The sequence below is a fragment of the Amblyomma mixtum genome, chromosome 5 (assembly GCF_055824585.1).
Source record: "Amblyomma mixtum isolate Tamu chromosome 5, ASM5582458v1, whole genome shotgun sequence".
NCBI classification, from domain to species: domain Eukaryota; kingdom Metazoa; phylum Arthropoda; class Arachnida; order Ixodida; family Ixodidae; genus Amblyomma; species Amblyomma mixtum.
The window spans coordinates 61,523,499-61,660,535 of NC_143016.1; the positions used below are offsets into that span (position 1 = coordinate 61,523,499).

Sequence of the window (137,037 nt, forward strand, 5' to 3'; positions counted from 1 at the left end):
CGCGCTCAATATGAGTTGCAACGCGCGGTCATCGACCGGGGCTCGTTCCATGGTGTGCCTCCTCCAAACAGTCGCTCGGAATTCTGGGAGAAACTGCTGTTCCAGGAAACAACAGCACCCCCGCTCAGGAAAAAGTTTCTCCCAGAATTCCGAACGACTGTTTGTAGGAGGCACACCATGGAACGAGCCCCGGTCGATGACCGCGCGTTGCAACTCATATTGAGCGCGATAGTACGTGTCTGTGACATTGGGGCATACTAATGGTACGTAGTATATTCACTTATGCTTCTACAAAAAAAAAAAGACTACCACCTGGAGCAACAACGTTTGGGGTCGCCACCATGCATTTTTACGCGACTTTTAACGCCGAAATAAAATATAAATTCCTGCCTAAAACGGGATCTGTTCCCTCGTTATTGATGTTATAGGGTACCAACTACCAGAATATGCAATTATTTATACACTCATCTCGGTGAGTAGACTGACCTTTTAAGAAAGATCACGTCAAAGGCTACGCGGTGCTGTTTGGGGCGACTATATATATCGAGTATGTAGGTGCCCATGCTGTTTCTGTGCAATGGTAGTAGCTTTATGAAGGTATATTCAATGTCGGTGTCTAGATCTACAGTGGTTGCCGTGCATGATTTATGGACCAAGATGCATGTCGAGGGATTTGTTTGGCGTGCCCAGATCCACACTTTTCCACTACCTTTGGGAATGTCCTTCCCCAAAGGCAGTACCCCCCATCCCCAATCCTACTCATTCTTCCTGGGAGGCTGCTTTACGGACCGTTCAGCCCAACGGCCAGAAATAGCTGGTGGATCTGGCTTTACGTGAAGCTCAAGCCCGTGGACTCCTGGACGAGTAGGGGACCACACTGGAAATTTTTTTTGTGTGTGTGTAATAAAGTTGTTTCCAACCATCCAAAAAGAATAAGTAGCTCCGAAAAAGTGGGCGATTGTGCTGTCTTAATGTCGCAACATTGGAAAGCCACGATAAGAGCCCTACTTTAGAGTATGGGGTCTGCTTCCGCGTCTTTACCAGGCCGCTTGGAATCTCAGAAATAAAAAAAAAAATAATAAGTGCAAAACATGATTAATACTCAACTTACCTTGTAAATTTTAATTCCCAGTTTATACACGTTTTTTTTTCCCAAATTCTGCGCTCCTTCTGGAAAAAAATCCCGCAAGCTCTGCGGTTCAACGCGCAGAAAACCACGCTTCAGACTGCCTCGACGACGTCGCTAAATGCGCGAAAATTGTCGATAAAAATTAATTCTTTGTAGTAGTAGTAGTAGTGGCTTCATTATTACATTTCAAATGGAAGATAAAAGAATGTTTGCTGCCCCGGCATCTGCTATCGCGACTGGAAGCACCTGAGCTGGGGCAGCGGAATTAAAGGATAGCAGGCAGCATGTAGAAGTGAAAAGAAAGAGGTGAGGGGATAGTAGAAAGGACAGGGGGAGGGGTACAGTGACAATAAATGAATCTATTTACATATGTACTTGGTAGATATGAATATATACAGGTCGCACGCGCGTGAAGGTCTGGAAGGTCACAGTACAAACACGCGCGCACGACACAAGGCACAAAACAGCTGGAGTGGGGGTGTCCAGCTGCTTATCGTCCAAGGTAGCACACGCGGAGCGTTCGGTCACTGCGCGTAACTGCCTGGCGGAGAACAGGCGGGACGTCAAGCCAAGCCCGCCTGTTCGAGGAATGCACAGAGGCTCACCATTGTTGGCTCACGGGTGCGCGCACTGCCCTGCGGCCACAAAAGCGTTGTGAGGGAGTCTGGGAGAATGCCCAGCGCCCTGAAGGCCGCGAACATGTCTCGGCGGGCATCAGCGAACGCGGTGCAGCGAAGAAGCAAGTGTTCTAGAGTTTCGGCCGCACCGCATACAAAACACTCTGCACTCATCGCGAACCCGTGACGCACCCGTCGTTCCCCGGGCCACACGCATCCAATTCGCAAGTGAAGGATCATTGCGCGCCGCGCCCGCGTGAGCGGGCGACAGCCGGTGATGTAGCAAATGCGCTCACCTCCTGCGATGCGGGGATCGGGGTGCTGCCGTCGGAGATGATCCTGGATGACCGCACGCACGTCCTCCAGCGCAAGAGCAAGATTGCTGGGAGGCAGCTGATGTGCGGCGGTCGCGAGGTCGTCATCTTCCTCGTTGCCGGCGATGCCGCAGTGACCGGGCACCCAGCACACGGGGCATGCGAGATGCGCTAGATGCCCGATGCGCGATCGGACTTCGTGCACTAATGGGGTGCCGCGGCCGTTGGTCTGCAGCTGGCTGAGGGTGGCGCGGGAGTCACAGAACACAGCACACTTGGGCGGCGGAGGGTGGATCCCCATCAGCTCCGCCGTGGTAGGAGAACCCAGGAAGGTGGTGTTCTGTTGGCTGTGCAGTCGCAGGGCGGGGATGGTGGCAGCCGCTGCGAGCGAGCAGCTGTCGCGAGCCACTGAGCCGTCGGTGAACACGAGGTGATGGTCCACGAGCTCCTCGTCTATGACGGCTCTGGCCAGATGCTGGACAGCACAGAGGGGTGTGCTCCGCTTTCCCGCGATGCCGACGATCTCTCGCTCCGAGGCAGCAGGCCAGGGCGCGCAGGTGCCGTAAGGGGGCGAGCCTTCTGTTAACTGCTCGTACTTGAGCAGCGCCGCACCCTGTTGTAGCGCGGCGAGCGAAGCAGAGGCAGAACGACTAAGCAACATGTTTATTCGACATGCTGGGCCGTACAGATTAAGACTCACTTACGAGCCATCCGCTCGCTGACTTCAAAACCAGAGAGCAACGCTATGTCGCAACGCAGTGTCGCTATTGTTGTGGGTTTTAACAACAATGAGCGGAAGTTGCTTGCACTGACCATTATGTTCGACTGGAACCGCCAACTTCCCTGTTACTGTTAGCGGCGACCCACCGTATGTCCTCAGCTTTATGTGGCAAGGCTCTTTAGGTAGACTGGGCCAGAATTTCCTGTATAGCGTTTCTGACACAATGGAAACAGATGCAGCCGTGTCTATTTGCATATTAACATTCTTCTTGGCTATCTTAAGGCAGATTTCATAATGCCCTGGGCGTTGTGCACAAGGATAGACACTGTACAACAACACTTGGTCACAATCCGCGTCCTCCACAGCTACCGAATCTGCCGCGTCTCTAGACTTGAACTTGCACATTTTCGCCAAGTGTCCGTAAAGCTTGCAAGCACGACAGCGATACTTGCGAAACTTGCAGTTATTTATTTTATTTATTGAAAGCACCTACAGCGCCCATGAGGCATTATTGTAGGGGGGTTATTACTATATACAATAACACACGCAAAGAAGATATTGGAAAACATGTCATCAAGGATAACACAACATATTAAAAGAAGACTAAACTAGTTTACAACTAGGGTGGTATTCTGCCGGTGTCGCCTTTTGCGACATGTCGCATATGGGCGGGGCCTAAAAAAGTGCTTACAGATGCTCGAAGAAACGGAAAAAGCCGCCGGCACTTTCGTCTGCGGTGCATTCATTCACTCCGAGAAGCGACAATTTACCACTGCTGATTCACTAGCAGCAGTAGTTTCGTATCTTTTATAGCAAGAATATTTGCCATCACATGACGTCTAATGTTCAAAAAAACATTTGCAAATTTAATATAAACTCGCTTTACTTCATTTAAGTCTATAAAACACCGCGAAAAAACTCCAAATCTACTTTTCTCTCGTTCCGGACGGTTGTGCTAGGTTTCGGCTGCGTTTCGGGCAGTTGCAGACGGTAGCAGTGTAGCTGGAGGTCCCATTAGGCTTGCGCGCTCCAGAATCGAGAGCGTATCTAAAAAACTAGGCTGAATTGCAGCTTAAACTTTATCGTCGAAGCAAGGTAAGTAATAGCGAAAAGTAACAACACCAGTAGTTGCCGGTAAACATGCCGACCGGAATCGCAAGGACTGCTGAATTGGCTGAAGCGGGCGGCTCTCGCTTGAAAGGACGTCGCCATGTTTTCACGCCAAGGGCGCAAAAGCCGCAACTGCCGATTGCGTTCGTACGCTAACGGTAGCCCGTCGCCCGCGCGAATCGCTGCAGCGCATTCCGTTGTTCGACTAAGCGTAGTAAATTGGGGCGACGTCACGATGACGTAGCAGGAAGGCGGGTCCGTGTCGTCACGCCGCCGTCACCGCGGCTCGAGCCAATCAGCAAAGAGCGAATACCACCCCTAGTATGAGTGATGGCACAGTGCTGGTAAACACACGAGACCTGGAAAAAAAAATACATCAGACTATCGCTTCAACAGCACTTTCGAAATCAGGTGCACAAACCACATCATTCGGAATCTTATTCCAGCCCAGGAATAAGCTTCGTGCTTCGTGCGCTGAGCCACACCGGAAACAGTCCGGCGATTCAGACACTCGGTCCCTGGCTGCACCGGATGAACGCTGCTGAGGGCGTTTCCCACCGCCTGGCTTATGACGTACGGCTTCGACTGTACCTTGCGTCCCCGTCGGCTGAAATTTCCGACTTTCCTTCCGCGCTAGCTCGATGCTTTTCGCAACGTCGCAGGCATCCGAAAACGTCAACTTGCTTCTCTTCAGCAACTCTGCTTGCGTTGCGCTGTCGCAGAGGCCCACTACAAAGCGGTCTCGCATAGCCTCATCGAGAAATTCCCCGAATTCGCATGAAGCTGCCAATCGCCTCAACTCCACTGCATATGCTGCTATGGACTCTCCCTGATGCTGGCACCGCCGATTAAACTTGAATCGTTCTGCGATGACCATGGGCTTCGGTGTGAAATGATTTCGCAGCACTTCTACGAGTTCCGCATAAGTCTTGTCCTCTGGCCTTTTAGGCTCTAGCAAAGTCTTCAGCGTCTTGTAAGCCTTCTTGCCTATTGCCGTAATAAACATCGAGACCTTGAGGTCGTCGCTCACCTTGGAGGCCTTCAGGAAATGCTCGAACCTTTCCACGTAGGACCCAAAGTCCTCGTCTCCGTCCGCGACTAACTGGTCGAAGCTTCCAAGCGTTGCCATCCCTGTGCCTCGCCCGAACGCTCTCCACGAACGCCGGTGCTTCCACGAACGCCGCGATGAGTTTCACGCAGTCCAGCAGGATCACGAACGCCGCGATGCGTTTTACGTAGTCCAGCAGGATCCCATCCTCGTCGCCAAGTATGTTGTAGCCGCGGCGAGCGAAGCAGAGGCAGAACGACTAAGCAACTTGTTTATTCGGCATGCTGGGCCGTACAGATTAAGAGTCACACACGAGCCATCTGCTCACTGACTTCCAAACCAGAGAGCAACGCTCCCACTCTCGGCGTTGCCGTTCACACACGTCACAGCATCACATGACACTACATACCAACCGCGCACAATGCGATCACATGACACTTCACACCCATGCGTGAACGAGGGTGCGAGCGCAAGCGCTGTAGGAGCAAGCCGCCGTCCGGTGCGCGGTGGAGCCTGTCGATGTGATTAAGTGCCCTGAGCGCTGCTTGGAGCTGTAATGGCCACGCTCCTGCCTCGGCCAGCGTTGCGCCGCACTGCGAGTTTCTCGGTAGGCCGAGGCACACGCACAGGGACTTGCGGTGCTGTAGCTCCAGCTTTTTCCAGCGCACCGAGACGAGCGGCAGCGCATAGAGCGTCGCCCCCAAGACGCAGCGCGGCTTGCTGGGAGATGTCCTGGCCTCGAGCGGTGAGCTTGTGCACGGCGGCGGTGACTCTTCATCTGCAAACAGGCCTTGGTCGCCGCGGGGCGGAAGGAAAGGCGCTGGTCGATGTCCAAGCCAAGGTACCGCACTGTTTTCCGCCAAAGAATCGGTGTCCCGTCCAGTGACAGTGGGGCGAGGCGCGCGCGCGAGCGCGAAACGCAGGCCATGGCCACGGATTTGCCCGCGCTCAGCGACAGACCGAGGCCGCGTAAGCAGGCGTCGATTGCGGTCAGGGCTCCCTGAAGGCACTCCCGCACGCGGAGCGCCTCGCCCGGTGCCCACAGGCACCACAGAGCAATGTCATCTGCATATATGGGCATGTACACATGGTGTCGGCCGCCCGTGGGAGGGCAGGCCGGCACCACCGACATGGCCACACTGAATAGGAAGGGTGACAAAACAGAGCCCTGTGGCACGCCCAGGTCCACCGGACGAGGCTCGGAGAGTTTCCCCCTACTCTGACGCGCATGGTGAGGCCGCTCAGGAAACCGCGAACATATCGCAAAAGGCGCCCGCTCACACCGGCCGCTTCAAGCATCGCGAGAATTGGTGCGCGGTGGACGTTGTCAAAAGCGCCCGAGACGTCCAGTCGCAGCAGCAGCGCTACCTGTCCTGCCGCCCTGGCGTGCTCCAGCGCGGTGACGACGTCCGAGATGGAATCAGCCGTGCACCGCATCCCGCGGAAACCTGTCTGCCGCTCGTCAAACAAATCCGCCTCCGCTGCCCGCTCGTTCAGACTCTGCAAAGCCATATGCTCCATGAGCTTACCTGCCGCCGATGTTAATGCCACTGGACGGTTTCCGTTCAGTTCCGTAGGTGGGCGCCCTGGCTTTCGGATAGGACAGACGACCGCGGTGCGCCAATCCTCGGGTACTTCCCCGCGTTCCCACACCAGGTTGATCTGCTGCAGGAAGATCTGTCGTTGCTCCGCATCCAAGTTTTTGAGCATTTGGTAGGTCACCCCGACCGGCCCAGGCGCCGAGCGACGACGGAAACGCGAGAGAGCATTGTTCAACTCCGCCGCGCTGAAAGGCGCGTCACAGGGGCCATCCGAGGTGAGGGGAAAGATGGTGGCTCGCTTCCGGTGCTCTCGGCTGCCGCCGGGCTCGCACCGCTCGTGAAGCTGGGCGGCGCGAAACGATTGGCAAACCTCTCTGCCAGCTGTTCGAAGCTGAGGCCGCTGGAGATGGCAAGTGCGGCCAGAGGCTGAGGGTTTGCCTGTTGTTCCGTCAAGCGCCGCAGCGTGTCAAATAGCCTCTGCGAGCTGGCGTCTTGCTCCATCCTTTGGCATAGTGAAGCCCACTGCCGGCGGTATAGTTTGTTGGAGTGGCGGCGCGCCGCCGCGTACAGGCGGTTGTAAACAGTCGAGTCGGCCGCTCTGTCGGTTCGTCGCGCCCTGTTTTCTGCGCGATCCCTTCTTTTTTCGCGCAGCCCGAGCAGTTTCTTATCAGGTGTGGGCTGCCCTGCCCGCGCCTCTGCTCGTCGGGTGGCTGCGAGGGCGCTCCGAACCAGACTCGAGAAGAAGTCAGCACTAGTAGCGGCCGCTTTGTTGTTTCGATATTCTAATAGCCCTCATCCTCAATGGTGTCGCTAAGCTGGAAAGATACACGTCTGTGGCACCTTCTACGGAACACGAACCTTGCGTTTGAAATCTAACGTTTGACGAAAACTCGTCTGGTCAGGTAGAAGATTGATGTATTTAAGGGAAGGAACGCCGACCAAAGGTTGTTGTTAATACGAAGACGAAGACGTTTCGGGTGATCAAGGCTTCTGTATGGAAGCCGAAACGTCTTCGTCTTCGTATTAACAACAACCTTTGGTCGGCGTTCCTTCCCTTGAATACATGAACCTTGCGTTTCTTATAGGCACTGACAAGGACTCGTAGTTCCACTGAATAGGCGATGTTGTTGGCATTGGGTTTAAGAACGCGTGACTAGTCACTGAGGCAAGAAAGCAGAAATGAAACTTGAACCCCTGAAGGCAAGGGAGCTTCCTGTTTTAGTAAAAGACCAAGTCGTGTTTCAGTGTAGGAGACCGAACAAGAAAAATTTCTGGAAACAAGAAAACACTGAGAGCTCAAACAGACAAGACCTGCTGTAGCGCCTCGCAGTCGTCGAAATGAACTGCTAAAAGGCGGCAGCATGTTAAACGCCGTCAGCTGAAGGCATATTCAGCGATCTTTCTTCAAGACGATGCCCTCCGTGAAAGCCTTATGGAGTGTTTAAAGTGGCCGGAGAATGACATTCTGTGAACCAGTCACATGTATGGGCGTGATCACATGAATAATGACGTTATCATTCTGAGAACCGATCAGGATTGTCGGTGGGGTCACTTCATCTGGTTACACCGCCCGCTACATCCGTCGATCGCCGCTGAGCCGGCAAACAGGCCGTTAACGATTTTGCTGTAAAAAACTGTTTGGTTTGGTTTATGGGAGTTTAACGTCCCAAAGCGACTCAGGCTATGAAGGACGCCGTAGTGATGGGGTCCGGAAATTTCGACCACCAGGGGTTCTTTAACGTGCACTGACATAGCACAGTACACGGGCCTTCAGAATTTCGCCTCCATCGAAATTCGACCGCCGCGGCCGGGTTCGAAGCCGCGTCTCTTGAGTCACCAGCCGAGCGCCATAACCACTGAGCCACCGCGTTTCCAGTATCCTCGACTTCCCACAGGAGGTGATCACCAATCCCTTGGGCTCTCCACAACGAGAGGTGACATGGTGATGCTGCTGTTAGCGTCTGCACGCTGCTCCAGGGCATTCATTTCGTCGACGAAGACTTCGGCATACCAACGCTTTTGCTGCCTGTTGCAGGCTCCCCTTTACAGTCATGTAGTGCTCTTGAAACACATGAAGCACGAAAAGGCAATGGGCACAGCACTTCCGTTCCATTGCGTTCCGTCTGTTTCGAGAAAGAACTATACACCGTCTTGCTAAGCCCTTCACACTGATGATGCCACGCCATCTCAGGACGGTTCAGCTCTCTTTCCGGGCTCTGGGAGCGGGAACCGGCTCGAAGCCTCTAGCCGACTCCTAAGATACATTTAGGTTTCACGGTATTATCTCTACGTGGCGGCACTATGATTCAGTACTTTCGAATGTTTCAGAGGAAGGCTAAATTTGCCGGGCTTTTGGCGCGTCGGTGGCGGATCTCGACGAACTTGTTCAGAGGAACGTGAACCAGATGGTTCTCCATTAGTCTGAGCACCTGATTAAAAAATGGCTGAGGCTTAACTTAGGTTAAGCCTAGTCAGATGCGAAGCATATTGTCGCCGAGTTGCATATCGAGCACGCCGCTTGGCTAGACGTACTTCACGCTCATCAGTCTCTGTAGCACGCCGCAACTTTTGCTTCTCATCCCAACGAGCAGCCCTGTCTCCAGGAGGCATCTCTATCCCGTGTACGCCTAGCAGTTGTTGTTGTTGTGACTGACTGAGAGAAGGATGAAAAGGAAATTACCCGGGCCTGCTACTGGCTCGAGCCAAGCCACCACCGCTGCCTCGTGCAGATAGAGGAGAGTCAAAAGATCAGAGGAAAGAGAAAAGGAAAGGAAAGACGCGCGTCGCAGCAACAGGCAGGCGCACCCCCTTGTATACCGCCGCTCCAGCATCACGTGTTCACTACAGCGCAGCGCACCTAGCGGCAGAAGCAGGCAACACATTGGTCGCGACGCCTCGCGCGACCGCGCGAGCTGGGCCCCGTTTCTCATCTGCTGTGACGTCACGCACCACGTGGTCATCCTTGGTCACGACGCCTTGCGCGACGGCGCGAGTTGGGCCCCCGTTTTTCATCTGCTGTGACGTCACGCATCACGTGGTATGACATGGAGGTCACGAAAGGTCAATGGTAACGACACCGCCGCGCTCGAGGAGCTGGGTTGGGCTATTTTAGTATGCTTCGCATAAAAGCACTAGGTCCTCGGCACACGCCATTTAACTGCCACATAAGAGCAGGAAATACGCCAATCTTCCTCGTGTGCCTCATTGCCAGGTGAATGCGGCAAGCAGTCTTGAAGTGCTCACCATAACATACTGTACCTGAACTGAGCAGAGTGAAAGCTTATTCATTTCCCGCAGAAACTTCTGATGTCGAGATTATGCTTTCGGTCTGACGAGGAATACAAGAGAGTTCCTAAAATTAATTCAAACTATAGTGTAGGTTCCAATAAAGGCTTGTGACAGCAAAGTGGCATTCATACACAATGTCATTTGTTGAATATCTGTTGCCTAGCCGAGTGACAGAGCCTAACAAACAAGTTGCAAACGCAAAGGCCATTAAAAAGACATAGCGCTCAGAAACGTCCACACTAGGAATCACAGACTCGCTTATAGGTATACCCTCCAACAGACTTTGACTTCAGGGTGTTTTGATCATCGCGAGGATACAAATGATTGGCATGGCTAATAAAAACACAAATATTGCTGAACATTTCCCTCCCTTCCGGCGCAGAGTTCAGGCCACTCAGTCGTAGATTTGACGTCCACTGTTTAAAATAACGGTGTCACAACCATCGCCCGTCAACCGGCTGCCTGGTGCAAGCCGCTGAGGCACAGGGGCCGCTTTACGCTCTCCTGTGGCCTAAAAGCGAGCGTTGTACAACATTTATTTTTTTTGAGGTCGGTCAGCCCGTGCGTGGTGCACGTGTGTCGGTGCGTCAGTACTCCAAAGGAACTCAAGGGGTTGCGGGTTTAAAACAAATATTTAATCGCATGCAGGGAAACACAAAAACATGTAAAAACAAACAGAGGAGTAGCCGAAAAACTATACAAAACGCGACAAGCAAGAGAGAGAGAATACAAAGAACACACAAATCCAACTACAGAGAACAAGAAGGCGTACAGGGCATGAAAAGAAGTAATATTTAAAAAGTTAAAGCTAGAAAAGCAGAAAGTCCGACGGACAATTCACGTACGGGGGCTGCGGCGATGACTCTGGTTCGGGTGGTTGTGGATGCGACGATGGCTCGACGGCGGCGGGCCTTGTGCGATGGAACGCGTGCCTCGGCGCGGTAACTCGGCCCTCCACGCCCGGAAACACACCACCCAACCTCTTCAGCTGCCTATTTCCTCCCGACTGTGCCAACCGCCCTCTGCAACCTGGACGGGCCGGCAGATAGCATACTTCTTCCCTTTCCCTCATCATCGGGGCGCTTTTGTCAACGCGGTGACGACGGGGCAGAGGGGACGCAAAAGGTATTCCGTGACAGGCGTCGCCGAGTCGGCTATGATTGCATTCTCTACTTTAAAAAAAAAACAGCGCACCCGTACCACCGCTCTAGAACATACCACTCCTGGAATTCCAGTGTCGGCTTCGTTCGCCGATAGCCGAGCCCCGACAGAATTCCTGACGAGACACATTCCATTGGTCTGTGACACAGCCCCCCACTAAAGAATATTATACCATAATATTTTGCTAGTCACAGACCAACGCCAAATCGCTATCAACAACGAGAAGATGGAAAAAAAAATAGGTTTTAACAGTTCCGCGTCACACACACACACAAAAAGCAATGAGCACTCAAAAGTGGCGTACACGTTACAACCTACAGCCATACAAGCGGCTATTCAATCATTTGACCACCGCACAGTCACGACAGTCTCTTCACACACGCAAGAGTATCTGCACTCGATCTCGCGGACGCTTGTCAGTTCACGCGCACCGCACTGCACTCACTGTCGACGTCCACATGCAGTCCAATTCGGGCATCACATGACACATGTCACATCGTAACAGCATACAGCTTACATTTATATTACGACACAATGTCATCACAGTGGACACAGTCAAGGGTATACAAAAGATCACTGCATATAATCAAGATGGCGGACACACACACAAAAAAGAAAACTGTCACTAGAAAAGTGTGACAGCAATCTAAACAACCCGCCTGGGCCAATTAGCCTACCGACTCATGTAGTCTGCCCTGATGTTATCACTCTCTGAAAGGGCGTCTCAATGACAGGAACATTCGCACGGGGTGCCTTTCATGTGTGGCCTCTGGGAGTAGTCCGCTGGCAGGAGCCGCAGGACATGACAAAACGTTTCGCGTCGGCCTGCAGTCTCGGCCAGAAAAATTCACTCCGAACTTTGCGCACTGTTTTTCTGGGGCCCTGATGTTCTCCCATTACACCGCCGTGAGCGTGTTCGAGCACAGCTGTCCGAAATTTCGTGGGAACAACTACTTGAATGTAATCCCGTCCAAATCTAGACGTGAATTTGCGTTGGAGAACTCCGCCTTGGAAGAAAAACTGGTAGCTATCCCCCTTTCTGCTGTGTACCATCCGATCCACTCGGTCAAAGCATGCCCGCAGCGTGGGGTCACGCTTCTGCTCTTGGCATAGGACTTCGCTGCTTACGTTTTCAGAGTTGACCGACACTCTCAGTCCTCGTAGTTTTCCATTATCCCGGGCTTGCCCCCTCGTCAGCACGGCGTTTGCCCGGTCATCATCTCTGTCTGCGGAAGCTGCTTTCCCATTTTCCCCGGTGGCGTCCACCTCCGCAGCGCTACCACTCCCTGGTGGCTCTGACCCTTTTGACGACGGCATCTTCGCAGCCATCGTTTCTAATTTCCAACCGGGATCTGGGTCGGCGGCATGTCTGGCTCCTTCAACGTTGCCTAATACGAGGTCGTAAAGGGGATCTTCCACGCACTTCGCACGGAGCCGTCCCTTGATGTATGGGGTGTCAGCGTCGACCCAAGCCTCCGGAAGCATGAGAACCGACCGATCGAGGAGGTAAACGGGAGATTTGAATCCTGTGAGATCGGCATCTTCGACCAGGCTCCTCCTCATTATCACCGTGTTGCACCCGGTGTCTCTAAGTACGCGAACCCTTTGGTTGCCAACCAAACCGGTGACCACAGGAAGCTTCTCACTCATAATTAAAGCCTTGTTAGACAGAGCGGCGCCAACAACGGGAACCTTTGTCCCATTTTTCAATTCAATGTATCCATCCTCGATACATACTGATGATGATTCTTCAGCGCCGTCTTTTGGCTTCGTCGAGCTCTCCTGCCAACACTTCCAGCTAGTGTGGCCTGTTCGCCCGCACTTGAAACACTTCGGAGGTGGTCTGTTGCCCTCCATTCTGCCCACGTGGCAATTTTCGGGTCGGTGTCCGAGGCGTGAGCAAATGAAACATTTTTGAACTTTCCAATCATTCGGTTTCGCAACCGACTTGCTCCCGTCTTTCATTTCGCCTCTTTGTTCAAAGCTGGCTCTAACTGACAGCTCTTTCTTTGGCGCTTCAAGTTTTGAAAAATTTTCCCATGCGTGAGTGTCCACGTACTGCTCCGCTCTTTCCACCAGTTCTTCGAGGGTAGGGTCCTTTTCCTCTTTAAGAAAGAGCTCCAGCGGTGCCGCACAGCTTGAAAGGAACTGGTCCTTCACCATCAGCTCAAACAAAGCCTTATACTCCTTCTTGGTGCTGGAAAGCTCTACCCACCGCTCGAGGAAGTTCCTCAGCCGAGTCACAAACTGGGAGCACGTTTCTCCATTCATGGGCGATGCCCCCTTAAACTTCTCTCGGAATCCTTCCTCCGTCAGCCGAAATCGCAGCATCAGAGCTTGCTTCAGCTTGTCGTAGCTCGTACAATCGGGCGCGGACATTCGGCTAAAAACGTTTAGAGCCTCGCCGCTCAAACACAGGCTCAAATAGGTGGCCCATTGATCCCGTGGCCAACCTTGGCTCTCTGCCACACGCTCAAAACGCCTCAAATAGGCATCGAGGTCATCGCGCTGTTCATTAAATATAGGCATAACTTTGTGCGGGTTCACTTTGTTCCCCTGCATCGTCCCTCTCTCTTCCGAGCCGGACCTGGAGTCCGTTTCAGAGGCACTTGCGGGTTGCCGCCTCAACAGTAACACCTCCTTTTCCTTTTCTAGCAAAGCCATTCTTATATTGGATTCTTCTCGTTGCCTCTCCAACTCCTCATCTCTCATACGTGCTTCGCGTTCGGTTTCCTCCTTGCGCCAAGTGCGTTCTGCATTTCTCTCCTCTCGGCGCCTAGCACGCTCCTGTTCAATCCACGAGAACAGTTCTTTCCCGTCGAAGCCGCAGCTTCTTCCCTGCTCGACCAGTTTGTCAAACTCGACCTCTGCCATCGTGCTCAGGAAACAGTGGATATCTAACCACTAGCACGACCCTCTCCTTAGTCCCTTCGGAGCCTCAGCCCCGACACGCGGCTGACCGGTCCTGTCGCGCGGACGCCAATTATTGTCACAACTATCGCCCGTCAACCGGCTGCCTGGTGCAAGCCGCTGAGGCACAGGGGCCGCTTTACGCTCTCCTGTGGCCTAAAAGCGAGCGTTGTACAACATTTATTTTTTTTGAGGTCGGTCAGCCCGTGCGTGGTGCACGTGTGTCGGTGCGTCAGTACTCCAAAGGAACTCAAGGGGTTGCGGGTTTAAAACAAATATTTAATCGCATGCAGGAAAACACAAAAACATGTAAAAACAAACAGAGGAGTAGCCGAAAAACTATACAAAACGCGACAAGCAAGAGAGAGAGAATACAAAGAACACACAAATCCAACTACAGAGAAAAAGAAGGCGTACAGGGCATGAAAAGAAGTAATATACAAAAAGTTAAAGCTAGAAAAGCAGAAAGTCCGACGGACAATTCACATACGGGGGCTGCGGCGATGACTCTGGTTCGGGTGGTTGTGGATGCGACGATGGCTCGACGGCGGCGGGCCTTGTGCGATGGAACGCGTGCCTCGGCGCGGTAACTCGGCCCTCCACGCCCGGAAACACACCACCCAACCTCTTCAGCTGCCTATTTCCTCCCGACTGTGCCAACCGCCCTCTGCAACCTGGACGGGCCGGCAGATAGCATACTTCTTCCCTTTCCCTCATCATCGGGGCGCTTTTGTCAACGCGGTGACGACGGGGCAGAGGGGACGCAAAAGGTCTTCCGTGACAGGCGTCGCCGAGTCGGCTATGCCTGCATTCTCTACTTTTTAAAAAAAAAAACAGCGCACCCGTACCACCGCTCTAGAACATAGCACTCCTGGAATTCCAGTGTCGGCTTCGTTCGCCGATAGCCGAGCCCCGAGAGAATTCCTGACGAGACACATTCCATTGGTCTGTGACAAACGGACTAGCACATACACGCAACCTAACTCGACTTATCTCTCAAACACTCTTTCAGCAAGCACTCCGGAAGTCCAAGGGATGCATCCAGGGGCGCACTGTTCACCTTATCCTCTATTCACGCCTCGCTCTCCACAGTTTCGCTGCTCGTGTGACAACTTTTGGGGGTCCGGCAGTGGCCAGTGCGATAACTGCCTCGTCTCGTGAGGAGGAGGCCCTTGGCGGAGACTGGGCAGAAGCAGAGTCCCCGGTCTCTCGCCAGCCCCTCGCCGTCTTCAAGGGACTGCGGCAGTGCCAGATGCACCGTGTCCGGAAGGAAGAAGGCGAACACCGATGCCGCCAGCGCCGTGGCGCCCATCACCGTCACCGGCAGGTATCGGTCATGTTCGGCCTGCGTTGAAGGATGAACACAGGACGGGGTGAGGACGAACGCACGCGAAGAATCTTGTAGCAATGGTTGGGGCAGTGTGTGTGTGTGCGCGCGCGTGTGTGTGTGTGTGTGTGTGTGTGTGTGTGTGTGTGTGTGGGGGTGTGTGTGTGTGTGTGTGTGTGTGTGTGTGTGTGTGTGTGTGTGTGTGTGTGTGTGTGTGTGTGTGTGTGTGTGTGTGTAATCGGTGGCATTTCCGCTGCATTAAGTACTTCAGTGATGGTACTCTTAAAGTCATTGCTGAAGGCCCCATAGCACTCGTACAACAACGCTACCCGCTGTGTTTGGGTGTTTTGTGATGCAGGATTCTTGTCATCTCTTATCGTAACGTTGACATCGTACTTTTGGTATGCGGTAATGAATGAAGGCAAATCTGTGGCGCAAGTTTTGTGAGGGAAGCCTGGTAGTGAGGGCTTCAAGCACTTCACGATTGTCCAATTTCGGAAGAAAAAAGAAAGGTCTTCATACTTTGTTCGTTGTCTTAGAAAAGTGCCCGCGGAAGTATGTCCCATCTTTCACTCTGAATGAATACCTTTACCTTTGCACTTACTGTCATGCCGGAGAGGCAAGAATGTAAGAGCTAGTTCTGGTCACCCTTCTGGAAGCAGTGTTGTCCACCACGCAAGTTTGGCACTAGAGTCGGGTACAAAGCATGGTTACAGTGCCACGCGATTACAGGCTTCACACAGTGGTCATTGACATAGCTATCGCAGGCTCCAAGTAGGAAAATGACCTGCTTTGAAAATGAGCTGTACGTTTATCATCAGGAGCAAAATAATGGGTGCGCGAGCACAGGCCAGAATCAAGATTAAATCCAAGCTGAGGAGAACTGGCTTCCAAAATCGACTTTGGTGAAATGTATTCCCCTTTCTTGATAAAACTTGACAATTACGAACATACCTGGTGCGGAAATAAACGAATTCTTTATATTTCAAAGCACGAACTGCTGTCTGCATCTGCGTGCAGGTAACTGAGAACGCGCTGTGCTGAGCAGTACACGTTGTCGGGCAACGATCGAATGAGTAGAAGCGGAAGGTTTTTTCTATTATGACAACTGCCACAATATCGCAACACCCCTAGAGTTTTGTTATCATGAAGGCCACAACAAAAATTGTGGGGACACTCAAGCTCCGCCTTGAAAGGTAGATAACAGAACAGCGGTTCCTCTAGCTCACATAGACACGGACTCTGATTCCTCTTTCACAATCACAATCATTATTTAAAAGACCACATAAAATGCATAACAACCCGCTTTAGCCAGGCTGTACGAATGTGCCTGCGTGGCGTGGCGGTAACGTGTCTGACTCGCAACCCAAGGGTCAGGGGTTTCTGATGCGCCGCTGGTGTGGCTGGCGCCATCTGTGGGTGTGCATTGAAACAGCCACATTTTCTACCTGTCCGGAATTTTCCGTCACGCCGACGGCAACGCCGACACTCGCTTTTCTGCGACGCAGGGCCTTTACGCTTTCGCTTAATACTACAAAATCGGAGGCTCGGGACTGTACGCACCTATACCGATTGACTATGGAGTAACGTTGCAGTGGAAATGACATTCAAAAAGTAGCAAGGAACCTGTTGCAGAACAAAAAAAATGCATTCAACATCCCGCTTCGTTCAAGCGGAAAAGCAAACTTACGCCTCTATATTCGAAAGAGAAATTAAAATATCGGAGGACACAAATATTAAACTCTCGAGATGACTGGCAAGAAGTATCTGACGTGTATTCAAATTTTTCGCAGGTACGCGCTCCCCTAAACAAAATCAATTAGGGTATATCTATTTCGCTCCCATATTTAACACTAGTTCAATAATTGATTTCCATTATGAGGACTCCCAATGCATCAAGCTTAAGGCTTCAGTGCAAAGCTGCACTCACCAACGCTGCCACGTGCATGCCAGCGAGACCACCGAGCTCTCCGATGAGGCGCTGAAGCTGCACAGCTCGACCACGAATTACGGTGGGGAAGACCTCGGAGGCCAGTTGATAGGTGATCATATAGCAGCCAGAAAACGCCGATAGACACAGAGCCGCCATTGTCAGAGTCCACGTTTCCGAAGCTGAGAGGGAGAGAAGAGAAAGAGAAAAAATTGCAGTCATTGTAGACAGCGGTGGACTCAGCCTGGGTGCATGTGTTGGACCGCATGGCTGGTTGTTATTTTTATTTTACTGAACATGAACGCATGCGAAAGACACGGTGTAGTCGTTGCCGAATGTATGAGTGACAGCATAATTGAAAGAAAAGAGTTCTACATCAAAAAGGATTATTATTAGCGCGAAAAACGGCAGCAGATCTCGGGATTCTTTTTTTGTTGTTTGTTTGCATGCGACAACAAGTGCTGATTTTTTTGGCGGCGCTGTATACAGACGTGGTCAAGGAGGTTTGAGGAGACTTTTAGGAAACACGAGGTTCCTTTTCGTGAGGTTCCTTTTAGGCATGCATGCATTGTCACGTCATCTCATTTTCACGAGATACCGTGCAGCAATAAAGGAAGCCGAGCCAGCCCTTGACAAAATTTTGTCGCCCTAAGGTCGCACTTACCATCCCGGCAGCCGCTGCAGACCCTGTTAAACTCAGCTACCGTATCTTCCCTTTCTACATAACTTCCACCACCGCTTCCTCCACTGCGACGTTGTCGAGATACTTTCGCTCCGCACATGGATCGATGTCATTCAGTCGATATAAAATCAACTGCAGCTCATTACTAGGGTATTTCGGTTTTGAATGATATCATTGGTGTCTGTTCCTGACCACAACTCTCAAAAGCAAAATGTGCAGAAAAATTTTAGGGTTCTGTTTTTTCGAGCGGTTCAGACAAAGCAGGTATCATCAATTGAAATACATCAGTTGAAATACTGAGCCCATGGTGTACACAAAGTTTCGAGTCTATCGCATGGGTGTCGAAATAATTTGGAAGGGTCGTATCGCCGTTGCCGTGTCACGGTAATGCCGAGTTGTATGGTGAGGAGTCGCAATGCTAGTGGTGACAACTAGTATACATGCATTGAAAGTATGTCAGACTTTTATTTCTGAGATTTCGGACCGGTTTGGCCGGATAGTAAGAAAAAACAAAGCTGCAGAATCTATTTCATGGTTAGACAATCGCACCAGGTGTATATCTGTGTAGATAGGGAAGCAACGGGTATATTGTACGAAGTTGGAACAGCTGGAGTGATTTCTTGGTCGAGTTGGAGGCCACTTCCAGTTGAGAAAGGCCTACTAAGGCATGGAGCACCGCTGGAGGGTACTCCACAACAGGCCTTTTGCTGGATTTAACAGGGCCCTGAGGCTTTTAAAACAAAACCGGTACACCTTATTCAGCACAAGCATATTCAGAAGCAAGTATATACCATATAGATGAGCCAAACGAAAACCTTTAAAGCTTGGTTAAAAATTAGTTAGTTTATGAGGTTTAACGTCCCAAAGCGACTCAGGCTGTGAGGGACGCCGTAGTGAAGAGGTCCGGAAATTTCGACCACCTGGGGTTCTTTGACGTGCACTGACATCGCACAGTACATGGGCCTCTAGAATTTCGCCTTCATAGAAATTCTAGAGGCCCATTTACTGTGTGATGTCAGTGTGCGATGTCTGTGCGATTTCAGAGATGTCCGGATAGTTCAGAAGCGGAGGGACATCGGTGAGGGACGCATTGCGACCAGGCCATGCACAACGAGAGGTGGCACCAAACAAATCCCTACCATGGAGGAGAGCGTGAAAGAGCAACGACGTATTGAAGTGAACGAAATAGCCGTTATTTTTGGCATGAGTCAAGGATGAGCGCACCGTATTGTTCATGACGTATGACGCTTTATAGTTCCACTTTCGGAAAGATACGACTAAGAAGCCGAAAGGTGGTAGCCAACATCGACACATCCGCAGTAACCGAGCCGATTCTTTGAAAGTTAAGCGCCTCGGCACAAATGCTGCACCGCAGTGAAGTACTGACACCCTCTTCTACGTGCATTCTCCTCTATGGCAAACCTATCCTCGCCTTGAATTAGCAGCGACGCAAGAATTATTGAAATAGAATGTTTTTTTTTTTCTGCCGTACGAATATGTGGACACAGTTGAGATAATGTTGTCAATTAAACTAGTGGGTATAAGAGAGTATAACAACTGTCCTTACTAGTTCTCGCGAGGCCCATGGCGATGCAGCTGACGCCTCCGGCAAGCAGGAAAGACACGTTCGGCCAGCGACGACCGAGCACATCGAGGAAGATGATGCAGAATATGTTGACTGGCAGCTCCAAGGCCATGGCGATCGAGTAAGTGGTGTAAATGTTGAGGCCCAACCGGCCAAGCTCAAGCGTGCAGCCGTTGTAGCAAAGGCTGACGAAGAACCTGAAACGCACAGCTATAGTAAGATGACGCGCTGCGACTCGTACCGGGTGGGGCGTCATGATCAAGAGACTGTCTGCATTAGTATGGACTAGAGGTTAGTGTGGGAAGAGGTGTGCAGGACAGAGCACCGACTAAAAGGGCCCAGAACTGCGCTGGTATTTACGTTCATAAACTCTTATTATACTTTCGTCTATGGGCAGTCTATAGACTATGAATAGAAAGGAAATATCTATAGGAAGGCAACAGAGTCTATAAGAAGTCTAATGAAAATTTATGGACTATTTCTATTAGTGTCACAACACCGAAACAGCTGTACAACGGCTGTCATTTGACGCGCGCCGTTGCTGTGCAACATGTGGAACTTGCTACACCAGCAACTGATACTGCTGTGAGAATGAAGAAGCTGTCTATTCATGGAAAAAAAAAAGCTTTTTTGGCTACGAGCCGCCTGTGACGCCACACAACGTAGAAAAGTAGGCACTATTGTTGGAGGCTTAGTATTACAAAAAAAATGCAGGCAGTGGGGGTTATGACGTCACTTTTGCAGCTTCGGGGGGCCTTCAACTGCGGCGGTACGATATAAAACCACGCAAAGAATATGTCTATCACCTTTCTCTGAGAGAAAGTTCACTGCATTCATTAGTTTTGCCATCTCAACTCTCGTTAGCGTGAAGAACAGCAGCTGCAAAAGTTAAGCTCATAGTCCCTTTAATGAACTGTTCGGCACGGCATTGGAAGGCAACAGTCTCGGCAGCGCACAACCTAGAGAGGGCGCACAGGGAAAGTGTGCTTTAGTGGGCTTAAGCAACCAATGCTTGAATTCAGCGTTTAGCTGTAAAGCTCTTGTCTCGCTTCCCCGTCGAGCTTTCAGCCGTCTGTCGATCTCAGTCGCAGAGCGCATTTTTTTTTTGCCATTTTTTTTTTTTGCTGTTCGAAGGTCTAATCCACGTGTTAACCCTGCTTTCTGCTTCTATTCTAAATATATATATATATATATATATATATATATATATATATATATATATATATATATATATATATATATATATATATATATATCAGCTTGGCATAGCAGTGCTTTCGCCTAACTGAGCTGTCCACCAGTACAAGCCTTATAGTGTCTAGCACGATACTGAATATACCAAAATAGGAACTGTTTAGCACGTCCCGCTGCGCTGAGACAGCAGTCATCGGAAGTACGCTTCTGTTTCGTTCAGGGCTATGTAGCCAAAACTACCCCAGTTGGTCAGTAGGACACATCAGCTCTCATGGGATGTAGCAATCGGAAAGCTTTCTGCTCTATACTCGTACCATGTAGCGTAGATTAGCAACGTCGTCCTGCGGAGCCGGGGTAACTTCAGCATGGCTACGGTGCTCTCGCAGAAGCTCAGAACCTTCGGACTGGACTCCTTGTCTTTACCCTGCAAAAGTGAATGTTTTCATGTTGCGTGAGCAGGCCTTTTAACTTGTGCACCGTACCGGAGCTTCTTGCTTCAAGTCGAGTGAGAACGTCGAATGAAGTGAAGTTTTCGTTCTTCCGATTTTGTCCGACTAGCTGCTATATAATAACTCAGCGAGCACCAAACACATTTTGGTAGCGTTTTGTAACAAACCCCTCATAAGCAACGAAAAGTTTATGTGCTGTGGAATCGTCAAAAGCTCCTTCGGTTGGAACGTTTATTTCCACTTGCTATAGATGTAGTACGAATTGCAAAGTCTTCATTGATTTCCTGCCATGCTCAGGAGTATATAAATAGCACACTCACAAGCAGGAGTTCCAGGATTGCTTCTCTCGTGACGTGTCTGTCGTTCCTCGAAGCTAGACGTTGTAGGTGGTGAACCGCCTCGGAAGTGCGGCCGACCGAAAGGAGCCAGCTTGAGGACTCGGGGAACCATCTGCGATCAATATCCGCATGTAATCAAGCCTTGTATTCCATTCAACTTGGTCCTTGTGCTTTCGTCAAGCATTTTCGCAGCTGGGCTGCCACTGTTTAGGCTATAAGGTAAGCTGGAAATTCGTCTTTCTAGCAAGCATGGTTAAACGAACAAGATAATAGTCACTGCCTATTTCAAGGCAATGGGATCGGATGAGGTTGTCCTTTAGTAGCCCTTACAGGCCTGGATCTATCGCCACGCCGAGCCCATTATTTCTTTAACTTGTTCAGTGACTGTTGCAGCCAGTGGGCTGAGATATTGGGAGCTAAAAGTGGGCGTGGGAATGCGGTGTTCAAGTCATCATCATCGGCAGCAGCCTAGTATCCATTGCAGGACAAAGGCCTCTCCCAAATCCCTCCCACTAACCCTGTCTTGTGTAAGTTGTGGCCACCAGCTGCAGTGTTCAGGTATGGAAAGCAAAATGCGCCGAAGGCCCATTCTCTTCTTTTCTCTTTCACTTCGCATTACATTAGACAACGGACGTCTTTGAGCCTCAAGAGTAACGCCAGGGGGGGGGGGGGGGGGGGGGGGGGGACTTCCTATATCTCCAGTATACAAGCGCCAAACCGTTCTTCAGTTACGTTCCCAGCGGTTGGCGTATGAACCATTTAGGCGCGACGGCTGTTTGGGGCGACAAAAAAAAAACGCGCCCAGAAGCTGAGGACTGGTGATTGGCTTCCGGAGGCCGCATGCAATATGCGCGGCACGCGTGCTGGGCAGCTCGCTTTATTTGCGCTTTTTTTTTTGCCCAGCTTGCCGTTGCTGCTGTCACGCTAAAGGTTAACGGTATGTATTTAACGCAGCGCTAAGAAATTCCACAAAGAAAAGACTACATAGTTTAAAGTTATTTTTCTTTATTGAACTCTTGCACGTGAACTGAATTTTGGTTCTTAAAAAACGCGCTATTCACTATAAAGACCTTTGCGACATCATGGGTAATGTAAAGAAGAAGCATGACATACCATAGATATAGATACGGGGTTACAATTCATGTTTAAAAATTTGCAGCAGCTTTCCTTGCCGACCTGTGATAATGCATGCGATAGAAATGCCCAAAAGAAACATCAGTTTATGCGTTCTAAGGTACCCGCAAAGTACTCACGCTAGGCAGATCAGCAGTAAAGCGTCGGCAGCCACGGCCGCGTACAGCAAGGATCGCCAGCTCTGCGTCAGGTAGCCGTACCAGGGCGCCACGCTGTTCAGCAGTCCCCACGTGGCGACCCACACGAAGGCCACCAGTGTTCTTCTGTGAGACACCGTGTACTCGATCGCTGCATTGCGCACATGCCGCCGTGTAAACGCTCAGAAGAATGGCATTGCCAGTTGGACCTAATTTGAAACAGACTGCTTCCAGTGCACGACCGTGGCAGAGGAAGCTAGGTCACAAGAAAGTTAACATTGTATCTCGTCACTGTCAGAAGACAACTGCAGTGTGAGTTACAACGTGTGTATAGTAGGCCCGCAGAGGTTTCCCTTTAATAGCAAATTAATGCGGCCTCACACAGAGCAGCCTAATTGGGATAGTACTAGGTACTCTTCGTTCGTTGCTTCGGCAGCTAAAGGCATAAATTTTGAGTAACACTGAGCTCGCAGTGGATTCAGAACTGAGTTCCAACCGCATACCATGCGTTGCAGCTCATATTGAGTGTCCTATATGCTTAACATCATGCTGTTGCACACCTCCGAGAAGGATGGGCAAAGGGATGCAGTAAAACTGTTCCACCAACTCGGCCTTGCTTCTCAGCGTGCCCTTCGTTAGACAGCCTGAAATGTCGGAACCGCGGACCCCCAGCATGCACACATCCTGTTTCACCTAATCGCAGCCTTCTATGTATGGTGGTATGACCTCGTGCCCAAGTGGTGGCGGTAGTGGGGGCGCGGTTTAACGTCCCAAAGCGACTAAGTCTATGAGGGACGCCGTATTGAAGGAATCCGCAAATTTCGACCACCTGGGGTTCTTTAGCGTGCACTGACATCGCACATCACACGAGCCTCTAGCATTTCGCCTCCATCGAAATGTGACCGCCCCGGCCGGGATCGAACCCGCGTCTTTCGGGTCAGCAGCCGAGCACCATAACCACTAAGCCACCGCGGCGGTTGGATAAAGAGTTGTCTCCCATATATTTCCAAATAACCCTGTCCTCTTCCGGCCGCGGCCCCCTTATCTCCCTTATCTCTGCAAACTTCTTAATATCATCTGCCGCCTAACTTTCTGCCGCTTCTTGCTACGCTTGCCCCCACATCCACCAGCACACAATAAAAATCTATATTCCCATCTAATGTAGCTTCTGAAGTAGATCTAAAGTAAAGTGGTTTTTAAAGTGTCATTAAAGCAGTCATGCGACAGTGAGAACGTTTCTAGCTCGTTTTCTGCGGTAGCCGCATGACAGTTCTAGAGACTTGCTTACCAGCACTGTTAAATGCGAATAGCTCTGTCATTCACCCGTTGCATAAGTCTCCGACGTCGAAGTTATCGACTTCAAATTCTTGCCAAAGCGCGCGTCCACCGTCCGCCACTCCGCATTCACGCCAGCCATTTTTTACAGGCCAGACAGCGATTCCTTCCTTGTGTCTCGTTTTAGACCTTTTACACCATCCAGCTACGAAAGACTACTCACACGAAGTAACCGCTATTGACAAACAAACGAAAGTTCATCGTGAAATGTTGAAACAAGCACGATTCTACATAGGTTGTGCCCAGAAGCAGTCCTCCGTAGCACCGTCATATCAGATAAACTGAGGCACCCCCTATAGGTCGTGAAAATCGCCGATAAGGTTAAGGACATCCGCGAAAGTGGCGGCACGCCCCATGATTAATAAGAGCATCCCTAATCGAGGCTGTACCGGGCACGCCGGCCAGCTATGGTGTCATGACGGCTGGACATCGGAATCCACATGGAAATGTCTTTTTCGGTGAGGAAGCCTCGACAGTGTTAGAAAAAGAATTCGACGATTCGATAAGGAAAACATGAAGGGCAGAAATAATGCTTAATTGTTTTTCTTTCACTGCATTTTTGTTGTATCAATCAAAAACAATTATGCTAGCTTACAAACTAATCTTGCATTTAAGGCTCCAGACATACTTTTTGGGTATATCTGGCTGAACATATACGAAAGAGGGTGCAAATACAGTTTCATACTGTCACTCGTGGTGTTTACAGCTCTATGACAAATGTTTTCCGCTTACTGTGCATTCGCGACTGCTGAATTGATTATATTGTAAGCTGCACAAATGTTAATATGCTAAAAATTAGCAACGTCTAAAATACCGTTCGGTACACTTTACACGGCTACGGTGCACTCTAGGGATTGCCGCGCGTTCTTCTTGGTGTTGAAAACCATCCAGACTTTTCCACTAAGCTTGAAGAGTGGCGTCACTGCACGTGCTTGAGCATCAAGTGCATCGAGTAGGAGTACTTCGCCGTTCACATTACTTACCAAGCACAAAAACTACGCTGTTTACGGTCAAGGCACCAATCCCAGTGAAAAACCGAAGGATAGAGAATCCAATGAGGTCACTGAAGAAAGTAGCGGCTAGGTTGGCACTCGATGCGATGACAGTGAGTATCATGATTGTCTTCTTTCGTCCAATTCTGAAATGAAACAGGGAAACGGGTATTTAGGGACTCACTTTTCAAAACGTTGTACGGCAAAACGTGCACACGTCAGGGCCGGAAATCTCGTTTTTACTCTCATAGTTATCACGGGCTGTACCATGGTGTCTGCTGATGTGCAAAGTCAAGCCCAGATTTTCCTTATACGGGACTTCAAGTTTCGGGCTCTAATGGAACAGAGCGATTCTGTAGTTTGTAGAAGAAGTGTTTTCCTGAAAGGCTAAATAATACCTCTGGGAGCAACCCCAGACGGATACACAAAGAAAATCGCAGACATGGTACAACTCCATGAGTGTGGTTTTGTAATCTAGCTGACAACGTAATTATTGCAAATAGAAGTTTGTCACCAAGGATAAAGCTTAATTTATTTCCTCGCTTCATGTCATTGCGGCAACCTGTTTATTGGTGGTGCATGAACTGCACCAAGGCAACTGAATGTCCATATAGCTGTGAAATTTTCCGTTATAGCAACACCCCAAATTAAGGGTGTGCGGATATTGAATTTATCGAATCCAGTACGAATCCAATAAGAATGAAATACGAAAATGGAGAAGAAATGCCTTCAGTTATCGAGCCAAATGTCGAGTACCTGTTCAGATCGAAAACAAATTTCAGTAAAAGATAATTGCCGAATGTTGTACATATATTTTAGTTATTAGTATACTGCCCTTGTAGCCAATATCAACAAAACAGAAATGACTCTGCGTCGCACAGAAAAAAACATGTGCATTTAAATATATAACGCTTGATTATAGATGTAGTAATGCGGTCATGCAAACTGAGTGACGAAGTGAAATTCATGAATTGACACATGAGCTAAAAAGAGCGTGACTGGTAGTAAAACCACCTCATTAATTCCGCTCTAAGGTACAGAAAGAAACGCCCTCACGATTCGAATGTCGAGTTCTAAAATCTAAAATCCGGCCCCATCTCCCCCCCGTACCCAAGAGATAAAAAAAAATCTACCGAAAATGAGGCGAAGCCTCATGGGGAGGCTCTATTGCATGAACAGTGAAAAACGTAGTTTCGGCGACTATGCGGCGTAAGCGAGGCGAACGCAGATTAGTGTCGAAATGGCGAGGCTGCTTTTGTAATCGAAAAGAAATGACCTTCGGTGCGCCATTCAGCGTCCGAAAGCGGCACGCGGCAGGGTGCGGACTGCTAAAGAACGCACGGCCGCTAACTGAGGGTGCCACGGGTTGATGACGAGGCCCAGAAACTGAAACTCCATGACCAGGCTATTCCTTCGATCGTCGTCCCGACTACCATTAAGGGCACAAGGAACACTTGGGTTGCAATGCAACATACAATAGGCGGGATTTTTACGCGACAGAGTCAGGACCCTGTTCTGCAGAAAGGCCGACGTCGGCGTTCCTGTTTTTACGGAAAAATCCGCACTAGAAGAAAAAGTGGCCGTCACGGACATTGCTGCGCTCGGAGGACCCGGCCGTGCAGACCATCGCCACCGGCCGGGCTGCCAGTGTTATGGACCTTAGGAACATAAACACTTGAGTGCAGTGGGGTCGTGCGGGGACCCTGGGGCGTGCCCCGGATTCCTGTTATCATAAAGTTTTTATGCGAAGCAAACTAGCCGCACAACCGAGCTCTTCCTTGCTGCGCCGCGCGCGGCCGCGTAGCTACCACCTGACCCACATCGGCGCACCACGTGATATGACGTCAAAACAGCTGTGAAAGCTGGGGCTCAACCAATACCTCCTAGAAAGACTGCTCAACTCGTGCGCTCGCTTGCGGACGCGCAGCCTCCACCGGCGGCCTAACTCCCGCTCCTTCCGCTAGGGGCGCTGACGTCACAACAGCTGTGAAAGCTGGGGCTCAACTCGTGCGCTCGCTTGGGGACGCGCAGCCTCCGCCGGCGGTATGCTTCGCGTCCTAGGCTTAACCATAAGCTAAGCCAAGCCATTTTTCTCTCTCTCTGGCCGTCACAAGAGGCTCCCATAGAGGATGCCAGCCACACCAGCGACGCCTCGGATCTCCAGCAATCGAAGCATTCGTGAGCAAGACACCAAGCACACGGGCCGTCGGCCGCCGTCTTCCTCGTCACCGTCATATAAACACGCAGCAGACGACGACTCACGCCACTAGCGTCGCCTCTCAAGCTGCTATGCAGCGGAACCATCGCCGTTGCGAGTCAGACATACTACAGCAACGCCACGTAGGCACGTTCGTACGTCTTGGTTAAGGCGAAGCATTATATGTATGTCGAGTAATCTTTCGCGAACTGATCATGATTGTGAAAGAGGAAGCAGTGTCTGTGGCTGCGCGGGCAAGAGCAACCGCTGTCGTCTCATACCCTTAAAGACAGAGCTTACGTGTTCCCCCAATTTTATTGGGTAAGCAATACTACGCCAGGTTTCAGCCTTTAGCGTAGGGGCGGCGCGAGGCACGGTTGACCTTTAGAGCGACCGCAGATGGGCCCCCATTTCAAGCCGTCGGATTAGGGCGGCACGAGGCACTACAGCTGCAGCCGCGCCGCTGTCGAGTGGAGGCACTGCCGTAGCCGTGCTCTCGCCAGCTGTGGAGTGTGGAGAGGAGCTGGAGAAAGGGGGGGGGGGGGTGTATAAAATCCGTTCGCTCCCCGCTCCCTTGCAGAATCTATTCTCTTAACGAGATTTAACGAGATTTAAAGAGTATCTGTTCTCGCTTCGGCGAGCGCGGCTTCGGCCGCTTCTTTTTGAGCAGCGTCCGCTCCGGCGGACGCAGTTGTTGCTGCGACGCGCGTCTTTTCTTTCCTTTTTCTCTTTCCTCTGATCTTTTAACTCTCCTCTATCTGCACGTGGCAGCGGTGGTGGCTTGGCTCGAGCCAGTAGCAGGCCCGTGCAATTTCCTCTTCATTCTTCTCTCAGTCACAACAACAACAACAACCGCTCCCTTGCTCCGATGGGAGGGGTATCTGTTCTCGCTTCGGCGAGCGCGGCTTCGGCCGCTTCTTTTTGAGCAGCGTCCGTTCCGGCGGACGCAGTTGTTGCTGCGACGCGCGTCTTTTCTTTCCTTTTTCTCTTTCCTCTGATCTTTTAGCTCTCCTCTATCTGCACGTGGCAGCGGTGGTGGCTTGGCTCGAGCCAGTAGCAGGCCCGTGCAATTTCCTTTTCATCCTTCTCTCAGTCACAACAACAACACAACCCTTGCTCCGGCGGATGCTGTTGTTGCTGCGACGCGCGTCTTTTCTTTTCCTTTTTGTCTTTTCTCCTCTGATCTTTCAACTCTCCTCTATCTGCACGTGGCAGCGGTGGTGGCTCGGCTGGAGCCAGTTGGTAGGCCCCTGCCATTTCCTTTTCATCCTTCTCTCAGTCACAACAACAATCCCTTGCCGGCTCAGGAGGAGGTGGTGACGAAGCGCGGCTACGGCCGCCTGTTTTATGCGAAGCATACTACTTTAGCTACCACTCCAGCCCTTCACCGCGGTTATGCGCCTCCAAATCACGTGATACATGACGTCACACCACGTGACACGATGACGTCACGGCAGTGGAGAAACGGGGGCCCACCTCGCGCCGTCGCTGTGGTTGTGCGCCTCCAAATCACGCGATACATGACGTCACACCACGTGACACGATGACGTCACGACAGTGGAGAAACGGGGGCCCACCTCGCGCCGTCACTGTGGTTGTGCGCCTCCAAATTAAGCGACACGATGATGCTTCGCATTCTCCAGGCTTAACCAAGCCTCAGCCATTTTTTTTTCAGCCAGCGTCTGCTTTGGCGGACGTGGTTGTTGTTGCGGCGCGCGTCTTTTCTTTCCTTTTTCTCTTTCCTCTGAACTTTTAACTATCCTCTATCGGCACGTGGCAACGGTGGTGGCTTGGCTGGAGCCAGCTGGCAGGCCCGTGCACTTTCCTTTTCATTCTTCTCTCAGTCGCCACAACAACAACAACAACACGGCTCATTCGGGTGCTCGAGGTGGTGACGAAACGCAGTTGCGGCCGCTTATCTGTTTTTTTCAGCCAAAGTCCGCTCCGGCGGACGCGGTTGTTGCTGCGACGCGCGCCTTTTCTTTTTCTCTTTCCTCTCATCTTTTAACCCTCCTCTATCTGCACGTGGCAGCGGTGGTGTCTCGACTGGAGCCAGTTGGCAGACCCGTGCAATTTTCTTTTCATTCTTCTTTCAGTCGCAACATCAACACACAGCTCAGTCGGCTTATCTGTTTTATTGCGTAAGCAATATAACGACAGGTTTCAGCCCTTCGGGTCAGGGCGGCCCGAGGCACGTTTGGCCTTGAAAGGTGGCGCGAGGCGCGGCGCACTACAGCTGTAGCCGCGCCGCTGCCGAGTGGAGGCGCTGCCCTCGCCGCGCTCTCGCCAGCTGCGGAGTGTGGAGAGGAGGCTGGAGAACGGAAGGGGGGGAGGGGGCATAAAATGCGCTCTCTCGCTTTCCGGCTCCGTCGGAATGTATGTCCTCGCTTCGGCGAGCGCGGCTTCGGCCACTTATGTTTTTTCAGCAGCATCCGCTCCAGCGGACGCAGTTGTTGCTGCGACGCGCGTCTTTTCTTTCCTTTTTCTCTTTCCTCTGATCTTTTAACTCTCCTCTATCTGCACGTGGCAGCGATGGTGGCTCGGCTGGAGCCAGTTGGCAGGCCCGTGCAATTTCCTTTTCATCCTTCTCTCAGTCGCAACAACCGGCTCAGTCGTTACGCCGCCTGTTAAATAGAAAGAGAGGCTACGTCGGCTTGACGAAGCCAGGAAACGACAACGGACTTTGGAGACAGATGAAGAACGCGAACAGCGCCTTGCTAAGCGGCGCGCTCAAGACGCTGCTAGACGGGCTTACGCAACCTACCATGTTTAACCAAAGCTAAACACTCTAATCGGACCCGCTTCGCGAGCCCCCTCGCAAAATTCCGCAAGGGGGCTTTCCAAAATGGCGGAGGTCACGCTAAAAGAGCTATGAAGGCGTCAGGACGAGTGCCGTGGATGGGCGTAAGTAACAGATTATGGAAGAATTAAACATAAAGCAGCCCACTTTCTCGCTGTGATTGCTCGAAGGGGATGGTCGGCCATATTGCTTCCACCAAGTGTAATATGTGCGAAAAATAAAATTGTAAATTGGTTTTTGAGGAAAGGAAATGGCGCAGTAACTGTCTCACATATATCGGCGGACACCTGAACCGCGCCGTAAGGGAAGGGAGGAAGGTGGGAGTGAAAGAAGAAAGAGAGAAAGAGGTGCCGTAGTGGAGGTCTCCGGAATAATTTCGACCACCTGGGGATCTTTAACGTGCACTGACATCGCACAGCACACGGGCGCCTCTTGCGTTTCGCCTCCATCGAAACGCGGCCGCCGCGGTCGGGTTCGAACTATGTGCGAAAGCCTACGTGCTGAATTTGGTCGATAAGCCTTAGCAGTGTTCGAATGTGGTTGGTCCACATGGTAAACGGCGTTGAAGGAAGCGAATAGGACGACTTTGTAGGGCTTTCCTGACACTTTAAACTCGATCTTCGAATAGTTTGTCCAGGTATTCTGGTTTTGTCACCGTCGGATTAATGAAAGCCAGTGTGTCATTCGATCGCTGCCAAATATGCGGAATTTTTAGAATATTTGGGAATTCTCTAGTGTCAGTTTTTCGCATCGAATAAGAACCGAATAGTAAAACATAGTCGATTCATATTTCAAATTTTAAATATTCACAAGCCCCTTCCACAAATACATTGCGTTTGACGCACTTCCGATTAAAACTCCAGGGAAGTGGCAGGCTCCACGCCCATACTTGTTGACACAACCTTATTTTTGCCTCGCTAATGTACGGCGTTGGATGGCCAATCGCATGACGCCTAAAGTACATTACCTGTCAGACAAGACTCCGCAGATTAAGTACCCAGCCATGGAACCGAGCCAAAACGTCGAATGAACTGTATACAGCTTCCAGCTGTCGCCGCAAACCCATTCATTCTGCGCAGAGGGAAAAATAAAAATGCGAGAAGGGCCAAGATGATTACTACTATACAGAGCTAACACCGATGATCCAGCAGATTCTTCAATCCTAAATAACAGTGGCGCTACCTCCAAACACTAAAGGCCTAGAGTAATCGCATTAAAAGTTCTGTAATTAATTAAACAATTGAGTAATTATTTGAAAGTTCCGGAAACACGTATGTCAGCAAACTGTCGCTCACAGAAAAAGAGATCATGGACCTTAAACACGAGTAATCCCCAATTCACCCAGTTTTATGCCTAAGGCGGACGAGATAACCAAGGCGATATCATAAGCTTCCATGGTGATTTCCTTTTGTTGTTAAGAACAGTTACCGTATAAAAGCAGTGTCTTAGAATAAAAATTGGATTTCTTAGCTGCGTCCTGTCACCTTCATCTCTTTTTCCTCGTCTTCCTGCGCTATAAATCCGGCAAAAACATCATTAGGTAAAAAATATGGGTGAGGGAATGAACTCTTAATGACCTAAAGGGAAAAACAAGCTCCCACGTTGGAGCCCCAACGGCAGCGGCCGCCCTGTCCATCCTGTTGGCCAACCATTGCCTCTTTGTGACAGCAGAGGTTCACCGAAACCTTTCCTTAAACGGGGCTTGCAAATGATGAAGCCAACCTGTTCTTTTCGAGAGCGCTAGAAGTGCCGTTTTTCCCCGGTGACGTCAGGCCGCAATGAAAGGGAAAGACGCGGAGTTAGGCTAGCGAATAATGTCAGAACGAGGAGGCTAGACATAATAGCCTACGAGTGTATACAGACATTTCCAAAGGGTGGCTTTCATTTCCTGTGCGAAATAGACTGTTGCACACGACAGGGAAAGAAATCCTCTTCTCGCTGGCATTTCCCCGATCACATTAGCTACGGCCAGACTGAAGTGGAGGCAGTGACCGCACGACCTCCTTTCTCTCGAGTATGCAGCAGGTAAGATTGTGAGACTAAAAAATAAGGAGTGTATGTGTTATGAAAGCGCCGTAGGTTACTTTCTCTTTTGCAGCAGGCCCTGGTGAAATAAATGTGACCGGTGTGCGACGGGTGTCGACTGCCGTGCGTAGACATCCGCGCGAGGGGAGGGTGGTGATTACAACGCGTACGACTTTTTTATTACCATTGTAATTCATGATAGAAAACCAGCCTATAATTAAGACGATGGCCAATCATAGGCCAGTTGCAGAATCGAAGATACTATGTGACAGCGGCCGCATATAATGGTGTCCTAATAAAGCGGTGCCTAAGAGCTTCACAAGCAATGGACCACCGGTACACACTCGCACACCCGACGTTAATCTCACAAGAAATATCAACATAGAAGGCTATCTTAATTCTGTGATGTAAACTGCGAGCAAATTTTTGTCATATAGACAGGTGCGCAGAGGATCTTATACCAAACAAATGTTTCTTGCACTACTCATTCTTTCCCCAGTGTCAAAAGTGCGGACACCCTTTTTTGCGACTAGAGTTTACAAGTACTACAAGTGCCTGAGTTTTCATACTTATATCATCTCTCACACCCACCTCCATTGTTACGGTCGGGAAAAACTCGCTGGGGTCGTACTGCCATCCTGGAGGGCAGGCTTTCAGTCCTTCCTGGAAGGTTGTTCCATTGTGGTGGCCGTCTTCTCCGGAATGCACTGCAACGCCTTGACACCTTCCCTTCGGCAAGACGCTTATCTCCTCCGCTGAAGGAACACTGTCGTTGTGGAAGCACCACTGGCTGAACGGCGTCACCATGATCAAGTAGTGGCCGAAAGCGTTGAGTGATGTGTGCAAGCCGCTCAATATCAACGCCAGCACCATGACTGTCTTCTGAAACCGGCCAAAGCCGCCAGTTTTGACAAGCACTTGCTCGAACTCCATGCCTCAGTTGTCGCAACACCTACACACCACAGCGCTGCAAGCTCCCCGAGCTGGGCCGGTCAGTACAGCCGCTTACTTCTGAAAAAAAGAAAGAAAGAAATGAACACTGCTTTCCTCTCTGTCAGCGCTAACAAGGCTTAAAGTCAGAGAGCAGTGAAAACAGCCTCAACAAACTTCCCTCCTGCCAAGGCTTGACGGCTTCGTGTGACGCGAAAATGTGCTATGTACGGAATCGGATAAATTAAACCTGAAAATAATTCTCCTGTGGAAATATGAAACCGGATACACATTCCTCCGTTTATTCCGTTGCTTTTTTTTTTATTAGAAAGAGGGCTGTTAGTAGCACAGCTGCAATACCGCGGCGATGGAGTCACACGAAACGGCGTCCGGTCTTAATGGATCGTTGGGAGACTTAATGCTTTCTTGACGACAGTACGAACGTTAAAGATACAGAGAGCACTGGCAAGACAGTCAAGAACCAGCGCATCAAACGAAGATATCTCTCTCTACTTTACAGCAAACGCGGCACTGCCGCGAAAAAAAAAACTGGTTTGCAGATACGTCAACGCTGTGCATCTAGCCCGTGTAATTATTTCGCAGCATATTGTGGTGAGCGAAACCAGCGAAAACGGACACGACGCACAACAATATACAGGCCGTCCTGTCTACATTTTCTGACTTATGGTCAGCTGTAAATCCAGCAACGTCCTGCCTGCATCTAGTCCATTTTCGCTGATTTTGCCCGTTAAACAAAATTCACTAACTCGCCTACCAAGCTATGCTTTTACAAAGCCTATATTGGGCCGTTCCTGCTGTTCCTGTTGCCCAGACCAGTTTCTGGCATGCGCGACAGATGTTATTCCCATAAATGTTTTTTTTTTCTAAGACTAGTGCTGCGTTAAAAGTGCTTGCTGTGACTCACCTATCGACTGTGCGTTGCCACTATCCCAGCGTTAGCATTCGATCAGCGCAAACACGAATCCAAGTTCTTACTAACCAGTGATGAAAGGAGCAGTGTTGACGCGTTCCGTCGTCCTCGAGCAGTCCGAATGAATCGCAGAGAAATAGAGAGAGGGGGCAACGTTAGAAGCCCGAGCTGCACGGGAGAAACGACCAGAAAGACGAGCTTCACTTCCTTCAGAGACTGATCATGCGCGTGGTGATTCCGGAGCGATTCAAGGACGCAGCGTCGCCGGAGAGCCTCGCTCGAATTTACTCACATTCCAGGGTCACTCGAAGAAAACACTCGTTTACCGCCGGCTGCTGTCAGGCGCGCATACAGTTATCACAATCAACGCTGGGCGATTCGAAGCTTGCTCTCGTTGCGTAAGCGAGATATATGAGTTTTCAAGTTTCCCAAACAACGTCCCGCGGCATGCTGTCGTCGCCACGCGTGTAGATGCGTGTCGACTACTATGAGCTACTATGGAATAAAACAGGGCACGCTCTGACGAAGTTCGTATAGTAGGTATAGCGCTCCGTAGGAGCAGGAAACGTATCAGCTGTGTGGAGTTTCAGGGCAACCGCGCGTTGTTTCCGTTGTGCAGCTGTTTCTGGAGCCGACGAGTAGTTCTGCCTGCCGCTGCCAAGGGTATTCCGCACGTTGGTGGCAGCTAAAAAATAGGCTCAGCTCCAGCAGCTTTTGACACGGCCGCAAGCCAAAATACCAGCCGTGGCGTTGTTCTAATTAAAATGAAGGCCGAAGCATAGCGGAACGGAATGAAAAGTAGCTCTTCGTTCCCTCCATTTCGTAAATATGTTCGCCCCTTGCTCTTTAACAAAGAAAAAGGCAAACGAATAGACAGACGAAGAGGGAGGCAAACAACAGGCAAACGGGAACGAAGGCACGCAAGCACGGAGGTACGCACGTAATGCAAATAAATACAAAGGCAAGGCAAGGCAGACTTTTCTCTGTCTCTTAACGTTACCTCTATTTACGTTTTTATGAAACGCTGCGCTGTGCTTAACCGAATTTCATATGAGCGATGAACAGCTGCTAAAAGTCCCTTACAGGGGTTTGCAGTTAGTAAATGTAAGAAAAGAAATATCTGGCGTCATGCGTATACCCTTTTGGTGGATTAGGCTTCCGACCTACCCTGGAGAAATAACTACATGATCTGCAAGTGTGCTATGGACCCGCCGAGGTGCGTGTCTGTGCACTTACCTGCCGAAGAAAGAGTGTCGGCCGAAGAACAGCAGCATGCGGCTACTTAATTCGGCCTAGAAAGTAAATAAAAACATTAACGCGCGAGGGAAATGGGTCGAGGTTATGTCATTTTAGTCCCCGACCCCTGAGCACGAAGGACGAAAGGAAGGGGTAATGGCTGTTTAGTTGTGGCAGTGCTGTGCTGTCACTATTTTGTTTTGCAACTGTGCTGACTTGTCGCTGTCCTATTTTCACACCGCACTGCTTTCTCGACATGTTGTTTAAGCGCGTGCTGTTTCTTCGGGAGCTATTTTGTCGCCGCGTTGTGCCTTACTTATGCCGTTTTGTAGTTGGCTGTTTTCGTCGATTCCTGTTTTTTTCCGTGGCTCTCGGTTAAATTCCCATTACATCTTGCTGGAGAAAAGATTCGTCAGACGTTTACTCCCGTGGTAATGCGAATTTTAGCGAAATGTTGATGCCCGTGATAGCCTGCACGTGCAGCCGTGTTGGATGTACGCTGCGTTTATGCCGATAAACTCGCATTAGCATCACGGGTCTGTAAATGCCTTCTATTGAGAGTGCTGTAGTAGCCGGGTGCAGGGTGTGTGAGGGCCGGTATCTACTTTCCTCTGCATAGCGTTCTCAGAATCTTCTTGTGTCCAGTGTATCTGAATGCGTTTATTTATTTGCCTATTGAGACCCTCCATTCCATTCGAAATTCCTGCAACTTTAAAATATTTGGTAAGGGCTTAACGCTGACTCCAACGCCGCCATGCCTACGCCGCACAGTTTTCACCTTCATGGCACTCCTAATCCAATCGCATTAAAAGTCTTCCTTTCCTTATTCTCTAATTTAGACGAAAGCTTATTTGCGAATTGTGCTGTGCTGGTTTCGTAACTCTAGTAGAATGAATTAGACCTTCGCAGTTTCCAGAGATTACTTTCATAAAGGGTATACGGCACCTTTCATAACGGCGGATACAACTACATAACTAAGCGGACGCATGAAAATAGAGTCGAAGCATGCACCCCGAGTTCGTGTTTGCCGCGCCGTGCAAAATTTCAAAGACGGCTATATGCACCTCGAAGAGGGGGACCTGTTCCCCCTTCCCCCACCAGCAACGATACGCCGAAGTGTAGATAAAATTATGTGCACCTTACCGGAGAACAGCCTCCTAGCCAGTTGCGTTGACGCTTCTAACTCACGTTTTGGAACATGCGGGAGCTAACAGAAAGACCAAAATTCAATTCTTTGGCACAGCCGATATGAGTCGCGAATGGCTATGTCAGAAGGCAGGGCAATGAGCGGCTATACGAATAACATGAACATTATATCCCCGATTTCATGTTTTGTGCAAGAGCCTCTTTGTGTAGTTGATCTCGCACAGGCTCAGCGTTTCCGGCAAGACCTCTACAGAAACGCCCAGCTGTTCCTGATGGGTGCTGCAGAACACATGCTGTCGAACTTCAACGATTTTATACCTACCGCGAATAGTCCCGCTATGCGTTTGCCCAGCAGTCGCGTTGGGGAAGGACCTTGGAGAGTAACAGAACTCACTCGTTAACAAAAAAAAAAGCGCTTAGCTGAAGCGCTGGCGAATGCGTAGAGCACGTGTCGTGAACGCGTGAAGCCAGAAACGCTTTTCAGCTGAGCGTAACAAATGCACGGGTAAGAAGGTAACACGTAGGAAAAAATCGCCTGGCTTAGCTTATGGTTAAGCCTAGGATGCGAAGCATAGTTTTGCGGTCTGGCGATACTGTGCCCGGCAGTGCTCAAATATTTCAATTCGGCCTTTTCGGGCGAGTGTCCACACTGTGGGGAAGTGTTTGCGGACACGTATCACATGGTGTGGGCATGCCCTGCCAATCCTGCTTTCCCACCCCACCCCCACCCCACCCGAGAGGACTGGGAGGCTACCCTGCTCGGCTGCTCAACTCTCCAGGACCAACGAGCCCTTGTGACAAGAGCCCGGGCCGCCGCGGAGGCCACAGGGGTCCCGGACTAGGGATCCCTCCTAGTGATTGTGAGGGCCGGGCCCTTCAGGCACGGTCCAAGCAATACCTCTGTATATAGTATAAATAAATGTTTTACACCACCACCACCCTGGCCGACATCTCGCTGCTCAACTGACTCAACGAGTGTGTCGCCTTTTGCGTGACGTCAGTATCTCCTAGCGGTAGGAGCGGGAGTTAGGCCGCCGGCGGAGGCTGCGCGTCCACAAGCGAGCGCACGAGGCCCCAGCTTTCACAGCTGTTGTGACGTCATATCACGTGGTGCGCCGATGAAGGTCAAGTGGTAGCTACGCGGCCGTGCGCGGCGCAGCAAGGAAGAGCTCGGTTGTGTGAGTAATATGCCTCGCATAAAAACGAAAATCGTTGCACCTTGGCGCTAAACGCACGTACTAGGATGGTTTGATGAGCCTGGTATGAACGCAACTTTAACAAATTGTTTTCAGGGGAAAATTTTGTTTCTTGGCATAGAGATCATTGAGAGATGTGCACTAGATGCACCGAGTGTCTATTTTTTTTTCATTACGACAGAACAGTAGGCATTGTTATTGCCAGCGAAAAACGAAATACCTGCTGATAGCGGCGACGGCATTTTCATTAAACTCGGACTTCTCTAATGGTTAACAAACAGTACAGCGGCACAGGCCAAAGAGAGCGAAGAGAAGAAAGCGACACAATACAGCGCTGAACTAACAAGTGGCGTTTATTTATACGGGTAAGTAGACGCAAGCGAAAGAAAAGTGGAGAACAAAACCACAGTGAACATAGTGAAACCTCACACACCGGTCTCTGCCGGATTGAGCAATTTTTTTATTTTTTTTTTACAATCAGATCGATAGTCTAGTCGCTTATGGTTACCCACTTCACGTCCTCTCGTCCGTGGCAGCGGGGTTGCTAAAATATGGAAAAGCAGCCCAACAATCACTCCCCACCCTGAATGTCGACTAAAAAGCAAGTGGCAGCTATACCGTACGTATACACAAAATCTCTCAAAATTTGAAAACTGTCGGAAAGGCAGACGGGGTCAGAGTTGCCGTTGGTGGTTACTTTGCGCCAAATTGGCTATACTTTGCGCCCCAGTCTGGCGATGAAAATTTCAGGTTGGCTACCTGGCAACTTTCTGGCTACTTTAAACTTTTATTTTGGCGGGAAACACATACCGGCGCACGGGCATCCCACACGGGCAACATCTTTCTGTGCGCATTCATCATCGCATGACAACTGGAGCTGATATTTCGCATCGCCAGTTGCGTAGTCACCATTCAGTTTCACATCTTAAGCAGTACAAGTGTCACAATGAAAAAAGGACTGCGTCTGTTTGTCTGTAGCCTCGCTGAGTGAAGCCTCCACCCTTCAGAGGCACCAGCCACATTCCCAACCCACCATTTTAGGTACGGAGCAGCCCACCCACTCTACGCCACCCTCTATACACATCCCCCCACCTCCACTGTCCAAAAGCGCCGCCTACTCCCTCGAGAAAAATTCTGTGGCCTGTGTGAAGCCTGGCTTAGAGCTAAAGCGTTCATTGGAGTAAACACAAGAAAGTGATCACCGACGCCAAACCCAACTACTTCCACAGAACTGTCGCATCGATTGTCTCTTAACGTCTCGTAACTCTTTTCCTGTCCCCGACGGCAGATCAGTGAGATGCACTGAAGAAAAAATCAAACATGGAAGAATTCATGTTAGGGCGCGCTGTAAGCAGCACTCTGTACAAAACGCATGATTGTACTACTGCAAACGAGATCAAGTGGTCAAACCCACATATGGAATCAGATGGCATCAATCAGCAGGTCCTCAACAAACTCTTTAGAAGTCAGTCAAGCTGACCGATTCTCCACATAAAGCATACGCGCGGCGTAAATCATATATGTATTCACAAACTCGGTTTCAGCAAAGGTAAACCACCGTTCCGGCAGCTTGATTAAACGTTTCCTAAGCCGTGTAATTTGAAATAGTAGACTAGCGTATGCATGGCAACTAACACGACGAATCTGTCTGGCGCTGTTTCAGCAAGCTCTGGGGGCCTTCGGGCGACACACCCAGGGGCACACTCTCCTCCGCCTCGTTTTCGGTTCGCGCCGCGCTCCCCACAACTCCGGTGCTTGAGCGTCCGTTGCGATGACCGCCTCGTCTCTTGAAGAGGAGGCACTCGGCGGATACGGGGCAGAAGCAGAGGCCCCGGTCTCTCGCCAGCCCCTCGCAGTCCTCCAGGGTCTGCGGCAGTGCCAGATGCACCGTGTCCGGAAGGAAGAAGGCGAACACCGACGCCGCCAGAGCCATGGCGCCCATCACCGTCACCGGCAGGAACCGGTCTCGTTCGGCCTGCGTCCAAGGTTGGATACAGGGCGGGGAAGGGATGAAGATTCCGACCCCCGCGGAGCAAGGACAAAAGGGGTTTGAAGAATCTGAAAGTGTGGTAACTGCCTCACTTGGGTGGGCGGACACCTGAACCGTGCAGTGAGACATGTCGCGAAGGGGCGAAAAGAGGGGACAGAGCAAACACCAAGCACTGTACGTAATGGTCAGCGTGGTTAGATTAGTTGGACTCTGTGCAGCGTGAATGAACACTCAGCTGTGGATATTGCAATGTTTTTTTTTTTTTGGTGGTCGAAATTTCCGGAGCCCTCCACTACGGCATCTCTCATAGCCTTAGTCGCTTTGGGACGTTAAACCCCATAAACCAACCAACCGATATTGCAATGCTTCGTTTGGTTTGGTTTATTGGGGTTTAACGTCCCAAAGCAACTCAGGCTATGCGAGACGCCGTAGTGAAGGGCTCCGGAAATTTCGACCACCTGGGGTTCTTTAACGTGCAATGACATCGCACAGTACACGGGCCTCTAGAATTTCGCCTCCATCGAAATTCAGTCGCCGCGGCCTGGATCGAACCCGCGTCTTTCGGGCCAGCAGCCGAGCACCATAACGACTGAGCCACCGCGGCGGGGTGATATTGCAATGTGAAAATATTCTCACAGTCATAGTGACACTCTGAATATACAGCCTGATTTCAGTCAATGTTGTTGCAGTCATGCAGGAGGCGCTGGCTACTTTGCTTTGCGTCAGAAGTTATACCTTGACATGCAATTTATGTGACAGTTTGGCATATGGATTATGGGGGTTTAACGTCCCAAAGCGACTTAAGCTATGAAGGACGCCATAGTGAAGGGCTCCGGAAATTTTGACCGCCTGGGGTTCTTTAACGTGCACTGACATCGTACAGTACACGGGCCTCTAGAATTTCGCCTCCATCAAAATTCGACCGCCGCGGCCGGGGTTGAACCCACGTCTCTCAGGTCAACAGCCGAACGCCATAACCACTGATCCACCGCGGCGAGCTTGTGTGACAGTCATAATTATAAAGTGCCCGAAAGTCGTATGATAAAGCACAATGGGTTTTACACAACTTCCACCGCGCGCGCCACAGCGAGGAAGATGACCGGTTGCACGCTGCCATACGGAAACCCTTTTTCCAGTTGGAGAAGCGTTTGGATGCATCCAGAAGGTTCAATGGTGCTCTATCCACTGTTTACACGATGTTATCATTTTTTTTCGAACGTTAAAGCACGATGTCACTGAAATTTGCTTTTACAACAATACTCTGGTCTATATTTTACCCATTCAATAACGGGACTGCAAGCGCACAGACACCAAAATATGATTATGCTACAGAACATAAGGTGTCAGCAGACGTATTCCTTCCAGATCCGACAGTGCTGAAATGAGGAATGCGGTAACCTGGAAATAATTTACCGTGCCTCCAGGGCAGGTGAGCCGCGTGCACACGTAGTAGCGAGTCTTCGTAACAAAACGAACGCAACGTCGTTGTCAGACCGAAAACATCTCATTCAAGAACTTCATAGCGCAGCAAACGTGGTGTTTCTTGCCCGCGCTAGGAACACAGAACATCTCATCAAACATCGAGACAAAAACTCGAACAAACTTTGCATAAAGTACACCCGCATTACAAAATTTTCTGGATGCAAATTGCTGATAAAATTTTTATGGCTTTCTTGGGCGACTCCTGGAATTGGTATCTGCAGCTGGTGGATATGTGCGCGAACGGCAGAGTGCATCCTTGAAGTTGGAAAAATTAGCCGCGGCTGAGAAAATTCAACGTTTTCCGAAGATGAAACGCTGTAAACTTTTGGCCGCTGGTTTCAACTGACTTGGCTGTCCTCTGAGATGGCAGGTCCTTGCATAAGCGTGCTTAGTACGCATGCATTACGCTCGTGTATGGTCGGAGCCGGCCACAAGCACACGAGGTATTGTTAAAAGACGAAAACAGTGTGCGTAGCTTGGCCGATATCTGAGAACAGGCCACCCGTAAAAAGCTAAGGTTATAGCTTGAGGGAGTCTGTGGTCTTATACAAATTGTGATGGCAATAAGCAGCATATTTTTTGCCTCTATACAATAAAGCGTACGGTGCCTTCAGCCTGTTCCTCGCAGGAATATATTCTAAGATCGATCGTGCAATGCAGCTTGGTTGCTTTTGTAGAGGACCTGCCTTTGTGCATGTGCATAAGCTGCCTTCTTTCATTAAAATAAGCTACGCCAGCTGATCACTAAGAACCTCTGAGCGAAGTCAACCTGGCTGCAAATGCAAGAAACGGAAGGAGGAGAAAATAGCGCAAAATGTTGCCGGTGTTGACTGCGGGATGTTGACGGCCTAAAAGCTATGGTGCATTTTAAGAAAGAAAACGCTATGTGTAGCTACTTTCCTGATTCAACCGTTCGTACACACCTGAACGCGATCTCTGTATGTTGTGTAGATGCGAAAGAAAGTACACGATTTCACTACAATTAGGTTTGGTTTGGTTTATTGGGGTCTAACGTCCCAAAGCAACTCAGGCTATGAGGGACGCCGTAGTGAAGGGCTCCGGAAATTTCGACCACCTGAGGTTCTTTACCGTGCACTGAAATCGCACAGTACACGGGCCTCGAGAAATTCGCCTTCATTGAAATTCAGCCGCCGCGACCGGGATAGAACCCGTGTCTTTCGTGTCAGCAGCCGAGCGCCGTAACCACTGAGCCACCGCGGCGGGGCGATTTCACTACAATTATCTGACACATATAGGACTTGAGCACTCCCAGGCATGGTTGAGCCGCCGAGTATGTTCATTATGCTGGCTGATACGGATGTGCGATCATGGAAGACAGTTGGGCTAGTTGGTGTGAATTCGTTAGTGACTGCGACATTGCAACTAGCGTGGAAAGCACAAGGACAGCGACAAAAGGAACCGACGGGACAGTACGCTAGTGCTGTCCCGTCGGTTCCTTTTGTCGCTGTCCTTGGGCTTTCCACGCTAGTTGCAATGTCGCAGTCATACGGATGTACTTGCTGCTACGGCAATGTCGTCATAAGTGAAGGTTTGTCCTGTCGTAGGAAGCTATCGGGTACTCAACTTTCCTCCATCGAATTTAAGCAAACATGAAAAAAAAGCAAGTAATAGTTGTAATAAAGAGAGTTGGGGTTTGCTGCCCCAGCGGCTAGCGCCGACGAAGGAGACGAAGACGAAGCTAACGAAGCTCGGGAGCGCGCTTGCGAACGCTGGCCTGCTGAACAGCACCGCTTGAACAAAGACCGGCCGTTCACACTAATTGTGCGAGTCGTCTCATTACACTTGGTGGAGGTGCTGCTTGCTCTTCTCCTGGAGCTACGCCACGATGCCCAGGCTATCAGGCTCTACCACGACAACCGAAACTTCGGCCCAACCTGTCCCCACCGCTGTCATCTGTTCCGGTGCCGTCCGTCAGCGCGACCCTGCGATTTTCAGCGGCACTGACGACACCGATGTAGAAGATTGGCTGGCCTCCTACGAACGCGTGAGTGCTTACAACAAGTGGGATGACGTCGTAAAGCTCACGAATGTCATCTTCTACTTGACCGATGTCGCCAATTTGTGGTTCCGCAACCACGAAGCGGATTTTACTACCTGGGCGGCTCTAAAAACCAGCCTGACTGACGTCTTCGGCCGCCCCACTGTCCGAAAACTTCGTGCTGAACAACGGTTGCGCAGTCGTGCCCAGCAGAACGGCGAGAACTTCACGAGCTATATCGAGGACGTCGTTGATTTGTGTAAGCGGCTCAATCCATCTATGAGCGAAGCAGACAAAATCCGACACATTCTGAAAGGACGATGCGTTTCAAATGTTATTGTCCAAAGATCCCCAAACCGTTTCCGACGTGGTGTCTTTGTGTCAGAGTTACGACGAGCTTCGCAAACAGCGACATGTCACCCGCCGTACCAATTGCTCGGACGACACCATTTCGAGCTTGGCAGCAGGCAGTCCTGCCCACGATCAGCCGGCACTTCTTCAGCACATCAAGCAGTTTGTGCGGGAGGAAGTCGCTCGTCAATTATCGCTCGTTACCTGCCAATCCACCCCAACGCCATCGCTGTCGCCATCTATTCAGCGTGTCATCCAGGAGCAGGTAGCTGAGGTCCTGCCGCCCACTAATCCACCCCCTCTGGTCACTGCACCGCTGACCTATGCAGAAGCACTCGCCCGGCCACGACCTCAGCCAGTTGTGCCTGCTTATTCGCCACCTGTCACCATGTACCCTCAGCGGCAGCTCGCCCCTGCACTGCCACTCACTCACCATCCTCTGCCTCGAACCGGTCCCCGCCCTATGAATCCGTGGCGTACCCAAGATAACCGCCCGATATGCTATGCTTGCGGTCTCGCTGGTCACGTGGCCCGCTGGTGCCGCACGCGCGGATCCGGTTCTCACGACTACGGGCGCCCGCCGACGTACGACGTTCCGTTGCCTTCCGTACCTGTCTCTTCTGCTCTGCCTCCTCAGAATCCCTCCCCGTCCAGCTCCGACTCCTACAACCGCAGCCATCGGTCGCCGTCTCCTCGACGCCGTTCGCTCTCTCCTATGCGCCGCCGGTCACCACCCCTCCAAGCGGAAAACTAGGCGCCGCAGTTCCGGAGGCAAGAACTGCGCCGTCGACGACCGTCTCAAGACCTATCACCGCTCCTACGAATGTTATTGAAGTGATCGTTGAAGGTGTTACTGTTGACGCGCTCATTGACACTGGTGCTGCCGTGTCCATCATTAGTCGCAACTTGTGCCGCAGACTAAAAAAAGTGATGACGCCGCTTTCGGACCTTTCGCTTCGCACCGCCAGCGCTGACCCCATTCGCCCTCTGGCAGCGTGCACTGCCCGCCTTGTCATCCATGGCCTCTCCTACACCATTGAGTTCTTCGTTCTCACCCGCTCCTCTCATGACATCATCCTCGGGTGGGACTTTCTGTCCGCGCATCACGCCATCATTGACTGTGCACATGCTGAAATTAATTTGTCGCCGCTGTGTGATGCTCTTCTGGACACCTCCCCTGTTACCGCCGCGCCTATTCTCGCCGCTGACGACGTCGACGTGCCAGCTTTCTCATCTGTTCTCGTGCCGCTGACTTGTGCTGCCCTCTCTGACGCTACTGTCCTTTATTCACCCTCTCCTCTTTGTGCGCACCGAAAATCTGTCATGCTCCCTCATGCCGTGCTCACACTTTCTGGTGGAGGTGGTGCCCTGTACGTCGCGAACCCGTTGCCTTTCCCCACCACTTTACTTCGGGGAGAATCGCTTGGCACAGTTGATGTCATCGATCTCGACGACGCTTCTCCTGTCCTGCCGCCCATGACATCAACGCCCTCACTCCTCCCGCTGACATCGCCGACCCGTCCTCCTCGGATATGTTTTCCCATTCTGTCGATGCCGCTCTACCACCTCACCACCGCGCCCAGCTCATCGCTTTACTGCAGCGCTTCCGCGCATCCTTCGACTCCCCTCAAGCACCGTTGGGTCGTGCAGCAGCGGTTCGCCACCATATCGACACTGGCACCCATGGACCCTTGCGCCAACGCCCCTACCGCGTCTCCTCCACCGAGCGCCGCATCATTGATGAACAGGTGAACGACATGCTACACCGCGGCGTGATCCAGCCCTCTCACAGCCCGTGGGCTTCTCCGGTCGTGCTCGTGAAGAAAAAGGACGGCTCCATTAGATTCTGCGTAGACTACCGCCGGCTAAACAAAATTACTCGGAAGGACGTCTACCCCCTGCCTCGTATAGATGACGCGCTGGATTGCCTGCAGGGAGCAGAGTACTTTTCTTCGTTGGATCTGCGCTCTGGGTACTGGCAGGTGCCGATGGCCGAAGTCGATCGCCCGAAAACAGCTTTCATCACACCTGATGGGCTGTATGAATTTAATGTGATGCCCTTCGGTCTCTGCAACGCGCCTGCCACATTTGAGCGTATGATGGACAACATCCTCCGTGGGCTTAAATGGCAGACCTGCCTCTGCTACTTGGACGATGTTGTCATCTTCTCCCAGAATTTTCCTTCCCATCTTCTTCGCCTCGAGAGTGTTCTTCGCTGCCTCAGTGACGCTGGACTGCAGCTAAACTTGAAAAAGTGTCGCTTCGGCGCCCGACAGCTGACTATCCTAGGCCACGTCGTGTCCAAGGATGGTGTACTCCCGGACCCTGCCAAGCTCCGCGCAGTTGCTGGTTTCCCGAAGCCCACATCCCTGAAAGAACTCAGAAGCTTTCTTGGCCTTTGCTCCTACTTTCGCCGGTTCATCAAGAATTTTGCTGCCGTTATCGCCCCGCTGACGCAACTTCTCGCTGGTAGCAACGACTTGTCGGCTTGGTCCCCTGCATGCGACGAAGCTTTTGCAACGCTGCGCCAGCTCCTCACCTCTCCTCCGATCTTGCGCCATTTCGACCCTTCCGCGCCTACAGAACTGCACACAGACGCCAGCGGCATTGGTCTCGGTGCCGTTCTAGCTCAGCGGAAACCCGGTTTCAATGAGTACGTTGTTGCTTACGCCAGCCGTGCGCTCACAAAAGCGGAGACTAATTATTCCGTCACAGAAAAAGAATGTTTGGCGATTATTTGGGCGATCACAAAATTTCATCCTTACTTATATGGGCGCCCTTTCGATGTCATTACCGATCACCATGCCCTTTGTTGGCTGTCGTCACTCAAAGATCCATCTGGCCACCTCGCTCGTTGGGCTCTGCGTTTACAAGATTACGACATTCGGGTCATTTATCGTTCCGGCCGTAAACACTCCGACGCCGACGCTCTCTCGCGCTCCCCTGTGACCTCTGAGCCTGACCCACCATCTATTTCCGGCCTCACACCTTCTCTTGACTCTATTGATATGGCTTCTGAGCAGCGCAAGGATCCTTGGATTACTTCTCTTCTGGATTTCCTAGCCAACCGCTCAGCGCACCTCCCTTCTCGAGCGCTCCGTCGTCAAGCCCATCACTTTGTCGTGCGTGACCAGCTGCTGTACCGTCGGAACTACCTCCCCGATGGTCGCAAATGGCTGCTCGTGATTCCTAGGCATCTCCGCTCCGCCATTTGTGCCAGTTATCATGATGACCCGCAATGCGGTCATGCCGGTCTGCTAAAAACTTTTACCCGCCTACGCCTTCGGTATTATTGGCGGGGCATGTACCGTTTTGTCCGCCAGTACATACGCTCTTGCCTGGAATGTCAGCGTCGCAAGAACCCACCACCGCACTCGCCTGCTCCTCTGCAACCTTTACTGTGTCCCGTCCGGCCATTTGACCGTGTTGGAATTGACCTTTATGGCCCTCTTCCCTTCACTGCCGCCGGCCACCGCTGGATCATCGTCGCCATTGATCATCTCACGCGCTATGCGGAAACTGCACCGTTACCAGCTGCGACCGCCTCTGAGGTAGCCGGTTTCATACTTCAGAACATCATTCTTCGTCACGGTGCTCCTAAGGAATTGCTCAGCGATCGGGGTCGCGTCTTCTTGTCCGGCGTCGTGGAAGCCCTCCTTCGGGAATGTCATATCGTTCACCGCACGACGTCTTCGTACCATCCGCAGACCAACGGCATGACCGAGCGCTTTAACCGGACCCTCGGCGATATGATGGCCAAGTACATTTCTGCCGATCACTCAGACTGGGACCGAGTTCTCCCTTTCGTTACCTACGCTTACAATTCTGCAACGCAAGCCACTACTGGTTTTCCCCGTATTTTCTTCTCTATGGTCGCGAGCCTTCCTCCATCATGGACACCATACTCCCTTACTGCCCCGATTCGTCCGAATTGACCACCGTCTCTCAAGCCGCTGCGTACGCCGAAGAATGCCGTCAACTGGCCCGTTCCTTTACTTCTCACGACCAGCACCGTCAGAAAAGCGCCCGCGCCGCTTCCCCCGGTCTGCCGCCGTCTTATGCTCCTCAGTCCTTGGTTTGGCTTTGGGTGCCCTCCTCCAGCTCGGGGCAGTCTACAAAACTGCTGAGCAAATACCAAGGCCCCTATCGCGTTGTTCAGCAGACATCCCCAGTTAACTACCTGATCGAGCCCCTCACGCCTTCGTCTGACAATCGCCGCCGCGGCCGTGAAATTGTGCACCAAGACCGCCTGAAGCCCTACTACGACCCAGCCATCGTCTCGAGCCCTTAGGCAGCCAGGATGGCGCCTTTCCACCCCGGGGGTATTGTAATAAAGAGAGTTGGGGTTTGCTGCCCCAGCGGCTAGCGCCGACGAAGGAGACGAAGACGAAGCTAACGAAGCTCGGGAGCACGCTTGCGAACGCTGGCCTGCTGAACAGCACCGCTTGAACAAAGACCGGCCGTTCACACTAATTGTGCGAGTCGTCTCATTACATAGTCAATTTTTATTCCAAATTTTTGAATATACGAATCAAAGCTGATTCAGCAAGATTTGGCAGCTGTCACGTTCTCAGCGAAACCTGCCACCCACAACACCGATGTGCTGCTTGCTATTGTTTTGCGAAGGCTAAATATATACCCAGCTGAAGAAACAATTGCACTCACCAATGCCGCCACGTGCATGCCAACGAGACCACCGAGGTCACCCAAAAGGCGCTGAAGCTGCACAGCTCGTCCGCGAACGACAGTGGGGAAAAGTTCGGAGGCCAGCTGGTAGGTGACCGTGTATCCACCCGCAAACATCGAGATGCTCAAAGCTGCCATTACCAAAGTCCATGAATTTGAGCCTGAGGGGGAAAAAAGGGAGCGAATAGGGACTGCAAAAGCCAGGGAGATTGACCAGAAGTTCTGTAGGAAGCAACACGATAAAGCATTGAAATAAGCACAGAAGAAACTTCAAACGCCAACGCCGAACACTGAGATAATGGGCGTTCTAATGCTGACGCATTAGAAATCGTTGTACATCCCGAACAAATTCTCCTTTAAAATTGCGAACTCGGCTTCTTTCGTTCAGAATTTCTTCAAAGAAAATTTCAGGATACATCTTCGCCACACAAGTGATCATTATGGTTTAGCAGTTGTTCCATGTGAGCGCTCCCAATGTTCTCCAGCAAGAAGACACCTCTCAGATGTCTAATGAACAAAATCTGGGTGTACTGAAAAAAGTCTTTCTTTCGCGACACCCAGCGCTTTAGAAACCTTGGTTTCTTATCAAGCTAAACACCAAAGTGGACCCAGTCCGAAAACGTGAACGTAGTACGTAGCTCCTGCCGCCACGATTTCAGCCACACGTCTAGCAGTGCACTGAGAATACAAAGAGTTTTGTCTATGTATTGCTTCCTCCATGCCCGGCGTGTTCTCGTCTTGGCGGCAGCGGTTAATTTGTGTATTTCAAGCAAACGGTATATAATCAGCTGCAGAGGCGTGCATATACCGTGTGAGTTGACATAAGCTCTGTACTGATAGAGATGGCACAGGCAAGTATGAGAACTGTCCTCACTAGAACGCGCTAGGCCCATGGCGATGCAGCTGCCGCCTCCAACAAGAAGGAAAGCCACGTTCGGCCAGCGACGACCGAGGACGTCAACGGAGACGATGCAGATGACGTATACCGGCAGCTCGAAGGCCATGGCAACCGAGTAAGTCGTATAAATGTTGAGGCCCAGCCGACCCAGCTCGAGCGTGCAGCAGTTGTAGCAGAGGCTGATGAAGAACCTGAAGCGGGAAGAGACAATAAGCTGCTGCCTTCAGACTTGTACCACTCGGTACGTGTGCTGAAAAGATTTCTGAGTGCGATGTAACCAATAAATAGTCAGCAACACAAAAAGGGACATTTCTTGCGTCTCAGCTCTTTCTGAGCGAAGCTGTAACCCCCCCCCCCCTTACTCCTCTATCCTTCTTAGTGCGTGAAGTGAGGCAGCTTACTCGAAAAGTATAAAGGAAGATCAGATATACACTTTCAGCCTTGCAACGATACGGTGCTACGAGGTCCAACGTTTCAGTAACTGTAACACCAAAACTGAGCTGGGTCATTAATAGGTCCTGGAGAGGGACATAGCAGAGGAAGGGGCTCACCATTTGATGAGCTTGAGTCCAGACTCTACGGTAAACCTGCACAAGTTTACGGTGCCCTAGGGCGCCCGTGAGACGCCTGCGCTGACCCCGTGCTTCGTGTCTCATCCGGCTTTACCTGGTGTCAGCGCCATTAGGCTTTGTTTCCATCTCTCGCGACTAACCATGCTTCAGCTATACATCCTGTCTGTGTAGTCGGCTTTGACAATCGCGACGCTAGGGTACGCCTGCAGCAAAAGGACTGAGTTTGGTTGGAGATGTATACCAAGCAGCGTAGATCAGTAGCGTCATCCTGAGGAGCCGGGGTAGCTTCAGCATGGCTTTAGTGCTCTCGCAGAAGCTCAGAACCCTCGGGCTCGACTCCTTGGCCTTGCCCTATGAACGTGAACGTTTGACAAGTGGCGTGAGCGTGAATTTCGAGTTTGTAAGGCAGAATTCGGTTTCAAGATGCCGTCAAATGAGTGCACTGAATGAAAAATAGGGCGAAATAAATGTTTAGTTCCCCACATATTAGCTTAAAAAGCACTCGGTACTATAATGAAAACGGCAACTTATAAAAATCACTCTACGGCCGAGCAAAAACCAACAAAAATGTAATGGTTCGATGAATCAATCGAACACTCTGTTTGTAAAATTGGCAATCTTTAGTCGGTTCTATGGCTCCGGTGAAAAGTGTCTATGTCCACTCATTTGCTCCTAAGGTATGGCGTACGCGCTTGGCATACTCACAAGCAAAAGTTCCGAGACTTCTTCGCCAGTAACGCTTCTGCCGTTCCTGGAAGCTAGACGTTGCAGGTGATGGACCGCCTCGGAAGTGCGACCGACTGAGAGAAGCCAACTGGAGGACTCGGGGATCCATCTGCAAATCAGTATGCAGATCTCCAGCGTTACTCGATCACGATGGTGGAACACAATATTTGGAATTAAAAAACAACAGAACACAATCGCGCTTGCGAGACCTTCCACAGTGGACGGTTAAGTTACACAAATCATCACTGTTTGGTAAATAATTTTCGTATTCCTTTAGTCGCCCATTCAGACACCATCCGGTCTGACCGATACAGACCATCCCACAGAACAAGCGCAATGTATACGTGGCTCCCACCTGACTTCCTTGACTTCTTGACTTCCACCTGATTTTTAGACCAGGTGAAAAAGTGAAAATCGAAGCGAAAAATGAAATTAAGCGCTCGCAAATCCTTGAGTTTACGCCCAGAGGTAGGAAATAAGTATGAAGTAGGTAGGAACAAAGGAAAATGGGTAAAGCATCCTTCATATTCTGTTGCTGCAGAGTTGTAGTCGTGTATACGCTGACCTTGTCCTGTGGTATGGGGTATATAGATCAGATCTGACGGTGTCTGGATTTGCGCGTAAAAGGGTACGTAATTTTTTTCATAAAAGGTGACTTTTTATTCATGTTCCTTCCACTGCCACAGATGTTGCAAGCGCGTTTGAGCTCCGTCGTTCTCCGTAACAAGTGCTGTGAGCAGCCATCTTGATCGAGTGATGCGGGAGATAGTAGCAGAATTTCCTGTATAACATTCAGTTCACATTGATTATTCACATTCGAATCACACCAGTGAATAATGTCTGTGTGATCTCTCCTAAAGCCTTTTGGAAAAGGAATATTTATTTTGGATCGTCAGCAGAGATTACGCTTTAACGTTTTCTCACCAAAACCATGCATGCGTAGCGTGACAAAGCTGAGTCCAGCTTCTGGAATTTTTTTCCCTTTGCCTCATTCTTGTTTAATATATTGTAGCCTTCTAACTGAAAACTTTAGTTGCGAGTCGCTCTTGGTCCTGTTGCCTTTCGTGCTTGTCTCCGTGTCCATGTAGCGTTATTGTTTCTCCCACATGAAAAGAGCTGAGTTTGAAGGTTAAGGCTGGTCTAAAAGATGGCTATAGTTGGCGATCAACAAGAGAGACATTTGCCCTGCAGTGAGCTTACTCTGGCTACTGATTATGATAGTAAGAATGAGAGTGTACTCACGCTACGCAGAGCAACAGGAAAGTGTCGGCAATCGCGGCCGCGTACAGGAAGGCTCTCCAGTTCTGCGTCAGATAGCCGTACCACGGCGCCGCACACCCCACCACACATCCCGTGGTGGCCCACAGGAAGGCAATCAGCGTCCTCCTCTGGGACACCGTGTACTCGATGACTGCATAGCGTACACGCGAATGGCCCGGTGCATAAACGCTGTGGGGAAGCTCTTACAAGCAGAGCCTAACACTGAAAAAAATGTTCTCGGACGACCAAGCCACACGAAGAGATTCTGAACCAATGCCGTTTGGCTCTCGCGGCGTCTATCGTACCATAGCGGGAACAGTAGGCTAAGCTCAGGGAAAGACTGTCCAAACCAAGCTGTCTCCCTCCTTCCGATCTTTCGCTCTCCTTCGACACAAAGGAGTACAACTTGTGGCTGTATCGCCCCCCCCCCCCCCCTTTTCTTCCTCACCCCATGAGAGTGCGCCTCCCCCCTCCTCCTACCCATAAACACATCGCCCCGTTGGATAAAGGTGTCATTCCGCGAGTTGACAGGCGCTCCAGTTTGAAACCACTCACCCAACACAAAAACTGCGCTGTTCACAGTCAAAGCACCCATCCCCGTGAAAAATCGAAGTAGAGAGAATCCAACGAGGTCACTGAAGTAAGTTCCAGCCAGATTTGCACTCGATCCGATCACAGTCAGTATCATGATTGTCTTCTTCCGTCCAATTCTGCACTGGATGAAAGGAACGACAGTTTATGGACTCTAGTTCGCTTACGAAAATACTCTCGTCAAGATGCGCCAAATTTCTGATGGCGAACGTATTAGAAGTCTCTGATGATCGCTCATTATTGGTTCTCGCTAATATGCGACATGTAATAACGTCTCATTTCATTAAACCAGCAGTTGGCTTGTAAGGCGCGCAACAGTGCCAGGGAGGCTACTGCAGAGAAAAAGTGGTTTCAAACGTTATAAAGCTAACATGTCGAATAAGAACAAATCTCCTGAAAAAAGACTACGAAAACCAGGTAAAAGAAGGATCTACGGGCATGATTAAATAAATAGGGTACTGCAGCAGGACAACGCCGTACGTGGAAAGGTACGTAGCGGTATACATCATGCATATCGGCACAATGTATGTCTTCGCTCCCCCCCCCCTCCCCAATCACCGTCAGTGTGTTTACTGAAGCATGAAGTGAACGAGGGCAACTTAATATCTATGTCGCTTAGCAATTCCTAGGGACATGCCTGCGTCTGCTCGATATAAACTTACTTTCTTAACGCAAGTTTTTAAAGAGGCTCTTACCGACGTTCTAAACACGAATACGCCTATACGGGAGTAAAAAGGGAGTAAGCTGTCCTCTGGCGCACTCCCATCCAAGTCCCGGAATAGATTCTGGTCATTATACCGGGTGTCCCAGCAAAATGTAACCAAACTTTTAGAAAAGGCGAAGTGTTCTAGTCCAGTGAAACCAACTCAGGGTTGTTCATAGTCGCGTGGCCTAGTCTTGAGTATTTTTTTCGCTCTTCAAAGTTCATTAATGAGTTAAGTTTAATTAGCTAACTTTTTAATTATTGACTTCAGGAAGAAAGTGTCAGTGCAAAAGTTTTAGATCACCTCTAAAAACCGCTAGTAGTGCTGTTTCCGTCAAGTTACAATTTACGTAGCTTCATTTATTGGCCTTAAAAGAAAGTTGTCACGTGACCAGCTGTCTGCCCCAATGTGCACCCAAAGTCTCATCGAGGAGAGGACTTCAGAAAAAATGGATTCGATTCTTTAAGGCGCGTCTTGGGACGTTCAAGTGGCACAGTTGTCATGTGGAAGCTTTTTCTTATTGTGCGGGTTATGGTTAAAGGCCGGTAAAAAAAAAAACTACTTTACGTAAATATCACTTTGCTGCAAATGTCTCAGTAAGCTGTTTCTCAAAGCGATCTACAACTTTTCCATCGACACTTTGTTCCTCAAGTCAATAATTAAAGATAGTTAATTAACTTTAACTAATTAGTCAACCTTGAAGAACGAAAAAAATACTGCAGACTAGGTCACGCGACTCTAAATTACCCGCATTTGATTTCAGACGGCTAGGACACCTCGTGTTTTTTAAAAGCTTGGTTACATTTAGCTGGGACACCTGGTATATACTGAATGTCTCCACTTGCAACGGAGGCACATTCCCAATGCGAAGCATAGTAAGTGGATGAAGTTAGCAGTGAGAGGGGGCGTTTAAACACAGCACCGAAGGCCTTTAAGCTAGCAAGCAGAGATGGTTGAAACATCGGTTAAAATCTTTGTAACTTCTAGAACCTCGTGTGTTTTTAAGAATGAATCTGTTCCCGAATTGCCAACTGTATGTGCTCCGTATTTTAAGCGATGGAAATGTACCCCTGGACTTGGTCCTGGAGGGCAGTTTACACCGTTTTTATCCCTATATAGGTTAATTCGTGTTTAGAGTGTATACTACACATCTCGGTCACTAGTTTGTGTGCGACATTTCGCGCTGCACTAAATTCCGTCATTTGACAAGTACGCGTCAGCTGTAGCCCTGAAATTTGTTTCCCGTTCGCGAACAAGACCGTGGAAGCACTGAAGCCTCTACAGCCGCTTTTGTGGACCGGCCTTTGTTTTTACCGAATTAGTGTGAAAGGTCCGTTTGACACCTTAGAAACATACCTGTCAGACAGGATTCCGCAGACCAGGTACCCAGCCATAGAACCGAGCCAGAAAGTAGTGTGAACCGTGTACAACTTCCAACTGTCGCCGCAAACCCATTGGTTCTGTTCAGAGGGGGAAAACCTACATTATATACGAGCTCATGAGCTGCCAATGCAGCTCGTGCTGATTCAGAAGTGTCATAAATTCGCATGGCGTGGGTGCAACCTAGGAGACGTAATTGCTTTGAGTTATCGAAAAAGCATTATGTGAAAAGTATGCACAAAGGTGTGTTTCGAAACATTTTTTTTTGTATAACGGTGATGACGAATACATTTGTATCGCGGTGTTAGTACACGAGTCGTATACAGCTGCACAAGCTGCAGCACTTCGTAGCACCATACTTCCACTTGTAAAACTTCGGGATTTCCTAACTGCCTCAGCTTCTTATGGCTATCTTAGTTTCTTATTCCCAGCGTTTAGAAGAATCCGAGGAACACCTTTTTTTTTCAGGGAAATGAACTCGCATTTTAGCCAAACACGCACTGTGTCCATGAAAATTTTCTGCGGCCCAGTATACGTTTGTAGTAAAAAAAAAAATAAGCTGCCTGAAAACGTGGACTATCTCGGACAGTTTACGTAGTCTGCACTGGTGACTGCAAAAGTACCGCATAAAATTACTGCATTTTAGCAAAATTTCCTCGTAAAGAGTACATTTCAGGGTACAGCAAATCTCTTCATGAAGCATGTTAACGTTTTGCATTTACTTGCATTCGTGAAATGAGTAAGCTGCATCCTCATTTCATTTTAGTGAACTGTCGCCTACATTTCATTTGAGAGCGTGATGTTCGTTCAAGTGACATTTTGCTCCCCTCCATCTCAACGCGGCCCACGTACCATCATCACCATTATGCGTCAGGGAACAGCACCGGGCACGAGCTGGGCGAAGGGAAAGCTCCTTTCTGGAGGACTTTCTGCAAGTTATAGCGCCTGCCTCACCCACCTCCATTGTAACCGTGGGGAAAAACTCGCTGAGGTCGTAATTCCATCCAGAAGGGCAGGCTTCTAGTTCATGCTGCAAGCTTGTTTCGTTGTGGTGGTCACCCTCTTCGGAAGATATCCCGACGCCCTGACACTTCCCTCTGGGCAAGGCGCTCAGCTCTTTCGTTGAAGGGAGGCTGTCGTTGAGGAAGCACCACTGGCTGAACGGCGTCACCAAGATCAGAAAATGGCCGAAAGAGTAGAGAGTTGTGTGGAGGCCACTGAGTATCAATGTCAGCACCATGAGTGTCCTTTGGTACCGGCCAAACCCGCCAGTTTTAATCAGAACTTGCTCGAACTCCATCCCTCAAGTGTTGCGACACCTTCCCACCTCAGCAACTTCATTTGTCCGTGCTATCCAGGTTAGCACCGTGGGTGCATGGTTTCTGAAAACAAGAAAACCGAGCGTTTGTTTGGTAAACATAATTTTCGCCTCTAAGTTATGAACCGCTGCCATTCGCCTTAACAAAAATCACCCCTGCCACAGGTGGATAGCTTTGGACAGTGACAACAAGCAATGCGTTATCATCGCGGCCTCCGGTACATGTCTTTTGACAGTGGCAACAAGCAATGTGTTGAAGGGTGTAATTGCAACCCAAAAACATCTTCTCCTTAATAACATAAAAGCAATATTATTTTTATTTCCTTCCTCTCCATTTATTTCTTCATAATGTCGCGTGTAGTCTCATAATGCATGCCTTTTACCACTGACCACTCACTCACCAGAGAACCCGTTTAACGCCGCTTATCCTCCGCCAAGAACCTCGATCGTAAAAATCCTCAGATAACTCTTTTTTTAACAACATCGATAAAGTCTCTCAGAAAAATATCGACCACACAGTATCTATCTTCTCTGCTATCGATTCACTACTTGAGAACTTTCTGGCGAAACAAGCGTTATTTGTCGTTAAAATGTGACATAGTTCCCAACCAACCCTGTTTCCTGGCGAACAAATCATTAAGTATAACTGTCATGTATGTTGCAAAAATTACGTTTTTTGCATACCAAGGCAGCATTTTAGCAGATTATTCGGCCTAAAAATGCTGTTAATCGCCAATAATTACTAATGAAGCTCAGATATTGTGGATTACATGATGTAACACAATTTTTTTTCCCGACACCAAGAAAGCGCACATATCGAAGCAGTTCTGATTTCTTACCAGAACGATACCAGAGTCCTTGTGATACGAAGTGCCGCAAAAATACGTACTGGGACTTGTTTTATTTTCTTCACGCAAGTTATTTCCCTAAAATTTATGTACGATGGTGACCGAATTCAATTGCTGACAGCACCTGCGTACTCTTTCCTGGCATAGGTAATTATACAGAGAAAAAGAGGCATACAAAAACTAGACCGTGCACGTAAATGGTTTAGTGCCAATAATTTAATTGCCATGAAGTGTCACTAAAACAAACTGTAAAATGTTCTACCACTTCCGGCAATAAATGTATAGGAAAATTCAAGAATGGGGACCAACCAAACCGCCCAAATTGGATCACAGCGCCAATTCCGCGTTCAGAGTTTTGTATTACTGTTTTTATTTCGTTCGATGACTGCGGTAAAAATTAATGATTTTTCGGCTGCAGTCCTTTTATAAACATTTTGAAGACAATTAATCGAATGAACGATTTATTAGCTCCATTCTTATGTATTTCTGAGTAATACAAGGTGGTGTTGTCGATACCTTTTTATTTCGACTTTTTGACGCATCTCTTGTCACTTGCGACTGCTATTTATCTATGTATACTTACTGAATATCCCGAACTGCAGAAAACCCTTAATTACGCATTTTCCTGTTTTCGTAGCAAAATAAAATGCAATGCAATAACTTAAACTACCATCCGTTCTCAACCCTATAACCGCGGACGCTTTTCAGCAGCGGAATCCTTGGGCGCCTCCCACGCCTCCGTACATTCAGCGCTAAGCTCCTGCTGTGTATGCCGCAGTGAAATTAGGGAACTAAACACAGAAACCAACCGTACCGCGTCCCACCGCCGCACCACCACTGCAGCGTCCCCACGTCACGTGACAGCTATGATGAGACCGCCCATACCGCGGGATGTTGTGGCGCATGTATGCTGTGACGTGTCACTCACCCGCATACCGGGGTCTTCAACATTCACACAGGGCAAAACGCTCGACTAGAACGCGTTCTGTTCGCGTTTCTGGCTGAACGCGCGATATCTAGTGAAAGCATTTGGTTACAAATGGTCTGGATGTAATCATGTGCAGTTCTAGCTCTTGATATTTCATCGTCATTTTTTGTCTTCCTGTAAGTAGCGGCATTGAGAGCTGCGCAACACACAGTTAGGTCGTTCAAGTTAGGTCGTTTTAGATATGTGTTTCGCCCTCTTTAGTGTCTCGGAGGACAGAAAGAGATAACATGCGGTACATTTCAGGCACAATCTGACGTACACACGCATCCTTTGCTGTGTACTACATGCAGTGGCTGCAGATTCCCGCAGCTCCGGTTTTGCGAGCTATTTTTGTAAACATCTGTTATCAAGCTTCATGAAGAGCTTTCGTTCTGAAAATAAGAATTTTCGCGTACCGACCGCATGAAAACAAGGCACACGCGGCTATAGCCTTACTGTGTCATGCCGGTCTGCACGAGTGCAACGCCAGACATGGTCCGTGATGCCATGATAGCGAGGAACCGTTTGGAGAAATTATTTTTCTTCATCCATGGCTTGAAGCCGTAGCACGAGCGCTCGCGCTTCTCGATCGGCTTGCCACCACACTACAAAACAAACACCGTGCCCAAAACTGGCCACTGGAAGTTCGTATACACCGCCGTTTGGCACACCGCTAATAGAAGGTCAAGCAGTTAGCAAAACTACGCATACGCTGTGCCTCTTTTTTGCTACGCCGCCGTTCACTGCTCCCTTCCAGCTCATAAATACAACTACGACGTCGCTGCTAAGCCGCCCAGACAAGACTATCTCCAGACCAAAAAAAAAAAAAAAAGCCACGTGACTTCTTTCTCACATTTTTCCCAGGTTATTGTATGGGTTGTCGGGGTGCATTGTGTGTATTTATAAATGTATTAGTAGGGCTTCTCCGGTATTTCCTTTGCTTGGCAGCACGGAGGTGGCACGCTCTGATGAGTGGGACACGAAGCTCTAGTAAACGCGAACAGTGCGTGGCGCCCTCTCTGACCACCTTTGAAAACCACCTTTGTCGTTCGCATAAAATGCGCCAATTTCGCCCGTACAAGGGGCGAACTGATAGGATTCTCCTGGGGCTAAATCACAAATCATCCCAGACCTTGCCATCTGAGAAGCGCTGATCCGAAGCCACGACCCGGATCAGCAAAGACTCATCATTCGTCAGGCGGAGACAGCTTTCCACAAGACTCTCTCCGCGGTCTCCGGTGCTGACAGCCGGCTGGGAGGCGACCCCTCCTAATTGCTGCGCCCCGACCGTGAGGCCCCACGATGACGGAAATGAAGTTCATTCATTCATTCACAGTGGCGAGGGTCACGCCTTGCATCCGATATCTAAGGAATCTGTACATACAAATACTAAGAAAAACTTACCTAACAGAGGTACATTTAATAACGGTATCGCCAAGTCCTCATCCTTCTAGTTAAAGTTAAGGGAAGCAAGTGGTTACGATAGACCTGTACATTATACCCTTTCAGAACACCAACGTCGCTTTTTATGCCCACAAAGATTACTTTATCACTACAGGAGCAGCGCAAAGACGTGGACGTGAAAAACTCCTTGCCTGTGTCCATGGGCGTCCGGAGGGGGGGGCAAGGGGGGGGCGGCTGCACCCCCCTGGAAAATCACTCACTCGAACCGTGAGTGATGGCCGCACGCCAGGGGCGGTGGTGCGCTCAGCCAAAGGGTAAAAGCAGCCCCGCTTCCACGCTTTGGGTCACATCTGCGAAATGCCGCATCCGGGCACGCGTCTTTACGCCGTTTTCAAACCACACCATCGTTAGCTCTGTTGTAGGGCGACCTGTTGCAGACATACAGCGGCACCGGCGAGCATGTGTTTCGAGCCGCCTTGAGATGGGTGTCTGTTTCTTTGATCTCTAGACAGATAGCAACACGGAGGCAGACAGTGCACAGGGCATCTTGTTTTCGCCTTCGTTACGCCGGCCACCGATGAATTCTTCAGGAGGGAAGGACAAATCAGCCGTGTCCACCCCGCTTTGTCGGGCTGCTCAGGGGCAAGCGGGCGATGAGTGGGCGCCGCCGCTCGCTGTCTCCTCCGATCCACGGGAGAGCGCAGTTCGGTAGAAGCGCCGCTTTCAGAATCTTCGGCAAAGGGGATTAGCTGCTTTTGTTCACGGCGACGCAGTCTCTAGAGGCGCCCCCACACCAGCGTTCCTTGCGTCTTCTCCGAAAACCAGCGCCTTTGGTCAACGCAGCCCGATGGCGCCTGCCTGGCTCGCCTGTCACCTCTGGCTGGGTCTCAAATCATAACAGCGCCCATGTACTGTGCGATGTCAGTGCATGGGAAAGAGACCCAGGAGGTCGACATTATACGGAACTCTGTACTACTCCGTCCCTCATAGCCTGAGTCGTTTTGGGGGCTCTGAACACCATAAGAACACACAAAACAAATTTTCCGACCGGAGTGGCGAGTATCCCTTCCCCTCGGAAGTCGCGCGGAAGTAATCCCTTGCACGTGTGCGCGCCGCTGTGTTTGTGCTTCGATGTTTTTAGTGGCCGGTTGTCAACGAAGCTGAAAACAACCAAGACAGCGGACGAGAAAACGACGAGCGGCGAGCAGTGTGTGTGCGGTTGCTCGACTGTGCGGATGCGCGAGCAAGATGGAGCGAGGTGTATGAAGCTGCGAGCGCGCATTTATCTTGTAAATAAGTTTTCGTTGTATATATAGTCATCTTTTGTTTTCAACGTACGCGTTCAACCGTTTTTCCAATCAATGTGTATGATGAGTGCGCACCGAGAGCGTGTAATGAAGCACAGTAATGAATTTATCACCCGCGTAATCACGCAATTCGCCCAGAAAAATCCGAGGCGCCTAGAGTTGCTGTTCAAGGAAGACTGACTGAGTGACTGTAGTTGCGTGTTTGTGACCATATTGTGCTGTGTGCTGGTCATCAATCCGGGTGAGTCTTGAACCCGTATGCAGCAAGACTGAGCACTCTTCTCCACGAAGTGGCAGTATCTTTTTGCATTTTTATTAATTTTGATTGTTTCTTCGTTGATAAACTCCAATGTATCTCTCCTAGCCACGCTTTAATTTGCTGTTTGTAATTTTTTTTTCATGTGTGTATTTAACTTATTTTTTATTTATATATAAATAAATAAATTTAGTCCGCAAATAGTGCCTTTTTGCTACGAACATACCCCCCCCCCTCCGGCGCCAAAAACCAATGGGGCCCCCCCCTGCAAAAAATTCTGCCGACGCCCTTGCCTGTGTCCTCTTTTTCCCGTCCACGTCTTTGCGCCGTTCCGATAATGTTGAGCCAACTCGCCCAATATTTTACTTTGTCCGCATTCGATCTTTACTTAATCGCTGAGAAAATAGAAAAAATAAGTCCCCTATTCTTGTCCCCATTTACACCCTACGGAGAAAGGAAGCATGATGCCATTTTGTGACATTCCAATTCCCGTTCGCCATGTGTTGAGAGCGTGTTGCGCTAAAAGAATATAACCTATAACGATAAGGACGCGACGAATTTCCTCTGGTTAACCCGGGTATCTCCATATCGGCAGCTCGATATCCTATAAATGTTACGCTTTTAATACCGTGAGAACTTGGACAAAAACTTCGACCCCCATGGGTGACCCCCATCGGAGCAATGCGAAAGGAAAACGTCCTCACACTATATCGACGTCAGTGGCTGTTGAGACGTCCATGTACTGTATCGACGTCCATACTCATTTTGACGTCTAAGTGTATTTTTCGCGTTTTTTTCCCGTTTCATTAACTCATTATACCTCATCAACCAAATTTTCCCCACGGTAGCATTTCATCACACGCTACTTGTCACAATCACACCTTCTCACATTTATCTTTAGAGAACGACGTAATCGTGCGGACAAAATTCGCGGACACTTTTTGCTGACGCGACAGAGCCATATAATGATCTCGCATTAATTAACTTATAATAATCAGAATGATGGAATCAGTATATCGTTAAAACCCCTGAAAGTAGACCTGAGCAGGATATGGAAGGTTGAGCGCAGGCAGTGCTCTGGGGACTCACCTAAGTGCACGCCTTCGCGTTTCCAACCACTCGCCAGTTAGTGCCCGTGGAGAGGAGCCGTGCCTGCGGCAACAGCCGCTGCAGGAAGGGTGCGTGTTAAACAAGATCAGCGCGCAGCTAGGCCGACGCCATAAGTAAATAAAACCTAAAAGACGCGAGCGAAGTGGAGCAAGCGGTGTTATCTATTTAGGGCCTCCGCCCCTGCCCACGATGAGACGGCGTGGCCTGCCCCATGCTGTATAGAGCAGTTGAATCTTCAAAACAAGCAGCTGGAAGCACGAACCATGCTTTCCATGCTGGACGTAAATAAGGCTACTGTAGACATATTCACACAAGACTGCATTGCTGTCAGTGCGGTCAGGTTTAGTCACGGGAGCCTTAAGCACGGTGAGTAGCGCGCAAGAAAACACTGGAAAGCTTCCTCGTTTCTTTTTTTTTTCTTGCCTTAATTAGTCATTCCTGAAGCGCAGCCATTCGTATGTCGCTTGTTTCACTTGTGAAAGTTCATTTCTCTGAACAGCCAAGTTTACGCGTGTAGCTGAACTATTTTTTTCTCATATTTTGTTTCTCCTGCTCAAGTCATGAGTTCATAAAAGCTACCTGTAGCTCGGCAGCCTTTTATCTGAATACGCTGCAATGGCGCAACGACTTCACTCGGCAGGCACTGCTCCCGTTCACTCTAAACAGAAAGGAGTAAAAAGGAAGTAGAGTTGTCCTCCAGCGCACACCCTTTCATAAACAGGTGTGCCCCAGAGGACAGCTCACGCCCTTTTTACTCCCATTTAGGTGTACTCGTGTTTAGAGTGCTTGATACTGTACGCTGCATGTTGGCTGCATGGTATGGAGAAGACCAGAGACTGGTTTTTCTGGTCGCGACCTGGGAGTCCTCGTACCCCTCCTGGCGCATTGGTGCATCGGTTAAGCAAAGCGCCGCTGCCTTGCAATGGCAGGTGCTCACAGCGGTGGACCTTGTGCACTCTACAGACTGTTGCGCAAATCAAAGAAAATCGAAGAAAAATTCTCTCGGCTTAACCGCGCGTTTGTTCAGGCTCAAATTTCGCACAGAGGTTGCATTTAGTGGTCAGTTTTGTTTTATACTACATTTAGGTGGGGTACTTGCCTGATTCGGGCAGAATTATTTGGAAATCCCCATCGTCTGTGGCGACGGAGACCCAAAATCGAAAGACATCGCAGCAATGGTACGCGTGGCGCCATCTCGCAGCCATCGGAGAAACGAGGTCTCCACTTAGCACAGCTGGGTTTCGCCGGTGGGTGCGAGATGGCGCTACGGGCACCATTGCTGCGATGTCTTTCAGTTTTGGATCGTCGTCGCCACAGACGATGGGGATTTCCAAATAATTCTGCCCGAATCAGGCAAGTACCCCACCTAAATGTAGTATAAAACAAAACTGACCACCAAATGCAACCTGTGTGCGAAATTTGAGCTCAAACAAACGCGCGGTTAAGCCGAGAGAATTTTTTTTTCGATTTTCTCTGATTTACGCAACGCGCGATATGTTGCTCTTCCCGAGAGACCAACCATTAATTTTACTGCCACCTGACACGGTGGTACGGTGGGCAGTTTGCTCACTATCCGGTGGGCAGGGTTGTGATGGCGCCGCAAGGTCACGTGACCCAGGTGGCCCACCTGACTCCTAGGTTGCACTCCCTGGGGACCAGCTGCCTGGGTCTTGCTCGTGATTTTTGCGCTCATAACGCGGACAACGCCTACGCCGGATTTTCTGGGTAACTGGGCCTTTAATACTTTCGCGTTAAAAATCCTGCTGCGCGCCTGTTGTCGAAGATATAAATGCGTATGTTGAGCGTATCATCGGCTTTTTGAAGCTTCTCGAAGGTGAAGAAAAACATTTACAGATGAAGGCTGCGGGTTGTCGCAAGCACCGGAAAGCAGAAATGTATGAAATAAGAAGCAGCGGCCGCATATTTATTTTTTGTTTCTCGGCTCAACAGGAAGATTTGCCACAATTTAGGCGGCTTTCAGTAAAGGGCAATTTTCATCTTTTTGTGTCTCGATTTTATGTATACAAGACAATTAACCGCATTAATAACGCACTTTGATTGTGTCCTGCTGAGTTGTTGCGGCTCGGAAAGAAGATGTTCGGGCGTGTGGAGTTATGTAAGAAATTTATTTCTAGTCTCAATTGATGTCTTCGTCCTTGCTTTCCCGGCGTGAACACGTCCACAGAGAGGAGATGTCCGCTGCTGTCCAGAACTATAAGTAAGTGACCACGTCTTGATCTTTGATGGGCTCGCCGTTCGATTTGTTCCCTCTGCAAGAGATAAAATAGCAGTTACTCCCAGCTCCATAAGAATAACTTTTTTTTGTCTCATGAAAACAGCTTGCTCGTGCAACCCGTCCTTCTTATAGTCCGTGTAAAAGTTCGGAAATATGCCTTTGTTTCGGCATTTATTTTCACGTTTTAAAGTAAAGTACGGTGATACACCAAAACATCGTTACTATTTGTGTTTAGCATCAATTCTGCTTCCGAACGGTTAAATTACGCATACCCAACACCTCAGGACAAAAGCATTTTTGAACGGTAAATAGTTTGTGAACGCAATTTTTTTATTTATCATAAGATTTTGCTACAACAATGCCAGATGGAAAAACTTCAAAAGAAAGATCTTGCTACACACCGGAAGCATGGACATTTCATTACCTTCACTATTTTCATAGCAGTATCTCATGATTTTACAACATTCAAATTTTTTGTGCAGAACATGGCTTCGGTTCAGTGGATATGACACAGAGCAATATGGTGAGAGGGACGGCTGACGAAGAAAAGCTGATGCAGGAATAGACAAGTGTAGTTTATATTAAAATATCGCAGCGTCACTGCCTCTAAAATTACATATTATCCTCATATTTACGCTAAGAGATTGGGCTTGCATGTGTTATCGTATCCAACTAGCGAAAAGCAACTTTTGTCACTCCTACGGACAAAGAACCGGGGCAATCACATCACATGTCCATGTACAGTACAAGCTATAACAGTGATCACGCTTCGTTGCTGTCTGGGGCTTTTTATTTTTCTTAAGTAACACTGAGCTCAACATTTCACCCTCGCACAAGAATTTAAAACTTATGCGTTTTCTAACAAAATGGAGTCATTAATGCTGTATGTCGTGCAAAGCCCTACGTTGGTCTCAGGTCCCTTGATGTCAACCGATATCATTGAAGGGTTAAGGTTCGGGCTATGGAACTTCTTGTCGATACCATTGTTTCGAGTGGAACAAGCAGTAGCCGTGGTCACCTGTCCTTGTCCTGGTCGGGCAGCCTGGTGACCATCACGGGGCAGAAGCAGAGTGGCTGGCCCTTGGCGAACTCCTCGCCGTCCTCGATGGTCTGCGGCAGCGGCTCGTGCACCGTGTCCGGAACGAAGAAGAGGAGCAAGGCAGACAGCAGCGACAGCACGCCCATCACCAGCAGCGGCAGGTACCGGTCGTACTCCACCTGCAAAAAGGGCAGGTACGAACTACCTTTGCTGCAAAGGATTTAAAGAAAGGTCAACACTCGCTGCAGGGTTTACCGCGGTCGGCCTGATATGGGTAAACGTTCTTGATTTTGTGGAGAGAGAGAAAAAGTTGGGACAATTCTGCGAAAGGAGTCGGATTTACCCTCCATGATGAGTTTTATGCTTTTACTATAAGCCGAGGCTTGACACCCACGGCAGAATTTGTCTGGAGGTTGAAGGCAGACGGTAGTGAAACGAGGCTGGCGATGGTTGGGTTCGTAGCCCCGTAGCTAGCGGGTGGTGGGATGGGAGAGTGGCTGGTGGGTAATGTTTCTGGAGAGCAGCTGGCTTTGGAGGGCAGCTGGCTTTCTCACCGCATCTTTGAATTGCTTTGACGTAACCTTCTGGAAAGTATCAGCGATTTTCTATGATGTGCTTATTAAAGTGGACTGACGTCAAACCACCTATTTCGGTTGTTTAGACTGTGGTCGGAAGTCCAGAGGTGACCATGTATTATTATGGAGTAAAAGTTAAGTTCCTCGGCCAGAAATCTGAAATTCCAAATATAGTGGATAACTTCAACTCCCGAGAAAGAATCACCGCCGGCGTGGTGGAGTTAAAGGCTCTAGCTGAGGAATTGGCCGTTCACATTTTGAAGTTTGTCCCGAGAGGTGCAGTGCATATCAAAGGACATTATTCAAGCACGGCCGATGACGAGCACGGTTACCACTTCAGCGTGATGCATATTTGCCCTCGGCATGCTGTCTGCGTGTCCTGTAACTGAAGGCAGGGTTTAGTACTACTTTAGAATAGTTCCGGCAGTACTGCGTGATACGAGTGCAAGTGCTAACTGCTAACACTGGATAATTAAAGTAAGGAAGTTTTATTCGTCGCTAATTTCTAGTGGATTCTTTAAAGTACTGGCAGTTGGAAGTTATTTCTTATGTCTTTGAAAAGTCGAATCAACAGAAGTAAGATTGTCATGGCGGCAATGAAGTTGAAGCCGCACAATAAATACTGTATTGCTAAAGAAAGCAAGACGAAGACGAAAGGCTATTCGTCCAAACAGCGACCCTTATTGACTGCACTCTTATCCGAGACATCCACTTTGGTGTGCTCTGTATCGCAAAAAAACTTTACAGGCTTTCATAATGCGAAAACTGGCCGACCTTTCTACCGTTCCTAGTGTTAAATATCATGCATTCCTTCTCCACATGTGGACTAGACGGCGGCCGAAGAGCATTAGTAGAAAGCATCCGTTTATAGAAGAAAGCGAGGACGTCGCTGTATGTGTTTGCTAACCAGGTAGGCGACGTCCGCGCCCAAGCAGCTGCCGATGTCGCCGAAGAGCCGTTTGATGAGCACGCCCCTGCCCCGTATCTCGGTCGGGAAGATCTCGGAGGCCAGCTGGTAAGTGATGTTGTAGCCGCCCGCGTAGCACACGATTGTGATTACCGCCATAGCGAGCGTGGCCGCCGATGAATCTGTGCCAGGGTAAAGAATGAGAGCAAGGAAAACGGGGAAGAGGGTTGAAGAGGGAGGCGACGAAGGGTGAAGAAATTGCCGGCAGCATACAACCCAACTCAACTCAGGCGACGAAATAATGTGACTACTTAAGCGCGTGCAAGAAGCAGAATCTGTGGGACACGCTTGGGTCGCCGCTAGTGAACCGCATAATAGACGAGAACGTAAATTTCCAATGAATGCACTCAGAATCATTAATGTAGGTTAGGAGGCTAGGATTCATGGCAGCTGAACTAGAAGAAACAGGCAAAAGGTGAAGAAACATGAAATATTTGCTTCCGCATGCTATCGTGTTGGTTGTTTCTTGTTTGAATCTGATATGGCAAAACTTCACTACTGCGCATTACATTCAGAAAGGCAGATTCTAGGGTCAATGAAGGACTCTCTATTTCGGTAAAAAAAAATATATACATGGAAGAGTAAAATTGGCATTTTTCGCGCTCTGCGTGTTGCTGTGCGTTTCCGCGGTGTTAAATCATGAAAGTGGGCGGTTGCTAGCCTGCATACCTGTTCTCAGGAGCGCCATGACCAGAGAGATGGTGCCACCGATGAACATGAAGGCTACGTTGGGCCACCTTCGGCCCAGCCTGTCCAGTGCCATGATTGTAAACAGGTTGACGGGCAGCTCGAACGCAATGGCCGTCGAGTAGGTGCCGTACACGTTCAGGCCCAAGTGACTGAGCTCCAGCGTGTTCGCGTTGTAGCACAAGCAGATCAGGAACCTGCAAGAACAACCACTGGTTTGAGGGTGCGTTCCTACGTTGATATCAGCGAGTAGGCGCTACCAGCACAAGTTTACCCGCAACTTTCATGTCAATTCTCTCAGTATCTCTTGTGAAAGTGATGCATTTCGTGAACGTGACTGCATAGGGAGTTGCATGCATTGATCGCAGCATTTCTTGGGGCGTATATGGGGTATCTCAAAAGTTCTTGCGTAGCAATGTTGCCCCATACGTTCGTATTTGTCTCGCCTTACTCCGTGTCTTCTTCTGTGCCTAGGTTTATGGCTTTCTTTTGTTTTGTTTTTGTTCTCTTCTGGTCGGTGAATTGACGCTGCGGAGTAACTACGCCTTAGTCTTTTGTGACTGCCAAAGGAAATTGTTTAATCCTACTGGATAAAGATTTCATGCTAATTTTATACATTTACAATTTATTCTCCTGAGTAAACTTGCCTTCCTCATAGATGTGACTGGTGCAGTATGGATCATGAGGTCACTCAAATTTCGCACGCATCGTGTTAACGTTAACGTGCACGCACCGTAGACATCCCAAGTTGGCTAGCGATGTCATATCATTCGATGAAATATTCCCATGAGACTGGAAGGTACCAAATTACAGTAGCATGTACTGTCATTATTCCACTGCTAGACGGGGTTCTCTAATGTCACTATGCTCGTATGACATTAGTGATCGAAAGAATTCACCGCAAACTCATTCGAAATTGATTTAGAAGCGAAGCTTTTCTACACTCTGGGTCGTCAGTGAAAACAAGCACCGCACAATGATTGTCTGCTATCGCAGAAAATAAAAAACGGTTATATTTCTTGCATTTTATAGCACTGAAGTCAGTTGCAGAAAACTATCATTGTTGCAGGCTGTCAGAGAGAAATGTTGCCACCAATTTCATTAGCACCATGGCACCGTCGTGCGTGTTGACAATGTTAAGAAATTTTTCTCGCTCGACTGCCTCAACACGATTGTCAAACTTGTTTGATACTCTGTACTTTTTCGACGGCTCTGCCTGCTAATGAGCGGCCTTGGCCCCGTGATTGCCAGTCCTGAACACTAACTTTCTCCGCTCAGGGCTGTCGTCCTCAGGGAGATAAAGCGCGGAGATTAGGTTGCGCTAGCCCTGTGAGGTGTTATCAAGGTACAGCTACCCTGTGTGGACAAAACACATTGGTCGTCAAGCTGCCTTTGTGCTATTAACATTTTATCAATGGTTGGACAAATTAACGACTAAATTTTTCAGCAGGCGTTGAAACCTGTTTATATGACGCACATTTTCGTTATTTCCGCACTTCTGAGCACCAAACGTTGCAGGAATGCTGTCTGTGGCAAGGCTATCATGGTACCGGTTGGAAATGAATGTAAAAGTACATTCTAAACACGAACACGACTTCATATCGGAGTAAACCGGGAGTAAGCTGTCTTCTAGGGAGTGCACTAAAACGAGCACTCTAAACATGAAAGGAGTAGAAAGAAAGTCAGCTGACCTCTATCCAATCCCTTTCATAAAAGAGGGTGGGCTGGAGTACAGCTTACTCAATTTTTACTCCTTTCGTGTTTAGAAAGTAGGTTTTAGTGCCCGATGGCAGCAGTCACGTAAACAACGACCAGGCTCACCATCCTGCGAACAGCACCAACGTGTTCCTCCTCAGGCGAGGCGTTGCGACCAGCGCGAACGTGTCCTTCCAGAAACTCTTCTTCTGCTGCTGCGACTGTGCTGCCTCCGCTGTCTTTATCTGCATCGTCGCAAATATAAAAAAAAAATATTAGGCACCAGCGTTCCTTGTGATCGATGTATTTATTTGCCGCCACAGCGAAACCGCAATTTGAACCCTTCAGGAACTTTCAGGAACCATTATAAAAACGCGCGTGCTCATCGTTGGTTACGATGTAAGGTTTGCATAATTTTCGGAAGGCCTATCAAACCATGACGAAAGTGAATATCCTCTCTGCCTATAAGCGCGTCCTGATATGGAGGAGTCGATCACGCAGGTTACGCATAGAAGTGCAGAGTATGTCCTCCGGTTCATGTCCACATGCTCAGACTATCAATAAATTTGGCTTTTTTATGGCTTACGTGTTCCGGAGACTTGTGTGCTCCCCTGTACATTAAAGAAGATACACCACGAATAAATTGCGGGAGCACCAGCTTCAGTCAGCTTAGTAATGACTAGCTTGTCTGACTGTTCTTAAAGATAGCGCAAACGTGAACTAAAGCAGATCGAACCTCTCTACAACAGTGCAGCAGTGGAAGTAGAAGGAGGGAATCACTTTATTTCAGCATAAATTAAACGCCACCGATGAGGATATCTAAGGTCGGGTGGATAAGGCATAGCTGGATTTCTCAGAGATTCAAGGATCAAGAATTATTTATCCCATAAAGACAAAAAACTGAAGCCACCCAGCAGTTCATACAGACATTACCATATAGTTCAGCCGTTACGGATACGTTAAGGCCACTTACACCGTGGTTAGGGCGAAACTAGTTTGCAACTTTACTTGAATTACATGAAAATTCCGCTTCACGTCAGTTCCAGTACAACTACGCAGACTGTGAAGGACAGAAAGATTAAAACTATCATTACTCGCTTTGTCATGTGCTTCGGACAGGCGTACTAAACGTACACAGAAGTCGGAGACAGTTGGCATTGATGACATGCTTCCTGTTCTTTGCGCATGAAAATGCGACGCAAACAAATCATGTCATGTCCGAAAAAGCTGGCCGATAGAGCTGAGGATTGGTGGCGTCTGCCAATAAGTTTAGACGTGAAAATGGAAAACATGCTAACTTCAGAATGTCCACATCCTTTACAGGAAACTACAGGAACTTCTGAATACTTTTAATCGAATTTTATGAACCGCTCTGCCAATATATCCTCTCTGGAATCATACTACACTCAGAACTATAAGTGGGCTGCAGTGATCGACTGTGATGTTACTGAATTACGTGAAAACTCGTGTACTATATATGCTTTCAGGGGACAGAAGGCTGCGATGAGAACATTTTACAATTTGGGCAGACAGAGCAGACGCGCAGAAAGCAAAACATGACGCTCTAGCGATATCCAGTCACCTGTAATTGAGACAGTTATTAATCGTAGCTGATAGCCTGAGCGCAGGTTTAAATATCTAAAACAAGACGACAGCCATCTAGATATGCATTTTCTTTTCTCATTCTTCGTTTTTCCTTCGGTGCTGTCTTTTAATTTACATAGCCGCTTCTGTTTCCTACGAAACTGTTCGACTAACCCCTAAAATCCCAGTGGAATGGAATGTAGCATATCAGAAGCTTGAACGGTAACCATGAATTTCAGAATGTAATGTGATTTGCTGCATCGGTTCTCTTATTCATCTCCTTCGATTGCCTGTCACAAAGTGCGCGCATGCTTTATTTTTCTTCTTTCTTCTCCGACCAAAGTGGCCACGGCTGGCCACGGCGCCGGTAGTATGCGGGCATGTCGCGACGCAGCGGCGATGACTTTGCCTCCCCCCGCGTGGGCATTGACCCCTCGCGACGCTGGGGGGGGGGGGGGTCAAGACTACGCCGCCCCCCTCCTCAGGATATCGCCGGGAAGAGAGTGCTTTCACGAGGGGGGGACGGGAAGCGGCCGGTGAATGCCCTAGCACCCGTCCCAACCTTGGGAAGTTAACATCGCTCCTCGTTAGGACCATATCTTTCCTTCGCATCCCCTTCAGTTTCTTCATGTTTCTTCTCCCCCCTTCTCAACATCTGTAAATCGTTGGTGCACGGGGCCGAGAGGATTCGTTTGCTTTTATTTTTTTTGTGGTTTGTCACGTGAACACGGTGGCAGGAAAATCACGACCGAGTTAGTTGGTTTAGAGATTTCGGTGCGTGCCGACGTGTGTGGGGTCAGCCAGGGAAGTGCTCGGCAAGCGAGCCTAGGCGGTGTCTGACGCGTAGAGCGCGGCGACGGCGGCCCCGAAAGACGCGTGGAAGACGCGTAACCCGGGGCCCAAGTTCGCCCGTATCCGCACCCCCCCATCAGCACCGCGCGCTTCCGCAGCCCGACGCTCCCTGCGACCGGACCCTGCCACTACGCAGCTAAGCCACCGTTTCTCACCACTCGCTCCACTCTTTTCTTTGTTCTGTCGCTGTTCTCGTCCTATTCTTTTGTATATTGCTTTAATCGTGTAACTTTGTTGTATAGTTCTCGCCCTGTTGTTTTCCTTCTTCTTGTTAATAGTTTGTGTTTGTGTTCTGATTTTGTGCTTGTAATTCGTGTCGCGTCTCTGTATTGCCGCTGTTTTGCTGGGTTTGTTTTGCACCCTTTTGGTTGCGGTTGTTTGCTCGAGTAAAGGGCTTTCTAAAGAAACTTGCCTACGCCTCATGCCTCCGGTCAACGGCTAATCAAGCGTGGCCCCTATCGCCGGTCAGCAGTCTAACCTCATCTTCCGCACGCGGGGTGGAGAAGTTTGTCGCTCCACCCCCTCCTAACTTACGGAGAGTGCAGTGGTGGGCGGGTTGGCCCGATTAATTATAACTTCGGCGCCAATCCAACATCAAGCCGCCCACCAGATCGTGACAATTGGCGTCCGCGGACAGGACTTGCTGACCACGATTAGCCCTGACCGGGAGGCGTAGGGTTCAGGCCAGACTTGACGTACGCGCCCTATTGAAAGGTGCGTAGAGTCGGCGCGATGGAGGACCTAGAAAGACTCATCGGGCGCGGAAAGGCGTTAGGTCTCGAGGGAGCAGCCCTTCGCCAATTTGTGTGCGACGAGCGGATAGCGCTACGCGAGCGTCGTCGCGAGGAGGATGAGCGCCGTCGTCAGGAGGACGAGCTAGACAAAGCGCGCTCAGCGCGCAGGCTGCTGGAGCTGCAGAGAGAACTTGAGGCTCTCCGAGCACGAAGCAAAGCTAGCAGGAGCGAAGGCTCTGATGCCGCTTCAAACGGAAGTGAAGTAGTAGGTGAGGCAGCACGGAAGGTGCTTGATGCCGGCGAACGAGATTACCGGCAATGCGACTGCAGGGCGGTAGCAGAAGTGGCACCGGCAGCAGACCAGGTGGCTTTCCGGACGCCTCCCGAGCATGGCGAGCCTACGTTCAAAGGGGGTGAACTTTGTGTCGTCAAAGGACGAGGCGGTGAGCTCGACCATGCAGTCGGGGTAGAGGTGGGTCCCGAAACACCTGAAATGTATATGCTGGAAGAGCAATTCAGCCGAGTGCAGGCACCCCCCTCAGATGTCACCACGGCGGCTACAGCGCCGCCTGACCCGGAGGATGGTACACTGGGCCAGACTTTCGGGAACAAAGATCCCGGCGAAGTCGCGGCTCCCGAGCGGCTGACCGGGCAACAAGCTATCTTGGAATGCCCCGGCCCTCATGATGTCGAGGAAAGTAAGGCCGATCTCGAAGGAGCGGTCAGAGTCGAGGAGCATTGCTCGGACGCGTCGGCTGTAGAGCCGTACCGGGAGAACGGAGCACCGTTGTGCCCCGTAGGGGAATCAGCGCATCATCATGATGCCACAGTTCCCGCGCGGCTTGAACAGCTTCAAGCAACCGATACAGACTCGGTCGCTTTTTCGGAAGAACCATTTTGCGAGGAGCCAGCGGTACAGATAGGTGTAGAGTCCTACGTGGGGGTAGGGCTAGCCGGTTGCTGCGAGACTGCCGTCACCGCACAGACAGGCGCACAACCGGCAAATGACGCAGAGTCATTGAGTACCCGCCATGGAGACCGTTTCCCCGAAAAGCCAGGTTACCGCACTGGGGATATGTGCAGCTCGACAAACGCGAGCGAGCAAGTAAGCCCTGTGATGCAGTGCCCGTCTTCCAGAGCTGCGCATCAGAAATGGGAGGAAGAAACACCTGCGGTGCTTCTTAGCAGCCTGAAAACAAAAGGGCACCTGATTTGCATGACTCGTACCAGACTCGGGAAGTGCTCAAACGGCGAGAACCGTTTTCACGCTGCAGCGAAAAGTTTGTACGAAGCCCGAGCGATTTTTCGTGCCAGCTGCCTTAATGTCAAGGTAGGAAACGGAAAATTCCTATCCGGGAAGTTCTACGCCAAGAGGTACGGAGAAGTTCCTCTCAATGCCGGAGTAAAGAAAGAGACGAGACCGGCACTGGTTATCTTTGCCGGAACCTAGACGGTTATGAGCTATGAACGCTTCTCCCATTCTAGGTAGACATTCCTTTTTCTTTCTTCATGTTTGAGGGCTTGTTTTCCTATGTTGTGGAAATTCTGTGCAGCACAAGATGTTTGTGCGCTGCTTAGCATGTGAGTGTCGAACTGTTTCGATAAAATGTGAACTGTTTCGGTTGAATGTGCAGTTTAGAACAGTCTGCAGTGACTGTGACGTGACTGCGTGAAGTGTGCAGTGCGCGACTGTGCGAGCCATCGTGGGAAACGTTGTGCGACGAAGAACTGGTGCGCGCTCCTAACAGTGAAGTGCGCGTTAATTCATCTTCGTTTGCTTGCTCGGCAAGACGCATTTGTGCATGCACGACACTTGTGTATTTGATTTTGAAATGTTATTAAGAATAACATTCTTTTCGTGGGGGTTGTGTCACAAAGTGCGCGCATGCTTTATTTTTCTTCTTTCTTCTCCGACCAAAGTGGCCACGGCTGGCCACGGCGCCGGTAGTATGCGGGCATGTCGCGACGCAGCGGTGATGACTTTGCCTCCCCCCGCGTGGGCATTGACCACTCGCGACGCTGGGGGGGGGGTCAAGACTACGCCGCCCCCCTCCTCAGGATTATCGCCGGGAAGAGAGTGCTTTCACGAGGGGGGGACGGGAAGCGGCCGGTGAATGCCCTAGCACCCGTCCCAACCTTGGGAAGTTAACATCGCTCCTCGTTAGGACCATATCTTTCCTTCGCATCCCCTTCAGTTTCTTCATGTTTCTTCTCCCCCCTTCTCAACATCTGTAAATCGTTGGTGCACGGGGCCGAGAGGATTCGTTTGCTTTTATTTTTTTTTTTTTGTGTGTGGTTTGTCACGTGAACACGGTGGCGGGAAAATCACGACCGAGTTAGTTGGTTTAGAGATTTCGGTGCGTGCCGACGTGTGTGGGGTCAGCCAGGGAAGTGCTCGGCAAGCGAGCCTAGGCGGTGTCTGACGCGTAGAGCGCGGCGACGGCGGCCCCGAAAGACGCGTGGAAGACGCGTAACCCGGGGCCCAAGTTCGCCCGTATCCGCACCCCCCCATCAGCACCGCGCGCTTCCGCAGCCCGACGCTCCCTGCGACCGGACCCTGCCACTACGCAGCTAAGCCACCGTTTCTCACCACTCGCTCCACTCTTTTCTTTGTTCTGTCGCTGTTCTCGTCCTATTCTTTTGTATATTGCTTTAATCGTGTAACTTTGTTGTATAGTTCTCGCCCTGTTGTTTTCCTTCTTCTTGTTAATAGTTTGTGTTTGTGTTCTGATTTTGTGCTTGTAATTCGTGTCGCGTCTCTGTATTGCCGCTGTTTTGCTGGGTTTGTTTTGTACCCTTTTGGTTGCGGTTGTTTGCTCGAGTAAAGGGCTTTCTAAAGAAACTTGCCTACGCCTCATGCCTCCGGTCAACGGCTAATCAAGCGTGGCCCCTATCGCCGGTCAGCAGTCTAACCTCATCTTCCGCACGCGGGGTGGAGAAGTTTGTCGCTCCACCCCCTCCTAACTTACGGAGAGTGCAGTGGTGGGCGGGTTGGCCCGATTAATTATAACTTCGGCGCCAATCCAACATCAAGCCGCCCACCATATCGTGACATTGCCCTATAGAGCAAATAACTAAACAAGAATCACAAGTCTGTGCGAGTGATTGCCCCTGTATCGGCGCAGATTCCAGCAAAGGAATGCGCAGCCCGGGTAGCAACAGCAATCACTCCTGGCGCCGAAGGTGCATGCCCCTTCATTGCAGTGTCATTTGATGCCAATTAATGCAAAGGGGCTTTTGACATCGTGTATCATTTTTTGCTTTATTTTGCATCTATAATTGCTTTCACATTCGTTTGCAAAGTTTAATGCGCAATTAGTTTAGCTGCAATTTTTTTCTGACGTCAGTGTTCCACAGGCGCCCGTGCGGTCCTTAATGTCGGTGTAGTTGCCGAATGCACGAAACGGTTAGCAAGACCGCTCAAGATTAACTGAGATACTCACAGTGCATAGATCTAGTAAGACAACAATGTTAATATTAATTGGAAAGTAAAAGGCGTAATTACTGTGGGCACGCGAGTCGCGCGCAGGAGGAAATGAATAAAGGAGGAGGTTAATGGAGGGAGAGAAATGCTCGCCGCAATATAAGGCTCCGAATTAATTTCTTGACGTGCTGGGTCACTGTAGTGGCTGAAGCTGGCCCTTCTGAGCTACCGGCTGCGGTTTCCGCACTCGAAATAGCATGTGCTATAGATTACTTCTGTTAGGCGGATATACCTTTACGAACATATTTCCTGCCTAAAGCATAGTTGGCATCAGTAAGGCAAGGCAGTTGTCAAAGTAGAATGAGCCATCAAATTCCTCCACCCTCGTTTACCGGTTACCATCGCTTGAAAAAAACACACCATCCGTACAAACGTTTTTTTCTGCGTCGCTATAGTTTTCAGTTCATTCGAGAGATGGCGTGACCAGTTGCAAGTGTTGACGTTTCAAGACGACGTCGCCTGTTAACAAAAAGCTTGCAATGCGCTAAGGAATATACTTGAAACCGCCCGTTCTTTGTTCGCTTTGTTCAATGACAAGAAAGAAATGAAAAGGGGGAGAATCAACGGCGATTTCCACACAAAGTCATCTTCCCTTTCGGTCGTTCCTCTCTCGTGCAAACTTATGCGGCGTCAAAACGTTCGTTCGCGCTACTGAAAAGGCAGCAGCTCTGCGTCTTCAATAATCAACACACAGGAATCCAAGATGTAGCGCGTGCGTCACCGTCTTCGCTGACGCACGGAAGCCGTGGATGCGACCAAAAAGAACGAGTAGTGCGTCATCAAGAAGAATACTACCGCTGCGCTGCTCGTTTTTCGCCTGTCGTAAGGGAACGTCACTCTGCAGGCATGCCGAATTCCTGAACAAGTTTTAAACAAGACAATCGCATGCGCATGTATCGCTGAAGAGCTGAAGACATGAAAGTCGTCCTCAGTTCTTGGGGTAGGAAAGACAGTACAACGACTTTACCTATCCTTCTCCCCCCCTCTAATTTTTGTGCGCCCTTTTGACTTTGTACTGTCCTTCTTGTTTTGGAAAAGGAAAGCAACTGATGTAGGGGTGGCATTCACGCTGCACTTTGTATAAGAGCCTGAGGCTAACAGCGGAAAAAAATTTCTCGGTTCGTTTAAATACAAAACCCGAGTGCGGAGCAATGGGAGACTGCTGTCCAGCGACCGCTGTGAAGACCAACAAGGTCTGGTACAGCGAGCTCAACGGGCGGCAGTGGCCAGCGGAGCCCTGGACTGAGGGCAGGCGGACAACTTCGACAGAGAAGGCTCCTGGGGATAGAACCAAGACGTCTCTCAAGATGCCCCCACACCGCAGGAAAAACCATTAGTGAAAATAAAGTCTTCCCTTCCCTTCCTTCCTTGCGAATGGCAGAGAAGCAGCGGAACGAATCGAGTAGAGATGGGGTACAGAAACTTGCCCCAGAATACTCTGATTACGTTCAGCCAACTTTGCATTTTACTCGCCGGAATAGCGAGAGTAGCCGTCATTGTGGGATGTCAAAATGAACGTTCCATGCCAGCACACGCGCAATAAGCATCATCATTGTCGTCGTCGGCTAGGTGATGTTCAGCACAGGCCTGCACCACTGATCTGTAATTAGGCTAGCCTACATGTGGCCCGGCCACCCTCTCCGAGAAAATTATCTAACCGCATCTCCTCCCAACCTGACTGTATGCAATTCCCCGACTAACTTTCCTCTTACTGATTCTTACCAACTTTCCTCGTACTGACTCTCTTGGTCTGAGCACCGATTATATGTTCTCCTCATCGCATGTCCCCAATAGGTGCCCCATTGTTCCGGTCCTTACGCGCTAGCAAGAAACGTCAGTTATATTATTTCCTCTTTCAACGATATGGGTAAACTCAGGGGCGGATTTTTTTTTTTTTTTGGGGTGGGCGGGGGGGGGGGGGGGGGGCCATGGGGAGGAGGGAAGTGGGACGGTCACTGCCCCTGTCCTCCTCAGGCAAGAAATCTGACATAGGAAAACAATGTTGAACTCCATTTTATCCACGAAAAAGTCCAAGAAATATGGCTGAAACGCCCCCCCCCCCCCTCTCGCCCTTTGACCCTTCCAAGGGTGACCCATAAATCCGCGAGCACAGAATACACAGGTCAAAAGACGGGACACAAAGCGGTGCCTTTTGCGCTGTGTATTCTGTACTCTCGAAATGATCAGCCAACTTGTCCAAGCACAAGCTTGACCAATAAATGCGTCCCTGGGTAAGCTGTTTTCGATAACGTAGAGGTTCAACATTTAAAAGCATGACTTGACATCACCCGCTCGGCAACATCTGCTCAACTACTTCTGGCAGCACCTGCAAGATACAGCAGTTAGCAACGTGCTCGCACATACAGCAGTTGCAGGTGTGGCATCACCTGGAGGGCCTTGAAGTCGTCCTCCGTAATCTCGTGGCGTCCATTGACCCTGGCGATCTTGGTCAGTGTGCGGACGGCCTCCTCCCTTCTCCCTGCTGTCAGGTGCCAGCTCGGGGACTCCGGCACGAACCTTCGTATTCACGCAGGCAAACACAGGAACAGAATGTAACGCTCGACGATTGCAGTAGCAAAGGAAAAACTTTGAACCAAATTAAACCGCCCTAGAAAAGCTGGCGAACGTTTTTTGTATACATATAGCGTCCCAGTAGGCATTGGAAGTTCATTGGACGTCCGCAGGACAACCGCTATTATTTTAATGCCCACTGGGTTAGAGCCCAGGGTCAGGTTCTGGGGGGCGAAAGGGCGGATGGATGCCTTTAGGCGCCCTCTCCAAGACACATAAATTTGCGACTCTTAGGGCCCCTGCACCGAAACGAGTGCCTGTGTACTGGGGGCACTTCCTGCTTCAATCATGTCTCAAGAGGTGCGTAACAAAGGCTAATTTTACAATTACATGAGTATTAGCGTTGCTGATACGAAATAAGAAGAGGAAATAGTGAAACCAGCGACTTAAACCTCATTGTCTAGCTGGTGGCATGTACAGAGCCAAGCATAGTTTTACATAGGACCAATCGTGGAGCATCTTGACTTTTCTGAAACTTAGATCACGTGCTCCAGCCTCCGGAGGCGAAGTTGTACCTCCAGAATGGTGTTACTGATTGAATTTTTTTCTAGGCTTGATTCCGATGACATAACATATGTTTTTATAATTTCCGTTTATACCACCGGCAGAGCGCATCCAGGTACTTCTATAGCGTTTATAAAAAGCGATAACGGCTCCAACCGAAAGCAGTGCGAAGTGAACTGGAGATGACGATAGTTTTGAAAGCATGCTATGGAGAAGAGAAAGTTGCTGCGGCACTTTCACTTCAAATGGCGATCACAGGAGTATTCGTTTTAAAAGATGAGGAAGGCGCAACAAGGCATAACGAGACACCGCAAACTTTTTTCCTTAATTTTCTTCTTCCCTTTTTTTTCTGGAGTAAAGAAGTTTGAAAACAGTAACAAAAGAAATTGTGGTTTTGGGGGGTTTAACATCACAAAGCGACTCAGGCTATGAGGGACGCCGTAGTGGAGGGCTCCGGTAATTATGACCACGTGAGGTTCTTTAGCGTGAACTGAAATCGCACAGTACACAAGCCTTTAGCATTTTGCCTCCATCAAAATGCGACCGCCAGGGTCGGGATCGAAGCCGCGTCTTTCGGGTCAACAGTCCAGCTCCATAATGACTTAACCACCACGGCGGATGTACAAGCGAAATCATTATTACTGAATTCGTTCGTGGCCTGCAATCGCAGCCTGGAACCCAAAGACGCACGGGAAAGTTCGCACACCGAAAATCCGCACTCCTGTACCTCGCGTGTTTCGAAGGTTTCAAAAACACTCGTCGCCTTTTTTTCTACTCCTCCTCCTATGAGTTGTTGCATGCAGTCATGTTCAGTCACGCCCGATGCTAATTGCAACATCTGGCTATGGTGACAGCCCTCTTTGTCTTCCTTCATGGTGGTGGTATAATGCTCTGTAATACACATCACGGTTCACGACACTGAATAGAACATCTGGAGAGGCTTCTGCTCTCTGCGTTTAGCAGCGCAAGGAAGCGCACTGATCACACCCAGTATCTAGTAAACAAAGCTAGCGCTATGCTCTGCTTATGTTGCTAGTATAGAGCACAATACCTGAAGTCCTAAACGTTCCTCGCCCAACGCGTCTGCGATCAGGGATTAGCGTACGCGTCTCTTGGCGAAACAACACCCTTAATTCGTTCATAACAGCTAAGGCGCGAAAACAGAATTCTGCATCTTTTAATCTTTAATCTGCAACCTGTAATCTTTCTTTAATCTGTAGCCTATGATGTTTAATCTGTAGGCCATAGACCCAAGGCTACTCGAGTCACGACGGTACTGGCAACCTGAGGAATATTTCTGCAGGTGATATGCATGCATCTATTCGCATGTTATGGTACTATGATTTAAAGAACGTATCAGTTACTTTCAGACAGAAACCGCTGCAAATACGGTGATTAAACAGACGATGAATACGAAGCAAATTTTGCATGAAGTGCACGATGGGACCGTATGTGGTACACGAACATAAACTTCATCGCTGCGTGCTTGCACACAGCGTGATACGAGGGGGTACCCAAAAGAAACCGGACTAAATTTTTTGGTCGGCAAAGCTTCTGTGGTACCGCGTTTTGCCACTAGGAGCGCATAGAATGAACATTCCAGAGTCAGTAAGCCGAGTGCCGTCGTTGAAGGAGGTCAGACTAGTTTAGGCAGAATTTTAGAGGGACGACTGTTTTGTGTCAGTGTCGTTTTTGCAATGGCTGATTTTCGTGAACAGCGTGAGCCGGTGAAATTCTGATTTTTGCTCGGAAAAAGTTGAATGGAAACTCTTGAAATATTAAGAAAGACGTACAAGGACGATGCTATGGGGACAACTCAAGTGTTCCTGAATCGAATCCTGAATCAAAGAAACAATCATGCCAATGGAAAACTTCAAATTCACCTCGCCTCAAGAAAGCTCGTCAGGTGAAACCAAACCTCAAAACAATGCTGATTTGTTTTTTCGACGTGAGAGGAGTCGTCCATTGAGAATTTGTTCCGCAGGGTCACACAGTTAGCCAGGCTTTCTAATTGGATGTTTTGAAAAGATTGGGCAACAGTGTGCGGTGGAAGCGGCCAGATTTGTGGCGGTCGGGTGACTGGTTTTTCCATCATGGCAATGCCCCTGCTTACACAGCCCTGTCTCTACGACAATTTTGGACCAAAAATGGCATCACCCCTATTCCTCAACCGTCATACTCTCCCGACCTTGCCCCGTGCTACTTTCTTTGTTTCCTAGAATGAAATAATAGGTGAATGAAAAGCGTTTCGCTGATGTTGCTGAGGTGGAGAAAAAAACGACGGCGGCACTGTCAAGCATCACAAAAGATGAATTTAAACAATGTTTTGAAAAATGTAATGAAAGATTCGACAAGCGTATCATTGCAAGTGGGGAATACTTTGAAGGAGGTTGAAGGTCTGTACTTAAAATGTGAACAAATAAGTTCAAACAAAAATAAGTCCGGTTTCTTTTGGGTACCCCCTCGTATAGCTTGGTGGCCTAGTAAGCGCTCCGGTTCGTAGATGGCGCCTCTGAGCTAAGGTGCCCAGACCAAGTAAAGGAAAGCTTATTTATAGCGGCGTGCCATAAACACTACAGGGAAGACCTAGCACCGCTCGGAAGATGATGGATCGCTCGTTCGCTCCCTAGAGCCAGGAAAACGCGGAAAGTTTCCGACGCCTGAAAGCGTCTTGCAGTGCTCGCGCGCCCTGTCTTACACAAAACACATACGCATAGCGCATCTCATTCTGTGTACATTTACTCCGTCTCACAACTTGATCGCAGATCAGCGCCAGGTACGGGCGCTACGAGACTGCTTCCCCAAGTGGCGGCACTATTCTGAAGCAACCATTTTTTAGTCTATATCAAGTTTTTTTGCTCTTTTTAATTGGATCAACAACTCCCTGCCATCGCTCAGTTAGAGGTATTGATGCTAATCACTAATTGTGAAAAAAATTCGGCAGAGACACTTGACTGCTTACGTAAGGGTATGCGAAAGCATTACTATCCAGGCCTGGGTGCATTGTTTACGCACAGTGTTTGTACATGCATTAAAGTTATTTTTTACGAACTTATGTGTTTGGATATTGGTTCCGCACCAGACCGCAAACATTTTGATCATCTCTCTACACGGCGATGAGGTTGGCTGAGTTTGCATGTCGTGAACGCAAGACGTAGACGTTTGGTTGTTTCGGACGCCCCACACACACACATGCGCGCGCGTATGACACCGCGGAACACTGTACGATGGACGGACGCATCACAATTTTGTTTATTTCGTGGTTTATGAGAGTTTAACGTCCCACAGCGACTGAGGTTATGAGGAACGCCGTAGTGAAGGTCTCCGGAATAATTTGGACCACCTAGGAATCTTTAACGCGCACTGACATCGGACAGCACACGGGCGCCCGCCTGCGTTCCGCCTCCATCGAGACGCGGCCGCCGCGGTCGGGTTCGAACCCTGGCACTCCGGCTCGGTAGACGAGCGCCTTAACCACTGAGCCATCGCGGCGGGTGATTTCCATGTGGTCGAAATTATTCCGGAGCCGTCCACTACGGCACCTCTTTCTCTCGTTCTCCTTTCACTCCCACCTTCCTCCCTTCACTCACGGCGCGGTTGAGGTGTCCACCAAAAAAGTGCAGCAGTTGCTGCGTCACTTCCTTTCCTCAAGAAGCACTACCTTGCTCGATGGCTAATGAGTGCGCCCACACGGAGCTTCTCCGTAGCTAGCATTGCAATATAATTGATTTTTCTAGGAAATACGCATTGAATTAGAATTTAAGGTGAAAAAAAAACCACTATAATGGGTCCCCGAAATAACCCTAACATATTCATGTAATGGCATACACATTACTTGCGGAAATTATTGAAGTCTGCACTTGTGTTCACCATTGTATGTGTTTAGGTCATTAACTGGGAGCTTCAAGGACGGCGGAGATTGCGGAATCTTGGTCCAAAACTGTCGTTAGCTCACCCGGCTCCTTCTACGTCTGTTGAGTACATTCGTTTCCTTTCTCAACACACATCGCCTGAGAGTTCACAGTAATCAAGGAGACAAACGAATTCCGCCTCCGCTTTGCCAATGCCTCAGTTCATACTCCTTTCACTACATTATTCATTTGTTCAAAAATACCCTCAAAGGCCCTCTGTCGAGGGTACTACATAAGGACAGGGGAGGGCAGTAAAAAAATAACAATAGTCACAAAATAATACTGAAAAAAGCAAACAAGAATAACTAAACAAAAATGAACGCACAATATTCTACTTAATTTTGCAGAAAAAATATTCAGTTTACAACGCCAGCATTATTAAAAGAAGATACAATGATAAATATGAGCAAATCGCTAAAACTGAACAAATGCATGGCAGTTGAATTTGAGGGTCCTTAATGTGTCATCATAACAGGCGGGTCTTCAGATCAAAAAAAAAGAAAAGAACGAAAGAAAGAATATATGTTCAAATATATGTTCACATGCCTTTTGGGACCAGGTTCGCTCTCTTCAAGCTTTAGACCGGCGCATAAAGCATAAGAGGACAAATCCTCCCACGTACTACGTAAGGTAGCAGATTAGCGATGTGTTCACAAGGCACAGGAATCGGTAGCTCATACTGTCCTGCAGTCAGGGTGAATTCCCTATTCATTCGCTGCGTTTGCAAATCTCATCTCCGTACGCAAAGCCAACTTTAGAGCTCCATGAACAAGAGGCCACATAGCCGCTGAAAATAACAAAGAAGCTCTAGCATAAATCTTATCATTAGCGCGGCGGGGACGAGCAAGGGGAAGAAATAAAAAAAAACAGAGCCCGCGCGTGGTAATCGCCTCTCCTTGAGTGAGTATCGATAAATATAGCATAGCACGCTGCCGAAACAGCCGCTTATCTGTCCGACGGTGTCTCGCTCGGTCTTTCCCAAGGGTGATTTCCCGCTGGAGTTTTTTTATTTCCTGGGCACGAAAATAGACCTCCAGACAGCGCAGCGCGTGCTCGCTGTGTAAGACGGCATTGGCGTGTACGCATGCCTCGGCCGAGATCGATATCTGCCTCTTGCAGAACGCGGAGAATCCCACTCGGGGGTTTCTGCGGCTTTGGGCGCACTGACGTCAAGGAGCGGCTTTGCGGTTGTTTTTGCGACTTCGTCGCATGCCTTTCTTCGTTTCCTCGTGTTAGTTTGTTTGTTTTCACTGAGTGATGCATTGCTATAAGTCGAACAGTACTAGCCAAACTGCACAAGGTGGGGGACCAGGTTGGCCGGATGGTCCTCCGGGTTTCGAACAAACGCAGGGGGTTACGGTGCAAAGACGCCTTGAGGCTGGCGCATGCTTTCGTGGCCAGTTGAGTACTCTACTCGCCTTCTTACCTTCACCTGCGCAAGTTTGACGAGAACGCCCTCGAGGTGATTCTTAGAAATATGAACAAGCGTTCCCTCGATCTCCTGGTGAACACGTCCAACCAGCGCCTCATGGGCCTGGAGATGGTAAACACTTTCGCGGAGCTCCGGGAAGCACACTTGACCAATAAATACACAAGACTTTCAAAGACGCCGTCGGGACGCCGCCTATTAGCCCGACTACACATCCACCACCCAACACTGACGGAAGAGCGCGTACGCATCCCCGAAGTCTGGAGATACGCCCTGCACGTGCGTCCTCTTCCGGCCAACATGACACGTGACGACCACAGTGGCAGGCGCCTTGCGCGGACGGAGGCACTGACCCGCCACTATGGGAACACACGGGGAATCTTCTACGTGGACGCCTCCGGCCCTCATCATGGGGGTGGTACACAGCCGCAGTCGTCCAACAAAACGTTGTGGTGAATGGCCTAACGTTCCGAACTCAAGACATAACACATGCGGAGGAGGTCGCCATTGCGCTAGCCGCTGCAGACCAGGACTCGCGAGTCATCATCACTAACTCGAGAGGGGCCTGCAGAAATAATATTGAACAGGGATACATTCTTTTCTTTGCGTATCGCATCCTTCAAAATAGCGACTACCTCGGGGCCCCCGCGTCTCGAACCATCGTATGGGCTCCTCCTCACATGGGCCTCAAAGGCAATGAAACGGCAGATGCCGACGCCCGCGCGCTCACTCTCCGGGAAACGCCTTCAGACTCTTGCGAAATGGGTCCTGACCCAATCCGGCCCTCACTTTTCGATAAAGTACTCAACTGTACCATTCCGGACGCGCAATTTACCTTAAGCCTTGTAAGGCTTAGGATAAGCCTTACGGGGCTAAGGATAAGCCCTAACACACTCCTCCGGCTTTACACGAAAACACTGCTGTGCCCGGGGATTTTAAAGCACTTTGATCCTGCATGTACAGGAAAGTGCCCGTACTGTGCGGAGAAGTCTTCAGACATCACCCACATGGTGTCGGAATGTCAGTCAACCCCAAACCTAGCCCCAAAACCCAACCCCACCCGGGAGGACTGGGAGGCAGACTTGCTCGACTGCTCCGACCTGGTGAGCCAGGAGGCCCTGGTCGACCGAGCCTGAGCCGCGGCGGTCGCCAATGGGCTCCTGTACTGAGGAGCCCACCTAGTGATTGTGAAAGATGGCCCCTTCCGGGACACCTCAAACTTCCTCCCTGTTATCTACGAGGAATAAAGTTCCTCAGGCAGACAGAGACATCCAACGATTCCGCGTACAGTGGTGAGCAGCCTTGTCTAGAGCGCTCGGGCGGTGCACTTCCTTGCAAACAAATCCAGATTTTGTGGCAGCCTCTAGGGTCCAGCTGCAACGCTTGCACGGAAGTAGCGCCAGATAGCCTCGTAAACAAAGCAGGTACGAAAACTTTGCCCTGTAATGAGGGGCTGCTCTCTAATTTCGGTTTTTGTTACCAAGTGCGCACTGCTCAAGCGCTCTAGACAAGGCTGCTCACCACTGTATGTAGATTGATCACGAACATATGTGTATCCTGGCTGCTTGCCCTTCGATAGTCGGAACATAGTGAACACTTCAGTGAAATTGCTTTTGAATCCAATAAAACACCTTGAGCTACTGAATGGACGAGACAGCCTCTTAGCTTGCTCTCTGTTTCCTTCTCTCTCTCTCTCTCTCTCTCTCTCTCTCTCTCACACTGCTTCTTTTTCCTTTTTCTACTGTACCCTAGTGCATCCTAGACAGACCATACTCTAACCAGCCTCTCATTCTGAATAAATGTGCCAAAGAGGAAATCCGGTAGAGGATGACTTTTGAAAAGTTGACTGCCATCAATAGAGTAAATTCGAATACAATAACCCTGCTGGTATAACTGCAGCCTGTGTTTTTCTTGCGTTTCGAGCAGATGTACTGCAAGCAAGAGAGTGGCGCGTCTCAAACAGCGCAAAGCGTTTTTTACGACAATGTCTTGGGAGGGTTCCAGCTTCTCGCTTTACCAATGGTTACACATCCTGCTGCTTCAACTTGGTTTTTATTTTTTTATTTTTTTTTTTTGGGGGGGGGGGGGTATGAAAGCATTCTATAGTATTTTGCAAGCCATAAAAAGCACTCTAAGAAACTAGCGATGATTAGCTTGAACATGTTGATGTTTTTTATTTAAATCTTACCACCCTTCTCAATCGTTCAAAGCGCTCCGGCAATAAAGGGCGTCATGCCAGTAGCCCATCATTAAACATGACCACGTGAACTTTTGTAGGGTGAAAGCAAGCCACCGAGCCCGAAGATGAACAGCTTTTTACACGTCACCAAAGCCATATTAAGGTAACCTTTTCTCTTCGTGATGATGTTGGTAAATATGCTACGTGGTATGCGCTTCCAGCTGAGTATTGTGTGTGAGCACGGCGCCTCGGCCACCAGATCAGAAAGTCTTAAGACATAACTTACAGTCAGCCGCTACCGCTTGCAAATACCGCCAGCCGCCAATTGCGCATGCCCGGATGGTCTGGAAGGACTAGGAAGGCGTTATCCAGGCCCGCACCAGGCCTCTCGGTGGCACTGGTATAAGATGGCACTGCGTTGAAACTGCAATGTGCTCTCAGCCACCGACCGCTTACCGGCTGATTTAAGTGGAGTGTAGCCCTGTACAGTACAGCCCAGAGCACCGAAGTTATCACGGGGTACCTAATCGAATTACAACCCACTCCGGCTCTTTCTTTGTACCCCACTATAACCGAGACAGGCAATTTTGATTCTCTGCGTTTTTCCAGAGCCCTGCCGTGGTCTAGAGGGCGAAGTACTGAGATGTCAAGTGACGAGCGGTGATTTCAAATCGTGATGTTGGCGCGCTTTTGTTTCTTTTTCGTTTGGTCAGCTGCAGTTCCATGGAGCATTTCATAACTATTCTTCGAAAGTCTCTCAAAAAGACATTTAAACCGATGTAGACCGAGCCAAAATGAATTTCACGTTAAAACCTGCACTACAAGAATGTTCATGTCTTTAGATGTTACGTGCTCGCGACATTTGTAACACGTGGCTTTCCTGCTGTATAGGGCGGATGGCTCACATGAGCCTCACCGTCCTAAATGAAGAAGTCCCACCTTTCACAGCAGATATATATTTGCTTACGCACAGTTACTGACATGCAGAATCTTTTCACTGAATGATTTGTTCTTTTTCTATACGCTGGTGTGACCGACTCTACATCGTTGACAAGAGTTCGTCCAAGTGTAGAATCATTCTTTCGGTTCTACATTTCAGATATTAACTTCGCTATGTGCTTCGCTTGCCTTCCATTCTTTCCCATAATAGGAAAATCGGGGTGACGTATACTTTTACCTGCTTCCTCTTCCGTCGCCTCAGCGGCCGTGTACCATTTTATGTCGTATGGCACCCCACTCCCTGTCCTCTGAGAACATCGAAGTAAAAATGTAAAACAATTTGAGAACGAAGAACTTTACAGTTGAAGAGATACAAATATACTGCTCGCTATTGTATTTGATAGAGTCTATTTCGATAAGTATGATGTGTGTTGCTATTCATACGTATCATCGCCATGCATCGCTTGATTTTTTTGCACGCTCCTCCAGCGGCTAGTGTGGTTAATCCACAGCGGTTTGCTTTATTTATTCACATACCCTAAAGGCCCTTTTCGGGCATTACATAGGGAGCGGGGAGGGGGGGGGGGGGGTGTACAGTTAGAAATAAACAATACTCCACACAGTTGTACAGGCAACACAAATCCAAAACCACAGACAAAATGGGGGGGGGGGGGGGGGGTGGGAGTACAGAAAATTCGAAGTTGATAGGACGCAGGAATGGAGGCTTCGTAATCCGAATTTATTTGTAAAAAGCACATTAGTTTTTGCACAAAGGCGTCATAATTTGAGGTGAACACAATGTCATCTGGTAACTTATTCCAGTGATGGACGGCAAGAAGCAATGGTGAATCACTAAAGAGGTGGGTGCGTGCAAACATGGGTTCGACTTTGAGAGCATGATCTAAGCGCGGAAAGATAAGGTGGGCGGATCTAACATAGTATGAAGCGAAAGAAAATAGACTGTGATACAATCTGTGAAAGTGTGATAATAGTGCAAGTATTTTTCTCTTTTCAAGTGACGATATCTTTAGCGACGCTTTGATTGCCGTTATGCTGGAATGACGTGAGTAGTCCTTAGTTATACATCTCACTGCTTTATTTTGTATTGACTCCAGTTTGCGAATTAAGTACAATTGATGCGGGTTTCAGATTAAGGATGCGTATTCCATTTTTGAGCGGACTAGTGTAGTGTAAGCTAAAAGTTTGGTGGCAGGATCAGCTTGGTGCAAGTGACGTCTGATAAAACCAAGTGCTTTAGATGATTTACTGACAATTGCATCCATATGGTTATTCCATGTTAGATCAGACGAAAGATGAACACCTAGGTATTTTACTGTGGAGACATTCTGAAGGCGAATACTATTCATGGAATAACAGTGATTTTGAAGCTGATTATTGCTGGTGAATGTTAAAGTCATTGTTTTAGAGACGTTAATTTGCATTTGCCACTGTTCACACCAAGTGGTGATTCTGTCCAGGTCTGTCTGCAAATAGTTGGTGTCGTCAGGGTTGATAATCTGTCTATATATACAAGACAGTCATCAGCAAATAATCTAGTAGTAGAGGTAATAAATTCACTGATATCATTAATGTAGATCAAGAACAAAATTGGTCCAAGCACCGAGCCTTGCGGCACGCCAGATTTTACCACGGTTGGGGAAGAACAACACGCATTTACACAAACATATTGATAACAATTAGTAAGAAAGTTAGTAATCCAGGTAACAATATGCTTGTTAATGTTGAGAGGATTTAGCTTCAGTAATAAACGATAATGGGGTACCTTATCGTGATTGGACAGAAAATTGGCACGTGACCGGTCGCAATTATCAGCAGGGTCATGCCGTCGAATCAGGAGCGAGAAACTTTGCAAATCTTGCCCTTGTTTCGAATAAAGCCGCTATATATACCGTGATTTTCTGACTACAGTCTTTACCCAGAGTTTCGTTCAAAGGGCTCAATTTTGGTAAGTTTTGTATTAAATTGGCCACACCTGGTTTATATAGTCCAGGGGCGATCTGCAGGAAAATGTTGACTGCATAAGTTTCAACAAGGACACAGCTTGATAAACGCTCGTGTTTTCGTGGGAATCACAGTCACATTTCGACCGCGCTGACGTCACTATGTTCGCGCCTGCATTATGAAGCACGCAGTAGTGTATGCTTTATAGAAGTAAGGCGCCTATGGTTAGACATTAAGCAGACGAGGAAAGGGTAATGAGGGGCTCGTTATAAATATGAGAGAAGCCAACAGCCACAGAAACCAAGGGGCACAGGGGATTTTTAATTAATTTATTTATTTTGTGGTGTTGATCAATTTATATTACTGAATATGCTATCGCTTAAAGCTAATTGATTAGAAAAGCAGAAGAAAAAACAACCACATGCCGCCGGTGGGATCCGAACCCACGACCTCCGAATTACGCGTCCGGTGCTCTACCTCTGAGCTACGGCTTGACAGCCGTCGCCGTAGCTCAGAGGTAGAGCACCGGACGCGTAATTCGGAGGTCGTGGGTTCGGGTCCCACCGGCGGCATGTGGTTGTTTTTTCTTCTGCTTTTCTAATCAATTAGCTTTAAGCGATAGCATATTCAGTAATATAAATTGATCAACACCACAAAATAAATAAATTAATTAAAAATCCCCTGTGCCCCTTGGTTTCTGTGGCTGTTGGCTTCTCTCATGGTTAGACATGTAATTTATTTGCACTCTAAGACAAAGTCGACAAAGTCGACCAAACTATATTTTTCGAAATCAATGTGCCGGTAGGTTTCAGTAAGCTCGCCTAAAGCCAGTCAACAAGGCAATGGCAAGCGCAATGAAATTTCTCCTGTTAAAAAAAAAGCAGCATCAAAATTACGAGGATCACGTTGGACGTGACATGCTATGAGGGGCAAGTACTATATAGCCCGCATCTGTATATAGTGCACAATTTTTCAACGTTTAGATATGTATAGTCCATGGGCTGTATGCCGGAAATAACGGTATATGTATTTTTTCTTTATTATATTGAAGCCTGAGAGGTCTCAAGGGCTCTTACCACAGGATGACCAGTATAGCAACGCTGAGTGCCGAGTTGGTGAGCACCAGGCCCCGCCAGCTCTGGATGAGGTCGGCGTACCATGGATATGAGGACGCCATGATGGTCCAGCTGAAGGCCCACACGAAACCGATCAGGGTACGCCGCTCCGGAATGGTGAACTCGATCACTGCGCGGATAGTGCCATTAGGCAGAACTCAAAGGGAAAATGCATGCCAAACTGGGGGGTAGTTGGTTGGCGCTGCACCTAATATGCAACGCCCCCGAACACTTCCTAATAAATTAACAGAGAGACCTATATCGAATAAATAAAATTTTTGTGAGCTCGCTCTATAAATTTCGAACTGTATTGTTGCTAATGTTTTTATTATTACTAGTAGTAGTACTAGTACTAGTACTACTACTACTAGCTGTAGTACTAGTACTAGTACTACTACTACTAGCTGTAGTACTAGTACTACTACTACTACTACTAGTAATAATAAAAACATTAGCAACAATACAGCTCGAAATTTATAGAGCGAGCTCACAAAAATTTTATTTATTCGATATAGGTCTGTCTGTTAATTAGTACTAGTAGTACTAGTACTACTAGTACTAGTACTAGTAGTAGTGGTAGTGGTAGTGGTAGTGGTAGTGGTGGTGGTAGTAGTAGTAGTAGTAGTAGTAGTAGTAGAAGTAGCAGTGGTGGTGGTGGCAGTGGTAGTAGTGGTGGTAGTAGCAATAGTACTAGTAGTACTAGTAGTACTAGTAGTGGTAGTAGTAGTAGTAGTAGTAGTAGTAGTAGTAGTAGTAGTAGTAGTAGTAGTAGTAGCAACAGTCGCAGTAGTGCTAGTAGAGGTTGTAGTAGTAGCAGTGGCAGTGATATCAGTCGCAATAGTATAATTGGTACTAGCTGCAGCTGTAATAGGAGTGCCAGTAAAATTGTGCTAGGCGTAGCGATAACAGTCGCAGTAATAGTAGTCTTCGCGACTCTGCCAACGTCAGACATCATTCTAAACTTGGATGCAGCTCTTCACCTCGATACTAGTACAATGCCCCTAATGATGCACCTTTATGCTGATGATTTAATGGCGCAGGGGCATTTATGGCCAAAAAGCACCATGGCACAAGCCATTTTCTTCTACTCAAGGTGAAGTCAGAGGACATTACCAAAACATTTCACAATTATGAAGCCGAGCACCAGGCCGGGCGAAAGTTTTTACCCATTGTATCAGCGCTCGGTACCCGGGGATCGAACCCCGCACCTCATGCATGCGAGGCAATAGTGCGCCTTGCTTGCGCATGTTCATGTACTCGCTCAGAAGGGCATAACCTCTAAACCCATTCGACATCTCCACATCTCCAGTCGCTTCCGCATCACGATGAGCGAACCATTCGATATTCATGCACTGCATCTGTTATACATCGTTGCGTCACAACCGTAAGCATTTGCACAACAACATAACTTTGTGCACATTGCACTTCCGTCAGGGCAACACAGATGAGGATCGAACTCGAGTTGGGTACGTGAATGTACCCAGTCCTGCTCGATTTGCAGCAGCTTAAGAGGAGCATAAATCCAATCCATAACAGCACACAGCCCACAATACAACAGTTGCTTCAGATCGGCGTGTTCTCTGGCTTTGTATACAAGCGGCCGACGCAGATTGTCTCGAGCGTCCGTGCCCTCACCTCCCTTGTGCAATCGCGTAAGCCGAGCTCGGACTTAGATTAGCCCTCGCGTGGATCCAGATGATTTAAGAAGTCGATGGAAGCGATGGCCGGCCAGCTGGAACACACCACAACATCGGGTCCATTATGAGATCCCTCGTGAGCCACCGGGTGTCATTGTTTGTTCGAGTGTGTTATCTGCGAGGGGTTCGCCTCGGTGTTTGAAAGGAGCCGCCGCCGTCAACGCAGTGATAGCATCAAGACGCCGCGTGGCTGCGCCAAAGCCGCCTCGTGATGAACGATTTAATGCGCTCTACACGACTTTAATCCCACAGACAACTAGCATTTGTCTTTCTTCGGCCCTTATGTTGATTCTGTTTCCTTCGATGAAAAGAGGAGGAAGGGTAAAGGGTGGAGGGGAACTTAGGGTGCTTGAATCGCACGGTCGGTGCTTAGAAAGGCTGTACGAGCCGACGACGGCCCTTATTTGGCTCTTCTCTGCACAGTAACTCTCCCGAAGATATATGAGCGGCTGCTATATATGATTTTTAGAAGAACAGGCAAATGCGGAAGCGATGAAGAAGGCAGTCCTGAGCGTGAGCCCCTGAATGCCTGCCTGTTTTTTCTCGGGAAAGTGTCGCTTTGCACCAAGGTCCACTGCAGATATAGGAGTGGAGAGCTTTAAATGACCTCGGTAAGGATTTCATCGGCTTTTTTAGTAGTGGACACCATGTGAACAGTCAACCCGAAACCCTTTTGGGCTCGGTCTATATATGCGAGAGGCTGTCGACGCCGTTTTGCTCTCGGCGCACACGAATTGGACAGTTTACGGGCAGATGCTGATGCTGTATAAGGCTTCCGGCCCACTGTAGAACAGGTGAATTCGATTAAGTTTATTTCAAGCCATGCCGCAGAATAGCGTATGTCAGTGCGAGCGAAATTCCAACACGCCCATGCACCGAGATTTCGGCGCCGACGAAACAACCTGTCCTGTTGAGGTCGATATTCATCGGGAGTATAGCGCTTCGTAAGATGTCGTTAAGCCAGGGCGTTCGCTCTGGAGCATGGTGGCCTTACTTCACCCGCCCCGCCTTTATTCGTTTTCCCCAAAGACAGCTGCGAACATCTCGCGAAAGTTTTTGTTTTGCTCTCTTATCTACGCGAAACTTAAGATCCCGCTTGACAGCCCACACGCAAGCAAGGGCAGAACTTGCAATGACGAGCATTCAGCAACCGCGGTCCCGTCAGCAACACACTGCGAATGCAGTTCAGGAAAATTTTGGGCCTAAGCACATCTCAGCAGTTTGATGACGAGAACTCGAGTTTACTTAAGATGAAACACACCATCTCCCCGCCGCCCCGCCGCGGTGGCTCAGTGGTTACGGCACTCGGCTGCTGACCCGAAAGACGCGGGTTCGATCCCGGCCGCGGCGGCTGAATTTCGATGAAGGCGAAGTTCTAGAGGCTCGTATACTGTGCGATGCCAGTGCACGTTAAAGAACCCCAGGTGGTCGAAATTTCCGGAGCCCTTCACTACGGCGTTCCTCATAGCCTGAGTCGCTTTGGGACGTTAAACCCCAATAAACCAAAACCAAACCGAAACACACCATCAAGAAGGGAAGCGTAGGAATGCAAGGAATGCGAAACAACGTGTTCGTTGAGTAGGGACGAAACACTAAATATAATATTACACCGCTTTCTTCAATGAGATACGCTGAGATTCAAAGCACTGCATCTTCACCGTGTTTCTTGATATGCAAACTCACAATATAGTGGCTTATTTCGGGGCTGATCTTACTACAGGGTGAATATATGTGCATCTTGCGCTGCATGCCTAACTGTACGGCATGCAAGTTAGTAACACTGCCCATATACAGCGAGGCTGTCTTCGGTGCACAAAAAGAAAAGACGCGCACGAGGCAACTTTGTTCGATGCATACACCGCATTTCCTCACATATACTCCCTGCTGATCAGTCAAGTGTAGGCAGTCTTCTGATAAAAATGGACTGTCTGGCACCGACTGCACCGGCATGCAGCTGCCCATGCCCGCGCCTCTTCGTTCCATCCACTGTGCACGCCGTCATTAAGCGCATTATCAGCGTGCATCGCCGGCAGTGTTTATCCCCTGGCGTCTCGCCAACGCGCGTGCGTGGGCGCGGTTCGAGCGCAGGGGCCCTGCCCTTGCGGCCCGTCGTCACGTAGGCGGAACCACGCGCAGAGAATAGGTAATGCTCCAAGAACGTTGCATCGGCTGGATGGCGCGTCGTGCGACCGCTGCAAGAAATTCTGGGAATGCCGCAGACAACACCCCATCCGCGGGGGCGACGGTCCGCTACGAGCGGCGAGGAAGTGTATACGCCTGCACGTACCATATGGCGTGGTGAGCGTACGGTGTGGTGAGCGTTAGGCGGTGGTGGTGCGTTGGTTCGGGACTCGGCATGAACTGTGGCCTTGGACGGCAGTGGCTCACGTAATTGCGAGCTTAGCTGTAACGCGCTCTGTGAATCAGCCAGTCTTTCAGGAACGTCGTGAGCAGACGCTGCGGTGTTCTTGGTACTTGATACTTTCTGCGACGTCTCGAAGGGAGCCCGGACAGCAAGCGCTTAACACGAATGGTCCGCTGGTTTGTTTGCTACCGATCGCAGGAAAACAGAGGAATTAATAAACGACACCATCCTGCAGCCCGTTCCGTTGTTTTGTCAAGTTGGTGTCGGTCTTGTTCTGTTCGTCAATGTTTTTGCGTCTTGATGCTGATGATTTCAGTTTAATGGTCCAAAGGGAGCTTGTCCAAAAAGCGCCACAACTAACGCGTTTGCAGACTACTTGAGTTGGGTTCAAATACCCATTTTAATGAGCATTTCATCCCAGAGAAGCCGAGCAACAGGTGAGGGGCAAATCCTGTACACATCGCGAAACCGGTGGATACCAGGCTTCACTGGGATCGAACCCTGCGCTTCCAGCTCTTCCATATCTATGGTGCCTCTTGTCGCTGGGTTCTACGTTCCTAGCACCGCGGTTCCAAGCCTCACTCGCAGCGTCCTTGTTCACCGGAGGGGGTGTTACGGCTAACAAGGTGTTAAACTTATCCAGTGACTAAAATGTCCAATGTGCTCGAGCGCCGCTTCCCGCTAAATGTGGTATCGATGATGACGTGTTGTCGAACACAAAGAAGCACGCTTGGCATTCTGTTCGCATGCACGGGGGCTGGTTCCGCTAGCTTGTCTCTTATTCGATGCTCGACAGAAATAACGTTATTTTGGCCCCGTGGTGCCAAAGGGTTTCTTCAAGCAAGTATATAAGACTCGTGCGGCATTCCTCGCCTGTCAGCCTTCGAACCTCGAAAACCAACTTTTATCGTGGACCGTTGTACGCAGGGAAGTATATATGGAGGTGGTGGTGCTTTGCTGAGGAAGTGGCGTTGCTTTTTTCAGCCATGCTCCTACGGGAACTCGTCCGGACGGCCGTCTGTAGATAAGGGTAGAGTTACACGGACACAAATATTTGCTGATACAGGAAACGCCGGACTGGCTATCCAAGATACAAACATAGGTCAGACGCTGCACAACCTTTTTACTTTGTCGCGCCTTCTAATGCTGGAAAAGCTGCGCAATGCATCAATTGCCCTTAGCAGCATTTTGTTGGAGGACGTCTATGGTTTGGTTTGGTTTATGGGGTTTAACGTCCCAAAGCGACTAAGGCTATGAGAGACGCCGTAGTGGAGGGCTCCGGAAATTTCGACCACCTGGGGCTCTTTAACGTGCACTGACATAGCACAGTACACGGGCCTCTAGAATTTCTCCTCCAAAGAAATTCCAGCCGCCGCGGCCGGGATCGAACCCGCGTCTTTCGGGTCAGCAGCCGAGCACCATAACCGCTGAGCCACCGCGGCGGCGGAGGACGTCTATGCTGAATATGCGAGGAGCACTACTACGAGCAGGTTTCGAGGCCCACTCTCTTATATGGATCGTCTTCAGCAGAACGTTTTTCTGTCGCAGTCATTCACAAACTGCTTATTTCTAACACAGAAGTCAAAGTTCGCGCTCTCCAGGCTAACGCACCACTTCAGTCGGATAGCCTTTACCAGATGGTACCACCTGCTGTGAGGTGCTCTGCAGCGAAATTCTCTAGGGGTTAAGGAATGAGAAATGAACTAGGGGTAAAGAATAAGGCATTCCAAGCTGGGCAGACACCAAGTTTTCATTGTGTCATTCTGCAATGTGTGCGAGAAAAATCGCAGTGTCCTTAAGATGTGCCTTGAAAAATCTGGACGCCATTAAATGCAATCGGTCTTCGTCTTTGTAGGCTTGCAAAAATTTTCGAAAACAGAAACTGGCCTCATCATGACTTATAGTAACACCAAACCACTAGCAACCTCTGGAACATCCTAAAACATCCCGTGATGCAGAATGCAGGGAATAAGCACTGGGTCTTTTTTTGTTTTGTTTTGCTGCTTAAAGGCCTCCGTAGCCGCCCCGTCACACAAATTGAAGTGAGATTTGAGTTAGTAAAAAAAGACGCTGCCCAGTCGCCACTGATGGAATTCTCTTATGAATGGATTGCTGAAAGCTATCCGTGTAATTGATGTTCACTCTATGTTCTTCAAAGCCCGAGCACTAAAGCCATGCGCAGATTTTCTTACTCGTACGTGCTCAGTCGTGTTACCTAACTAAAAAGAAGCGATCTGTTAAGGCAAATGTATAAGGTCCACTCAGTTAGCTATCAGGAGCTTTGCATTCGGCATCGTAGTCCTTCACATCACAACTTCTTTACACGCATATTGCGTTGAGCTCCGAGCATAATGTGTGTTTCAGAGACTAAACCTGACGTGTTCTGGCTCAATGCAATAACCACACAGTCTCCGACTGTATCCATATGTAACTGTCGTACAGTTTATTCCGAACGGTAAACGGCAGTCTATAACGCTACGACTTCTTTCTATTCTGACTTCACTCGCATCTGTTGACTGCATAGCGTAGCTGTGAGGAATTAATGCGCTTTGGACGCCTCTTTTCACCCTCTCCTGAAGCCAAATTGGCCACCATCACGGGGATAATGTGAAAAGCACTCGACTGAGGCGGCAAGGTTTTTCATCACCCTACATTCCTTGCTGTCTGAGCATTCACGCAAGAGTTCACACCTACTATCTGTGCGCGCAAGCAGCAAAATGCAGCAACTGTGTATATGGTAACCGCGGTACCGAGCGGCGAGATATGCGAGAATAGGAACGTGAGAAGGAAAGATCCCTCACAGGGGAACGATCCAATGAGCTTTCAAGGAAACCTCGCGCCACGAGCGGCGCTAACGTTTCTAACACTTATTACCGCTGCAAAAACGAAACAAATAAATGAGCGAAAACCAGAGGAAAAAAAGACAGAGAAAAGAGAGAAAGGGAGTTCTTCGATCGTATAGGCGCTACGTATCTTGCATGAAGTGCGATCTGGTGGAGAGGAGGCGCGTAGAAGAAGAAAAAGAAAGAAAAGTCAGTTCGTCTGCAGAGGTGCAATCATCACGCCGAATGCCAATGCAAATCTCGCCGAGTATATCGAAACGCGGCGGAATGCGTCGCGTCAATACGGCGCCTCCTTCGGCGCGTCGGCGATGGACGCTTGCGTGTCTTCGTGCGTGCGTGCGTGCGTGCGTGCGTGCGTGCGCTGTTAAACGGTCTTCCTCGTTCCGTCATGAAGTGGTCGGACGAGGCCGCGTTTGGAAACGTAACGCAACTGCCGCAGTGTCTGTCCGCATGAAAGAACTCGATCCCGATCTTTATGTGTGTAGTACCTTTCTTTGTTTCTTTATACTGGTCTACATTTCTTTTTTGTTTTTTGTTTGCTCTCTTCTTGATCTTGTACGGACATGTTCTCAGCACCGCTATTCGTAGTCTCAACGCATTCTCTTCCTCCCCGCACACAGTGAGAATGATTGCGTCAGTCATTATGGCGCGCCTTAGTGCTTCGATGCTATGTGAGCAGGCCCTCGCCTTGCCTCACACACAGTTGTCAACCTCCACATTCCTAGATACATCTGAGGAATCAGAGAAACAAAGCAAGAATGTGGGTTGACGCACGATGGCAAAAAGGTACTGCTGTCGGCCAGACTGTATCTTAGTGCAGGTCTGAGTAGCTTTTGATGCAGCACGGACGGTCGATTGACAGGCAGCTTCTACAGTGTCTGACAGAGTGCGCTAATTTGCAGGGACTTGAGTGGCGCGGAATGCGAGAACTGAAAGAAACCGTGCTGACGCTTGAAAGCGCATATCACGTAGCGGTTGTGTTATCAAGAAGCGACTGGCTCCAACGAGCATTCAAGGTTGTTATTTGCGGAATGCGTGTCGTAAGAGCAGGCCAGCTTCGCATGTGAATAAGAATGTTTTAGCCACTTTCCTCCCATGGAATATCCGTGTGTCGTCATGGTGCCTATGCGAGCTTTTTTTCTATGTGTGTGTGTTGCTTTTTGTAGTTTCTTCTATTTTCATTGCATAATTTGACATTGTCTGTCGCTAAGAAGCATGTCAAAGTGAAGAGCGTTTGGAGAGGATGGAAATATCCGCTCCGCTGCATGCCTCGCCTGCCGTTATGCGTAAATGCCACAGAATAAGCTGTTTATCTCTTTACCTGACGTACGCTTTCCTTTTTTTTTCAGCAAGCGACAAGCGACGGAGGGGTAGGAAACGTGAGCACATGTACCCCGGGGTAGTTAGCAAACATGGATGAAAGGTAACTTTAGCATCGCCTTAACCATGCGTTTGCTATTAACCTCATTACTGTCTATGTAGAGAGTAAAATTAAACTACAGAACTGATATATTGGCTTAATTTTTCACGGGGCAATACCAAGAAATACAACATTGCTGACACTGCAATCGTCAGAAATCACGCAGGCTTGCTTTCAGAAAATAGTAGCTGTGTGATAAAAACAGACGTCCATATTTAATTGAGTTTTCTTCTCGGAAGGTTTAGAACGGATCAAAAGTGAGATCCTGTTAAATGCTGTATTATTATTTAATTTTTTTTTACTTTTGCTGATCCGGTGTAAACAACGCAAGAAATTAGCGTAAGTTGTAATTCGAGTTCGAAATTTCTCCGGCTCTAAGCGTCCAAACAAAAATGATTTACAAAATGTTAGTATCTTTTTTTTCTGACGCAGCTACAAGAGTATGAGAAGGAAGTTGAAGCATTTTCTAACTTGAAGGATTCATGCAAGTTTTGCAGTTAATGAAGAGCTAAATCTAAATTATGCTTATATCAATCATTGAAGCAACTCTCCTGCTTCAGTACTACCAATGCTACTTTAAATACTACCGATTTCATTGTCTTGATAGAGTGAACGCAATGCTTTCTTAATGAGAGCATATACGCCTTCTTTGCGCATATAAGTCGGAAAGCTGAGTTGGCCCAGTTAGCTATCTTTGCCGAAGAGATCGCTACCAGCTATCTCGAGGGCGCTTATGCTGGAAGCTTTCTTATTTGTGTGTATACGAGTGCGCGGTCATCGCAGCGATCCATGCGCCATCTCTTGAGTAGTTCTGGTTCTGTTCTGGGGTGTGTCACTGCTCGTGTAAATCAGCGTGACAAAAACAGACGCTTCATACAGCGGGTAGTCTTTTTTTTTTACGCCACCAGAGTAAGCAAATTTACGACAGTTTATCTCAGCGTCCTGCTCTTAGGATTGCTTGCACTTATAGCGCCATGAATAAAGGGTGTGGTTGCGTCAAATAAGCCCAAGTAACCGCACTTACCATTTGGGACCGCCAGGACGGTAGTCGTAGATCCATTATGTTTTCTTTCGTTTTTTACCTTCTTTTTTATGCGAAGCATACTAAAATAGCCCAACCCAGCTCCTCGAGCGCGGCGGTGTCATTACCATTGACCTTTCGTGACCTCCATGTCATACCACGTGATGCGTGACGTCACAGCAGACGAAAAACGGGGGCCCAACTCGCGCCGTCGCGCGAGGCGTCGTGACCAAGGATGACCACGTGGTGCGTGACGTCACAGCAGATGAGAAACGGGGGCCCAGCTCGCGCCGTCACGCGAGGCGTCGCGACCAAGGAGGACCACATGATGCGTGACGTAACGACATAGGAGAAACGGGGCCCCAGCTCGCGCCGTCGCGCGAGGCGTCGCGACCACTGTGTTTCCTGCTTCTGCCGCTAGGTGCGCTGTAGTGAACACGTGATGCTGGAGCGGCGGTATACAAGAGGGTGCGCCTGCCTCTGCTAGGCGTACACGGGATAGAGATGCTTCCTGGAGACAGGGCTGCTCGTTGGAATGAGAAGCAAAAGTTGCGGCGTGCTACAGAGACTGATGAAGAGCGTGAAGAACGTCTAGCCAAGCGGCGTGCTCGATATGCAACTCGGCGACAATATGCTTCGCATCTGACTAGGCTTAACCTAAGCTAAGCCTCAGCCATTTTTTTTTCTAAGGCTCTAGGCATGTCGAAGGGAAACTCACCGAGCACAAAGATGGTGGAACAGACACTCTCGGCGCCCATGCCAGCGATGAGCCTGGCGACGGCCAGGCCCCAGTGTTGCGTAATGAAGAGCGGCATCAGGTTGGAGAGGGCGCTCACCACAGACAGGCAGCCGATGGCCACGCGGCGACCGAACCTGCGCACACGAAGGACAACAAAGCGCACTCGTGTTTGCCACAACCTTCTATAGAGCGTTAGGCCGAAGACATGCTTCTCTACAACTGCAGTCGGCGTTTCCAGCTCCTGCGTACAGTGCATGCGATGAACGGATTTGTATGGTCCATTGGTGTCATAGCGGTCGTTTCCAGACAACGTTTGTATGATGCAGCGGAAGGTTGTTAACGTTCATGCAAGTCGTTGGTTCACGAAGGCTATAAGCATGTCTAATATGACGTGCGCTCTTAAAAATCATGATCATCTTAATCATTTTAATACGCATGCATACACGCATGCATGCATACATACATACATACATACATACATACATACATACATACATACATACATACATACATACATACATACATACATACATACATACATACATACATACATACATACATACATACATACATACATACCCAGGCAGCACAACAACATTGGCCTAAGGTCGGTCAACTGTTGGCAAAAATTGGCACGAACATCGGTCCTACACTGGCATTTGGGCCGAGCGCTACCACTTCACACATTGGACCTACTTTCATGCCAGTTTTGGGCCAATGTTCGGACGATCAAGCGGCCAACGCAGTACCGATGTTCGTTCTGCAGCATGGGCCAGCAAAGGTCTCATACTGGTATCCAACTTTCAAACATTGGTAGCCAGCTTTCAAACATTGGTAGCCAACTTTCAAACATTGGTAGCCAGCTTTCGAATAATGGTTTCCAGCTTTCGAATAATGGCATCCAGCTTTCGAACGCTGGCACATGCAATTAACCCACTCGCCAATGACCGGCAATGTGGATGGATGTACATACCATTCTACCTAGCAAATATTCATAATAGAGGGTGCGAAAGAATTCCAGAAAAAAGACCCGTTTATTGCTTTGAGTTACAAGAATCACACTTTTAGCCCCCACAGGATGGTTTGCGCTACCACCAGCCACCCTGGGGAGTAAAGAAAGGGGGCCCAAGAGCATGGTGGCAGAGGCTGTGGGAAAACAATTTATTTTCAAGTTTGGTGCGTGCCGATCAGGTTGGGCAAAGCATCTGGGCAAGCTGCTGCGGCACGGCTAAGGCATCCATAAAATGCTCAACGGAGCTGTCCTCCAGTGAACTGATCAGTCATATCCGAAGTAATCGTTGCACTCCACTTGCAAGAGGGCTGCTCGACTGCATTCAAACAAATTCCTCGTCCAGCTCTTGCACGATGGCCTCACGAAGCGCCAAGCCTGCAACGATCGAGATGCATGATGTCATGGTAAGTTGAATTATGGCCATCACAGAACAAAAACAAAAATGATTAAATAACACCGAATTTTGTGAAACACAGTCATCGTGAAGACACTAGCAACATATTTTACAGGATAATTTTAAATTTATTCTTAAGAACCAGCACCACATTAGTTGCACAAAGTGGAATTTAATTTACTAAACTTCTCTTATACCAAATGGTTCAATTTAGTCCAATGCGTCGTGTCGCACTCCCAGTAAGTATATTCAATGCGACATGAGCAAATTAATGTGATATTGAAAACAGATTAATGTATTATTTTGTTTTAATATCATAACTCGTATCTCTAAATTGCGAGCTAATTTTTTATTCAAGTAAATATGCACAGGTTGTAGCGTCTCTTCCACATGGACGTCAAAACAACATTTTTATTAGTTTTTTTTAATAGGGTTAAAAATACGGCTTGCGATTTTTTGCGAAATACGCTGAACGCAAGGAACTCAGGGCACCTTTGTTTTACCTTAGTCGCTTCGCATGCATGCTATAATTGGATTCGAAACTGCGACTTGCAAACCACACAAAAATACTAGTCTGATAGTCCAGAGTAATGCCCTTTTTCATTGCGAGAGTACTTGGGCAAAAGCTTTAACCAGAAATTGCGGGTTTTCTATTGAGTCTGCAAGTGTAGAAGGCAAAAAGAAACAGTACGGAAGTATTACACATATTGTTACCAATTGGTCTGCAGTGGAAAATTAATTAAGCGGTTCTGATTTCCGTCGTGCATAAGCGGTAAAGGACATATTCCCGAATGCATCTCATCTCAGGTCATATGAGTTCAAACCCGCTGTTAGCCAAAGTAGTGAATCTTCAGTGAGTTCATCTTACCAATGACGAAAAATTAAATTCTCACCATTCGGCCACAATTCCACTGCGCACGACGTCAAGCAAGCCATTTCTCAATGAGAGTGGGTACACAGAAGTCGTCCTCGTGCTTTTTGGCTGCTCTGTTTTCCTGCCGAAAAAATAAAGGCGCATGTAGTCAAAGCGACGTTTACTACAAAAACCACTTTAACTTCCAGACGTGTATCAAGATAAAAGAGTTTTAGTACTTACAAATAAGATCTTGCAGGCGGTACGAACAGCGTCGGAGCTCTCCTAATATATGAGCGTGGCTTTTCGCGTGCACAGACTATGAACGGTGCTAGCTCGAGTGTGCATGCATTTTCGTCGTGTTGGTCGTGCACGTGGTTGGGCTCCGCCGTGGAGTCAAGAATGTCTTATTGTGATGCGTCGCGCGGTTCCAAGACGAGCAGTGGAGACGATGGTGCGGGGGGGGGGGGGGGGGGGTGGAGGGGTTGGCTGGAGGGGATAGTCATTTTCCTTTACACAGGTTTTGTGGTTCCGAGAAAAGTCCTCGAGCTCAAAGGTGGAAACAGGGAGATCGTGGAAGGGTGCACGAACAGCGAAGCGCGTAGCTGCGCGCGAGGGAAAATAGCTTTGAGGAAGTGACAACCAAAAAGAAAAAAAAGCGCTTCGCGGGGTGAGGGGTTAGCCCGCTACCTAAAAAAAGGACGCGGCCGGGAGAACAGGTGGGGAGATATGGGAAGACTTGAAAGAGAGAGGGAAAGGGTCCAAAACACGTGAAAAGGGTTTGGAATTTTTGGAGAACGAGTCACATGGCCACAGGCAGTACGGAAAGCAATACCTACAAGGAACAAGTGGATGGGAAACACGGAAGCGTCAAAGTATTGCTACAAAGCTGCAGCAAAAGCCCGAAAATTTTGAAGTGAAAAACTTGCAGCTTCAAGATGAATTTCGCCAAAACGACTTCAGACACTCGCGTATTTTGTGGGGCCGTATGATGTGGCTTCTGTTAGTTCAAGATAGCTTAAAATGTTACCACATAATAACAAAAATATAAAGCAAAAAAATATCCGAGCAAAATGCGCGCTCTTTCATAGTTTCATGTACAGTACATACGCCAAACAAGCTAAGTTAACATGCGTCTAACGCCAGTTGTCAGTCCATTTATTCAGTGGTCGTCGAAGAATCCTCAAATTGTTTGTTGGTGTGGAAGTTTCGCGCAAAAAAAAGCAAAAACAAACAAAGGCATGTTGAATTGTGGTTCGCAACTACTTTCGATGGTTTTCATCAATAAAGTTCATGTTCGAAAGAAAAAAAAAACTTGCGAGTAAATATGCAAGGACGTGAGCAAGAGCTATATTGCCCCCAATGCAAATTACGCAACAGAAGAATAAAATGGTCAAAAACAACAATTTCCAACACTACGATTTGCAGAAAAGGAAGGAAATAGTAAATCAGAAAACACGGGAAAGGCGCGATCACAGGGCACGAGGTAGGGAAGCGTAAGAATCGCTTAGCACGTGTCCGCGTGCGTTTATGAAGCACCCGCCTAATATTTCACGAGCGCAACGCATAATTCGAAATTACGAGGCGACTGCTTCGTTTCTGGACGTTGCCAAAACTGAGCACAATTTCGGTTTAGCGTATGCACTTGCGCTAATCTATTACGTTTGTATCGCGATCTCCATGAAGCAGACACCAGCTGCGCACTGCGGCAGTGAATTCCTAGAGCGAATAAAAAAAGTGATTTTTTTATTCCAGAAATTTAATCAAATCAAACATATTTGATTTTTGTTGAAGGCGCCTGTTGACAATTTTTGTTGAAGGCGTCTCGGGTGTAATCAGAACGTTAATTCTGATCAACAGGACTTCGATCGCAATTCTCCTAAACGTATTATTGCTGCTCACTGCGCAACCAGAGTGCAGATTTTCCAACGGAATCATGGGTAGCTTTGCTCACAAACTGCAAAAGTGTTCGGTTAAAATATAATAATAAATAAAACCAAATCTTTGAACTCGCATGTTTTAGCGCGTTCGAAAATTATGAACTGCCGATATGGTACTCGACAATAAAAATAATTTTGAACCCATTTTAATGGATGACACAATGTTTACCAATGTTTGCCAGTATACTTTGAACACTGGATAAGCGGTGGCAATCCTAGGCCAATATAGCCAGCTCCCGGAAATGGCATAGCCAATTCTGGCAAAGAGTGGAACAACACTGGCTAACATGGCCCATGATAGCCAGGATTCGATGATGGCACAGCCAGCAATGGCAAACAATGGGGCAATCCTGGCTAACCTGGCCCATGATAGCCAGGATCTAATTACGGCTCAGCCAATACTGGTAAAGCGACGGACAACCAGGGCCATTGTTGGATGTGCTAAGGAGTGGCACAACCAATATCGGATGCTCACTGGCAACTCTGGGCCTAGTTAGGGCCACGCTTTGCCATTGGATTTCCAATATTGGCCCGCTGCCGTGTGCTACCTGGGTACATACATACATACATACATACATACATACATACATACATACATACATACATACATACATACATACATACATACATACATACATACATACATACATACATACATACATACATACATACATACATACATACATACATACATACATACATACATACATACATACATACATACATACATACATACATACATACATACATACATACATACATACATACATACATACATACATGCATGCATACATACATACATACATACATACATACATACATACATACATACATACATACATACATACACACACACACACACACACATACATACATACATACATACATACATACATACATACATACATACATACATACATACATACGTGCATGCATGCATACATACATACATACATTGTGGGGACGCCTTCGTCCCCTGCGTTCACTGTACCGCATTGCGCCCCCTACTGTAGTTAGCTCCTCCGAAACACGCTCTTCTCAGTTTTGGTTACTTTAACTAACAGGGGAGGGCGCTCGCGTCGTAGCGACACCAGCGCCACGGATGGCGTTTTGCTGCGCGCGCGCGAGGGAGAGCTGGCTCTCTTCTCCCTGGGATCGGGAAGCGACCGGACGTTTCGCTCGCAGCTCCGCTCTTCGTCGACGGGCGCCTCTTGGTCGGAACTTGCTCCCGCCGAGCACGTCCCGCTCGGCCTCGGAGTTCTTCCCTCTGCCCTACCGTGGGCGAACGTTCGCTCGTAACCGTGCTGGTGAGTCGGACTTCCTCGATTCCTCAGTGTATTTTGTTGCTAGCTGGCGTTATTGTTGTTATAGCAATAAATGCCTTGTTTGTGTCAGCCAGTGTGTCGTTCCTTTGTTCCCGCAGAGCAAGGCCCGCCGTGGTCGGCGTGCGCTCGGTAGCGTACGCGACCACGGGGTGGGGTCCGCGCGGTTTTGAACTATGTCAGCCGCGGTAAAACGGGGAGAACGTGTTTATCTCCCCGATTTAAACCCCACATCTGGCAGCCCAACGTGGGGCCTGCTCTTGGAACATTGGAAGATAGTCTGTTCGGTTCGAAGAACGCTCTTTGTCCGGACTTGACAAGTGGTAGGCCTAGTGTGAATTTTGATCGCTAGGACCAGCGGCATGCTTTCTTGAGTGCGAGGTGTATTGCGCTGCAGCATGTTTGAACTTTTCAACGTGCTCAGCGTGTTTTTTTGTGAAGTTTTTTTCCTGGAGTTTCTTCAAGAACCACTTGGTCCGCATCGAGGGAGCGCGAGGCCTAGCGCCCGCGGAGTTGCCGAGCCCGAAGCGAGTGAGTACGGAAGCCGCGTGGGTGGTCCGAGTTTTCTCGCTGTCTCTTTTTCGACTCTGGGAGTCGCGGCTCCGGGAGCCGGGTGGCCTGGGGCCACGGGTGCCACTACGAGCTCGCTGGTATTGCAGCTCGGCACCGGGCGTTCCGACACCGTCCGATACGGTGGGCGCCAATCGCTCAGAAGCTGCTTTTTGCAGTGAGCGGGGAGGACCACCCCACAAAGCTGATGTCTCCTCACGGCTGCGCGCACGAAACCCGTTTCGGGTCTTTCTTTTGTTGGGGGTCGTCGACCGTCACAGTGGTAGTGAGGCCTAAGGCTATTCATAGCTGCCTGCACCTTGTCAAAAGTGACACGACCACCGTACCGTGGTGTTGAGAGGGGGGCGCACTTTGCTGCCCCACCCGTTTTTTTAACCTCGCATGAACCGAGCATTCTCGTTCAACTCAAGAAAGGGGTTTGTTCACTCGAACTTTGCATTGCACAGCCGCCCGACACGTTTTGCTAGCGAGTTGAGCATTTGAGGACGAGGCCCTTGTGTACGCCGTTTCCCCTCCCGTGACCTACGTTAAAGGCATGCGGAGTGTGTTTCGGAAATTTTGCAGATCCAGTGTAGCCACTCCGGCGTGCTGTCCTGTGCACATCGTCTCGCTGCCGCCTGTTGCGACGGAGCGGCCTGTATCCTGTTCGCCGCATCCATCCGGGGCAGACGTGGCGAGAGCAGACAGCAGCCACTTCTGGCTGCTGTTACCCTGGCGACTACTGCAGAATCCTGGCCTGCAGTGGTCAACCGGCCCTACTCTTTGCGGGCCTGCGGACACGTAGTCCGCGGGCCATGCGAGTCGTCCCAGCGGAGACCTTCACGCCGCCTTCGGAATACCGCGGAAGACTGCGTGCACTCTGTCAGCGTGACCTCCGCTGCACGACCTGCCTCAAGTGCATGAAGACCAGGAGACTTCTCCATAGCATGCAACTTGCAGGCGCGTGGGTCTATTTAAGGTTGGGGGGATGTGGGGACGCCTTCGTCCCCTGCGTTCACTTTCCCGCATTGCACCCCCTACTGTAGTTAGCTCCTCCGAAACGCGCTCTTCTCAGTTTTGGTTACTTTAACTAACAGGGGAAGGCGCTCGCGTCGTAGCAACACCAGCGCCACGGATGGCGTTTTGCTGCGCGCGCGCGAGGGAGAGCTGGCTCTCTTCTCCCTGGGATCGGGAAGCGACCGGACGTTTCGCTCGCAGCTCCGCTCTTCGTCGACGGGCGCCTCTTGGTCGGAACTTGCTCCCGCCGAGCACGTCCCGCTCGGCCTCGGAGTTATTCCCTCTGCCCTACCGTGGGCGAACGTTCGCTCGTAACCGTGCTGGTGAGTCGGACTTCCTCGATTCCTCAGTGTATTTTGTTGCTAGCTGGCGTTATTGTTGTTATAGCAATAAATGCCTTGTTTGTGTCAGCCAGTGTGTCGTTCCTTTGTTCCCGCAGAGCAAGGCCCGCCGTGGTCGGCGTGCGCTCGGTAGCGTACGCGACCACGGGGTGGGGTCCGCGCGCTTTTGAACTGTCAGCCGCGGTAAAACGGGGAGAACGTGTTTATCTCCCCGATTTAAACCCCACAACACACACGCACACACACACGCACGCACACACGCACGCGCACGCGCGCACGCACGCACACGCACACACACGCGCACACACGCATACATACATACATACATACATACACACACACACATACATGCATACATACATACATACATACATACATACATACATACATACATACATACATACATACATACATACATACATACATACATACATACATACATACATACATATGCATACATACATACATACGCGCGCGCGCGCACACACTGATGACAAAGGGGCAATACAGTGCTGCACAACTATTGTCTAAAATGCACAGCTGTTCTTTAACGTTGGAGTCGACGACGGACAGAAAGTCTAGCAGCCTTTTTTTCGTTCGAGCATTGCTTGGAATGTGTTCAGAAAAGTATGTCTGTTTACTTCGGCTAAGCGTTGAGCAATCTAGGTACTTAAAGGGAAACTGAGGATCCAGATAGAAGTTGGCTTGTATCGACAGGGAACCACGTTCTAATCACAAATACAACACTCTCACCGGAAACGGAGCTTTTATAATCGTAGAAAACGCCAGCGAAAACGAAATATAGGTGTCGACATCGCCGGCCTATTTCACAAGTAAAATAAGCGCGTCGACATCGATATCTTTACACGGATCCCGGAGGCTTTCGTTAAGGACGTCACGAGTTTGAATCGACTGGCGGGAAGATTTTTAAATGAAATTTCGTTGGCAGTAAATGCGTCTTTTGCTGCCGGGGAAACTTCAATACAGGCGGAAAGAGCCAGAGAATCAATTTCCAGTTAGGGCAATAACTGGATGGCGTTCTCCTCAGTGTCCCTTTAATATGGAACACAAATACACTGAGTTGGCTTCTTGTCACCCCATCATTAGTTATTTCCATCCAAGAAGCCTGCAAGTTGCACATTGGACGCCGCAGTTTCTTTTACAGCCATAGTTGTATACGTATAAGCCACCGGACTTCGTCCGCCATTACCAGATCACGTGACCTGATGAAGCCCAAACGGCGTGCGGAAGCGTACGACGTTCTTTCATTCGTAGGCAACTCGAAGACGATCGGATGGAGTCGGGCTTCGGCTTGAAGGTTAGCGCTTGAGCCAGACATCCCTTTGGACCTCGTTTCGTGGCAAGAGAAGACAGATCGGTCTAACCGTTACAACGCGGAAGAAATGCAATGATGACTAAGTGAACTAGTTCGAAGAGCCCTGGCTACTGGCCCCTAAAGCACACCAAAGGTGCCGACGACAAGAACCAGAGGCGCGAGAGCACGGAGTTTTGGCCAAGCATCAACACCAACAAGGCCCGAAGGTGCGGTCTCGCGAAGCTGAGGCCATCGTGGCCGGTAGGCAGAATGCATGCGAGTTTTGACTGAGCCGAATTTCTTAACATTAAATATTATCAGCGTTTCAGCGATAGCTGTACCTTTAACCCTTTAACCAAACTTTATCATGATAGGGTCTTTCGATCAAAACGAACTAAATACATGTTATGTCACCAAAGACTAATACTAAATTTTAAAAAAAGGTTTTTTTTTTAGTTAAAAGAGCGGTTTCTTCGGTACAACACTGCGACTACAACACTCCGACCGGAATGACGTTTTCAACTTTCAAGAGCCATACGGCGTGTTGCATGGGACAGGCAGTTTCACTGAACGTTGCTCTTATACATAGCTCTAGCACAATTCTGTAATTCGCACTTAATGCCTCAAATCTATGCTGATATGGATAGCAGCAATGGCGAACAGCAGATCTCAAGATAAAGAGCCTAGCTGCAATAGTTAAAAATAATTATTGTGTTCAGTTAATTAACTTGATAAATAACATGCGCAAGCTGTTTATTGGTGACAGTACTGGTGACAGTACTGTGGGGAATAAAACGCACTTTCAAATCCAAAAACACGTTTTTAAAAAGTTACTTACAGTACTAGGGGAGACACCTTATATCTTTAGTCAATGCGCAAAAGACTCAACCATGGTGAAATTTGGTTACACCAACAAAGTAATCACATCTAGTGAACGTGAGAAAAACTCAGACATGATGAAGTTTGTTTAATTTAATAGCTCAGTGGTCGCTGCTTTTCGTCTCATCTTTTATGACGCTTCGGTTTTTTGTCTTTGCTTTTAACTTTTAAGGCGCTCGATGACACATTTTTCCACCACTATTAAACATTGCTACGAAAACTGTATGCGTTCACAAGTGCCTTGTAAAAGCCATGCAGTGGATCGCTTTGTTTCATTCTGAAAGCTTCGAAGTCCTGGCGCACCTGTCATAAGCATCTAATAAGGTCACACACCCTGCTATGAGCGTAACGATGTTTTTGTGTGCCCTGGAGTCAGACAACCAATGTGTTTTATGCGCCGCTACTCTGATTACCCCCTATACAAACACTCTGTTTACTCACCTGTCCGCGAGAAATCCCGACGTCACGTATCCAGCCATCGAGCCAATCCAGAAAGTCGTGTGCAGCACATACTGCTTCCAGCTGTCCCCGCAGACCCAGTCGTACTGCGGGCAGATGAGACGGTCTCTCTTAAAAGTCCTGCCTTTGTACTTCACATCGTCACCACAAAAGCCTATAAATACTTCTTCATGCTTTCGAAGATTTTACTTACTTATACAGGGTCTCTTCGTGCACATTTTCATAATCATCATAATCATTTCACACCTATCATAATCTACACCTGTTTGGTTTACTGTGGATACTAGGCCAAAAATATTATTTCAGCGAATATGATTGAACCTGTTTGTAAATGCATCCTGAAAGGTAGCTAGGCGAAAGCCGCTCCAGACTAAATATGCTTACCGTTTCCTCATTCTTGTGGTTTTATTGATACGTAGCATTTAGGGTCTTGTCTTGCAACTGCTGCAAACAGCTAACTGCTTCGTCAGCGCCACGTGTGCCCTCTTCCGCCCTGCTCATCTTATCACACAGCGTCACGGCCAAGCGCAGCTTTCCTTTCCTTCTCGTTTTCTTTGACTGGCTATCAAAACCAAAGCCACGAAATAAACCTCGTTCTTTTTGCTCCAGCCACCCGTCTCGTTTCGTTCTAGCGGGCTCCGCCGCCGACCCGTTGGCAGGCGTTTGTAACAGCAACAACCCCCCCCCCTCGGTTTCTCGGTGAAGAAATTCCCTGACTAGTAAATTTTTATATGATGTCATCAGGGTAACGTGAAACCACAGGAACCAATGAGAGAGCTTCGCCAAATTTGAAATTCCGAAGGACCCTCCAAAATACTGGGGTAGGTCGACCTCCAAAAAATTTGCCATTTGGCCCGCCCACAAAATTTGGCACTTGGCCCATCCACAAATTTGGCAGTTGGTTCACCCCACCCTAAAACTTGGCAGATGGCCTACCCAGAATATTTGTCAGTTTTACAAGGCACTTTCTTCAAGAATCGTTATACGAACGCAGGCGCGCACAAACACATGTTCTTGTATTTTCTACAAGCCGTAATCGCAATACTGCACTGAGGATTGCTCAAGCCTTGCCATATATCAGCGCGCTTAACTTCCTATGCATATATTCGTTCGCACAAATTTTCACTTTACTTATTTCCAGTACACAAATATGAAACTCCTGTATAGTAGCGTATGCGATATTTATCTATCATTATTCCTCATTCACAGTTTAGCGCCACTTACAAGTTACAGAATGCTGCGCTCGAGTCTCCAGTTAAGCGCATTCCGGTATTCCCCCAAAGCCCCACTGAAATCGTGGACCACTTCGCAGCTACTGGATGCATCTCCGAGTAGCAAGCTGTTGTTGCATCGATCCACTTTTTCTTTTCTTTTTTTAACCACACTCTGCCGGCGTTCTAGCGAGTAAAATGACCAGATATCTTAGACATTTTCATAGCTCCCCAAGCGCCTATTGACACACAAAGAGAACTGTCCCTGTTACTTTTGCTGTTCGTTAAGGCAGCATACCTAAACAACAACAGCTGTGCGGTACTGCACAGAAATGGAAAGATTCTCTGAAGCAATCCATGTACTGAAACATTAGCTACGTTATTTTTCTTCTTGTTTAAGTCCTTAATCAGCAATGTCAAGTACATGCGTGCGCGCCATTCATCTTACCTCTGTGGACATGGTCGCATAGAGGTCACCGTACTCGTAGTGCCACCCTTCCGGACATTGCTCTGTGGTCGTCCCATTAACGTCCACTGCACCGATGCCAAGTTCAAGGCGGCACGTCTGTCTGGACGCGATGACGGAACCGTTCCACGCGTAGTCGTCCCCTTCCGAGAAGTTAGTTGCGGCCCTCAAGCTCACAGCGTCGCTTTCAGACGCGGCGGTGGGACACCAGTAGTTCTCGGGCACGATGAGTATGAACACTTGGGCCATGTGGTTGAACGAGAAGTGCGCGGTGGCTGTCGTGAGAAACACCAGGGCCAGCGTGGTTTGGAAGCGGCCGAAGCCGCCGCTCTTCATCAGGGCACCGTCGAAATCCATGGCGCTAGTTGTTTGCAGAGTTCTTGCTGTTACTTCAGCCTTCAGGTACTTCAAGTATTAGCACTTCTACAGCCTACCGATGATGTTAAGCTTGAGAAAAAGAAGTTGTGGAAATGGAAACTGGCTGCAAAGGCGCGGAATTAATGCGCCGTAATAGGAAGAACCACGCTAACTGTGGTGGAGCGTGGAATTTGTAAAATTATCACAGCAGGCAAAGCACGTGATGTTATTGCTGCTGAATTTGGAAAATTTAATTTGCGGCTGTAAAACCTGACCGACAACCAATCTGCAGCCACGATGTGCAAGATACAATTATCTTTTCTTTGTACTTTTTCTGCACATCTGAAATCACTGTAGTACGTTCACTGGTATACACACTCGGTCGACTGACGTGACAGCTATACCGCAAGAGGCTTTCGGCAGAAAAAAAAAATAATACACTACGGGGCTTACAAACGAAGATAAGCTATCTACGTTAAGCGATACAACACGCAGCTGAGCAAAAAGAAAAATAAAAGACAGCTGCAATGCGACGATGGCTTAGTGGACGTCGACTTTGAATCCGAACAAAACTCTCCTGTTGTTCCCTGTCTCAAGATTGTCGGGAGTTTACGATGCCTTTGTTTGTCAACTACGCCTTGCACAAACACAGAGATTGCACATAGGCTTATACAGGCGGGGACTTTGGAGCCTATCGCGGTGGAAGGCTTAGCTTTAGCGAGAGCAGCAGCTGCTTCAGGTGTTCGGTCAATTCGACTTCAGTCGCTGGTTTCGGGTGGTACTGCAATGTAGACGCCGAATCCACTCGGAGGACCATGTAGATCCCGACGGGGGGAGCACGCCGTAGGCGGTCGTCCAGAGCGCAGCTCCCACGCGCTGCCTCTTGGCGTATCTTCACAGCAGTCTGTGGACTCACTCGGCCAAGACGCACCCTCTCCGCACGCAGTGCTTCCTCCGCGAGGGAGGGAAAGGTTGTAAACCGGGCCAGAAACAAAGAATTGAAAAAAAAAGACGTCGTCGGCTGCCGAACGCCTGGCACTTATCTGGGCCCCGGGCTGCGCGTATAAAGGCTGTGCAGAAAGCTCGCGTTTGACACTGCTTGTCTGATATGAGAAGCGGAAATGGCGAAGGCACACGACTCACCTCTAAAGCTGAGCGTACGCAAACACACTTCCTTAAAAGAAAGAAAGAAAAAGTTATCGCGCTGCTGCAGCGGCATGTTGGTTCGTATTTTTTGCGATCTTTTAAGGTGTTGTGGCACCGTTGTGCGGAGCATCCACTAATGGTGCGTCCACTAACGTGCGCCCTACCATGTGAGGGTCATATATTTACCTGCACTTCTTTCTCTTTTTGCCTCCTCCATCCCTTCGCTGAAGGTGTGGTGCATGTGCCCACCCAGGCTGAGATAGTTAGCATGGCTCTCTCATTCCTTGTGGAAGCGGCTGCGTGGGTCAGCGGTTATGGTGCTCAGCTGTCGGCCCGAAAGACGTGGGTTCGATCCCGGCCACTATATATGGTCGTATTTCGATGGTAGCCAAATGTTACAGAGGCCCGTGTGTTGCGCGATGTCAGTGCACGTCAAAGATAACCAGGTGGTCAAAATTATTCCGGAGCCATCCACTACGGCACATCTTCCTCCTCCTTCTTTCACTCCCACCGTCATCCTTTCCCTAACGGTGCTGTTGAGGTGTCAACTTAGAAGCGAGGAAGTTACTGCGCCAATTCTTTTCCTAAAAAAAAAGCCACTTTTTTTTTGCCGATGGACGGAAATTTTTCCCAGGAAGGGTACTAATGCTCACGCATTAAAGAAACTGAGCATTGTGTGCAATCGATGTGTTAAGCCGGTTCTGTTGTTTCCGCTTTGATATGACCTATTCCCCACTTAAAGTAGGTATTTTTTTAGCGGCAGACTGGCAGCGCCACAGGTACTGCAGCTGACGGCTATCCTAGGTGCTCAAAATTAATTCGGAGCCCTCCTGTACGTCGATCCTCATAACCTCAGGTGTTGCTTCGGTACGTTAAGCCCCACATGCCATTCCCCGTCTTCTTTCTTCGATGAAAACTTAATCCTCAAGCAGCTTGCTCGCGAATCATGCAGCAAATGGCGATTTGGGCTGCAAGGATTGTGCTTCGCCTCACTTACTCCAGGGTCATATTTCTAGACCTAGGTTTATGTGAATTTCATAGCCTCCGCAAGGCCAGTGGATATCTGTTGTCGCTATCTCTTTCGCCATCATATTATACTGCCGTTTTATTGCAACCGTCACGATTTCTGCTACGAAAGGAGCTGAAATCTTGGTTTAACGACAAGACCACGCGGATGTAGCTTCGCAGCTCGAGAGAAATGTGTTGTAACGGTTTTGGTGTGTGCATCATCGAGCAATTTCCTGAATTCCAACTTAAAGGAACACCGGAAGCAACTCTTTCCAACCTTTGTCCGCGGTAAAAATCGATTATGTGGCTCTTTCTGCGTTTTTCAATGCTTGCCCAGCAGTAAAAAACACATTTATTGCTGATAACATTGCGTTTAAGAACTTTATCGACACTCCATTCAAACTAGTGGCGTCTACACCGAGACGAACTTCGTGTTCACCGTTTTGAAGGGAATGGCGCTATATCCTAGCCTATGGGGCCCGCGTAGAAAAACTGTCCACACATCGCAGTACATCTGCGAATCAGCCGACTGTGGCGACATCTGTATTTTTTAATCCCATATCGTTATATGGCCCTGTCGCATCAGCAAGAAGGGCCCGCAAATTTTTCCGCGCGATTACGTCGTTCTCTGAAGATAAGTGTGTGAAAGTGGGGTTGCGACAATTAATGTGTGATAAAATGTTGCCGCGGGAAAAAAATTGGTTGATGAGGTGTGGTTAGGTAATTAATTAAACGCGAAAAAATACACTTAGACGTTAAAATAGCCAGGGACGTCGATATATTACATGGACGTCAGAACAGACACGGACGTCGATATAGTGTGTGGACGTTTTGCTTTCGGATTGCTCCAATGTGGGATGCCACAGTGATCTCAAAGTTTTTTTCTAGCCTTTCCTAGCTTATGAATGCTTGGTTTGGTTTATTGGGGTTTAGCGTCCCGAAGCAACTCAGGCTATGAGGGACGCCATAGTGAAGGGCTCCGGAAATTTCGACCACCTAGGGTTCTTTAACGTGCACTGACATCGCGCAGCACATGGGCCTCTAAAATTTCGCCTTCATCGAAAGTCGACCGCCGCGGCCGGGATCGAACCCGGGTCTTTCGGGTCAGCAGCCGAGCGCTGTAACCACTGAGCCACCGCGGCGAGAAGCTTATGAATGCTCCGTTTTCAGTGAAAGTAGAGTATATGTCGTTATAGGGCGGTAATCTATTTCGGTGCAGGACAACTTCTAGTCGTTCTCCCTGTCCCTTAAGTTCGCATTGGAGTACCGGCCAACCAAGAGCCAACACTGCGTTAGTGACAATTGTAAACAGTTTTCTGCATGCGTCCACTGTCCTTACAATAACCTATGAAAAGTATTTTTTAAAGTTTAGTTAGGATATCAATGACTCTTAAATGGAAAGAAAGACGAATCAAAGGATAACTAAAAGTTAAGGGAAATAAACGAGTAAAATGAACAGGAAGCAAAAGAGAACATATAAGCACAAATGAAGCGTAAGCAACGTAGCGTGCTCATAGTTCCGATAAATGGCATCTTCGCTCACTGCCCACCTTAACAGAGTGTAACGGAAGAGCAGCTGACTGGCTTTACTCATCTTTAACCGGAGGACAGGTTCGAAGTGTCTTGGCTTCTCAGAAATGCCTGGTGTTCAACTGACATAAGGACCAGGAGGAGGACTCCAGAGCAGGACAGAAGCAGGGCAAGTATGTTATAGTTTCTTAACATCGCAACTTTCCCACACAGAAGTATCTGTCATTCCTCTCATATAGTAACAGGTTCTTTTTTTTTTTTCTAAACGAAACATTCAAATCAAAACATAGAATGCGCAGCGAAGTTTCATCGCAGCACGAGAGCTGGCAGGGGACATGGTATGGATGTAGTATGGCGATATGGTTAAAAGTTCGTAACTCGCCAACATCCAACTTGCAGTGTTGGGACGACTTTCAACTTTCATTTGTATTTCCTGAAACTTCGAATTTGAGAGTTACAATTTCAACGTTCAAGCAAAGTTTTCAACTGTGGGAAGATGGCACAACCTTCGTAATGGTGATCAGATGTCCCATAATTCTTATCTACATCATACAAAATTGGCCCTAAAGTTTCACTAGATGATGCTAAGTAGTTGCACTTTATTTAGCTTCAGAGAGCTAATAATGATAGCAACGCACCCGAAGTGCAGCTTTGTGGGCAGACTTGCAAAGCAGATTTCCAACATCCCTAGTTACAAAACGTCTGCCCGGCATTCGCTAATATCACATTCAATGCGACGCAGCTGGCTTCCAAGGTCAACTAACTAGTCTTTTAGTTTATTCGGTGTACTAACACAGATTAACGTCAAAAATAAAAAGCGACCGAGCAGTCCCTGCATGAGAGCAATGCCGTCCTGAAACTTTGAGCGTTGACCGCAGTTTTGTCCTCAGCCGATGTAAATTTCACTGTAAGGGGATCAAAAGTAGTTTTGAAGTAAACATGCCGATCGCAAAAGTCCACGCATTTTTAACGGTAAGCATCTGAAACAGTTCGAAAGCTCGTACACACACACAACCATGAATGCGAGAGGATTCTGCTCTTCTTTAGTGTGCAAAATATTACTTGTGCGAAAGACAACCCACAGCGCTGTTCCATACTGTGAACATTACCGTATATAGTTCTCGCTGTTGCCGATCCCTGCAATGTAGTTCTTGCCGAAGAAACAGGAGGAAACGCAGCAGAAGATATAATTGTCACATCCCTTTATTAGGGCTGAAAAAAAAATAAATAGTCGACGCTTAAAACACCGATTGAGGCGCGGCAGTGATCTTCACACATGGTTGCGATTTGTATACAGAACGTAATAGCGGTGGTCTCTTAAAGAAATATGTTAATAAAGAAATATGCTGGAACAACGGGACCATGGCTACTGGAAAGCCAGAATAACTGGTTCTCATTGGGAGAGTTATTTTTCCTGCAGTGTATCAAATGAGATATTGAAAATGATGATTTAATGCTGTCTCGAGAATTATTATATGTGTAGCGGCAGCGGCCGAACTTTCAGGCGAGCTATAGCTTTAGCGTTTTCATTCGCACATCTTTGGGTGGATTTTTGTTTGCTATGTTCTGTGCGCCGATTTTTGTCCGCAGCAGGTTCAGCTCATAACGGCGCGAAGGACACTCTCGTTTTCAAACGTGTATCCGCGAACCGCATCTTTTAGCAGCCCGAAAAGGTGAAAATCAGATGGTTCCAAGTCATGCAAGGAGAATGGGGAATTACAGTACAGCTAAATTAGACAATCGATTATTTTGTTTTCAAAAAAAGGAATAACAAAAAAAACGATCGTCAAACACCGACGCCATTTTTTTTGGCGTGGTACAGTGGCGCCATCTCTGGGACGGAAGTGAAAGAGAGCATATGTACGCGGGACGCATCATGCTGGCCTGTGAAATTTTAGCGCATTATGTTTTTCTGAGAGGGACAGTTTCATTCGAGTGGTGGGAAAATTTTAAATCGGATTTTCTCCCTCGTAAATTAATCTTTTGCTGCCTCAAAATACATATCACCCCCGGAAAGAGCCAGGAAATCAGTTTTTAGTGAGAACAATGATTGGATCAATAACTGGAACAATAAGACTCGCCCTAAGCTCTAACTACCACTTAAAACGCTAGCACGTTAATAGTTGAGTTGAGTTGTTTTAAGCTACAGTTGGAATTAGCCTTGCTTATTCTGCCGGCAATTGCTCCACCGTAGCGTCACTTATATGCTAATAATGTCCTAAAACCGGTCAGGTCTGCCCCGCTATGCACACAGTCGCTTATAATAGAACATAGGCCACTCCCGCAGTCACTATCTATGCACACATTCACTCACAGCACAAGACTATCCACTCCAGAAGACACTGTCTATAAACATATTCAGTCACAGTAGAACATAGTCCATTGCAGAGCCACCATCCATGCACACACTCACTCACAGAATAACATAGACCACTCCAGAAGGCACCATCTACGCACACATTAAATCACAGAAGACCATGGACCGTTACTTTAACCGTGGTAACCACGGCCGTGAACGTGATTTTCACGAAGATAGTGCGCAATCTTCCTGATAATTCAATGTTATGTCATAAATGACACATTGGTGCAGTTGAAGCAAAGGCCAATGACAGTCAGAATGGTTTTCATTTAACGCCTGAAAAAAAAAAAGAAACGACAGGAGAAAAGGCTGACGGGAGGCCCCCTAGACAGGTATGAGAATACCAACTGCCGAAAGACAATAAAAATTATGGGGCTGTAAATAAAGGGTACTGATAAAGAGACTTCACAAGCTTGTTTGCGGATTCCTGAGCTGCCTAACGACCTAATTGCCTCCGTATGGTGGCTGGCCCGTCAAGGCAGAAGCTTGGTTGTTAATGTTTCTTTTTACATTAAGTGCGCCTACCGCAAAAGCGTGTCGGCTTCTTCCACGCCCATTCCTAACCTTGAACATTTCCACAGCTGTCTGGCGTACGTGAGATCGCTAAATCTGAGAAATTCTTTGTGGCCTAGCGATCTTCTTGGCTCATTCATGTGTTTCTATCTCGCCATGCTCGCGGATTATCTGCATACTGAAAATTCAATTAGAGAAGTTCATAGGTCTAATGTATCCCTGTATTCTCTGTATAAGTCTCCTAATAGCCTGATACGAGTCTGAATCATCCTGAGAGGAAGCCACATGTACAATTTCAGTGCATGTTTTAGCTGTACAGTTCAGAGCTGATGTACAGTTCAGATATCATCAGTTCGACGTCCCTTCACAGCTCCGGAGCAAATCAGGCTGCGAGAAATTAATCATTCTGTTTTTACTGCATGCCAACCTCCTTATCCTTCAGGAGCGCAATCTGCTCTCCTACGCTCTATTTGACTCAGGGGCACGTAATCCAGCACAAAGCTTTATTAGGGCTCGGTAAGTGGGCTTTTACCGCGGCGTAACTAATCACTGACCAATAAACACAACTGTTTCGTCCGAGTCCCTTTTCCCAAACAATTCATCCCGTAAAAGCCCAGCGCCATGCAGAGGTAAATCTTGTAGCCATTACAAAACCGATGGGCACCTGGCAACACTGGGGATCAAACCCAGCACTTCTGGAAAGCGAGGCGGATTCACTACCGCAAGATACCTTTGTTTGTTTTTTTCTTTATTGTCCTCCGCATGCTCTGGGCGCTTTCAGCGCATACACGTTACATGTCGTGACGACTTTCAGGGAAAACACCACATTATGCGTCCGCCTGACTCGCAATGGAAGTTATACATTGCCCGCAGCGCGTTATGGATCAATAATCTGGATTCGCTGTAGCGCATTATGGATCAGTAATCTGGATTCGCTGTACCAGCGCATAAATTATGCTGCGCGCATGGCGTTGTCCCTGCGCGTACGAATAACGGCGAAAAGTCATGCGTCGTGAACTTTTCAGCATGTCATCGATCTTCCCGTGCCTCATTACACCAAGCCGTCGCCAAGGCTTGGAGCTCTCCGCCAAGAAGAATATTGATCTTCTCTACCCCTAAAAAAATGTCGATGGATGGAGCGATCTTTTGTTCTCGAGCTGTAAATACGAGAACACATCGCATGTTTACACGTCGTCTCCATTGTCCTGACCTCCCACAAAGCACACGCAGTATGTGTTTTCAATTCACGGCGTGCACGAGCTGTCAAGAGCAGGCGGCATCCATGACCTTTGCGAAGTGCTCAGAATAGCTAGTTGTAGACATTTCAAGGAGGTTCAAGATAACAACAAGTCAATAGGCCTGTTTCCTCAGGAAATGTATACACTCGTCGTCACTTAATGCGCTCAAAGCACCCTTTTAGCATTCTTGAGCACCAGATACAGATTACAAGGGCAAATACGGATGATTCGAGGCGAATTACTAGCCTGGCTAGCTCGTGCACAGCATCCTCGTCTAAAAATACATGCTTAACCTAAGACGCTCCCCGCATGACCGTACACGTGGGTGATTCTGTTCTTAACAGTGATGAGAGCCTCGACGCTCGAAATGTTGGGATCTGCAGCTTTATCAGCGCAGGGAAACGCCTGGCAGGCTGACGTCCGATTTAATAATCGTGACTTTATAAAGAGTAAAAAGTAGAAGGACTGCGAGAGGCCACGGATTCGACGCACGGGCTGTTATATGAGTCCAGAGTTCGAACAAAACGACCTTCTTTATACAAACTCACAGAAGAGTAGCTGTGCGCGTCGTGTGGTTTGGTATCGATAACCGCCTCCATCATGACATCCATCAATTACGCTTCAATCATAAAGTTAGGTTACGAAAACGTTGCGAAGAGTTCCTTGTAACTCAAGGATATTCTCTTTTCAAACCATTTGTTTCGCTTTCAAGAACTTAGCGGAATGAAAGCATAGACGTGTGGGCTTCCCGCATATTGAATAAGAACTGGCTCAGGTAGGCACATAGAATAGTGACCACCGTGTATATATTGTTCCGCAATGAAAGCTTCTGAGCCGAGGGTTTTGCGGAACTGAAAGGACTGTCGTCAGAGCGTGGAAGGAAGTATCGATTACAAATAAGCACCTTTTACGTTGTGAATGCCGGCCAAGTATGCACGAATTGAACGCCTGGAATGTTACTAGTGAGCCCACTCAAGCTCATTTCTGCGTAAAATAGGTTGAGCACACTTTAACTCTCCCTCTACTGTTATCCAGGCTCTTACTGTGCCTGCATCGTAAACAGAAAGGAGGGATGACGCTGCGGACAAACACATTCTTCCTTGAGCGAAGCTTGCAGAGAAACAAGGCCCCTTTGCTTTCCCCTTCACTTGCCTCAGATACGTCCCTGCGTAGAGAAATCACGAGGTCAGTGCACTCAGTGAGAAGTGAAAGACTGATGAAGTAAGTTCTCCTAGCTGGAATATTTTTGGAGCGCACATGCGTCAAGATAACAGTTCGCCCTTTGTCTCCATTCATCACATGCCTCTCAAATGAACAGAGGCGCGCAAATATTTCGCAGCTCCCGACGCGGCAAGCAGCTGTCGGCGGCGCCGCACGCCGTTGCAGCATGTAGCATACACACATGGGGTGCTTGGTTTCTCTGCTGAACAAAGAGAAGGCGGTAGATAGGGTTGCGCCGGCGGCGAATGTAGATAGGCCGTCCGTAACGCTGTTTTGCTTTAAGGAGATAACCTCCTCAGGCGGGAAATTACAACCCCCCCTTCGAAAGTCCTGTTTGCGGAGCGAAGCCAGGCTACTTTAGTGTATGAATGCAGCAGGATATCAGCACGTGTGGTGCTCCGGTCTTTCGCTTTTTGAACTCTGCCCTACGTGGAAAGACGTGAAATGCTACAAACGTTGTCACTTGAGTGTCGCACCGAGGGGAGATGGCTCGCGAACGCATGGCAGTCAAAGCCGCTTTCACTCGAACCCGCAACGAAATGCGTAGTAGCCCCTCTAAATGCGGCCATATATGAGAGACAGTTGAAAGGACAACGGTAGAACCGCGATGCCGACGGGCGGGGTACACCAAAGTTGCGCAGAAAGACGGGAAATGAGCTGTGAAATGCGTATAAACATGCACTACCGCATCCACGCGCAAAACACACACACACACACACACACACACACACACACACACACACACACACACACACACACACACACACACACACACACACACACACACAAGAAAAATGGTTTTATGGGTTGTTAGCAATACCGGAATTCGAGCTTAGTATATCCTGCCCACGGGTTGGATGTTCCATACGGCGACCGCTGTGTTTGAACGTACTGCTATAAGAAATCCATGCAAAGCCGGAGAAGGGACCAGGCGGCGCCTTTTCATGGTACAGCCGAGCTCCAGGTCGGAAGAGTGCCGCTATTACAAACAGCTAGTTTTGCTGGCAGCACCAGGATTCAAATGTATGCGTAATAATCAAAGGAAGGGCGTCTGCATCCTAAGGCACCGCTAAGGTATTTATGCGGAAGCAACGGTCTCTGTAACGCTAAGAGGCACGGACTATGCGCCGAGATATAATTTCAATTACAATCAACACGTCATTGCCGAAGGTTCTATGACGCTCGGCTCTAAATCTCACAGCTGACTAATCCGAATTCTACAGGAGTCAGGAATAACCTGCGGACGAGTAAACGACGGCGGACTGATGCTTTCTTTTTTTGGTCTTATGGACGTGTGAAAAGTGCACGCTGCTCAAGTGTCACCGACAAACTATTTACTGACGACTTCGAGAAGACCAAATGCGCGCCTTGCGCCAACATATACGTTCTGCATGCTGACAGCGCTCTCAGAGAGAGCTGGTTGGAATACATGCATGGACAGAAGGGGACGACTCCGTCACCTCCTGCTTCAGTTTGATGGCCTTTCTGGTCCTTCTTTATTGCAGACCGACGGCTGGACGGTGGCTACTAAGCTCGTCGCCGCAGCCGGGTAAACGTGAGGAAGGTAACAAGGGGGGGGGGGGGGGGGGGGGGGGATGAGCGGAATGGGGCTGTTTTTACAACCCACCAGACGGAACTGCCGCTTATTTGTGCTCTTTCGCGGCCGCCTCGCGTACAAGCGCTTATCTACCTCCGCCCTGCCAGACGGCTCATTCTGGTTATACCGTCATTTTATGCGTCTCGGTTTCGCCAAGTTCCTCTCCCCCGCGGTCACTGTATGGCGCCGCGAATTTAAAAGCAAAAAAAAAAAAAAAAAACAGGGGAATCCACACACTAAGATGAAGTGAGATGCAGTAGGTGGAGAAACAGGAGCGAAGCAAACACAATAAACGCCGACTCACTGGGCGAGCGCGTACGGAAGCTGCTGGGCGAAACAGGGGCCAGACAGTGCACGCCGTGAATTCAAAGTAGTCCCAACCCGTTCACTGCTCTTACGCGTGGCACGATTTCCCACGCGCTCTTCTCCCTGGCGAGACGCGATGTGACCGTTGGGTGAATGAACCGTGTGCTCCCTGATGCTGTGTGTCGGCCGCAGCTTTTGCCCCGACGTGAAGACATCGCGGATGTCCTGGCTACTGGGTCCGGCACAAGAGCCGGCAACCATAACTCTCTTTCTTCCCTTTTCGGCATTTTCTTCCGATTAGTTTACGTCTTTTTTGACTGCTTTTGCCGCGGGATATAGGTAGCTTCTGAATTAAGTCACTGAAAATGAAATGTCCGTGATATCCCGTTTCTTGTTTACTAGTAGAGATGCGGAGCGCACTTTAGCGCGTTTCTTTGCGCTAGTTCACGCTGGCATTTATCACGTCTCCTTCTGTAGCAGCTGAGCCTTTTCGTTCGCTGGTAATCAAGAATTTAGAAACAATACACGGGGAAAAACCCGCCGTGGCGGCCCAGGGATTAGGGCGCTCGACTAATAAGCTGGAGTTCCCGGGTTTGAACCCAACCGCGGCGGCCGCGTTTCGATGGAGGTGGAACGCGGAAGTGCACGTTAAAGATCCCCAGGTGGTCGAAATTATTCGGCAGCCCTCCACTACGGCAGCTCTTTCTTCCTTTCTTCTTTCATTCCCAACTTTTTCCCTTACCTTACGGCGCGGTTCGGGTGCCCACCGATATGTAAGAACAGTTACTGTGTCATTTTCCTTCGTAAAAAAAAAAGACGGTTTTACTTTTTTTTCTTGGGAAACAACGTTCAGCACATGTTTGGTTCGTTTGGTTTATTGGGGTTTAACGTCCCAAAGCAACTCAGGCTATCAGAGACGCCGTAGTGAAGGGTAATAAGGGAGTAATTACTCATTGACATCCACCCGAGCGCAGCCATACGGCTACAAAGGAAAGCTATACAGCTTTCTCAGTGCGCGCCACCTCCACCTTGGGGGATTCCCCTAAACATTTGACCAACATAGTGAAGGGCTCCGGAAATTTCGACGCGTCTTCAAAAATAAGATAAAGGCTGTCGTCGATCGTGCTTTGCATGTCGCTGATGTCTGTTCACTGTACGCCACTCTGCATCCTTTCAATGAGCCTCGTATAAGGTATGTGCTTGGGAAACTATGTGGCCGACCTCTACAGCCGTATTACAAGAGCCGTGAACGGGGCCCAACAGAAAAAGGTGGTGGTGAATCCATAGCTGAAGCATCTTCGTCCAAGGAATGGTGAGAAGCCGCCACTTTTTTTAGAGCGACAGCTACTGAGGGCACGTTTCTCGGTTCTGCGGCGTTCGCGTTGGTGGTGTTGAAGTAGCGTTGCGCCATAGTCAGCATGCAGTGACGCCACACATGACATCACAGCAACGCGCCATGGCAACGCTCCACGCTGAATGGTCCGAACACAATGACACCACGAGCGATGAGCATAGTGACATCACGTGCACTCAGCCAACGAAGATAAATAATAATGAACAAGCAATATTATATTCACCAGAGAGACTGCCATAGAAAACCAATTGGGAACGCTTTTGACGATATCAAAAACGTTAATAGCAAAAAAATGCAAGTCTTCTGAAGGGAGATCTGTAGGTATATTGACTGTTGTAGTGAAATCTTCCAATATGTGAAGAAAATGCGTTCATAAACCTTCTCACGTTCAAAAATGCGTTTGTCCAGAATTGTTAAGGCTGAGCTCTGGAGTGTCTGATAGTCTTCTGCTCTCGGTGTGCTCCTAACGGTGCGAAGGGCTTTAGGACCGCCAAGACTGGAGAAGATATGCCCCATCCTATTAGAAATCATTCATTACTGTACAGTTTATTGCCCATAGTTTCGGTTTCGGTTTCCACGGGCTGTGACAAATGTTCCAGCTGCAGATGCCCCTTAGAAGAGACACTCCAACCAATGGTGCCGACCAATTGTCGTGACGACGCGGTTAATCCCCTACCGTGACATCCGAGATGGCTGGAAGCTATAGTGGCCCCGTGAGATCAAATTAACCACAGCGTCATAACAGTCGGTCGACGCCATCCCCTTTAGGGCCGTCCCAAGTCGCGTGGGCTTACAGAGTTGTGACGCATTCACATCTTCGTCGTTCGCCGCGAGCACACGTGATTTGTGGTTGCTCTATGACTCCCAGCAGCCTGTGAATGACAGCGATTACGTCACTGTTCTATGAGCATCAGCGACTGGTGGCGGCTCTGCAGTCTGTCTTTCTAAATCACAACCCGTGAAAATCTAAATTGAGACCGCGTAGTCGAAAAACTCTGCTGTCGTAAATCATTTAAAGCAAACTGGGGCATATCTTCTCCAGTTGCTTCGAACGAAAGGTCCTGCACACAGTTGTCAAGAAAAAAAAACACTACCTAAAGGTTTGAGGTCCCTAGTACTCTAACCCACCTCATGATATTGATTATGATGGTTTTCTTCGGTTCCGGTTTAATTTATTTTCGTCAAAGGAAGAGCAATCGCTAGAAGTCGACCATCTCTCATTTCAAAACTATGCCAGGCTTACTAACGAGCTTCACAAGTACTACAGCGGCATTTATCTTTTTGGGGGGAATTAATACATTTCGAGAGCCAACGGATTGCGTCGAAAATTGGCCTATGACCTCACCTCGAGTAGACGAAAAATACATTGTGCAATGGCGCTCCATGGCCGAGAGCTGCCCTTGCGCCATTAAAGCTCATTATCATCGTTCAGTCATTCGATATGCATCGCGAGTTCCTCTTCTGAGCCCTGAGGAGCGTCCGGGCGGTTATAATTTTAGACGATCTTGATAGCGTTCAATAATGACGAACAGTTGAGGCCTCACCTGAGTGAACCAAGTCACAAACAAGTCGAGAAGAGAACGGCTGCTAGTTTTGAATCGTATTTTTCGCAGACGTTAATAGGTTGTGCACGAACCTTCTACGCCGTGCCTTGTATCATCCTATTCCTTTATTATCCTCCTCCAAAATAATATCGCAAACGGGGTGCAGGGCAGTGGGTCAGTGTATATTCATTCCCTTTAATCTGCCTCTCGGTACAAGCACTGAAAGGAAGTGAACAAGTTTCAAGATTTCGAGCTGGTTTCTTGCAGGTTCCGGCGCTCTAAAATACCATAACGGGAAAAAAATCTCTTGTTGCTCAAACCAAACCGGTACGCTGAACAAAATGTGCAGCGTACTTTAAGAGACAAAGACAGAGGTAGAGGTATATTCACAAAGAAAAACGGAGAACTCGGCCAGAGTGATGGCCAAAAAGAGGATGTACGTCCTTTCTTTTCTTTTTTCCTTCGTTGTGAGTCGAATCCTTTGGATCTGTAGTCATCGACGCGTTGTATCAGCGGCCGCATGCCTTGTTCAACGGCGTCTTACGATCGCCAGCGGCTGGAAGCTGTTTCCCAGTCTAAAAAAAAAATCTACGTAAAAGGTTTAAAAAAAAACGACCAAGTGACTTGTGGTAAGGACAGACTTTTCGGTTGTTTTGTAGTATTTTTCTGTAGTGCTGTAGCTTTTTCTGTTGCACTCTTCTGTAGCCAGCATTTCTGTAGTACTTTTCTATCGTGACTATAGAAAATTCTGTTACTACAAATTCATGGACAAAAACATTACAAAAAATCTGTCGCGATGACAGAAAATCTCCTGTTGTATTTTTCGACTGGGAATCGCCTTCGAGAAAACGCACTAGCGATTACGCTATAACATTCTTGAGCACACAAACAAGTACAGCGCCAGCGGGAGCCGGAACACGTGAGAGGCGTGAGGACAAAATTCCTTTCCGCGCAGTCATAGCAAGTGCGACGAGAAATAAAGAACGCGCCGACGCGCGAGGACTTGTTTTTGATCTTCGACTGCGTGCGGCTCGAAAGATATGCGAAATTCTCGTCCTTATGCCTCTTGCGACCTTTAACCTATTTGCCTTCGCGTGAGCCATCGTCGAGTGGTGCATTATCGGCGTGTCATGACAATGTTGGCACTCCGCGCCGTTTTGGGCGCGTAACAAAGTATCGGCATGCAGCTGTCTCTATATATGTTCATCGATTGGGGACACATTAGCGAAGCTCCGGCGAGAGATGAAATTTTAAAAACAAGATAAAATAAAAACAGGAGAAACAACACGGAAAGGAAAACGCGGAAATACATCGAAGTTCAACGTTGGCAAATGCGCAGGTCTTGGCAACAAATGAATTTGTTTCTTGCCAGGACAGACGATGTGGAACGTTGTATAAAGGGACGCGCGCGATCGCTTCTTGTCAGTTTTTGCTGCGACGCATTAAAAAAAAAAAAACTGGCAGGCTAATCCGTGCTACTCCTTGGTTATCCTATGGTGCATGAAATGCAGTACGGTGCAGTCTTTGATAAGAGTAACCAGACTACTAGCTTGTCACTCGTATAGTAGAGCTCTTACGGCTTCCCTGAAAGTCCAAATGTTCTGGAAGGTGTGGACAAGGGTTCTCCTTACCTCACTCAGATTTAGAGCTCGAGGGGTGCCAAAGTGCTCCACTATTCGACTCATAAGCGAACCGTGCAGCATAGTTACTTTTAGCAAAGACCATTTTCGGAGTGCCATTCTTGCGGAAGCTCTCGTGTTGAACCTCTGAAGGAATGGCACGTACCCACGATGGGGGTTGGCCATGGTTTCTACTGCTTCTTTTTCTTCTGCTTCTTCTTATAAGGTCCCGTGGATGGCATGAATGACCAATCACCTGAACTACGTGCTCATGTATGCAGTTTGAGGCCTGGCTGTGCATTAAGTGCGCACTTCGAATACACGCGTGTTCCTCTCTTATCTATAGAAGCTTGGACGCGCATTATTATCTCTCGTCTATCGCCTTCTTCTTCTTAAGCGCACCTGAATAATGCGGATAGTCTATGTTTTTTATCTTCTTTTTTAATTCCGAGGACTCGCCATGGGGCATAAGATGAGGCTGTCGATATGATAGATCAGGCCATGGAGACCATTCTATTCCAGAAATCTGAGCAGGTTCTGCCCCTTATATGCACACGACGGACCGTTCACCCCCGACCCGCGCATCACGTGTTCATACGCCACTAAAAACTGTCCTGCGATCCAGTGACGTGAAGCGGATGCGACGGACCAGAAGAGAAGACGACGCGCTGGGTGTACCACAGTTGCCAGATTATTTTAAAGTGTTTGGCAACACTGGTCGAACTCGTTTTTCCATGAAAAGTATTAACACAAAATGGACTAATAGAACCCGAAAGCTAAGAACGAAGTATTTACGGGTGAGGGATGGGACGCAACAAAAGACTAACGTGAAAGCGGAGGTAAAGGAGACGGAAAGAAAGATGTGGAAAGAAAGAATGCAGGAAAAATCGGCGCTAGGCATATATAGGACACGAAAACAGGACATCAAAAAAGAGCGATTATTCGATAATTCGCGGGGCAGTTCAGTTGAGGCTAGGACAGGGACTCTGAGAACAAAAACGTATAGGTCCAAATTTGAAGAAGTGGATATTTTGTGCTCTGCTTGTAAAACGGAAACGGAAACCATAGAACACTTGGTTCTGAGGTGCGCAGAACTCCGCCCAGCCCTCCCAGAGGGGGCAGCAACGACCATAGAGATAGCGCTGGGATTTACTGGGGAGGACGGGCGAGTGGATGGGAAAAGCGTGACATTGACGAACGGGAGGTTGGAGGATTGGTGGCGGAAATCAAGGGAGGCGTGAATTTCGAGGGGAAAAGGATAGACAGATTAGATATTGTAAGGGCGAAAGGGAAAGAAAGGGAAAAGAAAATTAAATTAACAATGGGGGAAGTATAGGCTAGGTGGCGAAAGCTACCGCCCGGTACAAAGGGTAAAGCCATTATCATTCATCCATCCATCCTCCCGACCCATGACTGTGCGATTGAATGAAAGAAAAATGGCTGTGGCTTAGCTTGGTTAAGCCCGGTAATTGCGAAAGCAATATCCGTAGCTACGCCATGGTTCAGCTGGTAGTGTAGCTGGTGGTGGTGCTTGTGGTTAGACTTGTGGTGATGCATCGGTTATACAATCCAATCAAATCAAATCCAATATGCTAATATGGTGGCTACCGGCCTCGCTACGCGACGGCTGAAAGTGCAACTAGTATTGCTTTCGCAATAAAACTTTATTGAACTGCAGAGCAAATTGTGCGGAGCGGTTGTGGCCCTTTGTCCAATTCCTCAATAGCTTGGGCCGTCTTACTAGCCCAGTTGCCAGAGCTAGTGCACGCATCTTCGCGGGCCGCCGCTAATTCCCGCGACGGGAGAGGCACCTGAGCTTCCTTGCTTGACCAGTCCGCGGGCCGACAGTGCGCCTCTTAATGTGGTGACGCATGAACACGTGGTGCGCGGGCCGCGGGCGAACGGACCGTCGTGTGAACAGGCATTTAGTGTTGTACGTTAGCCACAAGGACAGGTTCCCTTGTTCTTGACACCTGCGTTCCTGGACACGTTCCTGGGACGCGTGCCTGCTTTCCTGGACGTATTCTGGACCGGGACATAGCCTGTGAACATGTGGCAGGTATTACTTTCTTTTTAATTTTATTTTTTGCTGGCCAGCGTGCTCAGCGCCTCTCTCTGCTTTCGATGTGTGACGCGCCGCAGCCCTTGCCCGCTGTTCTGTCGCCTTCTCACCTTCATGTGCGACCACATGACGCTGCTGTTGCCGATATACTCCTGCCTTGATCTCTCGATTTATCCGGCAGCACAGAACGACTATACAACGATGATGGTCACCATCAAGCATGGTTGTTGTTGCTGATGATGATGGTTATTGTGATGATGGTGATAGCAGTGTTGATGATCATCGTCCATGCCCTTCCGCTTTGTGGTAATGTGGTGGGGTACCCCACATAAGCTTTCGCGCGGCACCTGCAAACGCTCTAGAAATGACACCATCTTCTTTGAGCACGCCAGTTTACTTCTCAGGAAGTTCGAGAGAGAGAGATTCTTTAACGAAGAAAGGAAAAGTCTGCCTAGGCTGTCAAGTCCAGTACTTGCACTCCGGAAGTTCGATACATCAATTACACTACAGCTCGAGTACAGGACTTGACAGCCTCTCGAAAACCGTAGTACTCATCCTAGGTACGGTGGACCGCCATGTGAGTCTGTTAGCTCTTCATAATGACAACTTTGACAAATTATTGCTTACCCCAGAGACATATATAGTAAACTGCGAGACATCCCCAACCGAAACTTTTTCAATTTAAAAAAAATGGCTGAGGCTTAGCTAAGGTTAAGCCTAGTCAGATGCGAAGTATGCTTCGCTAGGCTTGGTAAAGTTCCTCGCTTTGTTCTTCAGTTGTTGTAGAACGTTGTCGCCGAGCCGCATATTGAGCACGCCGCTTAGCCAGACGTTCATCCCGCTCTTCATCGGTCTCTGTGGCACGCTGAAGCTTTCGCTTCTCGTTCAAATCAGCCCTGCTTCTAGGCGGCATCCCAACACCTGGCCGCCTCGAAAGTGCCCGGAGAGCGAGGCAAGCTCAGCTTTATACCGCTGCTGTAGCGTCACGTGGTCAGCTGCAGCGCCTCTGATGTGGAGCCTCCACCGCCGCGGCCGACCGCGCGAGCCGGCAGCCCATCTCTCCTCTGCTGTGACGTCATGTTGTCACGTGGTCAGCCGCCGCGCCTCTGATGTGGAGCCTCCACCGCCGCGGCCGACCGCGCGAGCCGGCAGCCCATCTCTCCTCTCCTGTGACGTCATGTTGTCACGTGGTGTCACGTGGTCACGCTAAAGGTCAATGGTAGCTCCACCGCCGCGCTCGACGGGCTGTAGTGTAGCTCTAGTAATATGCTTCACATAAAATTCCCGACGTTTCGGAGCCGGCTCGGCTCCTTCTTCAGAGGCATACGCCTACAACTAAGCTGGCTGAAAAAGGGACTAGCAACCATTTAAAAAAGGGGTGGTGTGTCATCGTTCCCACGGAAGCATCGGCTGTTATTGGTAAGCCTAGGCGGTATCCTTAACAACGGTCCTGGCTAGATTAACCGGCAAGAATCAATTTCATATCAGTTTTCATTTGGTCCCGTGTCAAGACGGCAAGCATTGCCAACAAACCCGATTATCAACTTTCTCAAAACACCCTTCGCTGCTATTTCTGGAAGAGGCCCAGTGGTCGAAGCAAGCTGACTCATAAGAAGTGAGCTTGGGCAGCAGTCCATTCCAAGAGCGAAACCGACTGTCGAGCTTTGATGCACGAGGTGGCGTTATGGGAAATGAGTGAGTGAGTGAGTGAGTGAGTGAGTGAGTGAGTGAGTGAGTGAGTGAGTGAGTGAGTGAGTGAGTGAGTGAGTGAGTGAGTGAGTGAGTGAGTGAGTGAGTGAGTGAGTGAGTGAGTGAGTGAGTGAGTGAGTGAGTGAGTGAGCGAGCGAGCGAGCGAGCGAGCGTGATGTAATAGGTTACCTTCATTGCATCCGCCGAGAAGAAGAGAAAGTAGCGAATACGAAGAGTAAAGAAATAGTAAATAAAACCCAAGAACGTATCGATCATGGAAAGGAGGAAGCAAGAGAAAAACGGCACGCCAAGAAGGTAAAGAACTCTCGCCGCTCCCCATCTGCTTCTCCGGATTCCACACCGCGTTGAAGTCTGCCCTCTTGGCGCGCGAAGGAGCAAAGGTATGCTCGAGGCTTGCGCAGAGGAACACGGTCGACCTCGCGACTCCTCGCGAAACACGAGATCCCGGAAGGCCACTTACGCGAGCCTTTAGAATGAGTCGAGACGCGGGAGGTACAACTATAAAAAAAAAAAATCTGCGAGGTCGCAGTGTTGGATTGAGTTCAGAAGTTGGCACCTCGCCGACCGGCGCTCTGACTGACGTACGTAGCGTTATATGATGTGGGTGGTCGCTGAATCCAGCTCATCGTGGGTGTAGGATGTCCTTCCCTCAGCACGACCATCTTGCATAGCCATTACGATCCGTGCTGAATCAGGGGCTACGTGAGTCAAGAGGCCCGCTACTTTATTGTTTCCTAAGAAAGCAGTATTAGAGCATCCTTTGAAATTAATTAGTCATTGGAATGCTGGCAGCTTAAAGCGATTATTTGGTACCGCATGGTGTTAACGACATCGTCAGGACTTCTGGTTTCAACGCGTTAGCGTTAAGGGTACCGTGTCGCTGAAAAACCAGCGTCAGTATCGTTGGCCGTGAGCGAAATATCCACGAAAAATCCCCAGATAAGCAACCTAGGCGGGTGGCAGGTGGGCCACCTATGGACATTAATGGACATTGTATGGACATTAACCCATTAACGCAATCGCGTCATACCGTCAAGGTGGAGCTGTGTCCCCTCCGGTTTCTGTTTCGGAAGGTGTAGCTTTTTCGGAAGGCGAGGACTACGCTTTCCTCACAGCATTCAGAAAAGCGAAGGACTCTACTATTGTTAAAATTCTTTTCTGTTTAGACGACCTGGTTTCGCTAAGAGTTGTTCTATGGTATTGTAAACTATAATAGAGAGTTTCTTTTCTTTTTCTTTCGCAGTGGTATGGGCATGTGTTATGGTAGTAAACATAGGCAGACACAATCAGTGTCAGTATACGAACACTGCGGGGGAAAAAAGAAACGAGTCACGAACAGAATTTACGAAGAGCATTTCAACAGCCGGTTGCAACGACAGCAATATACGTAACAACACGCTTATTATTCCCATATAAAACTCGTTCACGCTTTTTTGAGCAAGTAAATATAAATATAACGCCCAATAAATTGAGAGCGGCTCGCTTAATGCATTCCCAGCTCGCCTCTAAAATTTCTTATCGCCGAGTATATCCCAGAAGAATGTTTTCTTAGCGTCTTCGTGTCTTCGTGGCGTTGTACAATGCTGCCAAGTCAACCGTTCTGCACGGTGTGGTATTCGAAACGGAGCTTCCAAGGTACGTTCTTCAACAGAAATTTCATTTCCGACACCTGTTGTACAGTGCAGTAAAAACTACCTTCCAGTCTGTCCACCGGTTAGGGTAATTCGAGTGTAGTAACTTCAACACACATGATGTCAGGGTTAGTGGAGGCAGATGAATGTTTTCTTAGCGTCTTCATGTCTTCGTGGCGTTGTACAATGCTGTCAAGTCAACCATTCTGCACCGGGTGGTATTCGAAACGGAGCTTCCAAGGTACGTTCTTCAACAGAAATTTCATTTCCGACACCTGTTGTACAGTGCAGTAAAAACTACCTTCCCGTCTGTCCACCGGTTAGGGTAATCTTGAGTGTAATAACTTCAGCACACATGATGTCAGGGCCAGTGGAGGCAGAAAAAATTTGCTCTATGCTGATATTCCTGCTTGCGAACTGATATCATCTAAACTTTTTTTTTTCCACGTGTCAAGGAGGGTATCGTTGGCTCAAGCGCCGTTTTTCATCACTTCGTTAGTGAACTAAACCTTCTATCTTACTCCGGGAAAATGTTAAAAAGCGTGAGTCAGTACAACGTCGAGCGCGAACGCCGTACTTTATGCGAGCTTAAAAAAGAGAAAATAAGGTAAAACGAAAAGAAATCTTGTTTTCGCGCCGCATTGTATGCATCCCCTGCTAGTGGAATCGTCAGGCATTTCCCTTTAACAATGCCTCTTGCTATAGGGCGTTTCCCCATCCTTTTGCCGTGTGTTTTTGTAATAGCTTGCCAGCCCGCCAGCATTTGTCAGCCGTGAGACGTCTATGCACCGTATACATATCAGCGTTTTTTCGCATGCTTTGAATGTCGAGCGTCATTGTTCGAGCAGCAGTGCCTAGGTTTTCGTTCTATTCTGACACAACAGTCAGGCGCATAGCCAAATAATACTTTTCGTACCAACCACAATATATAATTACCCGTGTAATAATTGTTTTACCCCAAGTAACTACACCCATATTACCCGAGGTAATTGCACCCACGTATACCTGGATATGACTGTAGCGGTTCTTGTTGAGTACTATATTGTTCCGCACGCTTCCCTGCCGAATATGATAATAGAAATTGCATTTTTCTCAGTACACCCTTAACAGATGCAAACTTTCAAGCGAGATGTTAGTATTGTAAGTAAAAATAAACAAACACCTTGTTCCCTGACCACCATTTAGTATTTGCCATCCCGTCTCCCAAACGCTGCAATCTGCTTACGTCACTGCGTTACGGAGCGTCAGTGACTGGAAGGAACAGTAGTCAGCTGGCGCTTGCTGCAAAAAGAACAGTCTCTGCAATGGCTTCATGAGGTAGCCACAAGGTGCCGCCACAGGCACTTCCACTGAACAACGGCACAGTTTCGGGCAGCCTTGCATCGTCCCTCTTGGCTCCTGAGGGACTTGTGCGTCTTGCATGAGATAAGCCCACTTGGCTGTTCTCTCTATGGCTGTAGAGCCATGTTGTTACTATTTTATTTAGGATAGAAATCATAAGCTGGGAGATGCGTGTTGTGAGCGAAGTCGGTACAGTGTTTAGAAACGATGATAAAGAACGGACGGAACGTTGCAAGTTGTTCCGTGTCACAAGGACACACTAATAATGAGGTGAAATGCAGCGGTGCCGTGATTGTTGCCCATTTCTCCTGTACACATTTCGCCGTCTCGAAACCCACGTGTGCCGCCGCGGTGGCTCAGTGGTTATGGTGCTCGGCTGCTGACCCGAAAGAGGCGGGTTCGATCCCGGCCGCGGAGGTTGAATTTCTTTGGAGGAGAAATTCTAGAGGCCCGTGTACTGTGCGATGTCAGTGCACGTTAAAGACCCCCAGGTGGTCGAAATTTCCGGAGCCCTCCACTACGGCATCTCTCATAGCCTGAGTCGCTTTGGGACGTTAAAACCCCATAAACCAACCAAACCGAACCCACATGTCATTTTCCAGTGTTACCGAAATCCCGTGAAACAAAGTCCATGCACTAATCTCCCCGTGTTTCGGCTCTCCCCCGAGCGACAATCCCTCGCATGCAATGTCTCAGCCTAACGCGTCCATCTTTTTTTTTCTTCTTGTGTGCTGCCCTCGGTGGTTTACTGCCTCCCGCCAGCTTAACATTATGAAAAGTAGCATGACATGAATTACCAGGAATTCGGGACAGCTACAAACCACTGCCGCTAAGCTTACGGACTATAACAAATCCTGTTCTGTTCTGCAGCCATTCAGTCATTATATTTCTTTCATACGTCACGGATGATATCAGTGCGCTAATTTTGAATGCTCGAAGTCATGCGCTACGTGGTGGCAGTCAAGGGAACTAGAAGCGCGTGCGCCGAATTCCTGATAATGGGAAGTGCAATAAGCGAGCAAACTATACTTTAAAAGGAAATAAATAGCAACGTGTGCAAACCGTAATTTGCGCGGACTCGCATTGGAGGTTGAGTCTAATCGTGTGTAAAGTACGTTTTCACGCATTAGTTCATTTGGACGGAATGTAATAACGTTGATTTCCACTCACAGGTCATTGCTATCACTACAGCAGTCTTTCCGCAGCGCGGATTACAAACCGCCAAATAAGCATATAAGAGGAATAACGCATGATCAGTTGAACGCCTGTTATACCATACCCTCGTATTGCTTCTGCGCGACATGATCCCCGTAGTCATAAAAGCTGATCAGAATAAGCTGGGGGGCAATAGATTTTTTTCGTGCGCTCGCAATTGTGTGTTTGTTTGATTGCTTGTTTGTCTCTATGTGTTATTTATTTATTTGATACCTCAAAGGCCCCTGGTATGGGGCATTACATGCCCCATACCAGGGCATATATATATATATATATATATATATATATATATAACCCAAGCAGCCGAAGTCCCACAGATGGCAGCACCTACCATAGAAACGCAGTGGCGCATCTTGACCTGTCCTCTGCACCACTGCGCCAGGAATGATAAAAAGAGACTTCCAGGAATCTATGAATAGAGAGGACCAATTCCTCATGTGTGGACAATAACCCGTTATCGATATCCGAACTGCCATCCGAGAACCCCGGATCTGAACCCCAGCGCACCTCATGCGCATTTGGCTTAACTTCTCAAATCGACCATCATTTTTTTTTCTTGCTTTTGTCAGTGTTACCTTGGAAATTAATGCCGCTGGATAGCTATAGCACGCCGTCTTGCAGCTCCCAGAAGCGTCTCTACATGCAGCACCAAAGAGAAAAGCACAGAAGAACGCACAAGCTTGGTAAGAGGAGACCGCTGAGAAGTTTCCACTCGGAAGTGCAAAGTACACCCTTATATCTTTACGTTCCCCATCTGCGTGCCGGCCGCGCCACAACTGTAAACCGAGCCCCACGGCACGCATACACGCCTCATGACGCGTCCGCTCCCATGGTCGGTACCCGGCACGCAACTTGGAGCCGGGCAGGATGTGCGGCCTTGAGAGTCGTGACCTCTGGGAGGGCCGTAATGGGCCCCTTCTGTGGGGATGCGCTAACACGAAGAAAGGGAGAAAAGAAAAGGTGCTCTTCTTCGCTGGGCGCAAGCTGAGAGAGAGGGAGGAGGGGGGCGTGGAAGAAAGAGGGAAGCAGGAGAACCCGCACCAGACCATGATGAAACAAAGCAAGAAGGAGAATAAGTGGCCAGCGAGGAGGCCAGAAGACACGCACGCGGCTATTAGACCCAGACGGGTTGGCGTCTTCTTTGCTTTATGGGCGCCCTAGGCTGCTCTGCGCCCCGATACAGGCACGTACCCTGGCGCCCCACCTCCCTTCCCCCCCCCGAAAATATCAAGGTCGTTTACCGACCTTGCGTCCGCGAAAACAGAAAGAACAGAGGCCCTGGCAGCAATGTTTATGGTTAGTGAGTTCCAGTAAGGCAGTCACTGATCTTTTTCTTTCTTTGGTTCGTACTTATTGCTGACGAGTTTTCAACAACCATCTGCCAGAAAAAAATGCTCTGGGACCACGTGTTGCGTCCAGTGCCGTTTATTTTAATTATTTTTTTTAACAATTTACGGCGAAATGGAGACAGTCTTCGGAAGAAACGACCCTTCCCTTCGATGGGGTTTGCGCCCTGGTTTGCAAGCCAGCTGGCTCCAGTCGAACCATGATGCGCCTGGCGACTTAAACAGCGAAGCCACCTGTCGGCAAACAAGCTTTCAGTGGGGTTGTTCTTTTGGTTGCACAGCTGACCACGGAAAGGCTGCGTAACTGCGGGTTCTACGATAGCAGAAGATAGAGCATATTGTCCTTCTCTATGGGCAGCATTAAATGCTTGGCGTCCTCCTG

At 48.8% G+C, this 137,037-nt stretch overlaps 5 protein-coding genes, 1 non-coding gene and 1 pseudogene across 10 annotated transcripts; all 7 read right to left on the minus strand.

Annotated features, from left to right (window-relative positions):
• Positions 1–1,148: 1,148 nt before the first annotated feature.
• Positions 1,149–2,799, minus strand: LOC149342400 (uncharacterized). The gene has a single exon (XM_089542159.1). The coding sequence runs from the start codon at positions 2,719–2,721 to the stop codon at positions 1,693–1,695; it is 1,029 nt and encodes a 342-aa protein (XP_089398285.1). The 5' UTR covers positions 2,722–2,799; the 3' UTR covers positions 1,149–1,692.
• A 1,424-nt stretch (positions 2,800–4,223) lies between these two features.
• On the minus strand, positions 4,224–5,339 carry LOC149342401 (uncharacterized). The gene has a single exon (XM_089542160.1). It carries the CDS (start codon positions 5,018–5,020, stop codon positions 4,268–4,270), a length of 753 nt encoding a protein of 250 aa, XP_089398286.1. The 5' UTR covers positions 5,021–5,339; the 3' UTR covers positions 4,224–4,267.
• A 9,555-nt stretch (positions 5,340–14,894) lies between these two features.
• LOC149342402 (organic cation transporter 1-like) lies at positions 14,895–34,458 on the minus strand. 3 transcript variants are annotated; one of them, XM_089544682.1, is made up of 10 exons: positions 33,895–34,458; positions 32,556–32,975; positions 30,907–31,010; positions 24,934–25,088; positions 22,598–22,766; positions 21,327–21,456; positions 20,872–20,981; positions 19,346–19,560; positions 17,097–17,278; positions 14,895–15,184 (listed from the first exon to the last, which is right to left on the minus strand). In XM_089544682.1, the coding sequence occupies exons 2-10, from the start codon at positions 32,895–32,897 to the stop codon at positions 14,912–14,914; spliced, it is 1,680 nt and encodes a 559-aa protein (XP_089400808.1). In that variant the 5' UTR covers positions 32,898–32,975; positions 33,895–34,458; the 3' UTR covers positions 14,895–14,911. The 3 variants fall into 3 exon arrangements, with proteins under 3 accessions (XP_089400808.1, XP_089400809.1, XP_089400810.1); XM_089544683.1 differs by lacking the exon at positions 33,895–34,458 and having other exon boundaries at positions 32,556–33,426; XM_089544684.1 differs by lacking the exons at positions 32,556–32,975; positions 33,895–34,458 and adding an exon at positions 31,517–31,731.
• Positions 34,459–37,738: 3,280 nt separating this feature from the next.
• Positions 37,739–61,328, minus strand: LOC149342403 (solute carrier family 22 member 7-like). Of its 3 annotated transcripts, none has more exons than XM_089544685.1 (9): positions 61,232–61,328; positions 54,019–54,122; positions 51,923–52,077; positions 51,350–51,518; positions 50,087–50,216; positions 49,623–49,732; positions 48,786–49,000; positions 47,891–48,072; positions 37,739–39,378 (listed from the first exon to the last, which is right to left on the minus strand). In XM_089544685.1, the coding sequence occupies exons 2-9, from the start codon at positions 54,054–54,056 to the stop codon at positions 39,034–39,036; spliced, it is 1,344 nt and encodes a 447-aa protein (XP_089400811.1). In that variant the 5' UTR covers positions 54,057–54,122; positions 61,232–61,328; the 3' UTR covers positions 37,739–39,033. The 3 variants fall into 3 exon arrangements, with proteins under 3 accessions (XP_089400811.1, XP_089400812.1, XP_089400813.1); XM_089544686.1 differs by having other exon boundaries at positions 51,923–52,082; positions 61,232–61,252; XM_089544687.1 differs by lacking the exon at positions 61,232–61,328 and adding an exon at positions 55,001–55,372.
• Positions 61,329–63,359: 2,031 nt separating this feature from the next.
• Positions 63,360–113,016, minus strand: LOC149342404 (solute carrier family 22 member 3-like). Its single transcript, XM_089544688.1, has 10 exons — positions 111,541–113,016; positions 109,864–109,967; positions 99,780–99,934; positions 89,677–89,845; positions 77,493–77,622; positions 68,578–68,696; positions 66,739–66,953; positions 66,010–66,191; positions 64,507–64,706; positions 63,360–63,522 (listed from the first exon to the last, which is right to left on the minus strand). The coding sequence occupies exons 1-10, from the start codon at positions 111,913–111,915 to the stop codon at positions 63,465–63,467; spliced, it is 1,707 nt and encodes a 568-aa protein (XP_089400814.1). The 5' UTR covers positions 111,916–113,016; the 3' UTR covers positions 63,360–63,464.
• LOC149342405 (uncharacterized) lies at positions 85,988–88,820 on the minus strand (annotated as a pseudogene).
• Positions 113,017–115,139: 2,123 nt separating the features above from the next.
• TRNAS-GCU (transfer RNA serine (anticodon GCU)) lies at positions 115,140–115,211 on the minus strand. The gene has a single exon. It is a non-coding gene; the product is annotated as a tRNA-Ser (tRNA).
• Between the last annotated feature and the right edge of the window lie 21,826 nt (positions 115,212–137,037).

Excerpts from the sequence above, each read along its gene's own strand:
- LOC149342400 (XM_089542159.1), bottom strand. The coding sequence starts at position 2,721 with ATGTTGCTTAGTCGTTCTGCCTCTGCTTCGCTCGCCGCGCTACAACAG.
- LOC149342401 (XM_089542160.1), bottom strand. The coding sequence starts at position 5,020 with ATGGCAACGCTTGGAAGCTTCGACCAGTTAGTCGCGGACGGAGACGAG.
- LOC149342402 (XM_089544682.1), bottom strand. The coding sequence starts at position 32,897 with ATGGAGTTCGAGCAAGTGCTTGTCAAAACTGGCGGCTTTGGCCGGTTT. Across the intron at positions 20,982-21,326 it reads CAATCCTGGAACTCCTGCTT|GGTAAAGACAAGGAGTCCAG; the intron begins GTGAGTGTGCTA and ends TCACTTTTGCAG. Across the intron at positions 19,561-20,871 it reads TTGCTAATCTACGCTACATG|GTTCTTCGTCAGCCTTTGCT; the intron begins GTACGAGTATAG and ends TGTGCGTTTCAG.
- LOC149342403 (XM_089544687.1), bottom strand. The coding sequence starts at position 55,342 with ATGGAGTTCGAGCAAGTTCTGATTAAAACTGGCGGGTTTGGCCGGTAC. Across the intron at positions 51,519-51,922 it reads CAGCGCAGTTTTTGTGTTGG|TCATCGAGTACACGGTGTCC; the intron begins GTGAGTGGTTTC and ends TACGCTATGCAG. Across the intron at positions 48,073-48,785 it reads CATGGGCCTAGCGCGTTCTA|GCTCAAATTCATGGACTTTG; the intron begins GTGAGGACAGTT and ends TTTCCCCCTCAG.
- LOC149342404 (XM_089544688.1), bottom strand. The coding sequence starts at position 111,915 with ATGGATTTCGACGGTGCCCTGATGAAGAGCGGCGGCTTCGGCCGCTTC. Across the intron at positions 66,954-68,577 it reads TTGGTGCTGTTCGCAGGATG|GTTCCTGATCTGCTTGTGCT; the intron begins GTGAGCCTGGTC and ends TTGTTCTTGCAG. Across the intron at positions 64,707-66,009 it reads GCGCGGACGTCGCCTACCTG|GTGGAGTACGACCGGTACCT; the intron begins GTTAGCAAACAC and ends CCCTTTTTGCAG.